At 42.3% G+C, this 121,958-nt stretch overlaps 2 protein-coding genes and 1 long non-coding RNA gene across 5 annotated transcripts in view; 2 read left to right on the top strand and 1 right to left on the bottom strand.

The window, feature by feature from the left end:
• Positions 1–5,663: 5,663 nt before the first annotated feature.
• Positions 5,664–83,386, top strand: LOC126984659 (WD repeat-containing protein 19-like; the record flags this gene model as incomplete). Of its 2 annotated transcripts, XM_050838519.1 has the most annotated exon segments (8): positions 5,664–5,839; positions 14,477–14,711; positions 26,554–26,709; positions 37,575–37,671; positions 45,921–46,127; positions 67,403–67,677; positions 71,562–71,638; positions 82,802–83,386. In XM_050838519.1, coding segments are annotated over 8 exon segments (1,338 nt in total), but the record flags the coding sequence as incomplete, so codon positions are not given.
• A 15,038-nt stretch (positions 83,387–98,424) lies between these two features.
• LOC126984654 (uncharacterized) lies at positions 98,425–117,669 on the top strand. 2 transcript variants are annotated; one of them, XR_007737260.1, is made up of 3 exons: positions 98,425–99,196; positions 99,415–99,551; positions 117,523–117,669. It is a non-coding gene; the product is annotated as an uncharacterized LOC126984654 (long non-coding RNA). The 2 variants fall into 2 exon arrangements; XR_007737249.1 differs by lacking the exon at positions 117,523–117,669 and adding an exon at positions 113,786–113,917.
• Positions 111,593–121,958, bottom strand: part of LOC126984650 (uncharacterized) — a 29,477-nt gene continuing 19,111 nt past the window's right edge. Inside the window, exons 3-4 of the mRNA XM_050838515.1 lie at positions 117,517–117,631; positions 111,593–114,002 (exon numbers count right to left, since the gene is read on the bottom strand). Of these exons, the coding sequence (XP_050694472.1) occupies positions 113,732–114,002; positions 117,517–117,631 (386 nt within the window). The 3' untranslated portion in view covers positions 111,593–113,731. The remainder of the gene's footprint in view (positions 114,003–117,516; positions 117,632–121,958) is intronic.

Below are 121,958 nucleotides of genomic sequence, written 5' to 3'. Positions count from 1 at the left end.
ATGTGTCATCAGTCAAAAACTATTTGGATTTGTCCACATTCGTAAAACCATTGTGTAGTACAATAAACCCTCGATATAATAGACCTGCTTATAATGGATTTCAGATATAATGGACAAGGTGAGAGGGTCAGAAATCCACGGAGACCAAGAATAGTTTTTGAATCAATCACGCCCAGTAAATACAATAGCATCTGCTAGCCACCTTGCCCTCCTCTCTTTATCTTCTGTCCCATCTTTTGGCTACTGTAGTCTTTTTCAGCCCACCTGATGAGATATTTTCCTCCTTGTAATTCCCATTCAAATGAAGAACGTTTTTACACCACAAGAAAGTCTTATTCATCAATGCAGGACGTAAATGTAATGGAAAATAGCCAAGTGTTTGTGAATGTCAGTACTGACACAGATTTAGGGGTCACCCATTAGGTAGGTCAGGTTAGGTTAAGTTAGGTTTTGTTAGCTTAAATTTATTCGGCATGTGATGTGGGGCGGCGGAAATACACTGTGCGAGATGGGACAGGGGGGGGCAGTGTGGGTAGCCCACTACTCTGGCCGGTGTTGCAAGAAATATCTCCTCGCAGAAATAACTCGCTCTGCTGTCCACCATGCATGTGCACTGGGGGAATATACAGCAGGAAGATATTAATTTGCCTGGTTTTGTTTTAGTTTGTCCACTTCTGATCTCTGTGAGCGATGAGTGAAATTTAGAAATAGTAATAAAGTTGAACCTCTTTGCGAGCTATTTTGCGGCTGCGGCGGCGGGTGTACAACAGGTATTGAAAAGTCAATCATTTAATAATTTGTGATAGAAAGAGTTAACAGATTATATTTCAAACACACACACACGCACAAAAAAAAAAGTTTCGTGTGTGAGATAGGTGCAGTTGTAAAATTTTACACATACCTGTAACATACAGCCCTCCCACAGGGCCTCACTGCCAACCTCAGGGGCGGATCCAGAAAATCAATTTGGGGAGGGCCCGATGGTAAAATTTCATGTTAGCGAGAGTCTCAAAACAGTGAAGACCAATGGACAGTGATGGCGGTTCTTTGCTTAAAATCCGCAGCTCCCGAGCAATCAACGCATATGTGACAAATGAATTTTTCTTATATATATATATATATATTATATATATATATATATATATATATATATATATATATATATATATATATATATATATATATATATATATATATATATATATATATGAAGTGCAATCAATATTTAAGCTGGCAAGCAATAACAAGAAACAATTCAAATTGTACATCCGACCAGTGAAAAGGCAGATCTGAACAGGTAGAAATCATCACCATACGAGCATTCGAAGAAAACAAGACGTTTATTTCGATATGTAAGCAGCAAGGGTGATCTTAATACAGGTCATATATAAATTACAAACCTAACCTTTACAAAAAAGAGTTAATATGTAAAATTAGACACAGCTGAAGATAAAAAGGAATTCTTATAGGGCTTCTTTTACATGGGATTGAGGTAACACATTTGCAAAGATTGGCTGATCTAAAGAAACATATTTACAAATTCCCAAGTTTTCAACAAGTGCCTCACTAAGCAGAGTAGTCGGTGGGGTTTTTCACCAAATTTGCTTATCACTCGACTGAAATGGGGATATCATAGTGGACACAGAGGAGGGCAAGTCCGTTCAGGCACTCTTAGCCGACGGTACTCCTCAGATAGGTTTTCAGCCTTTTCAATGCTGAGAAAGACCTCTCGGCTTCCGCGTTGGAGACTGGAAGCATCAACGTAGTTTTCAAGAGAATGGCAAGATTGGGGAACATGCTGGTGTTGGCGTGTGCCTGGGCTTCTTTGATAGTTTGGAAGACCGGAACAGATAATGCCCAGAGCTCCACTTACACCTTCACGAGTGTCAGGGATTCGATGTTGAGCTCGTAGAGCTTCGCCGCTTGAAGCACATCCGCAACATCCGTTTCGGGGCCGTTAAGGAGTTGCTTGAGCTGAAGTGTGACAGGCACTGTGTCGTCGCTGAACCGACTCTTCAACTCAGCCAAGACGTGGTCCACGAACGGATTGTACACCGCCCGGCGGTAGTACTCCTCAGCATTCTCGCACGGAATATTTGATCGCTGGGTCTATCGTCCACAGAGTTGTGGCACAGGGATGGTGTCATGCGATGACCCCACCTCGACCAAAAGCTCTTTTGCTTTCATGAACACATCGTGGAAATGATTCTCCCCATCTGCTCTGAACTTGGCAAAAATGGTCTCGACGCCACAAATCGTGGCATAGGCTGACACCAGGTCACCATCTTTTCTCTGAAGAGTTCGGCTCGGCTCGAGAGTATGCGTCAATATACACTCCACTACAACCAGTCCAACGGAAAACACGTATGGCAGTGAGGAGCCCAGCGGTGGCGTCAAGTTCCTCCTCGAGAAAAACAGCAATGAAAGGCAGAAATTCAACGAAAACCAGCACTGTGTCATGCCTCTCAATCCACCTGGTGGGGCACAGGGGAACAAGCTTATCGCACTTGGCCGAGGTAAGCTTGCCAACCTCTGTGAAGTGGAGAGAACGCATATTCGAAGAATGAACAAAGTTGTACACCTCGGTCAGTGTTTGAAGAGTGATCTTCACTTCCTTGATGTCACATGCCTTCGTCAGTACTATATAGATTCTTCTGGTGATTAAAGCAGTGGATTGGCTTGGCCAGGGTGTCCTTCTTCATGAGTACTGCAGCACACCTTTGAATTTTCCCATCATGGCACGTGCTCCATCGAAACCAAGTCCCTTGCACTTGGCCATGTCCAATCCAAGGTCTTCAACGGTGCGCAAAAGGAGCCAGGCTAAACCTTTACTGGTGAGGTCTTGGGTGTACACAAAGGCAAGGGAGTCTTCCCTTAATTCCTCTTCGAAGTGCCGAATGATGATAGTGGCCTGCACTAAAATTCACTTTCTGCTTGCGTGTGAGGAATGAGGTCACAAAGATTTTTTCCTAGGCCTTTAAATCTTGCTCTATAATATTCAATATACGATTCCGTAACTTAAATACTGAAAATAAATAAAGAAAATCCTGAGTTTTCCAGGAATACAACAGAAAGATACCAGTTTTCGTTTTGATTCTCAGAAAGTGGACATTTTAGCAGATGGAGGGGGGTCGTCCGACACCCCTGGCCCCCCTGGGTACGGCGTACTACGGCCCTGTACGAGTATATAAATTGTTAGATGAGTGCGGGGCCCATAAGAGCGCGGGGCCCTGGGCACGTGCCCGTTGTGCCCTGGCCCTGCATGAGAGTGAAAAATTACATCAGACACCGAAAAAATTAAAATCTTGCCTCCGCATAGTAAAGCCCAAGGAACCTATAGAGGAGGATTTTTTTTTAAAGTTTGGAGGACAGCGTCCAGATCTATCTAGCGGCGGCCGGCTTAGCTCCCCAGCTCTCTAGCTTTTTAGGGATATCTTAAATTTATTTTATGTTTTCTCAATTCATGGGTATTTCAAATATTTTAGTTATCCTAATATTTTTTTGGGGGGCCTGGGCCATCTGGCTCCCCACCCCTGTATCCGCACCTGCATATGCCTACAGCCGATGACACATTCCGTATTATAGTTGCAGCACATTATAAGTGAGTCAGTTATGTACCCACTATCCGCATACACGTGAGATTTTCTGGGGGGTGGAGATTTTTTTTGGGGCCTGGGCACACTGGGCCACCCACTGTATCCGCCCCTGGCCAACCTGGCAACCTCAATGCCTTGCAGTCCGTTGCCTAGAGTGCCATGGCTATACAGACAACGTGCAGACAACATACACAATAAAAAAATCTGTATGCCTATGTTATTGGGTTCGTCGGTATTTTTATTCGTATTTTTAAATTTCCACCATTTATAATGGACCTTCAGCGTTAATGGACTAAGTTCCCCCCCCTAATTAGTCTTATATTGAGGGTTTACTGTATTTTGAAACATTTGATCAGTTTTCCTTGGAGGCGACGTTTCTCAAGAGAAAACAGCTTAAAGGATGAGAGCCTTTCGTTTTAAGGTTTGTTGCATATGGAAGAGATCATCTTAGTTGCCCTATGTTGCACACCTTCTAATTTTGCAATGTTCTTTGCATGGTGAGAAAACCAATACTGTTGTACTGCATATTCTAAATGAGGTCTGACTAAACTATTGTACAGTAAAATTATTATATCTTTATTCTTGAATGAGAAGTTTCTCTCCATGAAACCCAGTATTCTGTTTGCTTTGTTTGCTGCATCAATGCATTGCTGTGAGAAATTGAGGTTAGACGTGATTTTGACACCCAGGTCCTATACCCAGGTCACTATACGCTTTTAAGATTAATAGCACACATTTCATAATTGAACCTCTTATTTTTTGTACCAATTTGAAGAGCCTGGCACTTCTCAATATTAAGGGGCATCTCCCATCTATCAGACCAATCTGAAATTTTATGCAAATCTTCTTGGAGACTGTCTCTTCGTCAGTGAGGACGGAATTACCAATCCTTGTGTCAGCAGTAAATTTACTAATGAGATTATTGAGTCCAACGTCAATGTCATTGATGTAAATTATAAACAGCACTGGACCGAGAGAGAGAGAGAGAGAGAGAGAGAGAGAGAGAGAGAGAGAGAGAGAGAGAGAGAGAGAGAGAGAGAGAATAAATATGACTGACTAGTTTTTAGATCTGGGTCATGTGTGGTTAATTGCCACATGCCTCCTCTTACAATTTACTCTAACTTGGGGACACTAATGGCCATACCAAACCAGTGACACTATCCATGTTTGGACACTGGTGGCCATACCAAAGCTGATGGGTTGAGGTAAGAAAAAGAGGGTGAGGTTTAAAGGAGAGATATTGCTCCACAATGGAATTTAGAATTAAGACTGAGAATGTTGTAGAAGTTAATGTGGTTTGTTAAGATGAGATGGAGAAAATAATATACATGAGTTTGGGAAATTTGTAGTAAGTGAAACAGAAAAAGAAATGGATTGTAGAGTGGTACGATGGGTGAAAAGAGGTACTATTAGATAATTTGGATATATGAGGAAGATTCATGAAGTTGACTTTGTGAAGGAAGTGTAAGGGCAGGATTGAGGGGGGTGGTATTAGGGGAAGATCAACAGCGAAACTGAGCAGTCAAGTGGATGAGTAAAGGAAAGAAAGAGAATTGGTAGGATAGGGATTAGATGTGCTGAGGAGTGCCAGAACAGGAAAAAATTGACACGGCTAACTTGATGAGGAAGTTCCCGTGAAAGGACAGGGAGTTGGAGACATAGATGGATTGACAGATATATAATAATATGTATTTGTAATGTTGTGTATTTGGTTGATGAAATGATAGGTATCATGCCATGAGTGACTGGTTATTCTATGATTCTCTTTGTATCTATCTTGAATGCAGTTCCTCTCACATAATCATCTCCTTATATAATACCCTCTGATAGGTATCACTTTTTATCCTGATTTATTGTTAGATATAGCAATATTAAATGTAAGTGATGTGGTGATATTACTGATTTATTTTGTCAGTGTCACAGTTTTCTAAACTTTAAAGCTTTAACCCAGCTTTAGATATTTTTATCAATATAATTTGTTGGTATATCTGTTAATTCAGTCCATATACCATTCACTCTTACATATATGAGTAAGTTGTTTTAAATACACTATTCCTTATTATTCAGTATGCAAAGGCCAAGGAATCAGATGGGCAGTACAGGGAAGCAGCCACCTATTATGAATCAGCTCGGGACTATGAGTCAGTGATTCGTCTGTTGTTGCATAACCTCAACTCTCCAGAAGAAGCTGTGAGAATTGTGCGAGAGACCAAGAGTGTGGAGGGAGCAAAGATGGTAGCCAAGTGAGTACATAATGCAGGGTGACAACTTCTGTTTTAATTTTTATTTCACATCCATCATTCTATCCATCTACACAGTACACAAGGATATGAGGAGACTATAATATGCCAGACAGCCTACACATGGCAGGTCTTGAGAGTGGGTTATTTGCCAACTACCCTCCCCATTCATTAATATATCTAACCTCTATTTAAAGCTTTTAATTGTGTTTGCCTCAACTAACTATCTGCTGAGTTTTTCCCACTTATTCACCACCCTGTTTGTGAACCAGTTCTTGCCTATTTTCTTCCTGAACATGAACATATTTAATATTAACCAATAGCTGTATGTTCTTATATTTGTTTTTAATATAAGTATTTCATCCAGATTGCCTTCAATAATCCTTTTAACACCCCCACCCCCATTAAACAATGGGTATTGTTTTCATAGAATATTTGTGTAACGTAGCACTTTGGTAGCATGCCCCAATAAATCAATCAATCTTGAAACGTAAGCACAAACTGCTTTATTTATTTATTGATTGATTTTTATTATTTTTTTTTAATATATTTATTTATCTATTATTATTATTTTTTTTTTTTTTGTCCTTAGATTGTATGAAGCATCTTAACTTGTTGAACATAGTGGTAAAATCCAAATTACAGGACACTATGTAATAGTCATGCAAGAGGGTGTTATATACAGCTAATTTGTGAGATTCTGTCATGAAACATGTCTCCAAGGACTCACTGCAGTCAGCTCTGAATGGTGAAGGTGGCAACAAATTGCTGCACTTTCCTCTTCCTTCCTTTCATGATTGAATATTATTGTTCTCTACATTGAAACAATTTAGAAAACATATACTTTACCTACTTTTAGTCCTCTTCAGAGCTGGATGGGAATGGTGAAAGCCCAGGCAGTGATGATGAGGGTGAATGATAAAGGGATATGTAAGAGTGAGAGTGATAAATCAAGATGCCAGTAAGAAGGATTGAAACAGGATGGGTCAGTATGATTTTGGGGTGAGGAAAGAGGGTGTGGTTCAGTAGAGTGCAGTAAGGGTGGTGAAGTGACTAAATCACTCTCACTACTGCTGTCACTGCTCACACTTTCATTGCTGTTGTTATAGTTCTTAGAATAATCCTCACTTTCTGTCCTGTCCTTTTTGCCTATTATACCTTTCTTTGCACCAGGGTTGTTTTGATTTAAAATGATTTAGATCAATTTAAATCAGAGTAAAAAAATCATGATTTAAATCAAAATTAAATATACTGCATTTAAAATGATTTTAGTGTTATATCAGGAGTAAAATATCTAATGATTTAAATTATTTATATACAGTTGTCCCTCAAATAGTACGGTTTCCAATAGTACAGTTTCGGTTTTATACGGATTGTCATGTAAGAATTTTTTTACGATTTTTAAATTTCCCACTCGTCGCACCAAGTAGCCCTGGCGTGAGTGGCAACACTGTTCTACCAAAACACCTGTTGAAAGCACTCCAAAGCATTCGTGATAGGTGTTCACCTTGCAGAAGAATTCAGATTTAGGAGAAGTTACGTTTTGGGACGAGTTACATTGCAGTAAGGAGAGCATACCACATGAATAAGAGCAGTGTTTGCTGTATCTATCATAGTGTAAAAGAAATTCTTACCGCAGTAACTGCCAGTGCTCCAAGAGTGCTGCAGGAGTAAAGATAAAGGCCATCCTTTTACTAAGCCTCGTCGTTGCTATGGTAACGGCGTCTCACTCGCAGCAAAATGGCGTACACTGATCTTCCTGATGCAATGGAATCACTTATGTCTTTGTTTTGGGAAGCCATATTTGTTGATGACGTCATCACAGCACAGAGCTGTTCCACCTCTCACAGCCGGGAGCGAAGCGGACGTGCTGAGTTGGCAACTCGTGCTGCCGCGTCATGCATTTGAGAGCACTCGGAACGTTCCGAGAGTCCCGATTCCCTCTCTCAAACGCAGCCCAGGAGTGTTTCTAGGGGGGCACCAATTTTATATGGATTTTCAAATAGTACGGGGGTCCTGAGTCCCTAACCCCCGCACTATTTGAGGGACGACTGTGTATATATATATATATATATATATATATATATATATATATATATATATATATATATATATATATATATATACAGTAAAACCCCGATTATCCGAAAGCGGATTATCCGAAAAACCGGATTATCCGAAATTGATCTGGATAATGCAATTATAATTTTTTTTTTTCTATACTAAAACGTTATAAAACATCAAAAATAAATAAAAGTAACTACAAATGTACTATATTAACACATTTAAAATTGATAAGAACAGTTAAAATGAATATGCTTTCTAATACGTATTGCCGAAATAGCTTGTAACGAATAGATCAATGTATTAGACAAAAAACATTAAACAAACTCTCAACAACACCACGTCCGCACCTTCGCCCCAGCAAGGACGTAGGTGTGGCGAACGAACAAACTACTGCACGACTACTCTCACACCGTACTCTCAAGACAACGACACAAACACGACTCCCCTCTCCACTTCATGCCACATTCCCCTTCCAACATACGAGTTGTGCGATAATATGAGTCATCATACTGTGTCCCCACCTGCACGATGCATCAAGGTCACACTTGCAAGCTTGCACAACCATTCTGTCGCACTCTGCAACATTCACAATTCAGATCTGCAACGCTCACAAGTATCAACATACACTGGTCCAGACAAGGAGACACACAGACAAACATACAATAAAACATTTACATCACATGTTTTAAGCGTACTACTTTGTTTAGCGTAGCTTGTGTTTGTTTGGTTTCAAAATCAAAATGGCGGCCATAAATCCGGATTATCCGAAAAATCGGCTTATCCCAAAGAAACTTCCCCTTCCATTTAGGATAATCGGGTTTTACTGTATATATATATATATATATATATATATATATATATATATATATATATATATATATATATATATATATATATATATATATATATATATATATATATATATATATATATATATATATATATATATATATATATATATATATATATATATATATATATATATATATATATATATATATATATATATATATATATATATATATATATATATATATATATATATATATATATATATATATATATATATATATATATATGTATATATATATATATATATATACACAGTGGAGACTCAATACTCGAACTTAATTAGTTCCAAATGGCTGTTTGAGTATCAAAAAGTTCGACTACCGATACCTATAAATCAGGTAATTCGTTCTAACCTTAGCAAAACCTTAAGTTTACAAAAATTTCAATGTAAATTTTTTTATAATTTTGATTTGTACTTACCGTAAGTGAAGGCTGGTAATGGATAACGTAGAAGAGGAGGGGAGAAGGGTGGGGAGGAGGAAGGAGGTTATTTGTCTGGTAACTCGTCTCCTGGTGTGATTCCTGTGAACCCACTAGTGGAGGGCTGTGGCTCACTAACACTTGCACTCTCACTAGATTCCTTTTTCAACAAGAATCTGTCTAATGTGATCTGCCTTTGCCTTTTTTTCAAAATGTCTCTGAAATGCTGCATCAAATTTTCATCAAACTGGTTTATGTTTCTGTGTACGGCAGCAATATCAGGGTGGCACCTCTCCAAAAAGTTTCCCAACTCTGTCCACTGCCGCAAATATTTCTTGATCTCTGCAGTGGAGACTCTTTCCTTGCTGTTCCCCTCCTCCTCCCCTGAAGACAGCTCCTCAGTTACCTCCTGCAGCTGTTCCTGGTGAAGTTGACGCAGCTCGTCAGTGGTGAGGTCTTCAGAGTGTGTTTGCACCAGCTTCTCCACATCATCACTGTCCACCTCAATGCCTATGGCCCTCCCCAGAGACACAATGTCCTCCACCACAGCATACTTCTGGACTGAAGGCTCGAATCCCTCAAAATCCTTGGCTGTCACACAGGTCAGCCACAGATTTTTCCAGGCAGACTGCAAGGACCTCACAGAAACTTGACCCCAGGCTTTATCTATAAGCCTTAGGCAGTGGAGGATATTGAGGTGATTCTTCCAAAACTCCCTCAGAGTGAGCTCTGTTTCAGAAGTCACCTCAAAGCACCTCTCAAAAAGTGCTTTTGTGTACAGCTTCTTAAAGCTGGTGATGACATTCTGGTCCATGGGTTGGATCAATGGTGTGGTGTTGGGGGGGAGGAACATCACTTCGATGAATTTATACCCCTTACCCAATTCTTCTTCCACGCCTGGTGGCGGCGGGGAGGGAGAGACTATGAGCCTTTGTTTGCAACCACGTGTGCGGACGTTCGAGTACCAGATATTTTTTCGAGTACCAAGTCGAACTTTTGCGTTCGAGTATCGAAAAGCTCGACTTCCAAGACGTTCGAGTATTGAGTCTTCACTTTATATATATATATATATATATATATATATATATATATATATATATATATATATATATATATATATATATATATATATATATATATATATATATATATATGAAAGAAGGAAGAACATGTTAAGCAGTTGTAGAGGAAAAGTATCAAGTCTACTTGTCCTGTACTGGTCCTGTAGCAAATCAGGCACCAGTAGATCATTGCCATCTCTTACAAGAATAATATTCAAAAGCATAAAAAAAATAAACTATTAGTTCTACTTATGATTTTTATTTGAAAACTCATCATGGGTAATGTGTATTAAAATATCATTTCATTTGACATTGCCAAGTTTAATACAAGAAAATGGCCTCATAAGACTGAAAGAAATAATCAGTGTAAACAAACAAGGATTAATGCAAAAAAAATCATTTAAATAAAAAAATCGATTTAAATAAAAAAATCTAATTTAATCAAATAAATCGATTTTTTTTTTTTAATTATGATTTTTTCCAACCATGCTTTGCACATATTTTCCCACCAAACACTGTACCAACATGATATATACTTGTTATAACACTCACAATGCCACTTTAATATGTTCAGCAATGGTTGAGTGATTCTTTCAAGGTTGCTAAGCCTATTTTATTACTCAAAGAACAGGGGCGGGTTTAGTTTACTTGTTGGCCACACAACTCTCTGTGAGGGTATGTGTGATTCAAACAGGACAGTTGATCTGCTGATTGCAGCAAAAAAATGCCTAAAAGCAGCTCCTCCCTCCCAGTCATAAGTGAATGAAACATTTATAGAAGGTAAGAAAGTGCAGCAGATGTGACACTGATCACACCCATATAGCTGTGACACCCATGTTTGCAAATACTGACCCGCCCACCCACACAACCTCCCGTGCATCAACTTCTCAGGCCATTTGGATCATGCAGCAATCTTGATGCAACTTGTGCACTCCATTCATAACATTGCACAACAATTGGTGGCCGTTTTGTCAACTGAACACGGGGCAGTTTTAACTGTTGTCAATGAAGAGATGTACACTTGATTAAATAAGCAGGAGAATGGTGAAAGTCTCAACCAATCACTGAGCAAGGATGGTCAATGACATAGCACCAGTCAACTGTTGTGTACTGCATGGCCCGACTGATTCAAATCCATTGCCACACCCAGGTCTTGTGTGCATGATAGTGCATTTTAGGTGCGTGATAGCATGAGGATGGCAGCTTTTAGAGTGTGCAGATAGCAAAGAATGGTGATAGCAGAAGGCACAGTAGCTGTGGGATGGGTGTGTATTAATCCAGGTAGGGTGTGGTGGGAGGCTTAATGAGTGTGCTGGTGATGGCAGGAGACATGACGTCTTCTTCTCTTGAAAGTGGGGATTAAACTTGGAGAGAGAGAGAGAGAGAGAGAGAGAGAGAGAAAAGCTGGTTGCAATGAAGGAATACAAGAGGGGGTGTATTAGGATGAAGGTGGGAAAAGTTTCTTATTTATATTTTTTATTTTGTTTTATACTTTTGGAAATCAGTATTTGCCTGGAAATCGATATTTGCCTTCAACTCTCAGACATAATTACATACAGAGTATGCAAAAAAAACAAAAACAAAAAAAGCTTCCCACCCTCATCCACCTTCATCAGTGATTTCAGAACTGGAAAACATGCAAGTATCATCCTTCAGGCTACATTTTATTAGTGTTTCATGACTCTGCCCTTTGCTCTAATGACCATTTGTAGCCATTCAGGCATAGAAGTACAGAGTTTATTCTGCCCCTTACTCTGATGACCATTTGTAGCCATTCAGGCATAGAAGTACAGAGTTTATTCTGCCCCTTGCTCTGATGACCATTTGTAGCCATTCAGGCATAGAAGTACAGAGTTTATTCTGCCCCTTGCTCTGATGACCATTTGTAGCCATTCAGCCATAGAAGTACAGAGTTTCTTCTGCCCCTTGCTAAGATGACCATTTGTAGCCATTCAGGCATAGAAGTACAGAGTTTCTTCTGCCCCTTGCTATGATGACCATTTGTAGCCATTCAGGCATAAAAGTACAGAGTTTCTTCTGCCCCTTGCTATGATGACCATTTGTAGCCATTCAGCCATAGAAGTACAGAGTTTCTTCTGCCCCTTGCTCTGATGACCATTTGTAGCCATTCAGCCATAGAAGTACAGAGTTTCTTCTGCCCCTTGCTCTGATGACCATTTGTAGCCATTCAGCCATAGAAGTACAGAGTTTCTTCTGCCCCTTGCTATGATGACCATTTGTAGCCATTCAGCCATAGAAGTACAGAGTTTCTTCTGCCCCTTGCTATGATGACCATTTGTAGCCATTCAGGCTTTTTTTTTTTTTTTTTTTTTTTTTATTTCGCGGCCTATTGCACAGGTAGGCTTCTTCCCGGTGGGGCCTGATGGTCGGCCCAGTCCGTTCTGGCGCAGGCGAGTGTTTATAGTGGCGCCATCTTGCATAGAACCACAGAGTTTCTTTAAGTAATTCAAATTCAGATCATCTTCCCACATTTTGTGCAGAGCTTCCCCAAAGCATGGAACTGAAGATGTGTCATGGTTCTGTAGCTTTCTTGTCATGTAGGACCAACAGTTGTCAAAGGGGTTGAGATCTGGTGAGTTGCCAGGCCAGTCTAGCATTTGCACATTGTTTTCCTGAAGGAAATATGACACTCCTTGGGCCTTAGTGTAGTGCGGCGACAATGCACGAGCCTCCCATAACCCACTAAGCCAGGAGGGTACCTCTTTGGCCGACTCAGTAAGGAGTGGCTCTCCCGTCACGCTGGTCGCGGATTCAATCCCAGGCAGCCAGGGAATACCCTCTCCTTGTTGTGATTAATTTTTCGCATGTTTCAATACATGCAGAGGACGTGTGGGACCGAGAGAGTAATAGAAAAAGAGAATAGAAAATCTCTTCATTAAACTATGAGCTGGGGCAGGGTCATGCATAAGAAAGTGCATCTGTGTTCATTGAAGGATGTGAGCATGTTGTTGTCTAACACCTCGACATGAATGTTACTATTTACTGTAACATTCTTTGGCAAGATGTGTAAAGCTCCATGGCCACATTCACCCCTGCAGCAGCCCCACACCATCAGAGATGCTGGGTGCTTGACAGTCTTCACAGTGAAGCGCCCCTTGTAGCGACTGGCAGCCACTGGCCTCCTTACTCTCCCCTGATGCTCAGTAATGCATCTGAATGTGGACTCATCACTCCAAATTACCTTCTTCCAGTCATCTTCAGTCCATGCATATTTCCAAGCAAAAGCAAGCCTCTTCTTCGTCATTGCTCTGTTGGGTAGTGGCGTTTTGGCAGGCAAGTGTGAGGGCAGCTTCAGACCCCTGGCAAGGTGATGCTGAAAGGTCTGCTGAGACACATCTCTTTACAGTCCAGGATGCATTTTTTCAGTTTGCCAGCCGTGATCTTGTGATTCTTTGACAGTTCTCTCTTTATAAGTGTGTCAGCTGCCTTGAATATTTTTCTGGGGCTTTCTGACCCACGTTTCCTTGGAGGGATCATGCAGTCTGCTGAAACTTTGACAGCCGCATTGAGTTGCTTGATGGTGGAAAAATGTCATCCATATGCCTTGCAATTTCTCTCTGAGATACATTCTTTTTAATCAGGATGAGAATTCTGGCTTTCTCCACACCTGACAACTGCTTGGCAGGCATAATGGAGAACATAAAGAAAAAAATGATGGGGCAGAAAGGAAGGTGGTTGAGAATGCATAAAAAGTGACATTAAGAGGGTGTGACATATCTATATCCACCTCTGACAGTAGCTCAGAGAGCACTGGTGACTTATCACACCATGCCACATGCTGGGCCTGCCAGATCCTGTGGGTTGCCAGAGATGTAAAAAAAATCATTTGAAGGGCGAGAAGATACAACATATAATGAGTGACTCACCCTTGGGGGTGTCGATGGGTGGACACAATTTTTTTGCGAATACTGTAATTACTGAGAACGATGACTTTCTGTACATATTCATAATTATCTGAGGGGTCTTGACTGTATTAATGTCAATTTCACTCTTTTTACTTAAATGCTTTTTTGTGTAATATATTTTAACCTGACTTGAATTGAGGCCATCCTGGCCATGGGAGATGTAGTAACTAAATGCTACTACCTTTGCATTTTGTTTTTACTCATATTTCTGTATTTATTTTGGTTACAGTCATTTGCATGGAGAAAGAAAATTACAATAATAATGATAGAATTTATACAAGATATATTATTTATTTTTATTGCCTTTTCTTCAGATTCTTCCAGAAACTGAGTGATTACAACTCGGCAATACAGTTTCTGGTGTTGTCCAAGTGTATGGATGAAGCCTTCCAACTGGCCCGAACACATGGCAAGATGGAGCTGTATGCTGAGATTTTAGGCTCAGATGCAACTCCAGAAGACTACAAGAGTGTTGCCCTTCACTTCGAAAATGAACGAAATCACTTTCTTGCTGGAAAATTCTATTACCTGGCTGGAGTATATCCCAAGGTAAGAAGTTTTAAACTATAAAACTAAAATTGTTTTTGATTAGCACTAGCAGTGAACCCTACACTATGGACCCCAGCCCTGTCATTAAGCCACGAATTTTGGAAAATCAACCGCTTTGGTGCGAATCACCATAACTCCCTTATTTCTGGGGCTACAGAAATGTTTTTGGTATGAATCGACGGCAAAATGAAAGGGCTATATTTTTAATAAGTGACCAGGCTCAAAAAGCGAATCGAAAGGGTAAAAAATCTAATAAATTCGCAAAAAACGACTCTGAAAAAAAAACGATTTATGATTTCCCAACCTTGAAACCCACTCATTTCTTGAGAATTTAAAAAAACTTATTTAACAAATAATTTAGCCCTACCAATGTGCTTTTCAATATGATGCATAACATTTCCCTACTCCCAGTAGTTTCGTCGCTAGAGCTCAAAACGTAAACCCTTTTGAGATCGATTTTGGCAAACTCCAGATACTTTGCCGTTTTTGTCTAGTGTGGTATTGCTATTGCCTTTAGAAGGCTGTAAATTGGCATGTAGCCCCTCTTGGCAATGTAGTTTGACCACCTTGAAGAATTTTTTGATAGCTTGATTCCAAGTTTGTCGTCGAGCCGTCACAAAATAGCCTGTTTTTCGGCCCTTTTGCCACGATTTGGACACGTCCTAGTTGTTTGCTTATAACTTTTTTATTTATTTAGAGCTTTCCAATTTTTTTCTTCTAATTATTAATCTGTATTAATAGAGCTTTCATTTGCCACCAAGCATGCCTTCCTAGCTTCAGTAGTTTTTCCTCGAGCTTGACTAAAATCCCCGACAAAAATTCGCATAAAAAATCATATATGAACACTGTATTAAAGCCATTTTAAGATATCTATATAAAAAGTTACTATTTTTATATAATCATTTCACTGTATATAATATACATGTTATTTCTAATTTTTTTTTAGTATTCAACCATATTTCTTCCCATTTATGAATAATACATTTAATTTGCTCTCTTTTGATACCAAATAAATAAATAAATAAATAAATAAATATATATATATATATATATATATATATATATATATATATATATATATATATATATATATATATATAATGTTTTATTCATAAATGGGAAGAAATATGGTTGAATGCTAAAAAAAAAAAAGAAATAACATGTATAATAAGGCTTAATATAGGTTGATTTATATAGTGAAATGATTATATAAAAATAGTAACTTTTTATATAGATATCTTAAAATGGCTTTAATACAAGATAATCAACATATTGAAGTATTCATGTATGATTTTTTAAGCAGATATATTATTTTATGGCGTCAAGAAGGCTTTTTGTCGCGGCGCGAGAAATGAGTTGGATTCAGCAAATGTTCGTCACGATTTCTGGTCGAGCTCGAGCGAAAACTCCTGAAGCTAGGAAGGCGTGCTTGGTGGCAAATGAAAGCTCTAATAATACAGATTCATAATCAGAAGAAAAAAAATGGAAAGCACTAAATAAATAAGTAATTTATTAGCAAAAAACTAGGACGTGTCAAAATTGCGGCAAAAGGGCTGAAAAACAGGCTATTTTGTGATGGCTTGACGACAAACTTGGAAACAAGCAGAGCTGGGATTCTGTAGAAAAAATCTACCACCGGTATCGGTAGTCGGTAGCGAGCCGCGTCCAATCGGTATCGGTAGATCGGTAGATTTTTCAGAAATCTACCGATCGGTATAGATTCGGTATCGGTAGATTAAAAAACTCCCATGGCCTCTGCCCAGGACACGTCCTCAAGTCCACAGGGGGAAGGAGACGCTGCCTCCACACCTCACCTCTCCCCCACGCTGCCTCACACGTGACACTGGCTTACGTGACTAGCCTCACTCTGCCACCCTCTTACAGGGTTCACACACTCCCACACACGGGCCGCCACATACAAACACTCACTCAACACACAGCATAACCTCTGGTTCTTAACAATATGATTAAATCTTTCACTGACTTGATGAATACTTTTTAATGTAAAATAAAGTTTAAAAAGGAAAATCACTTGAAAAGTTAAAAGCACAAAACGATTAAGTGTTGCTGCCGTGGTGGACTTAAAAACACTGCCACTTAAAACACTAGGCGATGAGGCTGAGCACGTTGTCGAGGCGTAGGAGCTAGAGCGTAGTGTAGGCTACTCGCGTCGGCAGGCCAAACAAGAGTGGGGCTTCCGCCAAAACTTTTGGCGGGAGCGAGAATCTGCTAGGTCGTGGCTGCCTCTGATTGGCTGAGAACGCCCAGAACGGCCGGTGATTGGCTAAGCGTGATGACGTCAAAGTAATACCTGGAATTTCCTGCTAACTGCTTCCCATAGATGCGCTCGAACGTGTTGAAACTTGTCCGTTTCATTTTGCCGGGGTCGTCTTCTCTTAAGTCTTAACAAAAGTCCCGCTTTTCAATCTACCGATACCGATTGACTGCCAATCATGCGATCGGTAGCGGTATTCGGTAGTTTCTTCAAAATACCGAATGATCGGTATCGGTAGCAGTAATCTACCGCCGGTAGTACCGATCCCAAATGTCAATCGGTAGTCCCAGCTCTGGAAACAAGCTATCAAAATATCCTTCGAGCTTGTCAAACTTCATTGCCAAGAGGGGCTACATGCCAAATTACGGCCTCTTAGAGGCAAAAGCAATGCCACACTAGACAAAAATGGCAGTGTCTGTGGTTCATAAAAATCGCTCTCAAATGGGTTTATGTTTTGAGCTTTAGCGACGAAATTACTGGGAGTAGGGAAATGTTATGCATCCTATTGGAAAGCACATTGGTAGGGATAAATTATTTGTTAAATAAGTTTTTTGAAATTCTCAATAAATGAGTGGGTTTCAAGGTTGGGAACTCAAAAATAGTTTTTTTTCAGTCGGTTTTTGCAAATTTATTGGATTTTTTTCCCTTTTGAGTTGGTTTTTGAGCCCAGTGGCTTATTAAAAATAAAGCCGTTTCATTTTGCCGTCGATTGATACCAAAAACATTTCTGTAGCTCCAGAAATAAGGGAGTTATGGTGATTCGCACCAAAGCGGTTGATTTTCCAGAATTCGTGGCTTAATGATGAGGGCGCTGCAAAATCAAAAGAGTCCGGCGTTCATTACTTGAGATGTCACTGGTTTGATTAAGAGAAATTTTTCATTCAAGAATCAAGATGTTATACTACCTTTGTATAATAGCTTTGTCAGACCTCATTTGGAGTATGCCGTGCAGTTTTAGTCTCCTCACCATGTGAAAGACATTGCTAAATTGGAAGGTGTTCAGTGTAGAGCAACCAAGATGATTCCTTCATTTCGAAACAAACCCTATGAGGAAAGGCTGTGACATCTAAAGCTGTTTTCTCTTGAAAAACGCCGCCTCAGAGGAAAACTGATCGAGTGCTTTAAAATACTTAACGGTTTTACCAACGTGGATCCAACCAAGCTGTTTGTGATGGATGATTCGACGCAAATGAGAAATAATGGTGCTAAACTCAAATGTAGACAAGTTCATTCAGATTGCACAAAATTCTTCTTCACTAATGCTATCGTTCGGGATTGGAACAGATTACCACCATCAGTGGTACAGTGTAACTTTATTGCATCGTTTAAGAATAATCTTGACCGCTATCTCCTCCATCTCAATGTTCACTAGATCAGTTTCAACGTCATGGTGGCCGCATAACAACTGTCACTTAGGTTTAGGACAGACCACCTAGTTTGGGCCTTAGGGCCTATGTGGTCTGGTTATCTATGTAATTCTCTCTCTCTCTCTCTCTCTCTCTCTCTCTCTCTCTCTCTCTCTCACACACACACACACACACACACACACACATGCACACATTTAGTAAGGAGCTGGAAATAATAGAAAATCTTAAAGGAGATTGTCCAATAGCAAAGAGTGACCATACGGTTGTGGAATTTGAAGTATCAGAAAAGAGAACGATTGACCGAAAAAAGGATCACAAAATTGGGACTTTGTTAGCATGAGAACTTTTTAAAAATGAAAATTGGAATGGGCTGTACAAAGCCAAGAGTACACAGGATAAGTGGGAGGAGTTTTTAAAGCTATACAAGGAAGCCAAAAATAGATATGTCCCCAAGGTAGCCAAAAAGGATGTTAGTAAAAAGGAGTGGTTTAACAAAAGATGTGAGGCAGCTAGAAAGAGAAAAGAGGAAGCTTGGAAGGGCTGGAGGAGACGAAGAAGAATCAACTTATGGAACAATTTTAAACAAGCAAGGAATGAATACGTATATAGGTAACTCGATTTATGTGAGTTTGGTTTACGCGTTTTTGAGATAACGCAGGGTTCAAAATCCAAATAAACGTTTAATTTGCACGTTTTTTTCACTTATACACGATATTTTATGGAGTGGCCACCACATGTCTCACGCAACTGGACTCACACGGCGCCGTAGCCACACAGCTGAGCTCAGTTCTTCCCGCGCGCCACTTGAACAACAATACAGTATCCACGCTGCCACGCTACTCAACAATAGGGGTGGGCAGGTACTGGTACCAGTACCGGTACTAACGGTACCAGCTATACGGTACGGTACCGGTACCAGACTGCTCAGTATCGGTACTAATACTTGCCAGTCGCTCATGGTGTCCCTCATTTCTTCCTCACACGAGTGAGGCTGAGACTGAATGCCTGAGTGGATATCTCGGTGATATGGATATTCTCTCTCTCTCTCTCTCTCCACTGAATGAAGTGAATATTTATTTTTCGATAGAAACCTACCTCTTGTTTGATTTACATTGTTTTTGATTTATGCGACCTCTTCAAGGACACAATACTCGCGTAAATCGAGAGTTACCTGTAACATTAACATCATATTAAGATAACACTAAATAACCACTGTCCCTGGGAGTAACACATACCCCCCGGCACTGGTTAGCCTAAGGGCACGAGTGAATTCATTATTGGTTGTTCAGTTTACTTATATTCGGCCAGTTCATCTAGTTCAGATGGGGTTCAGAAGCAATGGTACCTATCCCTCACTTAACTTAGGTGAAAAATTCTACTCCTCAACTCCTCCATGATGAAAAACAGGAATTATATCTTTAATGTACACTTGGCACCCTTGCTCTGAGTCAAGATCACGCAATTGCCCGAGGCCACCTGCTCCCGTCTGTCTGTCTGTATGTCTGCTTCTGGGCTTGTGGCCATAAAATTCACAATTCACACTTCATTTATTAATGTTATTGCTTTCTCTGTTTCCCCGCATTACACAGGTTCTTCTTGCCCCAATCGGAAATAATAGTAAGGGCTGAGGTTAAGCGTTCTGCGGCCTCCAGCCTGGAATCGTATAATTGCTGTTGGATTGGCCTTCTATCAAAAGAATTTGAGTAATGCAAAGTAGAGTCATTGGCGTAAGAATGGATAAGACAGTTCGTTTTGTAAAGATCATCAATGAACAACAGAAAGAAAGTGGAAGGTAGGACAAAGCCCTGCGGGACACCACTGTTGATAGGTTTAGGGGAAGAACGGTGACTGTCTACTACAGCAGTGATAGATCGGTCAGAGAGGAAACTGGAGATAAAGGTACAGTTCAAAGGATAGAGTCCAAAGGAGGGTAGTTTGGAAAGCAAAGATTTGTGCCAGACCCTATCAAAGGCTTTTGATATGTCTAATGCAACAGCAAAGGTTTCACCGAAACGGCTAAGAGAGGATGACCAAGAGTCAGTTAGGAAAGCAAGAGAATCACCAGTAGAACACCCCTTGCGGAACCCATACTGGCGATCATAAAGAACTTACTTCTTGTTAAGGATTGATTCAAAAGCTTTAGATAGAGAAGAAAGTAAAGCTATAGGACAGTAGTTTGAGGGATTGGAGCAGTCACCCTTCTTAGGCACAGGCTCTATGAAGGCATACAGGTAACTCTCGATTTATGCGAGTTTGGTTTACGCGTTTTTTCAAATAACGCGGGGTCCAAAATCCAAAGAAATGTTTAATTTACACTTTTTTTCACTTATACACGATATTTTATGGAGTGGCCACCAGATGTCTCGCGCAACTGGACTCACACGGCGCCGCGGCCATACAGCTGAGCTCAGTTCTTCCCGCGCGCTACTTGAACAACAATACAGTACCCACGCTGCCACGCTACTCAACAATAGGGGTGGGCAGGTACGGGTACCAGTACTGGTACTAACGGTACCAGCTATACGGTACGGTACCCGTACCAGACTGCTCGGTACCGATACCAATACTAACCAGTCGCTCATGGTGTCCCTCATTTCTTCCTCACACGAGTGAGGCTGAGATTGAGTGCCTGAGTGGATATCTCGGTGATATGGATTCTCTCTCTCTCTCTCTCTCTCTCTCTCTCTCTCTCTCTCTCTCTCTCTCTCTCTCTCTCTCTCTCTCTCTCTCTCCACTGAATAAAGTGAACATTTATTTTTCGATAGAAACCTACCTCTTGTTTGATTTACATTGTTTTTGATTTACGCGACCTCTTCAAGGACACAATACTAGCGTAAATCGAAAGTTACCTGTACTTCCAGCAGGAAGGAAAAGTAGAGGCAAAAGAGTTTAACCAGGCAAGGTGTCAGCACGGAGGCACAGTTTTTAAGGACAATAGAAGGCACTCCATCAGGCCCATAAGCCTTTTGAGAGTTGAGGCCAGAGAGGGCATAGAAAACATCATTATTAAGAATCTTAGTAACAGGCATAAAGGAGTCAGAAGGGGATGAATAGGAGGAATATGCCCAGAATCGTCCAGATTGGAGTTTTTACAGAAAGTTTGAGAGAAGAGTTCAGCCTTAGGCCGCGGCCACACAGAAAGCGAGAAAGCTAGCGAGAGCGGCAAGGCAAGTTTCTGCGGCCACACGAAAAACGAGGCGAGGCAAGGGTTGTCATGGCAACGTGATCCCGCGGAGCAGTATAGCATAGCGACACTACACACTCCTAGCACCTTGCTAGCGCCGACCCCGTCGGCACACACGAGGGATGAGGTGAAAAGTTTTTATAAACAGTTCCATGCATCACTTATTTGGCGTTTTATGAAAAATCTGTATGCATCATCGTGTTCAAGAGGCTTTTCTCTATAAGATGGAATTGTTTAGTTTAGTCTTTATTTCATAGCCGCTGCAAATGGTAGCTATACATAAAATGTGTTATAAACATTACGGAGTGATTCTTTAACTTCAACTCGTCGCTATTAATTTACAGTAACCTCTCGAGTTTCGCGCTTGCTTCATTCTGAAGGTATGGCGCTAAACTCGAGGATTGCGAAACTCAAGGTATTGAAATCCATGTAAAAGCGCTTATTGGTTCTGACTCGTGGAAAATAATGACTTTTTCCGACTTTACTCCCTTGTTATCACAATTTTTTCGACTCTACTCCCTTGTTATCTCAAAATAAGTACCTTGTTAATAGGCAGAAAATGGGAAGTAAGAACAGTTCGTTTTTAAGCCGCAGTTGAAGGCGGCTGTCTTACAATTGGCTGGCAGTTCTGAATACACGCTTGTGATCCACGTGGTGTCGTCTGCTAAAGTAAGGGCGGTCGCTCGCGGTCACCTGTGGCCCATGGGTCAGTTGGACAAACCTATATTTTTCTGGTAGTTTTCTGTTTTATGAAATACTCTGCTAACTCTTTCTGTTAAAAATCATGAAATCACTAATATCATGATTGACTTTTCAATACCTATTGAACGTAAACTGCTGCCGCCACCACAAAATAGCTCGCAGAGAGGTTCAACTTGTTTACTGTTTCCATATTTCCCTCACCGCTCACAAAGATCACAAGCGGACAGACCGGAGCAAAACCAGGCAAATTAATGCTTATAATGCTGTGTATTCTCACAGCGCGCATGTGTGGTGGACAGCAGAATGACTAATTTCATCGGGGAGATATTTCTCGCAACACCGGCCAGTGTAGTGGACCTTCTTTTTCCTTTGACTTGTAACGCTTTGTATTGCTTCTTAGGTCCTCCTTCACACTTTTATACTTCACAACATGCACTTAGGGCCGTTTTCACAGTCATTTTGTAGTGACACGACTTGCCTGATGGGCGAGCCTCCCATAACCCACTTAGCCAGTGGGGTACCTCTTTGGCCGACTGGTAAAGGAGTGGCTCTCCTGTTACGCTGGTCGCGGGTTCGATCCCCGGTGCTGGCAAACCTTTCCTTGTCTGGATTAATTTCTCATGTGTTTCGTTATATGCAGTGGCCATGTGGGGGTGGAGTAAAGAGCAAGGCGGTGGCATCCTCTCCTGTGGTTCTGTTGTGTCACCCCGAGAGGGCAACAGGTAGAGTGATGGCCCATGCTCTCCGAAGTTCATAGAAAATGGAAACTCAACACACAGAAATTAATCTAGATAGGAATGGGGAGCCGTGTAGTGACACGACTTGTCTGATGGGCGAGCCTCCCATAACCCACTTAGCCAATGGGGTACCTCTTTGGCCAACTGGTAAAGGAGTGGCTCTCCCGTTACGCTGGTCGTGGGTTCGATCCCCGGTGCCGGCAAACCTTTCTTTGTCTGGATTAATTTCTCGTGTATTTCGTTACACGCGATGGTCGTGTGGGAGTGTAGTAAAGAGAAAAATTCTGGCATTTAAATTTTGTTAGTTTTGATCGTCACCAATGGCGGCGGTCGCCACTGTAGTATTTCTGTGGCGGCTGCGGGGTTAGCCTAGCCCCACACTTACCAAACACTTTCAACATCTCTCGCTTCGTCTGCAGCCACCACTACCCCATCGGCTAGTTTCACGTGAAATACTAAGCGGCGATCGCCGCCATTGGTAACGATCAAAACAAACAACATGACTGTGAAAGCGGCCCTTAGTTACTTAACAGTGCGCACTTATACACTTCACCCTGAACTTAGGTGTTTTTCTGTCCTTTTCTTTCCCTGATTTTGCTTTTCTATGCCTTTTTTCAATTTTTCACTGTTACTTTTCACCGTCGCTGCCATGCATTACAGGTCAAAAGAAGAAGAAAAGGAAAACAACACTGGGAGATCTACAATTTTCATAGACTTGAGAAAAAGATTTTTGGACTGTGGTTCCACAGCACAGGATGTTCTCTTATCTTGTTAATCAAGTAGTAAGAAAAGCAGCTCTGCCAGTCCATTTTACGAGTCTCTTGGTGGGCCATCTTCCACTGTTCCTCACTCCTCAGCCACTGCCGTTGTCTGTTTGCTTACATGCAGCCGTTCGGTACCCACGTACCCACGCTCGTATTCACAACCGTTTTCCATTCATAAGGACAACCAACAACTCGCTCCTGGCTGGGCATACGGGCAACACGGTTGCCCATAGCCCCAATGGTTGGACACCGCCTTTTAAGGCAGCGCGCATGACGCCAACGGTAGGTATAGTCAATCCATGAGCAATTGTCGGACGGGGGGGATTCTGCGGGGGTCTCTCCTTCCGTACCACGCTGCCACATCTCTTGTCTCCAGTTGTGGGATTAGAGTTCAGGTGTGAAGTGGACCCACCATAAGCCTCCCTTCATTTCCTCCTCCTCCTCCTCCTCCTCCTCCTTTCTCTCTCTCTCTCTCTCTCTCTGCCTATAAGACAACATAAATTTGGTACATTCCATAAAATAAAAAAAAAGAGAAATTGAGGTTTAAGTGGATTAGCCTATGGAAAGGAGGCCACTTCCAGAATCTATAGTTTTACAGTCCCTACCTCCTTTTAATTATAATTGTTCTCCGCCTATAATTATATTTGTTCTCCGCCTAATCCTCCTTTCATTCTCTAATCCTTTTCCTTCTCTATCTCCTCTCTCTCTCTCTCTCTGCCTATAAGACAATATATGTATATTTGGTACATTCCATAACATTTAAAAAAATGAGAAGTTGGTTTAAGCAGATTAGCTTTAGCGCAGACTTTTTCAACTGTTCTCTCACAAACATTAGTGGCTCTCACTGTTCTTGCAGTTACTCTTGTGGGTGGTGTGATAAATCCTTTTTTTTTTTTTTTTTTTTTTTTTTCTCTCTAAAAAGTACTTGTTTACATTGTAAATGAGTTCTTTCTTGTGGCTGTGGAGATAACATCGACGTGGAGGGGCAGGTAGAGGGAGGGGTGGGAGAGACGGGACACCTGCTGATCCTTCCATGACCTTGAGAGAAGTGACCTGGCTGAGGCTGGCTCTGGGATGAGCAAAATGACAACGTTGGAATACAACTTTGTCAAGTGTCGTGGTATTTATACAAATTCTTTGTTATTATCTTAAAAATGAAACAATCTTAATGCTATATGACCTTATTGGATTATCCAGTTTTTTAATTAAATTCATTTAAAGGTAGTAAATAGCTGACATATGAGAGGAAGCAAGAGGTGTTAAGAGCATGTGGCAAAGTGCGGGAGGGGTTGACCCGCAGCTCTCACCCCCCCATCCGCCAGATTCTCCTGGAACAACTATAGACGTGACCCGTACATGTCAAAGCAGTGCGAAACTCGTGGCGGTAATGCGCGAAAGTCGTAATGGTAAGAATTTAGGACTAGTGCTAAACTCGAGGATCGCGAAACTCGAGAGGGTACTGTAGTTTCTGTTTTATTGAGTTTTAACAAACATATTCGAGTTCTGCAATCACTGCTGCATCTAACGGTGTTAACCTAAATGTCCTATCTAGTGTATGAGTTGAATTATGGCAAATAATATAGAAGCATGTCTGTGATGTCACTCCTGACCGAGGGATATCGCGCGAGAAAAATTAAATGTCAACTCTCCTCGCTTTCTCGCTTATCAGCTCACTTTCTTGCCATTACCTGCTCGCTGCCAGTGTGGCCACCTGCATTGGTTATTATATAGTAAAGTTTCTCGCTCTCGCCCGCTTTCTCGCTCCCCGTGTGGCCACGGCCTTAGAGATAGATGAGACGGCGGTGCTGCCGTCAGGGTTAAGGAGAGGAGGGAAAGATGATGAAGTGAAATTGGAGGGGATATTTTTGGCTAGGTGCCAGAAGTCTCTGGAAGAATTAGAAAAGCAAGGTTTTGACATTTTCTATGGATGAAAGAGCTTTTAGTAAGTCGAAGAGTAGATTTGGCATGATTCCGGGCAGAAATATAAAGATCATGGTTAGCAGGAGTGCAAAGGCTCTGGTACCTTTTGTGAGCTGCCTCTCACACACAACACTTTTGTGTAGAGTCAAAGTCTCTTCATCTCATCAACTCCCCTGCTCTAACTGATATGTCTATACCTCTTAAACTCAATTGCGGTGTTGTCTCTCTTTGTATCTTCTATCAGTATTTCTATGCTGACTGCTCCTCTGAACTTGCTAACTGCATGCCTCCACCTCTCCCATGGCCCCACTGCACAGAACTTTCTACTCTAGCTTATCCCTAGTCTATCCTAATCTTTGAGCAAGAGTTAACTAACATCCTCCTTCATTCATCCCTTCTGCATTTAACTCTGGAACAGCCTTCCTTCATCTGTGTTTCCTCCTGCCTATGACTTGGAGTGTTTCAAAATGGGAGTAGGAAGACACCTCTCCATCCAAAATTGACTCCTCTTCTGGCTACTCATACTGACGTCTTTTTGTTAGAACAGTGTTTAGCAGGCTTTTCCTTTGTTTCTTTTTTTGCAGCCATTGAGCTGTTTTCATTGTTATATAGAAAGAAGTGATTAAATCACTCATGTTGATAAAGATATATGAAAATTCAGTTTTCCAAAAAGAGCAATTGATCTGGATCTGAATAATAATGTGCAGGGCACCTATCAGGTGCACAACATGCATGATGAATACATTTATCAGGAATGATCATGTGTCCAAGAGGTACACAGTTGAAAGATTTACATAATAAATGTGTTAAAATTCAGAAACTTTGCAGGTGGACTCAAATAAGTAAGTACAAATATGTAAGTACACGTGGTGACTATTCTATTTTTCTAACAGGCTGTGAAGCACCTGATTCGTGCTGCCCAAAGCACCAGCACTGAAGATTCTGAAAGTATTCAAATGGCCATTGATGTGATTGCAGCTGCCGATGATGATGGACTTACTCGCCAGTTGATTGACTTTTTGATGGGTGAAGTTGATGGCATCCCAAAAGTAAGGATGTAACCTTAACTTTCCTGTTTCCATCATCTTTGCTGTTTTGATCACCAATGCCACCCCATTGTCAGGAGTCACCATGTATAGATCACCTGCTGTCTTGTAGTCTCCTTATATCTTTATTGACCCTTGTCTAACTATAAGATGTATAGTTATATAATCATTCAAGTCCTCTCTTTAAACTCAGTAGAGTAGCGTGGCTTACTAACTTCCTTGGTATAGTGGTTACCACCTCCGTCTACCAATCTGTGGGCCCGGGTTTCATCCTGTTCAAGGCAGTAAGTGCACAGCCCACCCTACTGTTCATCCTCCTTTTCAAGTTGGTCATTAAATGACTATCTCAAGAAACTGAAGGAGGTAAACTGTTGTAATTTAGTTGTCAGATGTTGCACTTGCCCAAAGAGATCAAAGGGACAGAAATAAGTGCCGATGTAGTGCACTGCTTCTTGTATTCTCCCCATTTTCCTTTACCGTTTGTGTGGTTGTGGTCCTGAGCGGATGTGTGTTGCATCTAGCTCTGCACAGAAAGTGTTGACATGGCTGTCAGGGCCAAGGGACTGGGGGATTTGTGTGGAATTCTCAGGCGAGAAGTGGATTGGATGCTGTTTGTGTTCTAGGTGGTGTCATGTGAAGTGTGCTAATTTGTCTGGGATCAAGCAGCATAATATACCTAAAATAAATTGGATATGCACCCCATGCCTCCATTAAGCATCTCTGGCTACCAGCATTGTGGAAAAATTGGATGAATTCCAGCAAGAATTATCTAAAGAAATATCTGTGGTTAAGGATGAGGTTGAATTAAGGGCTGAGAAGGTGCGTGAGGAGCTGGGATCAGTTGTTGACACGCTTCTTGCTGACCATGCTGAATCCAGTTGGGCTGAGGTGGCGAAGAGAGGCAAAAAAGTGAAGAAGAATCTCCAAGTTGTGAAAGCTTCTACCCGGGAAAATAGGCAATAAATATGAAGGATGAATTCTCCCAGGCATTGAATGGCATTCAAATAACAGATTCAAGATTCACAAATGGAGGTATTGAGTTCTTACACACAATTCATGGTGTTGAGATTAAGATTGAGCTGATTTTTAGTAAGCCTGCAGCTGGCGGTACAATGCACTACATTCTGAGGTGCGACCCAACTGTGAGAGAGCTGATTTACAAGAATCACGACAAGTTAAAATTAGAATGGGGAATATACACGGTGAGAGACAGATACCATGCTATTTAATGTTATCTTTTTTTTTTTTTTTTTTTTTTTACAAGAAAGGAGACAGCTCAAGGGAACAAAAGAAGGAAACAATAATAAAAAAAAGATCGCTACTCGCTGCTCCTAAAAAGAATCAAAGAGGAGGCCAAAAGAGGGGTCAATTTCGTCAAGTTGTAGGCAGTAGGAAATACAGATGAAGGAAGAGTGTTCCAGAGTTTTCCAGCGTGAGGGATGAAAGAGTGAAGATGCTGGTTAACTTGTGCGTAAGGGATTTGGATAGGTTTCCCTCGCTATTCGATGGTTCGATATCCGATATTTCGTTTATACGATCATTATGAATTGATACCGCTCACTTGTTTTTTTATGTAGGCACTCGGTTAACCGAGCACTGAAATGCCAGAATTTTCTCTTTACTACACTCCCACATGGCCACTGCGTGTGACGAAACACACGAGAAATTAGTCCAGACAAGGGAAGGTTTAGCCGCCGCCGGGGAGGCTCGCCCATCAGGCTAGTCTCCACGGGGGGGGCATGCAGTTAGCAGTTCAGAAGAGCAGTCAGCGTGAAGATAGAAGATAGAAAGAGAGGCAGCATGGCAGCGGAAAATAAGAGGTACAGTCGAGTTGCGTATGGCGCGGTTAATTGATTCTGAGCAACGGCCATGCCATAGGAAACCGTGTCATAGGAATAACTAAACCTATGGAGAAAATTCAATTTGGTTCTGGCCATTACCATTTTGCCCCCCCCCCCGTTCGTTCTTTAGCATCTTCCATTTAGACACAAAACCCGGAACCAGTTTCTGGTTAAACCCAGACCCGGGTCTGGGTTCTCGCGCCGTAAATGGAACACATTAAGGCCGATATGTAGTAAACATTCTTCTTTTTCTTTTGACCTGTATTGCTCCTTAGGTCCCCTCCCCTCCCCTCCCTCGCCCGGCCACAAAACCCTTGCCCTGCCATACATATGTGGATCTCCACGCGTTTATTCATCCAACTGTTCTCGTTAAAGTCCACAACAGGCCTCTTGCTGGGCTCGAAATGAAAATTTCAACCCCCTGCCCGCCGCACCACTTTTAACCTATTATGTATTCGTGGTTTTCGGCACATATCTATGGCTAAATTTGTAACTGGTGTACAACCGAGAGAGCCCGGGTTCGATTCCTGGGCGGAGTGGAAAAAAAAGTTAGATGAATTATGAAAAATAGCTTCTGCTATTGTGCAACCTTCCATGGGGTGACAGAATAGAATTTCCTCTTTTATATTGTTGCCTGACACGAAACGAGCACACATCAGTAACTGAGAACACTGAGCGATATCAGTCGTTTCATCACACTGGATGGCAAAAACAGGGGAGGCTCTTACTTGGTCGAAAGTTTGATCTTTGATATCTTGAGACAATTCATCGATCCTTTTCTTGACTATCGTTTGACAGAAATTTTGGAAAACTTGTTTGCACTATCTTTCCCCAGAACGAGTTCTGCTGCACAGAGTATACTTGGTTTTATGAGACACACTCCAATGTTATGGCTCTTCTTGCTCTTTTCAATCAATCAGGGGCGGGGGGGCGGTCAATGTATACAGAAAATGGTATGCCTGGGAGACTTTTGAAAACAAGAGTTAGGAACGACAATACTTCTGCATTATTTCATAAACTTATCTTTACGGTACTGCCCCACGCTCTTGTCAAGAAAATAGCTCATAACTGAAAAAATGTATACTTTTCACCTGAGGCTCGCACCCCCCCTGGAAATCACTCATGCCCCCCAGGCTAAGAACCACTGCTCTATACATTGTAGTTGTTATCAAACACTATTTGGATGACCTCATTTAGCTTAGTTTCCATTAAGCATACAATCTTGGGCTCTTTTTTCTGTAAGTAGTCTTGTAATTCCAGTAATTCCAGTGTGTGTGTGTATTTACCTAGTTGTAGTTTTACAGGGCCTGGGCTTTATGTCATGTGGTCCCATCTCCGTATCTGCATTCATCTAACTTTTCCTTAAAGCTTTGCACACTCTTCGCCGATACTACATCCTCACTTAGTCCGTCCCAAACCTCTATATTTCTTTGTGGGAAGCTATATTTCTTTATGTCTCAAGCATTTTCCCTTCCTCAATTTTTTACTATGTTCTCTTGTGTTCCTGGTGGTAATTATTTCTTTTAGTAGTAGCTCCTCATTGTCTGCTTCCATTTTCCTCAATAATTTATAGATTTGTATTAGGTCTCCCCTTTCTCTTCTTTGTTCTAGTGTTGGTAAGTCCATTTCCTTTAGTCTTTCCTCGTATGTCAATCCCTCCAGCTCTGGAACCATTTTTGTTGCCATCCTTTGTATTCTTTCTAGTTTCTTTATGTGTTTCTTCTTATGGGGAGACCACACTGCCTTCGCATATTCCAATTTTGGTCGGATCATAGTGGTAATTAATTTTTTCATCATATCCTTATCCATGTAGTGGAATGCTATTCCTTTATTTCTCACCATGTTATACGTATCACTGAATATCCGATTAACATGAATTTCTGGAAATTTATTATCTTGCATTATTACTCCCAGATCTCTCTCTTTGTGTACTTTCTTTAATATCAGCTGTCATTGGTTCAGTTGTCACTGGTTGAGTTGTTACTGGTTCAATAGTCACTGGTTCAGTTGTTACTGGTTCAGTTGTCACTGGTTGAGTTGTTACTGGTTCAATAGTCACTGGTTGAGTTGTTACTGGTTCAGTTGTCACTGGTTGAGTTGTTACTGGTTCAATAGTCACTGGTTCAGTTGTTACTGGTTCAGTTGTCACTGGTTGAGTTGTTACTGGTTCAATAGTCACTGGTTCAGCTGTCACTGGTTCAGTTGGTACTGGTTCAGTTGTCACTGGTTCAGCTGTCACTGGTTCAATAGTCACTGGTTCAGCTGTCACTGGTTCAATAGTCACTGGTTCAGTTGTTACTGGTTCAATAGTCACTGGTTCAGCTGTCACTGGTTCAATAGTCTCTGGTTCAGCTGTCACTGGTTCAATAGTCACTGGTTCAGTTGTCACTGGTTCAATAGTCACTGGTTCAGCTGTCACTGGTTCAATAGTCACTGGTTCAGCTGTCACTGGTTCAATAGTCACTGGTTCAGTTGTCACTGGTTCAATAGTCACTGGTTCAGCTGTCACTGGTTCAATAGTCACTGGTTCAGTTGTTACTGGTTCAGCTGTCACTGGTTCAATAGTCACTGGTTCAATAGTCACTGGTTCAGTTGTTACTGGTTCAATAGTCACTGGTTCAGCTGTCACTGGTTCAATAGTCACTGGTTCAATAGTCACTGGTTCAGTTGTTACTGGTTCAATAGTCACTGGTTCAGCTGTCACTGGTTCAATAGTCACTGGTTCAGCTGTCACTGGTTCAATAGTCACTGGTTCAGCTGTTACTGGTTCAATAGTCACTGGTTCAGCTGTCACTGGTTCAGTTGTTACTGGTTCAGCTGTCACTGGTTCAATAGTCACTGGTTCAGTTGTTACTGGTTCAGTTGTTACTGGTTCAATAGTCACTGGTTCAGTTGTTACTGGTTCAGCTGTCACTGGTTCAATAGTCACTGGTTCAATAGTCACTGGTTCAGTTGTTACTGGTTCAGTTGTTACTGGTTCAATAGTCACTGGTTCAGTTGTTACTGGTTCAATAGTCACTGGTTCAATAGTCACTGGTTCAATAGTCACTGGTTCAATAGTCACTGGTTCAATAGTCACTGGTTCAGTTGTTACTGGTTCAGTTGTTACTGGTTCAATAGTCACTGGTTCAATAGTCACTGGTTCAGTTGTTACTGGTTCAGCTGTCACTGGTTCAATAGTCACTGGTTCAGTTGTTACTGGTTCAGCTGTCACTGGTTCAATAGTCACTGGTTCAATAGTCACTGGTTCAGCTGTTACTGGTTCAGCTGTCACTGGTTCAATAGTCACTGGTTCAGCTGTCACTGGTTCAATAGTCACTGGTTCAGCTGTCACTGGTTCAATAGTCACTGGTTCAGCTGTCACTGGTTCAATAGTCACTGGTTCAGCTGTCACTGGTTCAATAGTCACTGGTTCAGCTGTCACTGGTTCAATAGTCACTGGTTCAATAGTCACTGGTTCAGTTGTTACTGGTTCAGCTGTCACTGGTTCAATAGTCACTGGTTCAGTTGTCACTGGTTCAATAGTCACTGGTTCAGCTGTCACTGGTTCAATAGTCACTGGTTCAGTTGTTACTGGTTCAATAGTCACTGGTTCAGTTGTTACTGGTTCAATAGTCACTGGTTCAATAGTCACTGGTTCAATAGTCACTGGTTCAGCTGTTACTGGTTCAATAGTCACTGGTTCAGTTGTCACTGGTTCAATAGTCACTGGTTCAGTTGTTACTGGTTCAATAGTCACTGGTTCAATAGTCACTGGTTCAATAGTCACTGGTTCAGTTGTTACTGGTTCAATAGTCACTGGTTCAGCTGTCACTGGTTCAATAGTCTCTGGTTCAGCTGTCACTGGTTCAATAGTCACTGGTTCAGCTGTCACTGGTTCAATAGTCACTGGTTCAGCTGTCACTGGTTCAATAGTCACTGGTTCAGTTGTTACTGGTTCAATAGTCACTGGTTCAGCTGTCACTGGTTCAATAGTCACTGGTTCAGCTGTCACTGGTTCAATAGTCACTGGTTCAGCTGTCACTGGTTCAATAGTCACTGGTTCAATAGTCACTGGTTCAGTTGTCACTGGTTCAGTTGTTACTGGTTCAGCTGTCACTGGTTCAATAGTCACTGGTTCAGTTGTCACTGGTTCAGCTGTCACTGGTTCAATAGTCACTGGTTCAGTTGTCACTGGTTCAATAGTCACTGGTTCAGTTGTCACTGGTTCAGCTGTCACTGGTTCAATAGTCACTGGTTCAGCTGTCACTGGTTCAGTTGTTACTGGTTCAATAGTCACTGGTTCAGTTGTCACTGGTTCAATAGTCACTGGTTCAGCTGTCACTGGTTCAATAGTCACTGGTTCAGTTGTTACTGGTTCAATAGTCACTGGTTCAGCTGTCACTGGTTCAATAGTCACTGGTTCAGCTGTCACTGGTTCAATAGTCACTGGTTCAGTTGTTACTGGTTCAATAGTCACTGGTTCAGCTGTCACTGGTTCAATAGTCACTGGTTCAATAGTCACTGGTTCAGCTGTCACTGGTTCAATAGTCACTGGTTCAATAGTCACTGGTTCAGCTGTCACTGGTTCAATAGTCACTGGTTCAATAGTCACTGGTTCAGCTGTCACTGGTTCAATAGTCACTGGTTCAATAGTCACTGGTTCAGCTGTCACTGGTTCAATAGTCACTGGTTCAATAGTCACTGGTTCAGCTGTCACTGGTTCAATAGTCACTGGTTCAGCTGTCACTGGTTCAATAGTCACTGGTTCAGCTGTCACTGGTTCAGTTGCTACTGGTTCAGTTGTTACTGGTTCAGCTGTCACTGGTTCAGCTGTCACTGGTTCAATAGTCACTGGTTCAGCTGTCACTGGTTCAGTTGCTACTGGTTCAGTTGTTACTGGTTCAGCTGTCACTGGTTCAGCTGTCACTGGTTCAGCTGTCACTGGTTCAATAGTCACTGGTTCAGCTGTCACTGGTTCAGTTGTTACTGGTTCAGCTGTCACTGGTTCAGTTGCTACTGGTTCAGTTGTTACTGGTTCAGTTGTTACTGGTTCAGCTGTCACTGGTTCAGTTGTTACTGGTTCAGCTATCACTGGTTCAGTTGTTACTGGTTCAGCTGTCACTGGTTCAATTGTTACTGGTTCAGTTGTTACTGGTTCAGCTGTCACTGGTTCAGTTGTTACTGGTTCAGCTGTCACTGGTTCAATTGTTACTGGTTCAGTTGTTACTGGTTCAGCTGTCACTGGTTCAGTTGTTACTGGTTCAGTTGTTACTGGTTCAGCTGTCACTGGTTCAGTTGTTACTGGTTCAGTTGTTACTGGTTCAGCTGTCACTGGTTCAGTTGTTACTGGTTCAGTTGTTACTGGTTCAGCTGTCATTGGTTCACTTGTCATAGGTTAAGTTGTCACTGGTTGAATTTTCAGTTGTTCTGGTGTGAGTACCAGAACAATCACCAAATGGGGGGTAAAAACTCTGCTGAGAGACTTTTTCAGCAGCCATAGCCAGTAACTAATGCTAATTATGAACTTTACATTTCTGCCCGAAATCGTGCCAAATCCATTCTCCGACTAATCAGAAATTCTTTCATTAATAGAAAATGTCAAAACCTTGCTTTTTCTAACTCTTCCCATGACTTCTGGCATTAAGCCAAAAACATCTCCTCCAACTTCACTTCTTCATCTTTCCCTCCACTCCTCAGTCCTGATGGCAACACTGCCGTCTCATCTATCTCTAAGGCTGAACTCTTCTCTCAAACTTTTTCTAAAAACTCCACTCTGGACGATTCTGGGCATATTCCTCCTACTCATCCCCCCTCTGACTCCTTTATGCCTGTTATAAAGATTTTTCAAAATGATGTTTTCTATGCCCTCTCTGGCCTCAATCCTCAGAAGGCTTATGGACCTGATGGAGTGCCTCCTATTGTCCTTAAAAACTGTGCCTCCGTGCTGTCACCCTGCCTGGTCAAACTCTTTCGCCTCTGCCTGTCAACATCTACCTTTCCTTCTTGCTGGAAGTATGCCTTCATACAGCCTGTACCTAAGAAGGGTGACCACTCCAATCCCTCAAACTACCGTCCTATAGCTTTACTTTCTTGTCTATCTAAAGCTTTTGAATCAATCCTTAACCGGAAGATTCAAAAGTACCTTTCCACTTCTGACCTTCTATCTGATCGCCAGTATGGGTTCTGCAAGGGGCGTTCTACTGGTGATCTCCTAGCCTTCTTAACTGACTCTTGGTCATCCTCTCTTAGCCGTTTCGGTGAAACCTTTGCTATTGCACTAGACATATCAAAAGCTTTTGATAGGGTCTGGCACAAATCTTTGCTTTCCAAACTACCCTCCTATGGTTTCTATCCTTCTCTCTGTACCTTTATCTCCAGTTTCCTTTCTGACCGTTCTATTTCTCTTGTGGTAGACGGTCACTGTTCTTCCCCTAAATCTATTAACAGTGGTGTCCCACAGGGTTCTGTCCTATCTCCCACTCTTTTTCTGTTGTTCATTGATGATCTTCTTTCCAAAACGAACTGTCCTATCCATTCTTACGCCGATGATTCCACTCTGCATTACTCAACTTCTTTTAATAGAAGACCCACCCTACAGGAACTTAACAACTCAAGGCTGGAGGCTGCAGAACGCTTAGCCTCAGACCTTACTATTATTTCCGATTGGGACAAGAGGAACCTGGTGTCCTTCAATGCCTCAAAAACACAGTTTCTCCACCTATCCACTTGACACAATCTTCCAAACAACTATCCCCTATTCTTTGACAACACCCAGCTATCACCTTCCTCAACACTAAACATCCTCGGTCTATCCTTAACTCAAAATCTCAACTGGAAACTTCATATCTCATCTCTTACTAAATCAGCTTCCTCGAGACTGGGCGTTCTGTACCGTCTCCGCCAGTTCTTCTCCCCCGCACAGTTGCTGTCCATATACAGGGGCCTTGTCCGCCCTTGTATGGAGTATGCATCTCATGTGTGGGGGGGCTCCACTCATACAGCTCTTCTGGACAGAGTGGAGGCTAAGGCTCTTCGTCTCATCAGCACTCCTCCTCATACTGATAGTCTTCTACCTCTTAAATTCCGCCGCAATGTTGCCTCTCTTTCTATCTTCTATCGATATTTCCACGCTGACTGCTCTTCTGAACTTGCTAACTGCATGCCTCCCCCCCTCCTGCAGCCCCGCTGCACTTGACTTTCTACTCATGCTCATCCCTATACTGTCCAAACCCCTTATGCAAGAGTTAACCAGCATCTTCACTCTTTCATCCCTCACGCTGGTAAACTCTGGAACAATCTTCCTTCATCTGTATTTCCTTCTGCCTACAACTTGAACTCTTTCAAGAGGAGGGTATCAGGACATCTCTCCTTTCGTATTTGACCTTACTTTCGGCCACCTCTTTTGTTTCTTTTTTAGGAGCAGCGAGTAGCGGGCTTTTTTTATTATTATTATTATTATTATTTTTTTTTTTCGTGCCCTTGAGTTGCCTCCTTTGTTGTAGGGGGGGGGGGGCTAAAGACTTTAGTAGCCTATCCCGATATTTTGTTTTTATTTATTAATGATCCACAAGACATCCTAGAGTTAAATCAAAGTATGTGCTTATCTTTGTATTCACTCATTCACACACTGGTAATATTTCTGTGGTGTCTGATTCACTTGTTTGAGTGAAATTCTATCGTGAAAAACAGTCACATATTCGTGTCACTAGTAAAAATGAAACTAGTAATGAAAGTTTTGCCACCATGAAATATGCATAAATAGATAAATATGAAAGCTCACGAAGTCACAATAAGTGACATCACCTGCTTTGCGCAGTAAAAATATACTATTTATGGTATCTGATACCCCAAAATGGCGTATAGGCTGGCTTGGGCCTCTGTGCTACAGCCTCAACAATGCCAGATTGTCGTACTCAGCCGCTTATAATGTCCCGACTTCCTACCCCTAAACTGTCTTCTGGGCTCCAATAACGAAACTAATTTATAATTATCGTTAAAAGAGTTAGATCCTGATGTTTCTTGGCAATAGTTAGGCGTCAGAAACCAGTAAATACTGTGCTCAGAGTACGACAATCTGGCAACAGTGGCTATACGTATTTTCATATTATTGTTTTGTTGTTTATTCAATATTCTGTTCAAGAAAAAGAGTACTCATAATTTTAGTTAGTTTTTGGTTATAAGGATTCTTTACGAAATACAATTGTAACGTTACCTTCTACCAGTTAGGAAACATACTGAATTCTGGATCGGCTATGGTGATGTTAGGTGCTGCTATTGTGTCTGGTCTAGTTTTCATGAGTTCAGTTGTCTCAAAACTGACTTTCTACTCCAGCTCTTCCCTATGCTATCCCCTTGTGCAAAAGCTAATCATCATTTTTATTCTTTCATCCCTTTTGCTAGTAAAATCAATAGCAGGCTTCCATTTGTCTATTTCTCCCCACTCATGATTTGAACTTTTCAGGAGGGGAGTATCAAGGCACCTCTTCAACTGAATTTGGCCGTGTCTTCTGGACATCCAACCTATGCTTGCTTAACAGTATCTGCACTTAACATGCTTTTTCTCTTCCCCTTAAGCTGCTCCCTTTACTGTATAGCCTACTCTTTTTAAATAATATTAGGCATGTAAATTCCAACTGGAGCAGATATGAATAAAACATGCTCAGAACTCATGCTTGAGTAACAGTAAAGGTGTCTGATGATTTTAATGGAAAGCTTCTTTCAATGTACAAAATAGACATGTTACTGAGGAAGTTGGTTTGCATATAGCATGTTTTCTTAATTAAGATGTTTTAGGCTCTATACCTGCTTTTATATGTCAGCATTGTTTACCTAGTGGCTCTTGTCTGCTGCTGTGGTTGAGTCATTGCTTTTTATATCCATTCCCTTGCTGTTGACAAACCTGCAGGTGACAAGGCTGTTTTTAACACATAAAGGTCACTATACAGCATCAGTAAGCTATTTTTCTATAATAGTATTTCATGTAATACTGAGCAGTAATATTAATGTAACTTTCCTTACAGCATATATTTTCTTTCCATTCAACAGGATGCAAAATACCTATTTCGGCTCTACATGGCTAAACATCAGTATCGAGAGGCAGCTAAGACAGCCATTATCATAGCAAGAGAAGAACAAAACTCAGGTGAATAGAATAAATATCTATATGTATTGCCCGTATTCCAATTCACTATACCTTCACACGAACTCTGCGTGTCATGAAACACAGGAGAAATCAATCCAGACCCGGAAAGGGTTTTACTGGCGCCAGGGATTGAACCCACAACCAGCAAGATGTTAATGCCACTCTTAACCAGTCATCCAAAAAGGTACCCCACTCACTGAGTGAATTTGGGCAGCCTTCTACATCAGGTGGATGTCACCACACAGCTTTTCCCCCTGACCTAGATTAATTGTTGTGTGTTTCTCACTGAAATTAACCATTTTCTATGAATTCTGTGGAGAGTATGGGCCATCCATTTTCCTGTTACCCACATGGCGAAAACATAACAGAATACAGGCGAGGATCCCACCACTGCCACTACATGCATTGCCTGTGTTCCACTTCACCATACCTTCAATTGACCTCTGCATGTCATGAAACACAGGAGAAATTAATTCAGATCCGGAAAGGTTTTTACCAGTGCTGGGAATTGAGATGGGTGATGGTGAGATGGGAAAGCCACTCTAACCAGTAGGCTAAATAAGTACCCAACTCACTGAGTGAATTTGGGCAGCTCTTCGCATCAGGCTGGTCATTCACTACACATAAATATGGTACGTTGAGGAGTGAGACTGCAAAAATCTACTTTGTACAGATAATCTGCTATACAGTACCCTATCGAGTTTCACGCTTGCTTCATTCCGAAGGTATGGCTCTAAACTCCAGGATCGCGAAACTCGAGGTATTGAAATCCATGTAAAAGCGCTTATTGGTTCCGACCCGTGGAAAAGAATTACTTTTTCCGACTTTACTCCCTTATCACAATTTTTTCGACTTACTCCCTGGTTATCTCAAAAACATACCTTGTTAATAGGCAGAAAATGGGAAGTAAGAACAGTTTGTTTTTAAGCCACATTTGAAGGTGGCTGCCTTACAATTGGCTGGCAGTTCTGAATACACACTTGTGATCCACGTGGCGTCGTCTGCTGAAGTAAGGGCGATCGCTTGCGGTCACCTGTGGGACAGTTGCACAAACCTATATTTTTCTGGTAGTTTTCTGTGTGTTATGAAATAATCTGCTAACTCTTTCTGTTAAAAATCATGAAATCACTAATATCATGATTGACTTTTCAATGCCTATTGAACGTAAACTGCTGCCGCCGCCGCAAAATAGCTCGCAAAGAGGTTCAACTTGTTTCCTGTTTCCATATTTCCCTCACCGCTCACAAAGATCACAAGTGGACAGACTAGAACAAAACCAGGCAAATTAATACATTTAATGCTGTGTATTCTCACAGCGTGCATGCTTGGTGGACAGCAGAATGACTAATTTCATTGAGAAGATATTTCTCGGCCAGTGTAGTGGACCTTCTTCTTCTTTTGACCTGTAACGCTTTGTATCGCTTCTTAGTTCTTCCTTCTCCACACTTTTATACTTCACAACATGCACTTAGGGCTGCTTTCACAGTTATTTTGCTAGTTTTGATCGTTACCAATGGCGGCGGTCGCCGCTATAGTATTTCCACGTGAAACTGGCTGATCAGGTAGTGGCGGCTGCGGGGTTAGCTTTGCCCTGCACTTACCACACATTCTCAACATCTCTCGCTTCGTCTGCAGCCACCACTACCCCATCGGCCAGTTTCACATGAAATACTAAGCGCCGATCGCCGCCATTGGTAACGATCAAAATAAACGTGACTGTGAAAGCGGCCCTTAGTTACTTAACAGTGCACGCTTATACACTTCACCCTGAACTTGGGTGTTTTTCTGTCCTTTTCTTTCCCTGATTTTGCTTTTCTATGCCCTTTTTCAATTTTTCACTATTACTTTTCACCGTCGCTGCCATGCATTACAGGTCAAAAGAAGAAGGAAAGGAAAACAACACCGGGAGATCTACAATTTTCATAGACTTGATAAAAAGATTTTTGGACTGTGGTTCCACAGCACAGGGTGTTCTCTTATCTTGTTAATCAAGTAGTAAGCAAAGCAGCTCTGCCAGTCCATTTTACGAGTCTATTGGTGGGCCATCTTCCACTGCTCCTCACTCCTCAGCCACTGCCGTCGTCTGTTTGTTTACATGCAGCCATTTGGTACCCATGTACCCAGGCTCGTACTCACCACCGTTTTCCATTCATAAGGTCAACCAACAATTCGCTCCCGGTTGGGCATACAGGCAACCGCGGTTGCCCATAGCCCCAATGGTTGGACACCGCCTTTTAAGGCAGCACGCATGACGCCGACGGTAGGTAGACGTGACCTGTACATGTCAAAGCAGCACAAAACTCGTGGCGGTAATGCGCAAAAGTCATGATGGTAAGAATTTAGGACTAAGCACTAAACTCAAGGATCGTGAAACTCGGATAGTGCGAAACTCGAGAGCGTACTGTAGTCTGTTCGTGAACAGACTATAGTTACAATATGTATTTATAATTTACACCTGCTTACTTACACCAGTAATACAAGATAAAGTAATGAGATGACATTTCAAATATCCTGCTGTGGGAAGACCAGCAGTTTGCGTACACAGTGCTCCTGTGCCTCATCTCCCCCCACCCATAGCTGGGCGTTATCGTGATAAATTATCGCGATACTTTATCGCTGATAACAAAATCGGGTTATCGGCCATCCGTTACTTATTTAAATATATATCGGTATCTTCGTTACTTATGTATCCAAACTAGCGATAATCGCTAATTTTTTCCATCCTGGAAAAAAAAAAAAACTGTCTCCTCCCTACTGCGCATGCGTGGCCCGGGCGCCCGGTGTTGTATGAAAAAACTTCGGGGTATGAAATATCTTCGGTGAAGGGATTTCATACTTAGATCATCAACATTAAAACACTAGGTTATTTTTTATGTTAGACTCAAAAATCAATATATCAAAGAGAAAAATCATTTAACTTTGCCCCAAAAATGATTATTCACTGCCTCAAATTTGATATTCCATATTCGTTTGTGAGCATGCCATGGTATTGAAGGCACCCGGTGTTGTGTTATTTGGTGTCCCATCGTCAAAAGCTGGCGCTTTTGTTTACAAACACTGGTCTCGTGAACTGCACATGTTCAGACCAGTAAGCGTAGCCCTATACAGTCTCACAAAGCTTTTTAACACATTAAGAGTTGCTGGAAGGCTGAATCAGACATACAGTACCACCATCCTCGCTGTTTCTAGAACGACACTCTGTACATATAAATACAACTCGTACAGAGTGTCGTTCTAGAAACAGCGAGGATGGTGGTAGTGGTACTGTATGTCTGATTCAGCCTTCCAGCAACTCTTAATTATGGTTAAAAAGCTTTGTGAGACTGTACGTACAGGTCTACACTTGCTGGTCTGAGCATGCAAAGTTCACGAGAGACCAGTACAGGTAACTCTCGATTTACGCGAGTGTTGCGTTCTTGAAGAGGTCGCGTAATTCAAAAACAATGTAAATCAAACAAGAGCTAGGTTTCTGTCGAAAAATAAATACCGTAATTTTCGGCGTATAGCGCGCATTTTTTCACATAAAAAATGCCTATAAGTTTAGCCCTGCGCGTTATACGCTGATTGTATACATTTTTAATGATTTTTTTCTTCTTTAGGATGTTTTTAAGGGTCTGTTTTTCGTCTTATCCAACAACAACGGCAAACTTACCTTTATTATTGTTTATAATCCTTCATAGTCCGTTGCTCTCCTATAATATGTTACCATAGAATACAGGGCGATCTAATAACTACTATACAAAGACTAAATCGGTGGAAGATCGTCCATGCCTTGCTGTTATCCCGTTTTTCCGTCGGGCGCCATTTGTATGAACTTGATCTTGATGTCACAGGTGGCTTAAGATTGTATGACTAAGGAGCAGTACAAGCTGCATAAAAAATCATATTGGAAAAAAATGTCCATGTGTTCATTATTAATTATTAATATTAGTGAGAATAATGGGGTGAATATGATATCAGAAACTGTACATCATGAGTCTCGTACGAGGAGTTATTTCACGCAATCCCAGCCCGGCCGCCATTTGCATTGTTTACAAACCACACAACCACACCCACACAACAAACAGCTGCATGCCGCGTGTCACCAGAACCGAGATATCCACTCGGGCACTCATTCTCGGCCTCTCTCGTGTGAGGAAGAAATGAGGGACACCATAAGGGGCTGGCTAGTATTGGTACCGATACCGAGCAGTCTGGTACCGGTAACGTACCGTATTGCTGGTACCGTTAGTACCGGTACCTGCCCACCCCTATTGTTGAGTAGCGTGGCGGCGTAGGTACTGTATTGTTGTTCAAGTGGCGCGCGAGAAGAACTGAGCTCAGCTGTGTGGCCGTGTGAGTCCAGTTGCGTGAGACATCTGGTGGCCACTCCATAAAATATCGCGTATAAGTGGAAAAAACGCCAAAATTAAACATTTATTTGGATTTTGGACCCCGCGTTATTTAAAAAACGCGTAAACCAAACTCGCGTAAATCGAGAGTTACCTGTAATGGAAAACCTTATCGGTGATAACCGATATTCGTTAACTGGAGACACAAATATAGGCGATAACTGATAACCGATACCCAATATAAATCAACCACTCTGATACTAGCTAGCGATAAGTCCGATAGGCGAAAACAATACTATATTGATATTTCAAATAAAAAACATAGATGAATTCAAATTTTCATGATCTGTATTTTAGAAAACTTAAAAACCTGAGTACCACACTTTGACACATATCTATGGATGGTAATACTAGAAACGCCTGAACCGGTGTTGTGTTATTTGGTGTCCCCACCGTCAAAAGCTGGCGCTTTTGTTTACAAATACGTATAAAGGTTTAAATAACTACAGTATCCTCTCGAGTTTTGCGATCCTCGAGTTTCGCGGTTAGTCCTAAATTCTTACCATCCCGACTTTCACGCATTATCACCCCAAGTTTCACGCTGCTTTGACATGTATGGGTCACGTCTACTTACCATCGGCGTCACGCACGCCACCTTAAAAGGTAGTATCACACTGGATGTTTTCCTCCAAACATTGTGGCTATGGCAAGAGAGAGAGAGAGAGACTTATTAACACGTTAACCGCGTTAGAACTTTCCGCCGCCTTTTGCCTGTCGCGTTTGGTTCAACTCAGCGCAGCCTCAATACCACGTGAGCCCCTGACTCGAGAGGAGGTGTGTAGCTTCACTCTGGTTATGAGCCCCTCTCATGAAAGGTGAGATAGAGAGGATGACAGCAAGGAGAAAGGAGAAGGGTGTGGGTAGGGATGGTCAGTAAGGAGAGTCAGGTCAGGGCTTTGGTCAGGACATGACCTGACCTAAGTCAGGTCATGTCCATACCTGTCACACACACACAGAAGGTGAAATGAGAAGAATGTGAGGAAGATGGGGCAGAAAGGAGTCAAATCAGAGCTTTGGTTAAAACATGACCTAACTCAGGTCAGGTCAGGTCCTGACTTGCCACACACACACACACATACACACAGAAGGGGAATGAGAATGGTGTGGGGAGGGAGGGGTAGAAAGCAGTCAGATCAGGGCTTTGGTCAGGATATGACCTGACTCAGGTCAAGACATGACCTGACTCTCCCTTCTGCCCCTCCCTCCCCCACCCTTCTCATTTCCCTTTTTGTGTGTGTGTCATGACATGACCTGACTCTCCCTTCTGCCCCTCCCCCCCACACCTTTCTAATTTCCCCTTATGTGTGTGACGCACACCCGGAAAAGTTGCCGGTTGCCCAAGCTACCGCCCATGCGGTGGGAAGAAAAAGGCCCAGTGTGACACCAGCTTACGCCCGACAACCGACAACTCACTCCCGGATGGGCGCACGGGCGTTGCCAGTAGCCACAACGGTTAGAGGAAAACGGCCAGTGTGACACTGCCTTAAGGTAGTGAGGCCACTGATTGGGTTAGCGATGACGTCATCGGACTCCCAGCGAATCACAAGCGTGTTTTCAGAGCTCAGCCAATCATAAAGCTTCATCTGTGGTTTTAAAATGACTCGTTCTCTCTTCCCGTTTTCTTCCTTTTCCCAAGGTACGTATTTTGAGATAACAAGGGAGTTTAGGAGGAAAAAACGTGAGCTCCGGGGGGCAGTATGAGTCAGTTATAATGGCGCACTATAAACAGTTGCCTGCGCCATGACAGGCTCGGGGCTGACCATTAGACCCAGATGAATAGTCTATTGGCGCCATAGGCCACATGTTAAAAAAGAAATACATAAATAAATAAAATAAATAAATAAATAAAAAAAATCTCCACGGGTCGGAACAAATAAGCACTTTTTCAGTGTTTTCAATACCTCGAGCTTCGCGATCCTTTAGGAATGAATCAAGTTTGAGAACAGATGTTCCACTGTACATGGACCTAGGGTACTGAGAAATGGAGAAAACATATAATAATGCATATATGATAGGTGGGCATAGTCCTATTTACATCTATATTGCTCTGATAAAATTCTGAGGGTGTTAGGAATTAAGGGTTGTCTAAGAAGTGAGCTGGGATCTGAAAGCGAAGCGGAGCAGCCATGGGTGATTGGTTGGTTGAATTGTTCCACAATAAAGGTAATACAGTTGTCCCTCAAATAGTACGGGGGTTAGGGACCAGGACCCCTGTACTATTCGAAAATCCGTATAAAATTAGTGCTCCCCATAAAAACACTCCCTGGGCTGCATTTGAGAGAGGGAATTGGGACTCTCGGGACATCCCGAGTGCTCTCAAACGCATGACGTGGCAGCATGAGTTGCCAACTCGGCACGTCCACTGGCTCCCAGCTTTGAGAGGTGGAGCGCCATCGTGCTGTGATGACATTATCAGCAAACATGGCAGCCCAGATAAGCACATATAAGTGTTTCCATTGCATTTCACCTCTCTGTGCCACCATAACCACTGGAGCTTCCTTTTCATCTTCTGTTGTAAGGAGTTCGTCAGCCAGGACAGCTAATAATGCATGTTAAACATCGCCAGGGGTGGTCTGGGCGCCCGAGACGTCCCGACTTGCTCTCTCAAACGCACTGACAGGAAGATCAGCATATGCCAGTTTGCTGCAAGACACTGTTACCATAGCAACGATGAGGCTTAGTAAAAGGACGGCCTTTATCTCCACTCTTGCAGTACTCTTGGAGCACTGGCAGTTACTGCGGCAAGAATTTCTTTTACACTATGACAGATACAGCGAACACTGCTCTCATTGACATGGTATGCTCTCCCTACCGCAACGTAACTCATCCCAAAGCGTAACTTCTCCGAAGTTCTGCAAAATGAACACCTTTCTCGAACTCCTTGGGGTGCTTTCAGCAGGTATTTTGGTAGAACAGTGTTGCCACTCAAGCCAGGGCTACTTGGTGCAATGAGTGGGAAATTTAAAAATCCTAAAAATATTCTTCCACCGTACTATTGGAAACTGTACTATTTGAGGGACGACTGTACTTCACTGCCCAGAAGTTGCATTAATAATAAACTCTTTAGTAATTTAGTAAGAGAAGATGGCGCCACTATAAACACTTGCCTGCGCCATGACGGGCTGGGGCCGACTACCATCCAGGCCCCTCAAGAAAAAGCCTACCAGCGCTATAGGCGTACACGTAAAAAAAAAAATAATAAATAAATAAAAAAATAAAAAATAAAGGCAGGACTGCTAAATAAAGCGAGATTAATATATGCCACTAAGTAACATAACTTAATGAAATTAGCAGTTGCTATTGGAAAGTGCTTTGAACCATGAAAAAAATATTCTGGAATGCTTGGTGAAATTACCAGCGTCCGGCTCACAAGGGCACTCAGCTGTGAGACGCCTTCGTGGCAACACCTCAGTCAAAAACAGTCTTGTCGAACGGGAGCAAGCAACGTGGCCGTCAACACTAACACTACATTACTACTGGCTGGCTTACAAGACGCCAACCCCTCAGTTGACTTTAATTGAAACCCCTTCAAACATAAGTATACCTTAATATGGTACCTTTAGGCCTATGGGGAGTTATTTAAGGTATTGCTTCTTGGGAGCACGGTCTTTGCATGTCGCAGGTGAGTCGGTGTAGTAAGATCCTTGCCTTACCAGTGTGTTGCAAAACAATAAATTTGCAACAAGGGACATAGATTATGCAATTGTCATATACTTTCTGGATAGTACATACTGTAAAGTAAATCCTCTTCATCATGGACAAATATATAAAATAACACTCACTCCAAAAGTTTTTTCTTTTTTATTATTCCATTGCCAGGTTAATGTGACAAAAACAAAACTAAATGTCTTTCTATAGGGAATTATCGACATGCTCATGATGTGCTCTTGGGCATGTATGGAGAGCTGCAGCGTCAGAAGCTCAAGATTCCTGCAGATATGAGTTCGGCATTACTGCTTCTCCACTCATACACATTAGCTCGGCTGTTGGTACGCAAGGGGGACCACCTTAAAGCTGCCAGAATGCTCATTAGGGTATCAAACAACATCTCAAAATTCCCAGCACGTGAGTTATCCTATATTTTTGTGGAGTCACAAGTTGTCAATTTAGATGTTTTTATAAAAATGTAAGGATGCATCAGTGGATTCAAATTACACAAATTCAGGCTTAACCCTTTCAGTATAGTGATACCTATGTAGACCTCATGATACCTCAGCATAATTTATTGTAATGCCTATGCCAGCATTATAAAGTGTACTAGCCTACTAGTTTACCATATAAGCAACAGGCTTTCTAAACTTCATGTAACTATTTCATAATGTACTTAGCATGGAAAATTATTATTAATACTATTATTACTGCTGTATTTACACCACAAAGGAGGGTGGAGAGAGGTGAGATAGAGGAGGCAATGAAGAAGTTACAAGTAGGAAAGGCCCCTGGAGCTGATGGCATAACAGCAGAAATGTTGAAGTATGGAGGAGGTGTTGTTGTGGAAGGGATATTATGGATATGTAACCTAGTATGGGAACAGGGTGAGGTGCCAGAGGATTGGAGATAGGCTATTGTTGTGCTGCTGTACAAAAGGAAAAGGAGCAGAGATGATTGTAATAATTACATACTATAACCATACTCTTTCCAGCATTCACTTTCAGCTTTCTCCTCTTACACACCCTGTCAAACTCATCCACTAGACTTATTCTACTCAGTGGGGGAAGAAAAGTGTATGAAAGGGTTTTAAATGAGAGGATGAAGAAAATAACTGAGAAAAGTGTTGGCAATGAACAAGGGTTTTTTAGGAAAGGGAGGGGTCGTGTAGATCAAATATTTGCACTCAAAATGTTAGTTGAAAAATACATAGAGAAGGATAGGAAGCTGTTTGCTGCATTCATGGACCTGGAGAAGGCATACGACAGGATTGACAGGAAGGGGTTGTGGGATGTTCTAAGGATATATGGTGCAGGAGGGCATTTGCTGGAGGAAATATGATCCTTCTATAATGATGCGAATGCCTCTGTATGCATGAAGGGTGAGTTGAGTGAAAGTTTTGGTGTTGGTGTGGGTGTGAGACAAGGGTGCGTGATGTCACCACGGCTTTTTAATGTGTACATGGACGGTTGTATGAGAGAAATGAAAGCCAGAGTGGGGGAGGTAGGTCCGAGGCTGAAAGTGAGAGGTACGGAAGAGTCATTGGTGGCAGGCCTGTTTGAAGATAATACAGTGTTGCTGGCAGAGAATGAGGGGGGGATGCTGCAGAGGATAGTGGATGAGTTTGACAGGGTGTGTAAGAGGTGAAAACTGAGAGTGAATGCTGGAACGAGTAAGGTTATGGTATTTGAGAGGGCTAGAGAACAGGTCAATGATTTTGCAAAGCCATACAGAGTTAGAGCAGAGGGTACAATGAAGTGTAGGATAAAATTAAGGGAGGAGAGAATGGAGGAGGTGACTGAGTTTAAATATTTAGGGACTGTTTTATGTAAGCATGGCAGTATGGAAGGTGAGGTGAGGGAAAGAGCAGTGAAGGGCAGACGGGTAGTGGATGCATTGGAGAGTTATGAAAGGAAGAAGTGGGAGCATGGAGGTAAAGAGGGGAATAAGGAATAGTATTATCCTGCCAACTCAGTCATATATGTCAGAGATGTGGACATGGAATGCAGCACAGCAATTGAAAATACATGCAAATTAGTTATATAAGAGGTACATGTGGTGTGTCAGGGTGGGATGGAGAAAGTAATGAAAGCGTGTATGAGCGGTTTGGTATGGGTGTGACAGCGAAAGGAGTGGAGTGTGGAGTGGTGGTGTGGGTGAAGTGTGGTGCTTTGAGATGGTTAGGACACATGATGAGAATGGGGGAGAATGAAATCGTTAAGAGAGTATATGAGGGAAGGATTGAGGGAGGGGGTGTCAGGGGAAGACTTCAATAGGGTGAGTGAGTATTGGAGTGAGAGAGCTGAAAGTAACAGGATTGAATGTGCTGAGAGGGAGTGCCAGAACAGGAGAGATGGAGAAGTGGATCAATAGGGTGAGTGAGTATTGGAGCGAGAGAGTTGGAAGTAACAGGATTGAATGTGATGAGAGGGAGTGCCAGAACAGGAGAGATTGAGACACTTCTGCTGTGGTCACCCACTGGAGGGAAGTTCCTGTGCAGGGCGTCGGAGATATAGATAGATAGATTACAAATAATGAAAATACAGTACCCTCTCGAGTTTTGCGCTCGCTTCGGTCTGAAGGTATAGCGCTAAACTCGAGGATCGCGAAACTCGAGGTATTGAAAACACTGAAAAAGCGCATATTTTTTTTTAATTAATTTTTAATTTTTTATTATTATTATTATTATTATTTTTTTTTTTTACATGTAGCCTATGGCGCTGGTAGACTATTCATCTGGGTCTGATGATCGGCCCCGAGCACGTCATGGCGCAGGCAACTGTTTATAGTGGTGCTATTATAATTGGTTCATGCTGCCCCCCGGAGCTCACGTTTTTTCCTCCTTTATTCCCTTGTTATCTCAAAATACGTACCTTGGGAAAAGTAAGAAGACGGGAAGAGAGAACGGGTCATTTTAAAGCCACAGATGAAGCTTTATGATTGGCTGAGCTCTGAAAACACGCTTGTGATTCGCTGGGAGTCCGATGACGTCATCGCCGGCGCTAACCCAATCAATGGCCTCACTACCTTAAGGCGGTGTCACACTGGCCGTTTTCCTCTAACCATTGTGGCTACTGGCAACGCCCGTACACCCATCCGGCAGCGAGTTGTCGGTTGTCCGTAAGCTGTTGTCACACTGGAGCTTCTTCTTCCCACTGCATTGGCGGCAACTTGGGCAACCAGCAACTTTTCCGGGTGTGCGTCACACACATAAGGTGAAATTAGAAGGGTGTGGAGGGGGAGGGGCAGAAGGGAGAGTCAGGTCATGTCATGACACACATACACACACATACACACACAAAAGGGAAATGAGAAGGGTGGGGGAGGGAGGGATAGAAGGGAGAGTCAGGTCATATCCTGACCAAAGCCCTGATCTGACTCTGCTTTCTGCCCCTCCCTTCCCACACCATTCCCATTCCCCTTCTATGTATGTATGTGTGTGTGTGTGTGTGTGTGTGTGTGTGACAAGTCCCCAGCAAACATTGAATGTACGGACCAATGTTGGCCAGTATCGGCATTCTGATTTTTACTATATCGGACTGACTATGTAAAATCTGGCAACCGGTACAGGCCCGATCTAGGTCCGTTATCCGTTTGCACCGCGGTAAGTTTCGGCTCAATGATGGTCCAGCACCGGGGCGAAGCTGGCAGCCATAATCATGCCGATATACCCGGCGCTGCCGATATCGGACCACTGCCGTGCTAGAATATATTTTGCTTCGTTTGCCGATATCGGGCCAATACCGAATCTTATTTCCTTGCCCGCATTGCCCCTGTATATCTGCAGTAATATAGATATATATATATATATATATATATATATATATATATATATATATATATATATATATATAGTTAATCTAGCTAACAACTGCTTCTAATATACCAAAAAATAGCATACTGATACATAGGATACTTTTGCTTCACATTTGTGAAGGTTTTAGTTACTGGTCGTACCAATTTACTGCGTAAATGGCTTGATTATGTGGGGGTGCCTTGAAAATTTCTAAGTCCAGTGTTGTTGTTTGACACGAGGGCTTCTGGCCAGACTGAGCCTCATAGCTGCCTTACACTAGAGACACTACACCATAGAAACTAGTTCCTAAGTCAGTAATATTAAGAACGTGCATGGATCATTACGATTTCAGACATGAAATGTTCCTACGTTATTTTCTTCTCAATATTAAAGCAAATAATGGTGCAGGTATTTGTATTTTATAATTTTAAACGATTACATTCACGATGTATTACTACGCGGTGTATCGCGCAGCCAGTGCCATGTAGGCAAGATGTCTGCCAGTCTTCCTCGGGCCGCCCGCCATCATGGATGGACCGACACTCAATCACTCACTCACTAAAAATATCATTCTACTTCACCTCGGTAAGTGTTAGCTGAGTATTTAACCTGCATGTAGGTTGACAAAAGGACCGATTACTATCCCAATACCGAGTCCAACAGTGACACGGGCATGTCATGTGCGCGTTGTGATTTCCGGTCACAGAAGCTGTGACAAGCACGTGTCAGAAAACAAACGGATATTGTTCTACGCGCGATACTTATAGTTTGAGTAAAATGGAGGCCAGGGTGATACATAGCAGCCGGTAGGTCACTCCCAGGTCAGTTAACAGCAGGAGCGTCAGTGCGGGATGACAGCTGTCACAAATCAGTTTTATTTTGTACCCCAAACTACTCGGTAAAAATAAACACTAGACACTCACTGTAAACATTAAATTATAGTAAAATTTTAATAAAAACCTAATGCATATACTTTGTGGTAAAATAATCTCTTCCTTTCAAAAATAAATACTAGCAACTTTGTAAACATGAAATAATAGCGACATTTTAATACAGACCTGAGATACGTAAGAATATAAAAGAAAATAATAATCCCCCCCAAAGCCTTGGACAAAGTGCCGCATAGGAGGTTGCTGTGGTCTGAGGGGTGGTTTGCTGAGATGGATGGAAAATATCTTGATTGATAGAGAGATGAGAACAGTGGTAAAAGATTGGGAGTCATCGTGGAGGAAGGTCGAAAGTGGAGTGCCCCAAGGCTCAGTACTGGCACCAATCATGTTTGCAATCTATATAAATAATATGACAGAGTGTGAATAGCTACATGAGCCTTTTTTGCAGTTGATGCCAAGTTGTTAAAAAAAAGCTGAGTGAGGAAGATTGTGGAGTGATGCAGGAGGATCTGAACAAGATATTGGAGTGGGGTTAGAGTTTAATCTATAGAAATGTAAAGTAATGGAGTTTGGAAAGAGTGTGAGGAGAGTAAAAGGAAATTATGTGTTGAATGATGAGAGGTTGAGTAGATCAGAAGAGGTAAAAGATTTGGGTGTTACAGTGACTGGAAATTTTACCCCGAAGACATATTAGCAAAATTACAGGGAAACATATAACTTGTTGAGAAGAATAAGGCTGGCTTTTGCATATATGGTTGAAGAGATGATCAGAAAGATGATTATATCACTGATTAGACCTAGACTGGAGTATGCAGCTGTAGTGTGGTCGCCCTACAAGAAAAAGGATATAAGGAAGTTGGAGAGTTCATAGAGTGGCAACAAAGATTGTTCCAAGTATCAGGGACTTGTCATATGATGAAAGATTGGCAAAGTTGCATCTACCAGCGTTGGAAAAAGGAGAGAAAGGGGGGACTTGATAACTTGATGGTATGGGTTACATGAGATACTAGATGACATGGAAGGAGACTGAAGATGAGTGATTGTAGAAGAGATGTCAAAAAGTAGTTTCCCATATAGAAAAACTGATGTATGAAACAGTTTGGATGAGGAGATAGTAAATGAAAGAAGTATACAGGGATTCAAGGCTAAGTTGGACACACACACCCTCATCTGTCGATGCTACCTAGATGTATTATCTAGGTAGCATCAACAGATGGTCCATTGCACTGGTCCACTGGTCCATTGCAACTGCCTGGTTGCAGCAGTTGAGCCTCACAGTGGAGCCTGGCCAGATGCCCTGCCAATCAGCTTAGGGACTGCTGATACTAAAATTAAAATTATAAAAATAAAGTTATCAGGTTCTGCTTCAGATTTGGAAGAATCACCGATACCACCGAAAATACTAGCATATTCCTCATAATCTTTATCTTCCTCTGAATTGTCAACAGTAGGCAACAGTGGCACCTTCTGTACTTTCCGCTTCCTGAAAGGTGTTAGTGTCACTACTAGCAATCATAGTACTACTAGACTAGTGCTAGCTATCGAGGTGCTGGGCCTTTGTGGTGATAATTGCAACATTTGTAGCACGTACGACAGGGTTTTGACAAGCAGACAGGCGTGTTTATGTCACAAGGGGTGTATTTTTCCATACTGGCCTCACGATTTCTTATAAGTCGATGGGTGATGAGACTGCGAGCTCCAGGGTGAAGAAAGGGAAGAGCCCGCACGGAAAATACACACCTTGTGACATAAACACGCCTGTCTGCTTGTCAAGACCCCGTCGTACATGTTAGAAATGTTGTAATCACCACCACACCGTGCCCTAAAAGCACACCCACTAGGAGCCGCTATTCTTAAGATTTACCAGTAGTTATACGATTTTATATATACTTTCCATTGCAAACCCCCATTATATAAGATTAAAAAATACTATACCAGCCCTGTAGGCAGGTGGCCTGGTGAGTTCTGATTGTGTTTCTTGTTGGGTGTATTTTTTTGTTTCAAATAACTGATTTTAGTGGTATTGCTGGAGCTGGGAGGGCGAAGGGGGTTGTGCAGTTAAAAAATGTGATTTATTACAGGAAAGAATGTCACATCAGTTAAAAGCACATCAAAATTCACCGAAAAAAATACTGATGTTCATATATTGCAGTGTATGTAAAGTAAATATTTACCTATAATTTATTTACTTTAGGTCCACATCCACATCATGTATAGTGACAAAACTTAAGTTGTAGTACATGAAGTCAGCTTTGCAGTGCTGTATGTTAATTACGTAACCTTTATATAGACTGGGAGCCAGGGGGGGTCAACCTAGCTGGAAAGGTAACAAATTCTAACCCACATAGCAATGGTCCTTGTGTCTGCCCATGCATGAAAATTGAAGTCTGCCAGGCCTGCAGTGGTGGACAAGGTCATGAGGTCATGTCAAAGTTATAGCCCCATAGCATTTATTAAGACCCTGACTTTGGTCCTGATCTGAACATCACGGTAGAGATGGCAGGATGGTCACAAATGACTCCAATGGACATGACAAACAACTTACATTCCGACAAAATTTGGCTATTGTTAACGGTTTGGTCTGTAAAAATGGTCATAGTTCAGAAATGTGGTGCAAATGGCATCATTTTGCACCAATGCAAGATGGCGCCACTATAAACACTTGCCTGCGCCAGAACGGGCTGGGCCGACCATCAGGCCCCACCTGGAAGAAGCCTTGGGCCGACCATCAGGCCCCACCGGGAAGATGCCTACCGGCGCAATAGGCAATCAACGTAAAAAAAAAAAAAAAAAAAAAAAAAAAAATTATGGCAATTAGACAACTTTGACCATTTTTACAGACAAACCGTTAACATTAGCCAAATTTTGTCAGAATGTAAGTTGTTTGTCTTGTCCATTGAAGTAATTTGCGACCATTCTGCCATCTCTACCGTGATGTTCAGATCAGGACCAAAGTCAGGGTCTTAATAAATGCTATGGGGATACAAATTTGACATGACCTCATGACCTTGTCCACCACTGCAGGACTGGCAGACTTAAATTTTCATGCATGGGCAGACACAAGGACCATTGCTATGTGGGTTAGAATTTGTTACCTTTCCTATTAGACCTCCCGGTCTAATAGGTAAGATTAGCTGGGTTAGGTTGGGTAATAAAGATGACAAACCTAGTATCTACGTACCTTAACCCCTACGAGCCCCAAAACCTGATGGCGTTCAGAGAGGGAAGGTGGATGAGATGTGGACATAAAGTATACATATCTTTACCTAAATGAATAATACAGGAAATCCCCGATATACGAAAGCTCGATGTACGAAAATTCGGATATACGAAAGTGAAAAATATAGGACAATTTTCGGTTCACGAAAGACATGCTTCGCATATACAATGACAGTTTCGCCCACTGTTTCATATCGACAGCCTCACACACACTCGCAGTGATTAGGCAGCAAGTGTCCATGTCCAGTCCCCTCCACTTCAACGCTCATCACTTAGCGTTGCCAGTTTGTGAACCCCTTGCTTCGACTCGAACAGTGTTGCCAAATTAGCGGTTTTCCCGCTAAATCTAGAGGTTTTGTTTGAAATCTAGCGGGAAAAATCTTAAAATTGACAGGAGTAACTGGCGGATTTTTAACTCCAATCTAGCGGCAAGTTTTTATGGTTTCACCTATAATCTGGCGGATTTTTCATGCCATCCTAGCGGATTTGTAAATTTTGAGTTGGCAACACTGGACTCGAATCCGAAACACTACAGGACACTATACAACACACGACACACAACACAGCACACGAGACACCGTGTTAAGAAGCACATCAAACTTGCTGTGCTGTGCACTTAGGCTATGCTGAATTTGAAAGCACCAGTCTGGCACAGCGCGACACCGTTTCTTCTTCTTGGGTGTTTTGTGGGGCTAGTTAGGCTGTGGGGCCACAGCCTCTACAGCCCCGTCTGTGGTGGTTGGTATCAGGTGTTGTTTTGTGTTTGCCGTTCTGTTACCAGGGTGGGAGTTAGATCCTGTCGAGCTGCCCCGACTTCTGCAGGATGGTTTGCATGCACTGGAGGGCTTGGAAGGCCGTGATGGGGCCAAGGGGGCTCAAAAATTGTAATGAAGAGAAGATAAATTAGGTAAAGGTTGAGAAAGGGGAACTGTTGCAGCTGATGGAATCTTCAGATGGAAGGAAAGCTATGGGACTGGATGAAATCTCAGGTCAAGTGCTAAAAGAGTGTAGAAATTAATTATTGGAGCCACTTTATGACATAATAACATGTTCTATAAATACAGGAAAAGTGGCCTTAGAGTGGAAGAGAGCAAACATTGTACCAATTTATAAAAGTGGAGATAAAATTGAACCATTAAATTATAGGCCAGTCTCTTTAACAAGTGAAATGTGTAAGATTTGTGAAAGTATATTAAAAAAACAATAGGTTGAACATTTAGAAAAGGAAAACGTGATAAATGAAGGACAGTTTGGATTTAGAAAAGGGAAATCGTGTGTCACCAACTTACTATGTTTCTACTCAAGAGCAATGGACGTGGTGCAAGAAAGAGAAGGAGGGGCTGATTGTGTATATCTAGATCTGAAAAAAGCTATTGACAACGATCTGCACAGAAGGTTACTCTGAAAATTACAGAAATGGGGAGGAATGAGCGGAAAGGTCATAGAGTGGATGAAGGATTACTTAACAGGAAGAGAAATGAGAACAGTGATTAGAGAAGAGAAATCAAATTGGAGGAGAGTAGAGAGTGGAGTTCCCCAAGGCTCAGTTCTGGCACCAATAATGTTCATAATATATATAAATGATATGCCGATGCGTATAAAAAGTTATGTGAGTCTTTTTGCAGACGATGCAAAGTTAATAAGAAAAGTGAAAATGGAGGAAGACTGAAGAACTGCAAAAAGACCTGGATAGAGTGTATAGATGGAGCCAGTTATGGGAGATAATATTTAATGCAAACAGCTGCCATGTTAAGGAAATGGGGAAAAGTAAAAAAAGACAGAGGAAAACATACAGGATGGGAGAAGAAAATTTAAAGGTGGTCCATGAAAAAAAAGATTTGGGAGTACCGATGCAAGACACTATCCCCAGAAAAGCATATAAATAAGTTATTTGGAGAAACCTACAGGATGATGCAAAATATAAGGGTATCACTCCATTATAGATAGACAAGGAAATGATGAGGAAAATAATAACAACACTGATAAGACCAAAACTAGAATATGCTGCAGTTGTGTGGTCGCCTCACAAAAAGAAGGATATCAGAAAGTTGGAAAGGATACAGAGAATTGCAACTAAAATGGTCCCAGAACTCTCGAATATAACATATGAAGACAGATTGAAGGAGATGGACTTGACGACACTGGAACAAAGAAGGGAGAGAGGAGATCTGATCACACTGTATAAGTTGGTAAATATGTTTGATTAGGTGAATAGAGATGATCTACTGTGAGAACGCAGGGGCTGAGAGGACATGGAAAGAAATTTAATAAAGGAACCTGTTCGAGTGACTTGAAAAAGTATAGTTTTCCACATAGAAGTGCTGACACATGGAACAGCTTGCAGGAGGAGGTAGTGGAGGTGAGCAGTGTCCATCAAATGAAGGAAAGGCTGGATGAATGTAGATATGGAGACGGGACTATTAGAGCTTAGCTCGGGCCCTGTAGACTACAAATAGGTAAATACACACACCGAGCCCAGCTGTCGGAACGCAAACATCACCGATCCACTCCGCCTATTGACCACAAAATTCAATGCATTTACCTATATATGTGGGGTCAGTATAACGCCCTGAATTTTCTCTTTACTATGCTCCCACATGACCTCTGCGTGTAATGAAACACAGGAGAAATTCATCCAGACAAAGAAAGGTTTTGCCGGCGCTGGGGATCAAACCCATGACCAGCGAGACAGGAGAGCCACTACTTAACAGTCGGCCAAAAAGATACCCCGCTCGCTGAGTTATAGGAGGCTCGCCCATCAGGCTTGTCTCACCACCACATCAGGCTTGGTGGTAGTGCAGTTGGGTTGGTCCTGTTTCCCAAAAGGATAAGTGAACAGAAAGAAATAGAAGAAAAGTTGCTGATGTACTGTTTTCCCGCCATATAAGACGCACTGGAGTATAAGACACCTATAATTTGGCAAGATATATTAAGAATTTTTTAAAAACTCCAAATTTTCCATAAACTTGATGTATATTCAGTATTTCATTTGGCCACCTTACTAACAATTATGATACCGTATGATGCTTTGTGCCCTTCTCTGTGTTCAAAGTGTTCCACTGTTGGTTGAAGAATTATAGTACTCTTACCCTGAGCAGCTATGACTATGAAATGGTAAACAAAAGGGTTGGTTGGTAGACTCACTCACTGCGTAGTGTGCAAGCAGTAACTTTCGCTGTGCTGCTGAAAGAACTAATCACACGGGGATGGTACGTTCGAATGGCAATCTTGGTTTTGATCTTGACTTTCAGGGACTGTATACCTACTTTCAAGTAGAAATAGATGTTGATTAATTTCTGTCAATCATATTATGTTTTTATATATGTAGTTATTTTCTACAATGAGAAACAGAAATGCGTTTACAATAAACACTTTAGTCATCCACGGATATCCGTTCTTTCAAACATGTATCACAGAAATTGTCAGCTGACCAGGCCGCTGCACAGCATAAATACCTCCAGCTTAATCCGCCCAAGTCTGCCCCATTGTCGCTGAGCAGAATCATGTTAGGCAACACCCTGCTCCGCCAAAATTGTTTCCGCGTGTAATAACTGCTTTAACCATCACTGCAGAGGTACCCGGCACACTAGTGACTGGCGCGCCACGGCAGTGTTGTATTTTGTGTTTCGTGTTTACGCCGTGCTTCGGCTTCCATGTGTGGCTCGTCTTCTTCTTGTGACCTGTATGTTTTTTTGTTTTGTTTTTACATCAAAGGATGCAGCTCAAGGGCAACAAAAAGAGTACACAAAAAATAAGCCCGTTACTCGCTGCTCACACAAAAGTAAAGAGTAGCCAAAAGAGAGGTCAATTTCGGGTGGAGAGGTGTCCTGATTCTTCTTGAAAGAAGTCAAGTCACAGGCAGGAAGAAATACAGATGAAGGAAGACTGTTCCAGAGTTTACCAGTGAAGGGGATGAAAGAATGGAGATGCTGGTTAACTCTTGCATAAGGGGTTTGGACAGTATAGGGATGAGCATGAGTAGAAAGTCGTGTGCAGCGGGGCTGCGGGAGGGGGGCAGGCATGCAGTTAGCAAGTTCAGAAGAGCAGTCAGCATGAAAATATCGATAGAAGATAGGAGAAGCAACATGGCGGCAGAATTTAAGAGGCTGTCAGTAAGAGGAGGAGAGCTGATGAAACGAAGAGCCTTAGACTCCACTCTGTCCAGAAGAGCTGTGTGAGTGGAGCCCCCCCACACATGAGATGCATACTCCATACAAGGGCGGACAAGGCCCCTGTATATGGAAAGCATCTGTGCGGGGGAGAAGAACTGGTGGAGACAATACAGAATGCCCAACCTCGAGGAAGCTGATTTAGTAAGAGAGGAGATGTGAAGTTTCCAGTTGAGATTTTGAGCTAAGGATAGACCGAGGATATTTAGTGTTGAAGAAGGTGACAGCTGGGTGTTGTCGAAGAATAGGAGATAGGTGTTTAGAAGTTTGTGTCGAGTTGATAGGTGGAGAAACTGGGTTTTTGAGGCATTGAAGGACACAAGGTTCCTTTTACTCCAGTCGGAAATTATAACAAGGTCTGAGGTTAAGCGTTCAGCAGCCTCCAGTCTGGAGTCTTTTAATTCCTGTTGAGAGGGTCTTCTGTTGAAAGAAGTTGAATAGTGCACAGTAGAGTCGTCAGCGTATGAGTGGATTGGATAGTTTGTTATGGAAAGAAGATCATTGATGAAAAACAGGACAAGAGTGGTTGATAGGACACAGCCCTGTGGAGCATCACTGTTGATAGGTTTAGGGGAAGACCAGTGACCGTCTATCACAGCAGGGATAGAACGGCCGGAAAGGAAACTGGAGATAAAGGAACAGAAAGAGGGATAAAATCCGTATGAGGGTAGTTTAGAAAGCAAAGACTTGTGCCAAACTCTATCGAAAGCTTTCGATATGTCTAGCGCAACTGAGAAAGTTTCACTGAAATGGCTAAGAGAGGATGACCAAGAATCAGTTAAGAAAGCAAGAAGATCGCCAATAGAACGCCCCTTGCGGAACCCATACTGGCGATCAGATAAAAGGTCAGAAGTGGATAGGTGCTTTTGAATGTTCTGGTTAAGGATTGATTCAAAAGCTTTAGATAGGCAGAAAAGTAAAGCTATAGGGCGGTAGTCAAATGGAGGTGTTTTGGGTGTTGGTTTCGTACCAGTAACAATAACCCCTAGACCTACCTAAACCTACCCATCGGGGTATAAAAGGCAGGGTGATTTTTCAAATCTTCCGTTTTGAAAAAAAGTGCATCTTATATGGTGGGAGATATGTTAAGTGAAAACATTGCCGCAGCCGAACCCACCCCGGCAAAATGGCATCAGGTGGGGAGAACATTGTTTACAAGGCTGATGGCATTTCCGGCTTCTCGCTGGCCCAAATGCCAGCCCCGGGAATGTGGACTAGGATCAGACAACTGAAGACAGAAATAGAAGACTCAAAGAAAGAAGATGGGGGTCTGAGGGAGGATCTGAGGAAATATGTTGACATCGTGGATGATCTGAAGAAGGAACTACTAGTGGCCAGGGGGGAAGAAGTCAGAAAGCTAAGGGAGGAAAACGAAAAACTGAAAAGGGGAAGTGCCAGTGATGATAACATTGAAGACAAGATAAAGGCAGTGGTGAAGGAGGAAATATCAAAAAGGGTAAGGGTAAGTAGTGACGGTGAAGTAGATGTGGAAAATAAGATTGAGAAATTAGTTGATGTAGAAAATAAATGCATGGAAAAAAAGAAAATGAAAAGGAGAAAGGAAATTGCAAAGAAATCCTGGAACAACAAAAAAGATAAAGAAAAGTGGAGATGGAGTGTGAGGTTGTCCAGGTTATGAGAAATAAGGAAGCCTTGTTTCAAGAATTGGCAGAAAAGAAGAAGAGTGTGATTATCGTGGGTGTTGGAGAAGAGGAAATACCATTGAAGGCAGAGAGACAGAGAGAGAGAGAGAGAGAGAGAGAGAGAGAGAGAGAGAGAGAGAGAGAGAGAGAGAGAGAGAGAGAGAGAGAGAGAGAGAGAGAGAGAGAGAGAGAGAGAGAGAGAGAGAGAGATACGAAATCAACAAAGTGAAAGAAATACTGACAAGCTATAAAATTGCTGAAAGGCTGACAGGAAGTGGACGAGAAGACAAGACTCGGAAAATATGAGGAAGGGAAAAATAGACCAATCAAGCTGAAGTTAAGGTCACAAATGGCAGCTGAGATGAACTTAGTCAGAGTGGAATACTAGAAGATGTAAAACAATATAAAGAAACATATATAAGGAAAAATATGAGCATGGAGGAAAGAGTTAACATGAGGGAAATTGTAAACGAAGCAAAGCACAGAAATGAAGGAAGAATGGAGTCAGAAAAATTAGAATTTTTTTGTGGTTGACCAGGAAGAGGAAAGAGAAGAACAAGTAAAAAGCAACAACAATAGAGAAGAGAAGGAAACAAAAAAGCTTAGGTTAACGCACACTAACATCAATGGACTTACATAAAATAAGCTAGAATTAAAAGACTAGCTGAACAAAGTTCAACCTGATGTAATGTGCATCACTGAAACAAAACTAGCAAAAGGTACAGAAATGGTGGGAATAGAGGATTGCAATTACAATATATATAGAAAAGACAGAATAGGGAAGAGTGGTGGAGGGGTGATGATATTGGTCAAAACAGACTTAAAAGTGATAAAAGTGAGAACAGGACCAGAAAATACAGAAGTTTTAAGTGTTCTACTAGCATTAAAATGCAGTGAAAAACTGACAGTAATGTTGACATATGTGCCCCCACACACAGCAAGCTTTACAAATGAAATTAAAAATAACCTGTTAGACGGTACAAATAAAGCATTAGAGGATATTATTATAAATTGCAAAAATGTAATTCTAACAGGAGATTTCAACTGTAAAAATGTCAAATGGGAAAAGTTTGAAGTGGAAGGTGAAGAAAATACATGGGGAACTAAAGTATTAAAATTGGCCATAGAAAACCTCATGACACGGTGGGTTAAGGAAGAGACGAGATTTAGAGGAGAGGATGAACCAGCAAGATTGGACTTAATTTTGACTAAAGGAATAGACCTGTTAAGTGAAGTGCAACATGAGAGTCCACTAGGAAAAAGTGACCATTAAGTGCTGCAAATAGATATTAACGAAGAATGTGAAGATATTGGATTTGAGAACCATAAGGAGAAAGCAAGGAATTAAAATAAAGCTAGGTACAGTCAAACCTCGGTTTACAAGTTTAATTCGTTCCAGAATATTGCTCGCATACCAAAACACTCTCAAACCAAAATGTATTTCCCCATTGAAATCAATGTAAATTCCATTAATGCGTCCCATATGTCAAAAAATATTTACATAAAAATCATTTTACGTTATTTTTTACAGAATTAAAGTTATTTTACTAACAAATAGCAATGACAAGTAATATGAAACACAAATCAATGTCTTACGGTTGTTACGGAGATTCCTGCAACCGCTAACTACGCTCGAGGGGTAGGCTTCACCTCGGGGTTTAGCAGCTGTAGTTTCCCTATAATCGAGGCACTGGAACCACGTTCAACTACCAACGTGAAGCTAACTCGAGGTATTGTCCGAGATGGAGGGTTAATAGGAGTCAATCATGTCCAGGAGGGCATACAAGATGCCGAGGCTTGACCCCGTTCCTTTTGTGAGCATAGTGTCCACCATTCCTGTTTTCTTATTTGCAGCACCATCTCTTTACACTATCTCTCTGGGGGACATTGTTAAAGAACAAAGAACTCTCACTGTAGTGCTGAAAACATGACATGAGCGCACAGTTACTTTTTCTATGAGTTAACAATGCGGACTGAGACTAGAGCTGTCATTTGGCAGTCAAGAATTACCCTCGAGTCCTAAACCGAGCAAGAATTAACCCAAAATCTTGCGAAATTTTTGCGTTTCTTGTTCTGGTGCATCAGATTTTAAAGAATTCCCCCAAATTCTTGCCAAGAATTGGGGGTCCTGCGCAAGCCATGGCAGGGCGGCCGCAGGGGTAGTCCACTATGGAGCCAGGGGTGATGGGTTTGGCTGGGCGGGGCAGCGGGTGTGATCCTCTACAGGGCAGGGGTAACGGGCGGGGGCTTGTCAGCGGCGGGGGTGGCTCACTACGGGGCCAGGGGTAACAGGTGGGGCTGGGTGAGGCGATGGGGATAGTCCTCTACAAGACCGGGGGTAACGGTTGGGGCGGGGCGGGGTGACAGGGGTGGTCCTCTACTGGGCAGGGGGTAACGGGTGGGACTGGGTGGGGCGACGGGGGTGGTTCTCTACAAGGCCGGGGGTAACAGTTGGGGCGGGGCGGGGTGGCGGGGATCAGAGTTAACCCCTTCAACACGAGGACGCATATACTGCGTCCTTGCGTGCCCCATACCATATCCGAGGACATGCACACTGCGTCCTGGCTCGCTTTAGCCAATATACAAGTTATTTTATCTCTACATTTAGGCTTACATCTCAAAATTATCAATTAATTTATGTTTCTTTATGTGCACCATTTAATTCTGCATGTTTTCATATATAATACATGATGATTATGTTGAATTTATGGCTGAAAACTTGTTATATTCAATAGTGACATTTGAAATTTGGCGCACGTGGCGATCCAGTATACAGCGCGGGTTGCTGTTTGGGCCGGCCGTAGTGAAGGGGTTAAGAGAAGGCAGAGCGGGTTAGACCGCCGAAATGCTTCTGCACACACCTGTGACGTACATTGTTAACCGGAGAGGGGTAAAGGGGCAAGATAGTCACACACACACACACACACACACACACACACACACACACACACACACACACACACACTGAACAACAAGTCATTGGAGCACGGAGTAAGCAGGATGCGCGGAGTGACTTGGGCTGCCTGGCTCCTAGCGCTGGTAAGGTCACGTATGGATTGACCTGACTTCTGCCAATCTGCCTCCTGACCCCGGCCACTGGCTAACAATATACGTATGTCATGCTGACGTCATGTGCGGGGCGGGCTACTTTTCACTCGGAAACGGACTAACCGTGTCCTCTCTTAACCCTTTCATTGCTAAGCGTTCGCAATGAGACTATGCCCTCAGGCACACTCGGGCACCCCAGCGGGGGAAGGGGATCTCTTTTAACCACTATATCTCAAAAATGATTCATCACAGTTACAAAACAAAAACACCATTGGAAAGAGGAGGCCAAGATCTATAAGATTCGGTTATGTAAGCCTCTCCTGTGAACGTACAGGCACGTTCAGGGGGTGTTTTGTGCTGTGAGTGTGACTGGTGCTCGCAGCGAGCTTTTAGCACCACCAGCAAGTGACGCTAGTGCTCGCTCTTTTAACTGCTGTATCTCAAAAACTATTCATCACAGCTAAAAAACAAAAACACCATTGGAAAGAGGAGGCCAAGATCTATACGATTCGGTAATGTAAGCCTCTCCTGCAAAAGTACAGGCACGTTCAGGGGGTGTTGCCTGTGAAGACATACATTTTACGTGCATGATGGTCAGCCGTAAGGCAACTACTGAGTAGATCTCTTGATCAAGGGGTGCTGGCAGGGCAGTATTGCCAACTGCAAAATTTACAACTATTTGGTCAAAATATCAGTCATGTGCAAAAATGTCGCTATATTGGTCAACAATTAACATCCACCAGTTGCTCGTCCGTAGGTTTTCCGCGCTGGGCTGACATGATTTTCCACCAAATTTAGTGAAGAACCCACTCAATTGGCAATCCTGTGTTGTGAGAATTAGTGTTGGAACACTCATATGCGGGAGATTTGAGTGCGGCTGGAGCTCGCAGCGAGCGTTTAGCGCCACCAGCAAATACGCCTAACACCCGCTGCAAGCATTTAGCAATGAAAGGGTTAACCCTGGCGGGGATGGTCCTCTATGGGGCCGGGGGTAATGGTGGGCGGAGCTGGGCGGCGGCGGAGGTTTTCCTCTATGGGGCTCGGTGTAACAGGTGGGGCTGGGCGGGGCGGCGGGGATGGTCCTCTTTGGGGCCAGGGTATCGGGTGGGGCTGGGCAGGGGGCCCCAGCGGGGATGGTCTTCTACGGGGCCAGGGTTAACAGGTGGGGGCGGGGGTAAAGGGTGAGGCGGGGTGGTCCACAAAGTGCACAATGCGTTATCAGCTAATGCCACTTTCTTGATGTAAATTATGGCAACGAGGTTCTACTGTATATGGCATTGTCAACATCTATGCAGGCAGACAAAGATAAGTCATTTATACTCCCTGTCTCAGTGTATGGCTGTGAGACATGGACACTGAATAGTGACTTGCGTAGGCATGTTGATGCCTTTGGTACCAAGTGCCTTTGCAGGATCATGGGGTATTGCTGGAATGACTTCATGTCGAACCAAGGACTTATTTCATGAAACTGAATTGAGGCCTGTTACCATCTTGTTCTGTGAACACCAACTCTGGCTATATGGGCTTGTGGCACACCTCCTGGATATCAGTCCTGCTCATAGGATTGTTTTTGTATGAGACAGCCCTCAGTGGAGGAGACCAAGGAGACAGTTTCATAACTCATGGCTGGGACAAGTCGATCAATTTTGCCAGAAGGAATTTTAGATGGACAAGGTAGCGGAACTGTTGAGAGTGGTGACGTGGAGTAAGTGAAGTGACACGCCCCTGGGCATAGACACCCCATTAGTACTAGTAGGCAGCCCGTATATTGTGCTGCAGTTATAAACGAGACCCCCAGAGTGAAGGGGTTACAAAAGAGAAAGGGAAAAACTGGTTTACAAATAGTGTGATGAATCAACAAGAATGGCTTAAGAGAAGCATCAAGATTGATGACTACCAGTTTGGTCTCACGACTGATAAGTCAACTACTGATGCGAAGAAGAGTCTGTATCATGTCTTTGTGAGTCTGGAAAAGGTGTTTGACAGGATTCTGAGAAGAGCAATTAGATGGGCATTACAAAGACAGAAGGTAGCAGAGATGTTTTTACAGATAATAATAGCACTGTATGAAGGCTCAAGATCAAGGTCAAGAGTAGCTGGAGGAACATCAGATACTTTTGAGGTAGGTGTGGGGGTGGGGTAGGCAGTGCCCAAGTGGTCAGCGTGCAGCCGTTTTGAGCCTGGGGACCTAGGTTCGAGTCCCACCGCTACACACTAACAATTTTCAATCATCGCTGAGTGGCAGAAGATTACCCACATCTTGCTTAGATCTTCTATTGTCATGCCCCGACGAGCTTATTTTCCTTTCTATTTCCCAACACGACCTCTGCATGTATCGCTACAACACACAAGAAATTAATCAAGACCAGGAGAGTGTATTTGCCGGCTACCTGGGCTGGGATTGAACCCGCGACCAGCGTGACGGGAGAGCCACTCCTTACCGAGTCGGCCAAAGAGGTACCCCACTGGCTAAGTGGGTTATGGGAGGCTCGTTCATCAGGCCGTCGCCGCACTACACTATCAACCCTAACTTCAGTGACTTTGGTCAAGAGGAGCACTGGGGGGCAGCATTGGCCAAGCAAGTCATGTATCACTGCAGTCACCATAATTGAAATTTGCCTGCGCCACTAACGGGCCAGGGTCGTTCAAGAGACTCTTAAAAGAGCCTACTGGTTCTATAGACAGCACCTAAAAAAAATGCAGGACTCAGCCCTCAGTCCTCTTTTGTATATTGTAGTGGTGGAGAAAGCCACAAAGGAGTACAGAACATGGAATTCCTGGGACTGAAGATGAGTCAATTTTAACAAAGGAGTTGAGAAAATTTATTGACTGGGAGAAAGCTTTGGAGAGAATAGATTTGAGGGTGAATATGACCAAAATAAAGATGCTTGTAAGAGGCAAGAAAATAGAGCAAAATATACAAGTGGGTAGGCTTCCCTGTGGAGTGTGGAGTGGGAGTAAATTCTATTCCTTGCATGGAATGTGAAAAGTAGTGCCATAAAAATGTTCAGGACTGAGAAACCTGATAAAATGGTAGGTCTCTGCTGTCCAGTTTGTGTAAGAAAAATCAATGGAGGGGAACTGCCAGAAGAGACTCTAGAAGTGGATGATGGTGTAATTGAAGAAGTGAAAAAGTTTTGCTGTATTGGTGATATGTTAGATAGGGTGGAGTGGAGAGAACATGGGGAGGAACAACTTGGAGGAAGTGGAGAGAGATAACAGAACTGCAGATAGATAGGAGTATTCCACTGAAAAACAGGAAAAGTATTTGAAGCATGTATATAAGACCAGTATTTCTAGTACGTATATAGTTCTGAGACATAGGCTTTAATGAAGAAATTGGAGGATGTGTTGGTTGGCTGTGACCAGAGAATATTAAGGGAAATAGCCAGGGTCACATGGAGATATAGGGTATCCAGTGAGGAGGTAGCAATATGTGGATTGAAGGAGCTGAATATAGTGCTTAGAATGCAGATATTGAGGTGGTTTGAGCATGTGAAGAGGAGGGAGGATGGTGGAACATTGGGGAAAGCTTGTAACAGTGTACCGGGGGGCATTTAAAGGGCGTTGATTAAGACTTCAGCTTCCTTAAGGCGAATATATTCTTAGCCTATATGTACAAGGAGCGTCGGAGTGAGAGCGACTGCCGTTGTGTGTCAGTCGGACTCTCGTGAAGGAGTCACGAGTTACAGGTTGGAAAATAATTGTTACAATTGGTCACGTACGTCAAGGTGACCTCCACGCACTATGAAATGCGTTGTATACAAACTGAGACGGTAAACACTGATGGACGACATTCCTATAAGGTGGCGTGATCTATCTGTCGTGGGTTTTTTCCATTGACAATTGTATGCCTAATTCATGGTGATATTAAATAATAATAATATAATAATAATAATAATACATTGATATCCTACTATAACAAGCTGTTGGGTTGGAAGTGCCAGATAGGCCAAGGAAAACATTGATGCAGTCTGTTAAAGAGCAGTTGGCAGAATTGGGTATTAGAAAAGCTGGGGCAATGGACAGTAATAGTTGAAAACATAGCATTGACCGACTAACCTCATAAAATATTATGGGGAAATCTGATATTAAGCAGATGATGATGATGATGTAGTGAATTAATAGAATAAAGTAAATAGCTTTGTAGTAAATACAAATACAATTGAAGGTTTAGAATGGAGGTTAGATTATATTTGTGGAGGTGGACAGCAGATGTTAAGTAACTAGTTCACAGGTGTTACCAATACCTAGGCCTGACTGGCCTTTTGTAGTATCCTGTATCCTTTTGTATCCTTATGTAAAATCTTAAAATTTTCAGCCAGAACAAAACAGAAACAATTACTTATCTTCTTGGGCAGTCTTTTTAAATTAATTTAAGATTTTTCCCAAAGTCATTGCATTTTTTTTTTATTTTATTTTTTTTTTTTTTTTCATAATCTTTCTGCACTCCAAAATTTTATTGCACTGTATGCTGTCATTTGAGTTATTATTTTTTGCCTTCAAGAATTTTCAGACTGGGGATTTTCATATTTCAGTTTACTGCTCCTGAAAATGTTGACTTGGGATTTTGGATCAATGTGATTTGAATCAACAGACTCCAGAGAAACAATGATAATGATTGTCTTTAGCTATCTCAATTGAGTAACATTTGCAGTTTCATTTGAAATAAGTCAAGAGAGTGAAATTGTGTAGATTGCTTGTCTCCACCATTGTATGATCACCATTTTATGCTCACCTGCCACTTACAGTGCCTCATGTGTACTGATAAAGAGCCAGAGTGACACTGTAGGGTTTATTTAAACATAGCAAGATTATTATCTCACAGAACATGTTGTATACCTTGTCATGATTATTTGTAACAATCCAGAAAAGACTAGCAGCTAGAAAAAAATCATAATAATGATTGGGATATGTAACATTTCAGATATGGTCCCCATCTTAACTTCTACTGTCATCGAGTGTCAGCGATCAGGACTCAAGAATTCTTCATTCAACTTTGCTGCCATGCTGATGCGGCCTGAGACTCGTGGCCAGATAGATGAAAGGTACAAGAAGAAAATTGAAGCCATTGTACGTAAACCACAGAAGACTGAGGAGGAAGAGAAGACATCACCCTGTCCTTTTTGCTCATCACCTGTAGAAGAAACAAGCCTTGAATGTGCACAGTGCCAGAACTCACTGCCATACTGCATTGCCACGGTATTGTGTCATTCATAATGTAGCCATTGTGATGTAGCCATATAAAGAATAGGAAGGACATCAAGCAATGGTTCCCTCTATACAACTGCTTTCTTCAACACTAAAAATACATGATAATTAATTCCAGCACTTTTGTCAGCTGAATGGGAAACAATCTTGGCTCATTTTAAGTCACAGCCTTACTTTCCAGGAACTTTTATGTGTCACTTTTTTAATGTTTTATTATGTTTTAGATTTATTATTGTATACAATTTGTAATTTTATGTTGTGAATAAAATCTTAATTTTTAGAAGGAAAACATTGAGAGCATTTATCTCAGTATTTAAAATGTTTTTTGTAAGAATGCCATTTTCATGTATTGGTGTTCTTAATCTCAAATCTAATTGTCTTTGGTTGGATAATAGCTGGGTTAGGGCAGGTCTATCTTAATGAGGAATGCATCGCCCTCAACCTCCCCCGAGCTGTCTTTCCCTCGCTTTCTCTTTCTCTTCTGTCCATGCTTCTGTCTTGGGGTAACCGGAGGATTAATCCCCCCAGGGGTACTGCGTCCCTGCCCTCTGGCGAGCAGTCAGGCCAGCCCCTGATCTGGGCTGGTTGGTGGAAGGGTTTGCACCCCCCTCCCCCACAAAAACTTACCCTCAGCCAAAAACAAATTAAAAAGTAGAGGTCGGGTTTGGGGCGTGAGCCTCGACCCCGATCCAGTCTTGCTAGGGGGCCTGATCGTGCGGCGGGCTTCCACGATGCATGTGCATCCGGGGAGCCTGCCGTCAGTGACGGGTGCAGGGCAAAGCCTACGGGACCCCTGCACCTCGAAGGAGGAAGGGCCCCCTAGTCCGTCTTTTTGTTTTGGGGGTGGCCAGGGTGGTGCAGAGGCTGCGCCTGCCCTCAGAACCAGGCCCGGGGTTAACATTCGGAGGGCTCTGCGTGTGGGCTCCTGGAACGTCCAGAGCCTCTCGGACAGTGATCGACTGCCCTACCTATCAAATGAGCTCAGATGGAGATGGCTAAGGGTGGACATAGTGGCACTCTCTGAGACAAGGAGGCCTGGCAGTGGCAAGATCTACTGGTCTGGCGTGAGCAATGGCTTCCCTGTCAGGGGGGTAGCTATGGGCATCTCCAGCCAACTGCTGCCATTTGTGGTTGAGGTTGCTCCGGTTGATGAGCATATAATGCGAGTGAGGCTGAAGCACACACGGCTTCATGTCTCTTGTTGCAGTATATGCTCCTACCAAGATACGTGAAACTGAAGAGAAGGAGATGTTCTACTCCAAACTTGACTCCGTATTAGAACAGTGCCCTCCCCGGGACACACTCATTGTCCTGGGCAACTTCAATGCTGCTACTGGCACTGACAGGGTTGGCTACGAGCTATGTGTTGGTCCCCATGGATCTGGTACCAGGAACATGAACAGCGCTCTCCTCCTGAATTTTGCAAAATCCAGAAGGTTGAGAATTGCGGGTTCCTGGTACCAGAGACCAGAGCTGTACCGCTGGACTTGGTACAGCGATGCCGGAGGGGTAGCTAAGGATATCGACCACATTCTCGTGAGTACTCGTTGGAGGATCCTTCAGAACTGCAGGGTTTACCGGAGTGCTGAGTTCTTTGCAACTGACCACAGGCTTGTTGTTGCAACACTCAAGCTTCATGTCAGGTCAAGAAGAATCTCGAGATGCAACACTACTGTGTTCCATCTTGAGAGGCTGAAGGACCTGGCATGTGCTCAGGAGTATGCAGTGACAGTCTCAAATTGGTCCGAAGTGCTCGGCACCCTGGAGGACCCTGTATAACTGTGGGATACCTTCAAACGTGAGACTCTGCAAGCTGCCAAGGAGTGCATTGGAGAGCGCCCAAGATCTAGGAGTGGCTTTGCCTCAGTGGAGACGCTGGAGAATATTGAGGAGAGTCGCACTGCCAGACTGGCTGGGAACTGGGACCAATATAGGGCTCTGTCACATAGGACTAGAGCTCTCCTGAGGAAAGACAAGGAGAGGTATGTCAGGGGTCTCGCCGAGGAGGTCGAGGACCATTTAAATGCAAATGACCTCCGTGAGCGCTATCTGAACAGCTGATGGCAGCCTTGTGTCGGACATGGATGGGCAGGGGGCTCGTTGGGCCGAGTACTTTGAGCAGCTGTACATGGCGGACCCTCCACGTGGGCAGCTTCCAGTTGCTGGGTTGCAGGTGGCAGATGCTGACCCACCCATTGACGAAAGCCTACCCTCTCTGGGCGAGGTCAGAGAGGCTGTGGCCAAGTTAAGGGGTGAGAAGGCACCTGGCACCTGTAACATCAGCGTGGAGCTGCTCAGAGCTGGAGGTGAGGCCATGATCCACGGGTTGCATGCAGTCTTGACTGCCGTATGGCACTCCGGTACCATTCCTCCTGACTGGAAGATGGGGTTGGTCGTCCCTGTCTGGAAAGGGAAAGGGGACCGCCAGGACTGCAACAACTACCGTTGTATTACACTGCTCAGTGTGCCAGGCAAGGTGCTTGCCCACCTATTGCTGATGTGAATTCGCAGCCAGCTGCTGAAGCTGCAGAGACCTAAACAGTCTGGGTTCATGCCTGGCAAGTCAACAACTGACTATCCTAGTGCTTCGCGTACTGGTGGAGCGCCGACGTGAGTTTCAACAGGGGATGCATGCAGCCTACGTCGATCTCAAGAAGGCGTTTGATTCAGTGCATCGTGAGGCACTCTGGGATCTTTTGCAGCTCCGTGGGATTCCTGCGAGGACTATTGGTTTGCTGACTGGCCTGTATTCTGGGACGGAGAGTGTTGTGAAGTCTGGGGGGAGGCTTGTCCAGCTTCATTACCGTGAATGCGAAAGTGAGGCAGGGCTGTGTCCTTGCCCCATTGCTTTTCAACACTTGTATGGACTGGGTACTGGGCAGAGTTGTGGACCAGAGTCATTGCAGAGCATTCATTGGCAACATCAGGGTCACTTACCTTGTTTTTGCTGATGATGCAGTAATCCTGGCGGAGTCGCTGGAGGTTTTGGTGATGGCTCTCGAGGCACTGCATGAGGAGGCGAAGCCCTTGGGACTTCAGGTCTCCTGGGCCAAGACCAAGGTACAGGTGTTTGGAGGCTTGCTGGATGACACAGTACAGTCTGTTCATGCGTGTGGCGAGGACGTTGAGATCTCAGAAAGTTTCACGTATCTTGGTAGCGTAGTTCATAACAACGGTGAGTTTGGCCAGGAAGTCTTACAACGGATTGGTCTGGCCCACGGTGCTGTGGATTCACTCAACACGAGTATATGGCGTCGTCGATAGCTGTGCAGAAGGACAAAGATCCGGATCTTCAAGTCCCTTGTGCTCCCTGTCTTACTCTATGGTTGTGAGACATGGACACTAAATGGGGACTTGGATAGACGGATTGATGCCTTTGGTAATAAGTGTCTACGCAGAATCATGGGATATCACTGGAATGACTTTGTGTCAAACCGGTGACTACTCCGTGAGACTGATTTGACATATATTACCTGCATAGTCCGTCAATGCCAACTCTGGCTATACGGGCACGTGGCACATTTTCCGGAAGCTGATCCTGCTCATCGGATTGTCTCTGTAAGAGACAATCCTGAGTGGAGGAGGCCAAGAGGACGCCCACAGAGTTCATGGCTTGAGCAAGTCGATAGATGCTGCTGGGAGGTACTTGGGTTGGGAAGGGGGCCTGCATGGAAACTCGCCCGGAGAGACCCCCGGGCTTGGCATCGTAGGGTGGGCGCTGGCTATGCCCCCATTGATTGATTGATTGATAGTAGTAACTTTCACTTTTAGAAAACAGCTTTTCTTCAGTAGTGTAAAACGTACAACAAAATTAATTTTGCATTTTATTAATGTGTTCCATTCTTGTTGGTAACTGAAATTTGTTCAACTTGCAGGGCCAGCACATCTTGGCTGATGACATAACTATCTGCCCCTCCTGCACGTTCCCTGCCATAAGAGCCGAGCTTATAAAGTGAGTAATTTTTATCTGTTTCAAAGCCACTTACTCTTTGGATTTTTTTTTTTCTCTTTTTTCTTTTTTAATACAGCATAGAGAGCAACTCAAGGGCAACAAAAAGAAAATGTAGAAAAAAAAGCCCGCTAACTGTTGCTCCCAAAAAGCGAAAAGTAAAGAGTGGCCAAAAGAGAGGTCAATTTTGGATGGAGAGGTGTCTTGATACACTTTTCTTGAAAGAGGTCAAGTCATAAGCAGGAGGAAATACAGGTGAAGGAAGGCCATTCCAGACTTTACCAGTGAGGAGGTTGAAAGAATGGAGATGCTGGTTAACTCTTGCATAAGGGGTTTGGACAGTATAGGGATGAGCTAGAGTAGAAAATCGTGTGCAGCAGGGCTGCGGGAGAGGAGGAAGAATGCAGTTAGCAAGTTCAAAAGAGCAGTCAACGTGAAAATATCGATAGAAGATAGAAAGAGATGCAACATGGCGTTGGAATTTAAGAGGTAGAAGACTGTCAGTAAGAGGAGGGGAGCTGATGAGACAAAGAGCCTTAGACTCCACTCTGTCCAAGAGAGCTGTGTGAGTGGAACCCCCCACGCATGAGATGCATACTCCATACGAGGGCGGACAAAACCCTTATACGGTAAACCCTCGATATAACGGACCCACTCACAACGGATTTCGGATATAACGGATAAGGTCAAACGGTCAGAAATCCACAGGGACCGACCGAGAATAGTTTTGAACCACTCGCTCCCAGTAACTATAATAGTGTCTGTTAGCCACCTCACCCTCCTCCCTTTATCTGTTGTCCAATCCTTCAGGTATTGTAGTCTTTTTTTATCCCACCTGATGAAATATTTTCCTCGTGGTTTCCATTCATATGAAGAACGTATTTATACCACAAGAGAGTCGTATGCATCAATCCAGGATGTAAATATAAATGAAAATGGCCAAGTTTTATTTATTTGTTTATTTTTTTATTTTTTTTACAAAAAAGGAGACAGCTCAAGGGCAACAAAAGAGTGAAAAAAAAAAAATGCTACTCACCGCTCCCATAACAGATAAGGGTAAAGAATAGCCAAAAAAGAAGTCAATTTCGGGTGAATAGGTGTCTTGATACACTCCTCTTGCAAGAGGTCAAGTCATAGGCAGGAGGAAATACAGATGCAGGAAGGCTGTTCCAGAGTTTACCAGTGTAGGGGGTGAAAGAATGGAGATACTGGTTAACTCTTGCATAAGGGGTTTGGACAGTATAGGGATGAGCATGAGTAGAAAGTCGTGTGCAACGGGGCCGCGGGAGGGGGGGAGGCATGCAGTTAGCAAGTTCAGAAGAGCAGTCAGCATGAAAATATCGATAGAAGATAGAAAGAGATAAAACATGGTGGCAGAATTTAGGAGGTAGAAGACGATCAGTAAGAGGAGGGGAGCTGATGAGACGAAGAGCCTTAGACTCCACTCTGTCCAGAAGAGTTGTGTGAGTGGAGCCCCGCCCACACGTGAGATCCATACTCCATACGAGTGCAGACGAGGCACTTATGAGTGAAAAGCATCTGTGTGGGGGAGAAGAACTGGCGGAGACGATACAGAACGCCCAACCTCGAGGAAGCTGATTTAGTTTGTTAGTGTGGGTACTAACACAGCTTATGCGGGTTGAGGGGCTAAGCCCCCCAGTTAGGTAAGTGTGGGGCATGGAAATACGCAGCCCGGGACGGGTATGGCGGCGGCTTGCGTGGTCCAATTCACCGGCCGGTGTTACGAGAAATACCTCCTCGCAGAAATAAGTCGTTATGATGTCCACCACGAATGTGCACTAGGGGGAAAAAACATTAATTTGCCTGGTTTTGTTCTAGTTTGTCCACTTATGATCTTTGTGAGCAGTGAGTGAAATGTGGAAACTGTAAGCAAGTTGAACCGAAAACATTAGACTTTACAATGATGCAAGGCGACGAGTAAAAAGATTAGTGCATCAGGCAAAGCGTAGATATGAAGAAAATATTGCAGCCAACTGTAAAAATAATCCGAAATCCTTCTTCAGTTACATAAACAACAGAAAGGCGATCAGAAGTGGAATTGGACCTTTAATAAACAGCGACGGTGCACTAGTGACTGACAGCCAACACGTTGCAAACCTATTAAATAATTACTTTTCCTCGGTGTTTAATAATAACAGTCCTCCCACCACCACCACCAACACCAGTACTAATGTAAATCCCGAGCATGCATTGTCTAACTTTGAAATAAAACCCGATGAAGTCCTTAAAGCCCTCAAATCACTTAAAACAAATAAAAGTCCTGGACCTGATAAAGTATATCCAACTCTGCTGAAAGAAGAGCGAAATACTCTCCTCCCTCACAACCGTATTCAATATGTCCTTGCGACAAGGCATTGTCCCTTCAGATTGGAAAAAGGCTAACGTGACACCGATTTTTAAGAAAGGAGACAAAAAGTACCAGGTAATTACAGGCCCATTAGTCTAACTTCGGTTGTAGGTAAGCTACTTGAGGGCATAATTAGAGACAAAATTGTGAGTTACCTTGAAAGCCACTCATTAATTGGGGACTCACAACATGGCTTCCGAAACAAAAGATCCTGCCTATCAAATATATTAACCTTTTATAACGACCTCTTCACTGTTTATGACGTAACCAAATCACTGGACGTAGTCTATCTTGATTTCAGAAAGCGTTTGATAAAGTCCGCATCATAAATTACTTTACAAATTAAAACAAATAGGTATTGACGGTCAGGTAAACCAATGGATCGCGAATTGGTTGAGCAACAGACAACAAGAGTAGTGATTGACGGATTTAACTCAGAGTGGGCCTGTCACTAGTGGCGTCCCTCAGGGCTCGTTCTTGGCCCAGTGCTCTTCATTATTTACATCAACGACGTGGATGTTGGACTCAATAACCGCATTAGTAAATTTGCAGGCGACACAAAGATTGGTAACTCGGTTCTCACTGGCGAAGACAGGCAAAGCCTCCAAGAGGATTTGCACAAAATTTCAACAGTCGGATAGATGGGAGATGCCCTTTAACGTAGACAAGTGCCAGGTCCTTCAAGTTGGAACGAGGAATAAAAAGTTTGATTACGAAATGCGGCGTTAAACTCAAAAGCGTTCAATGCGTCAAGGACTTGGGGGTCGAAATCGCGTCAAACCTCAAATTCTCACAGCAATGCATCGATGCAGCAAATAAAGCGAACAGAATGTTGGGCTTCATTAAAAGAAACTTTTATTTAAGAATAAAGATGTAATACTCCCGCTCTACAACAGTTTAGTCAGACCCCACTTGGAATATGCGGTACAGTTTGGTCTCCTCACCATGCAAAGGATATTGCTAAATTAGAAGGTGTTCAGCGTCAAATTATCCCTTCCTTGCAACAAATCCTAAGAAAGGCTTTCTACCCTTAACATGTTCTCTCTTGAGAAACGTCGCCTCCGAGGAAAACTGATCGAATGTTTTAAAATACTTAATGGTTTCACGAATGTAGACAGATCAACATTGTTTATGATCGATGACACTTTGCGCACGAGGAACAATGGCGTAAAACTCAGATGTAGACAAGTAAATTCAGACTGCACCAAATTTTTCTTCACCAACGTTGTAGTGCGAGAATGGAATAAGCTCCCATCATCAGTGGTCCAGTGTAACACGATTGACTCCTTCAAAAATAAGCTCGACCGTCACTTCCTTCAACTTAATATCAACTAGAGTAGAAATGCAACGTTTTGGAGTCTTCTGATTAATGTAAAATCACTTAGGTTTAAGGACAGACCACCAAGTCTGGACCATGGGGTCTGTGTGGTCTGATTTTCTATGTAAATCTATCTATGTAAATCTCTGAGAGTTATTTTGCAAAGCAGCTGTGGGCTGCGGCAAGTGTACAACAGGCATTGAAAAGTCAATCATTTAATGATTTGTGACAGAAACAGTTATCAGATTATTTAATAACACCCCAAAACTATCCCCCCCCAAAAAAAAAGGTTCGTCTACCAGTGCGAGATTGGCGCAATTTTACCTATACCCGTTACAATACGGCCCCCCCTGTAGAGCCCCACTGCCAACCTGGCGGTCTCAGTGCCCCGCAGTCCATCGCCAAGTGTGTTGTGTGGCTATATAGACAATGTGCAGGCAACATACACAACAAAAAAAAACTATATACTGTACCTACGTTTATTAGGTTTGTCGGTATTAATTTGCTTTGTTTTTATTTTCGTCGCTTATAATGGACTTTCGGCATTAACGGACTAAGCTCCCCCAAATTTGTCCGTTATATCAAGGGTTTACTATATATGAAAAGTATCTGTGCGGGGTAGAAGAACTGGCAGAGACGATACAGAACGCCCGACCTCGAGGAAGCTGATTTAGTAAGAGAGGAGATGTGAAGTTTCCAGTTGAGATTTTGAACTAAGGATAGACCGAAGATGTTTAGTGTAGAAGAAGGTGACAGCTGATTGTTGTCGAAGAATAGGGGATAGGTGTTTGGAAAATTGTGTCAAGTTGATAGGTGGAGAAATTGGGTTTTTGAGGCATTGAAGGACACAAGGTTCTTTTTACCCCAATCGGAAATGATAGCAAGGTCTTAGGTTAAGCGTTCTGCGACCTCCAGTCTGGAGTCTTGCAATTCCTGTTGAGAGGGTCTTCTCTTGAAAGAGGTTGAATAATGCAGAGTGGAGTCGTCAGCATATGAGTGGATAGGACAGTTTGTTATGGAAAGAAGATCGTTGATGAATAACAGGAAGAGAGTGGGTGATAGGACAGAGCCCTGTGGAACACCACTGTTGATAGGTTTAGGGGAAGAACAGTGACCGTCTACCACAGCAGAGATAGAACGGCCGGAAAGGAAACTGGAGATAAAGGAACAGAGAGAAGGATAGAACCCGTATGAGGGCAGTTTAGAAAGCAAAGAGTTGTGCCAGACTCTGTCGAAAGCTTTCGATATGTCTAGCGCAACTGAGAAAGTTTCACCGAAACGGCTAAGAGAGGATGACCGAGTCAGTTAACCCATAAACTGTGCAATTAAGATTTGGGAATAGCTCCTGGGTGCACAATAAATGGCAAAACAATAATCTGGTGGAAAACAATTTTTAGTATTACAACACCCAAGAGAGACATGTTGAGCACCAAATAGTGCAAAAAAAAATAATAATAATTCACTTAATGTGGCAATGATGGCGGGATAAAGGTTGCGGATATGAGGCGACCTTGGGAGCGCTGGTAGTGACGGGGTAGATAGGACGGTGGCAAAGGAAAGATGACACACAGCACAGTCACGTCTGAACATTCTCTTGCCACGAATTATTCATTTCAGTTACAACAAACAAAATATATCACAGGAAACATCACTTTGTCAATTTCGATAATCAACCTCTTGCGCATCATTATCAAGAGGCCAGTCATTAGTCACACCGGCAATATTCTTGTCAAAGTTATGAATCTCTGGCACAAAATATGATCCATCAGACCAGATGAATGGAGTACGCGTTGTCTCATGTCTCTGAGGCTACTGTTCTCCTCTGCCTCCCCCTCCTCTCCCATCCCAGCTGACACCCCTCCCTCACACAGTTCATTAGCTGAGTCTTCTAGTCTGGGAGCTAGCATACATTTAATTCACATCTCGAGTACAAAAGGTTTGAGGTATGGAGTTGTTAGGATGATGGCTGGGGACCAAAAAAATGCAACTCTTAAGTGACACTTTTGGGGACACCACCAGGGGGAGCTGTTAACAAAACCCCCAGATATTGGTTTCAAACACATCTTTGAGTACATTCATCAAACCTGTGCTAAATGACTCTCTGATAGAGTAGGAACCACATGAAATAACTCTTGGGATAAGTCCATTTCTGAGTGACCAGTCCTGCAACATTTAAATCACATCTGGAGTACATCCACAAAACCTATTGGAAAATGTTCCTTGGGTCTTACTGCATCTATAACAACTCATCTGAGTTGTCACCTTTGGGGATTAACCCTTTTCTGAGGGGGTCGAATGTGATCATGAAATGACCACGCCCACATATTGATATAAAGCACATATTACGTACATGCTCAAAACAGGTGCTGAACTGTTCTCTAGTGTGTTCTTCATCATTATGTTGACGTCTGAGTTGTCACCTATGGGGATTAACCCATTTCTGAGGGGGTCAAAGGTGATCATGGAATGACCACGCCCACATATTGATATAAAGCACATGTGAGTGAATGACCCTGTGCTGGAAATCATGCAGGATCCGAAAGAAAGGGATAGCTGGCAGTTGGTAGATGGCAACTATATGCCAATATGGTTTGAAGGGGAACAAATGCCGGCAGGTTTGGTCCCTGAGGAAGGGCGAGATTTGGGAGAGGAGGAGGACCCTGATAACAGCATGGAAATCGCATCATCAGATGAAGAAGGCGCCGAAAGCTCTGATGACGATGAAAGAAGTTAGTCCAAGGTCATTTTCATTTATCATTATGTTCCCACAGATGTCACATAATAATTGTAAACACTGACATGAAAAGTGTTATTTTGAATATGGTTGGATAATTAGCGGGATTAGTTGGCAACAGATGTGATTTTGTTTTTATGAAGTTGTAGGCATGATCAAGAAATTATTCTTGGCATAATGGACTATGCTACTTGGCTTTGATTTAGAACGAAATATAGAAGAGGCACAATTGATGGCAGGAGTTTTCTGGGTGAAGGTCTTTTGCAGAATTATTTACTCATGAATTTCATTTGCTTTGTACATAGTTTGTAATGTTGATTCCTTTGCTTCAGCAATGGCGAATTTTGTAACACAATAAAGTTGTTTCCTAAAGTAGTTCCCTGTATACCTCAATATCAAGCCCGGTACAGAGTTGAATTTACATACTATGCATGCGCTTGGTTGAGATGATAATTTTCCAGTGGGACATTTTCTTTGAATTGATAATGTCAGAAAATTAGTGACAACTCAGAAGTGTACATAATTTGGTAAAGAACATACTAGAGAACACTTGAGCACCTGTTTTGAGCTGATATGTGCTTTATATCAAGATGTGGGGCGTGTCATTCCATGATCACCGGTGACAACTCAGACGTCAACATAATGATGAAGAACACACTAGAGAACAGTTCAGCACCTGTTTTTCATGCATGTAATTATTTATATCAATATGGTTAATCCCCAAAGGTGACAACTCAGATGAGTTGTTATAGATGCAGTAAGACCCAAGGAACATTTTCCAATAGGTTTTGTGGATGTACTCAGATGTGATTTAAATGTTGCAACTGGTCACTCAGAAATGGACTTATCCCCATGGCGGCAGAGTTATTTCATGTGGTTCCTACTCTATCAGAGAGTCATTTAGCACAGGTTTGATGAATGTACTCAAAGATGTGTTTGAAACCAATATCTGGGGGTTTTGTTAACAGCTCCCCCTGGTGGTGTCCCCAAAAGTGTCACATCATCCTAACAACTCCATACCTCAAACCTTTTGTACTCGAGATGTGAATTAAATGTTTGCTAGCTCCCAGACTATTCTCTTATACCCCCATTGTAGTTTTCCTCATCTTTCTGCCACTCTGAACCATCGGACAGTGATGATGGTGTCAGTGAGTGACTAGGCTAGGTAGTAACTTTACGCACTGTTGGAGAGGCAGAGTGTCTGTGACGGTGACCTTAAGCGCCAGAAGCATGCTCACGGCCTCACGCTTGCCACACTTCCTCAGACCAGCTGAATCTGATGGTTGAATGCAATCTGAATCACTGTTTCTTTCAAATTTGTCTACTACAATCTTTCTCTTTACCAATACTTTCTTTTTACCCCCTCCTGTGCCTCCCCCTCGGTCACGACCACAGGAGCTATAATTATTATTATGAGACTGGTTGGCATCAGTAGATGACATAATTCTACTCTCCATGGCTGCTAAAGAGCAACTAATATGACGATGGTGACTACATGGTGCGAAAGAGGGATGATGTTGCCACACGAGGTTCTTTGGAATATACTTTGGCATTATGGGAAATATAAATATTCACCTTGGAACATGTGTCATCTAAGATGTCTGGCACAGTCTAACTCATAGCATCTTGAGATGTCTGGCACAGTTTACGGGTTAGAAGAGCAAAAAGATCGCCAATAGAATGCCCTTTGCAGAACCCGTACAGGCGATTAGATAGAAGATCAGAAGTGGAAAGGTGCTTTTGAATCTTCCAGTTAAGGATTGATTGAAAAGTTTTAGATAGACAGGAGTGTAAAGCTAAAGGGCAGTAGTTTGAGGGATTGGAATGGGCACCCCTCTGAGGGCCGCTTTCACAGTCATTTTGTTTGTTTTGATCGTTACCAATGGCGGCGATCGGTGCTATAGTATTTCCTCGTGAAACTGGCTGATAGGGTATTTGTGAATGTGGGGTTAGCCTAGCCCCGCACCTTACCACACACACTCAACACCTCTCGCTTCCTCTGCAGCCGCCACTACCCCATCAGCCAGTTTCACGTGGAAAACTATAGCGATGATCGCCGCCATTGATAATGATCAAAACAAACGAAGTGACTGTGAAAGCGGCCCTTAGGCACAGTCTGTATGAATGCGTGCTTCCAGCAGGAAGGAAAGGTAGGTGTTGATAGGCAGAGGCGAAAAAGTTTGACCAGGCAGGGTGTCAGCATGGAAGCACAGTTTTTAAGGACAATTGGAGGCACTCCATCAGGTCCATAAACCTTCTGAGAGTTGAGGCCAGAGAGGGCATAGAAAACATCATTCTTAAGAATCTTAATAACAGGCATAAAGGAGTCAGAGGGGAGATGAGCATGAGGAATATGTCCAGAGTGGAGTTTTTACAGAAAGTTTGAGAGAAGAGTTCAGCCTTAGAGATAGATGCGACGGCGGTGCTGCCGTCAGGGTTAAGGAGAGGAGGAAAGATGAAGAAGTGAAATTGGAGGAGATATTTTTGGCCAGGTGCTAGAAGTCTCTGGAAGAATTAGAAAAAATGCATTTCTTATGGATGAAATAGCTTTTGATAAGTCGAAGAATAGATTTGACATGATTCCGGACAGAAATGTAAAGATCATGGTTAGCGGGAGTGCGAAGGCTCTGGTACCTCTTGTGAGCTGCCTCTCTATCTTTGATAGCATGAGAACAAGCATAATTAAACCTAGGCTTTTTAGCATGAGGAGTAGAGAGAGTAAGTGGAATGTGTGCCTCCATTCCAGAGACAGTCACCTCTATGATGCGATGGGCACACACAGAGGGGTCTCTCTCCTGGAAGCAGTATTCATTCCATGGGAAATCAGAAAACTACATCCTCAGGTCATCCCACTGAGCGGGAGCAAAATGCTACAAGCACCGCCTCTTCGGTGGGACCAGAGGATGTACAGGAGCGATAGGACAGGATACAGAAATAAGGTTGTGATCGGAGGAGCCCAACAGAGAGAACAGTTTGACAGAGTAAGCAGAAGGGTTAGAGGTAAAGAAGAGGTCTAGTTTATTGGGCCTGTCTCTAAGACGGTCAGGAATTTGTGTAGGGTGCTGAACCAACTGCTCTAGATCATTGAAGATAGCAAAGTTGTAGGCTTGTTCACCTGGCTAGTTAATGAAAGAGGATGAAAGCCAAAGCTGGTGGTGAACATTGAATCTCCTAAGATGGAGATTTCAGCAAAGGGAGAATGGGTCAAGATGTGCTCCACTTTAGAATTCAAGTAGTCAAAGAATTTTACAAAGTTAGTAGAGGTAGGTGAGAGATAAACAGCACAGATGTATTTAGGAATAGAATGACAATGAAGTCTTAGCCAGATGGTGGAAAACTCTGAAGAGTCAAGGTTGTGGACACGAGAGCAAGTGATGTCGTTGCATACGTAGAAGCAACATCCAGCTTTAGATTGAAATCTAAGATAGAGATAATAGGAGGGAAGAGAGTATAAATTGCTGTCAGTAGCCTCAGAAACCTGTGCTTCAGTGAGGAAGAGAAAGTGAGGTTTAGAGGAGGAGAGATGGTATTCCACAGAATGAAAATTAGAGTGAAGACTGCGAATGTTGCAGAAGTTAATAAAGAGAAAGTTTGAAAAGGTATCAAGACACCTCTTAGGTCGAGGGCTGAAAGTGAAGTCCACTCTGGGGGCATTTGCAGTCCCCACCCCAGGCAGGGACCCTGAGGCATTGTTAACAAAAGCCATTTTGAATTTGAAAATTTTTGGAAATGTTGTGTGTGTTGTTGGTATGCAGTGTGATGTGGAAAGAGAGGATCTGTCTTTAGAAAGCAAGTTGAACTACTCTCGGTGTTGAGACAATAGGGAAACAGAAAGTTAGGACACAAGAAGGGTCTTTGGTGGGCTTGAAGCATCCTCCTTGCTTCCCATATATACCTCACCAAGAGTGGCTTACGCCCGTTTCAGGAGGTGTCTTCCTATCTACTACATTGCTTCATCTTCATTACAGCTTCTGTTTTATTATGTTTTTCCACCATCGATAAACAAGTTTTTTGTCATATTTTAAAAGAAAATTCATGCTTAAAAGAAATGAAGCTGTTTCATCATCATCTCCAATATCTTCACCAAGATGTATGCCCTACTTCCCACAACTAAATTAATGCCTAGATAGAGTAGTGACAATCTGTGATTTGGATGCTGTTTTTTTCCCATTTCTTGCTGTGCTCTTCAGACAAATGCACATGCTCCCCTTTGCATTTCCTTGTTTCACAACCATACTGGCAACTGGACTTATCAACCCAGGAAGAAAGAAGAGAAAGAGGAGACTTGATAGCATTGTACAGGAATACAAATGGAATGGAAGTGTTGGATAGAAATTATTTAATCAAGATGGAAGGGAGGAGGCAACTAAGGACATAGCAAGAAATTGAGAAAGGGGACTTGTTTCAAAGACAAAGAAGTACAGTTTTCCATACAGGAGTGTGGATACATGGGATGGACTTAGCAAAGACATTGTTGAAGCGGGCAGTGTCCATAAAATGAAGGAAAGCTTGGCCAAATATAGATTCGGAGACAGGACTGGGCGACTTTGAGCTCAGGTCCTGTATATTACAAATAGGTAAATACACACACTCATCTATTTGGAGTAAGGAATACAGCTGGTAAACAATTTGATATATCCAATATCCACTTTGTCTTCTTTTAATATTAATGCAAGAAGGTTTCAATCTGAAGTGCATGTAACTGCCAGTATCATATTTACCATATTCATTTTCTTCCTTCTATAGACTGGTAGAGGATGGGGAGAGTTGCCCCATGTGCAGTACCACCCTGGATGTCAACAAACTCACACCATCAGCAAACTGGAAGTCCATAATTCTCAATATAGAAGCCCCGAACTAGCTTTCAGGTAATACAGGTTAAACAGCAGTTGGCATAAAAACTTGGACTGTATCCTAATTTTCGCAATAGAGTATCTAGTCACATTAACAAAGTCATACAAATTATGACGTGAAGTTTCAATTGTGTAATGCTTTAACATTATTATATAAATACATTTTACAATTTGAATAATTACAGGAACTGAACTAAGAATATCTCAAATTATCATGTTTTATATGGCAGCCCAGTAGTGAACACCACTGAGTGCTGGTCACCTTCATGTCCACAGTGTGGGGCTGGGGTGTCAGGTATAGGCTGCAAAAGTGCCCTCTGGCAGGGTGACCTTTTAGCTCATCGGTGGCATATTTGGTATGCTGCCCAGACTTCTACTCAGAAAGCTTGGGTTTGCGTTTCTCTCTCTCTCTCTCTCTCTCTCTCTCTCTCTCTCTCTCTCTCTCTCTCTCTCTCTCTCTCTCTCTCTCTCTCTCTCTCTCTCTCTCTCTCTCTCTCTCTCTCTCTCTCTCTCTCTCTCTCTCTCTCTCTCTCTCTCTCTCTCTCTCTCTCTCTCTCTCTCTCTCTCTCTCTCTCTCTCTCTCTCTCTCTCTCTCTCTCTCTCTCTCTCTCTCTCTCTCTCTCTCTCTCTCTCTCTCTCTCTCTCTCTCTCTCTCTCTCTCTCTCTCTCTCTCTCTCTCTCTCTCTCTCTCTCTCTCTCTCTCTCTCTCTCTCTCTCTCTCTCTCTCTCTCTCTCTCTCTCTCTCTCTCTCTCTCTCTCTCTCTCTCTCTCTCTCTCTCTCTCTCTCTCTCTCTCTCTCTCTCTCTCTCTCTCTCTCTCTCTCTCTCTCTCTCTCTCTCTCTCTCTCTCTCTCTCTCTCTCTCTCTCTCTCTCTCTCTCTCTCTCTCTCTCTCTCTCTCTCTCTCTCTCTCTCTCTCTCTCTCTCTCTCTCTCTCTCTCTCTCTCTCTCTCTCTCTCTCTCTCTCTCTCTCTCTCTCTCTCTCTCTCTCTCTCTCTCTCTCTCTCTCTCTCTCTCTCTCTCTCTCTCTCTCTCTCTCTCTCTCTCTCTCTCTCTCTCTCTCTCTCTCTCTCTCTCTCTCTCTCTCTCTCTCTCTCTCTCTCTCTCTCTCTCTCTCTCTCTCTCTCTCTCTCTCTCTCTCTCTCTCTCTCTCTCTCTCTCTCTCTCTCTCTCTCTCTCTCTCTCTCTCTCTCTCTCTCTCTCTCTCTCTCTCTCTCTCTCTCTCTCTCTCTCTCTCTCTCTCTCTCTCTCTCTCAGCGCTTGCCCTCACCCCCAGGCCCTCACCCTTCCGTGCGAACCACCCTCGTGTGCACTGAACTGTACTGTACTGGTTGCTGTGTGCCGTGTGCTATTTCGCGTCGTGCTGCGTACTGCTTATTGTCAACCGAGTTAGCTGCCAGAGAGGTGTGCTGTTTGCTGTGCGACCACGTGCTTCATTGGACAGGATTAAGTGGTGCCCTTATTTGGACGACCTCTCTCCGCCTGTATCGACCCGCTCGCCGTAGCGCCCTGTAAAACATATATACACCTATACACAAAACACAGTGTTACACTCTTTCCGCCACATTCTTTATATATTTCCAGATTCCACTCCGACGCCACTTCCTACGCAGGTGTTCAGACCTACCTGACCTGACTTGACCAGATTATTCCCCAGAGACCAGTAATCCTCCTCCCTCCCTCTCGCGTTTCGCTCCTCCTCTTCTCTCGCCTCCCCTCCATTGCCCTCCCCTCTCTCTCTCTCTCATTACTACCCCCACTTGCCCCTCTCTGTCTCTCCTTCCTCCTCCCTATCTCGTTCCCACCTCTCTCTCTCCCCTTTCCTTCGCCCTCTTCCTCCCTCCATCCCTATCTCCTCCCTCGCCTTCCCATCTCTCTCTCTCTCTCTCTCTCTCTCTCTCACTTATTCTCGCTTATTCACGCCGTCCCTCTGCCCTCTGAAAAGAAAAAGCAAAGCAAATATATAGATACCTCCTCCTTACCAAGATGGCGCTCAAGAAATGTTAAACTTGCAGGAAACTTCTCTGGTCATTTCTTCTCAGGACGATCGACCGTCTGCAAGATCTGCCTGTTGACTCAGCAGATGGAAACGAGACTCCTTCAACAGGACGAAAGGCTGACGGCTGGCGAGAAGAAGATCACCGAACTAACAAGTACTGTTGATACCTTGCAGGAGTTTATCCAGGCCAACATCGTCGCCCCTCCTGCAATTGACGCCTCATCACCCTCCTCACCTGCACTCGATGCCCAGCCACCTTCCGAAGAAGGCACGTCACAGGAACCGGTAGAGCTGACGCTGAATGCTTCACCCCGTGAGAGGAGAGCCAGACCCGCCCTAGAGCCATTTATCCTACTCATTGCTACAACAGATTTGCCATACTGGAGGAGGAGGACGAGGAACAGAGCACCTTCTTGGTCGGTGACTCTATGATTCGCCATCAGGTGGTTGAATTCTGTGGCAGAGTCCCCGTCGTAGGCGTAACTACTGTTATCCTGGAGCTGGTGTTGACGACATCACAGCTGCACTGGACGAGGTCTCCGCTGTGGCCTCTAATGACTCACTCTTTGTTCTCCACACAGGTACAAACAGCGTCACCACGACCGGTCTGAGGAACTGCTGGACAAGTACCGTAGGCTCATCCAGCAGTATAAGACTAAATCCCTAATATTTTGATTTCAGGAATTCTACCACGGACATGGGATGAGGGCGACTTCTACAGTAAGGCCTTCAGCCTCAACAACCGCCTGCAGACTCTCTGCGGAGAGCTTGACGTCGAATTCTTTAACGCCTGGAACGATTTCTACGGCCAGAGTAGACTTTTCCAAAGGGACGGCATACACCTGTCCCCATCGGGCAGCCAGATTTGGAAGGCTCCTCAACAACGCCGTCGTAACGCCCGAACAACAAACACGACTCTCAGCCACGTCCTTCCATCCCGCCCGTGTAAATAGACACCTCACACCGCAACAGACTCGTAACATTGAACCCTCCAGTACCTCTATTACCAAGCTTCAAGATAACCTAAGAGTCCTTAGTTTCAATGCGCGTAGCCTAAGAAACAAATTTGATGAACTGCGATGTCTTGCTCTGACAGAAAACTTTGACGTAATTGCTATAACCGAAACATTTATCGACACCACTAATATTGATTTAAGTTCCGAATATAACATAGATGGCTACAGATTCTTCAACAATGATCGTGTAAACCGTAGAGGGGGTGGTGTCGCCCTTTTGTCAAAAAGCTACTTGCAACCTACTGACAAAACACCAAGAAACAGTAACGTTGAACACTTGTGCGTCGAGTAAACATTGCAAAAGTCAATTTAAATATATCTGTCACTTACAGGCCTCCGGGGCAATCACTTGATGGCGATCTTGAAATGTACAGCGTCTTAAGGCAGTCACTTAATAACAGCGACTCACTGATACTAGGAGACTTTAACCTCCCCATATCGACTGGGCGACACTGTCGGGTACAGAAGGTGAGTCCCATAGAATGATCGAATTTCTAGAGGAAAATTATATAAGCCAAATGGTTTCTGAACCAACTCGACAAAATAACATACTTGACCTTGTTATAGCGACCCAAGATAACCTAGTCAGTAATGTCACGGCAGGAGAACACCTCGGTTCCTGCGATCATAAACTAGTGCGCGTTGACATTAGAGCTCAAACATCGGTGACTGAAAATAAAGTTAAGGTGCCCAATTTCAAAAGAGCCAACTTCGTAGAAATCCGACGAAAACTAATAGATATGCAACTATCAGATGACGGCAATGCAGAGGACGCCTGGCTAAACTTTAAAAATCACTTATTCACTCAGCAGGACACATTTGTCCCCTTGTGCGAGAAGCGAATTAACACTAATAAAAGTCCACCTTGGTTTAATAGCGAAATTAAACACTCAGTCAAGGAGAGAAAATTGTCTTACAGGTTAAAGAAAGACCAAAGCACGCCCGAAAACATTAGACTTTACAATGATGCAAGGCGACGAGTAAACAGATTAGTGCATCAGGCAAAGCGTAGATATGAAGTAAATATTGCAGCCAACTGTAAAATAATCCGAAATCCTTCTTCAGTTACATAAACAACAGAAAGGCGATCAGAAGTGGAATTGGACCTTTAATAAACAGCGACGGTGCACTAGTGACTGACAGCCAACACGTTGCAAACCTATTAAATAATTACTTTTCCTCGGTGTTTAATAATAACAGTCCTCCCACCACCACCACCAACACCAGTACTAATGTAAATCACGAGCATGCATTGTCTAACTTTGAAATAAAACCCGATGAAGTCCTTAAAGCCCTCAAATCACTTAAAACAAATAAAAGTCCTGGACCTGATAAAGTATATCCAACTCTGCTGAAAGAAACAAAGAGCGAAATACTCTCCTCCCTCACAACCGTATTCAATATGTCCTTGCGACAAGGCATTGTCCCTTCAGATTGGAAAAAGGCTAACGTGACACCGATTTTTAAGAAAGGAGACAAAAAAGTACCAGGTAATTACAGGCACATTAGTCTAACTTCGGTTGTAGGTAAGCTACTTGAGGGCATAATTAGAGACAAAATTGTGAGTTACATTGAAAGCCACTCATTAATTGGGGACTCACAACATGGCTTCCGAAATAAAAGATCCTGCCTATCAAATCTATTAACCTTTTATAACGACCTCTTCACTGTTTATGACGTAACCAAATCACTGGACGTATTCTATATTGATTTCCAGAAAGCGTTTGATAAAGTCCCGCATCATAAATTACTTTACAAATTAAAACAAATAGGTATTGACGGTCAGGTAAACCAATGGATCGCGAATTGGTTGAGCAACAGACAACAAAGAGTAGTGATTGACGGATTTAACTCAGAGTGGGCGCCTGTCACTAGTGGCGTCCCTCAGGGCTCGGTTCTTGGCCCAGTGCTCTTCATTATTTACATCAACGACGTGGATGTTGGACTCAATAACCGCATTAGTAAATTTGCAGACGACACAAAGATTGGTAACTCGGTTCTCACTGACGAAGACAGGCAAAGCCTCCAAGAGGATTTGCACAAAATTTCAGATTGGTCGGATAGATGGGAGATGCCCTTTAACGTAGACAAGTGCCAGGTCCTTCAAGTTGGAACGAGGAATAATAAGTTTGATTACGAAATGCGCGGCGTTAAACTCAAAAGCGTTCAATGCGTCAAGGACTTGGGGGTCAAAATCGCGTCAAACCTCAAATTCTCACAGCAATGCATCGATGCAGCAAATAAAGCGAACAGAATGTTGGGCTTCATTAAAAGAAACTATTTATTTAAGAATAAAGATGTAATACTCCCGCTCTACAACAGTTTAGTCAGACCCCACTTGGAATATGCGGTACAGTTTTGGTCTCCCCACCATGCAAAGGATATTGCTAAATTAGAAGGTGTTCAGCGTCAGGCAACGAAAATTATCCCTTCCTTGCGCAACAAATCCTACGAAGAAAGGCTTTCTACCCTTAACATGTTCTCTCTTGAGAAACGTCGCCTCCGAGGAAAACTGATCGAATGTTTTAAAATACTTAATGGTTTCACGAATGTAGACAGATCAACATTGTTTATGATTGATGACACTTTGCGCACGAGGAACAATGGCGTAAAACTCAGATGTAGACAAGTAAATTCAGACTGCACCAAATTTTTCTTCACCAACGTTGTAGTGCGAGAATGGAATAAGCTCCCATCATCAGTGGTCCAGTGTAACACGATTGACTCCTTCAAAAATAAGCTCGACCGTCACTTCCTTCAACTTAATATCAACTAGAGTAGAAATGCAACGTTTTGGAGTCTTCTGATTAATGTAAAATCACTTAGGTTTAAGGACAGACCACCAAGTCTGGACCATGGGGTCTGTGTGGTCTGATTTTCTATGTAAATCTATGTAAATCTCTCTCTCTCTCTCTCTCTCTCTCTCTCTGGATTTCATGGGAGAAGCAGCAGTTTTTCATTCATTTGATAGCATTTATCAATGAAGTCATAATGCTAAGATATATATATTTCCATACTGTGTTTTGTGGATGAATATCTAGTATTTAAAATATGCATATGATCACTATGATCATACACAAAATGTTTTAGAAACTCAAATGTTGAAGTTTACACATGAGCCATGATTTAGTTTATATTCACAATTCCAGCACATATGTTTGAAGTACGTATTTATACTCTCATTGTATTAGGAGCATGCTCATTTTACTAATGATTCCTATCTGATTAACACTTTACAATTTAATTTTCAGTCAACTGAAATACTGTTTTCAGTTTTATCATATAAATTGTTGCTAACAGATGTACTATATCAATTAAGTTAATTAATTATCAGTGCACACCTACTAATATTAGATTACAGGAATGATAGGACTGAAGGATTATTGGACTCCAAAATCCTGCTTTTCTGGATTCGTCCAATGATTGTAGTAGTGTGACAGTTATTTTAGAGATTACATATTCCCATTAAAGTTTATCATGTGGCAAACATTGTTTAAATATTTCCTGATATAATACTGAATTAGTCCTATGAAGCCTGAGCGGTCTTCACAAGGGTTCTAGGAAGGAAATTGGAAAGGACTCTGGGAGACGGAGCTCTGCCTGACACAGATTTCTTGCTCCAACCTCTGGGTTAGTGTCCAATATTTTAGAGGTAGAAACGTCAAGAAAACGGGGATGGGCCGCCAACTCCCTTAGTGGCCTGGTGCCTAGAGTTTCCCCAAGGCAGCTCTTAAAAGACACACAGCTAATAATGGGGCTATTTTCTCACGACAGTGAGCTGCAAAATAGATTATTGCAGAAAAGAGTGAAAGGGTTGGAGAGTGATTTTGAAGTGGTGATGAAGATGGTGAGTGAGTTGAGAAGGGAGAGAGAGGAGGACAAGGGAAAGATAAGTGAACCAGGAACCAGCCAGCGACAATTGTCGACACCCGTGCTGTAAGGGTTAAGGAGATTGTGGAGGAGCAGTTAAGAGGAGAGGATGGCTGAGAAGATGGTGAAGGTAATCAAAGAAAATGAGGCACTGGTAAGAGGTACGGTTGAGAAAATGAAGAGTGTCATTGTGTATGGTGTCAAGGAGGAAAAGACCCCAAGCAAATCTGCGAGGGAAAACAACTTGAGAGATGTAGCAAAGAAGATCGTGCAGAGGGTACAAGAAGAGGGAAGAGACCTGGTGAAAGAAATAGATGACTGTCATAGGATTGGAAAATTGGAAAATACAATGGCGAAAGAGATAGACCAATTAGGATACGATTTAAGGCACAGAGCGAAGCAGAAAAAAAGAGGCCCTGGCAGGAGCTTGGAAACTAGCAGGAGAAGAAGACACCAAAATGATGTGGCTGAGAAAAGATCTGAATGAACAAAAGAGAGATAAGTTGAATGAATTTAGAGGTGAGGTTCGTGATTTAAATGGGAAGAGATCGGAAGAAGAGAAGAGGGAGTTTTTTTGGAGAGTAATGGATATGAAAGTGAAGAAGTGGTTCATGGTGAAGAGAGGAATGAGAGAGGGAATCTAACAGAAAAGGAGGAAGAATGGAAAGCGTCATATACGAATATTAATGGAATAGTTTCATCGTGGATAGAGTTTAACGACTATTTGAGAGACAAAGAACCTGATATTGTGGGGCTGACGGAAACTAAGTTGTGTGACCCAATTGAGGTGGTGGGGATTGGAGAAGGTGCATACAACATATGGAGGAGAGACAGAAAGAGAAAACAGGGAGGGGGTGTGATGTTGATGGTAAAGAAAGGCATTAGGGTGGAGGAGGTGATTGAGGGTGAAGGCTTGGCAGAGGTACTGAGAGTGAAAATTGTGGGTGCTGAAGGAAGGAGGCAGTATGTAGCAGGGTATGTGCCACCAAGAACCAATGCATGGAAGGTCCGAGAATGTGAACAAATGATACAAGACACGGTGAGTTGCCTGGATGGAATGTTGAGAGAGTGTGAGAGAATAATTATAATGGGTGATTTCAATTGCAAGGAGGTAGAATGGGAGGATTGGCAGACGCAGCTAGGGAACAGAAGAGTCGTGGGGAGGAAGACTCCTGCAACTGGCAATGGAACATGTGCTGACCCAGTGAATTAAGGAACATACCAGATTCAGGAAAGAAGGTGAGGCATCAAGACTAGACCTGGGGCCGTATTCTCATCAACTATTAATACTAAACTTGGTATTAACTTTCGACTTTACTATTAACTTCACTCTCAAAGTGTATCCTCACCAACTATTAGCCTAATACCTACTATTAACTTCGGTATTAACTTGGGAATGCTGGCGAGGACTTATAAACCCTTAATAGGAAAGTTAATAGTAAATCCCAGACCCAGACCCATATCAACATGGCCGCCGGAGTTCCTCGCCCAGTCCACCTCCGCAATTTAGAGCTCGAAAGGACTCTTTGGAACTGTATAACAATAGTGAACTTGTCAAGAGATACATATTAGACAGTGCAGGAATGGAATATGTGACTGATTTGGTGAGAAGAGAGCTACAAAATCCAGTTCAAAGGGAGCATTCTCTCACCCCGGGGTTGAAAGTGATTTTGACTTAAAGATACTTGGCTACAGGAAAAATGCTGCAGTGTTCAAGTGATGAGTTTGGGGTAAGCCAGAGTAGTGTAAGCAGGGTGATTGCAGAAACTCTGGCCGCCCTCAGTGCCCCGTAGGTATTCGGGAGGTTTATCCAGTTCCCCTTGATAGGGCGGAGATCCGTGAAAAGCAAGCAGAATTTTACCAACTTGCCGGTGTTGTGGGAGTGATAGACTGCAACCATGTGAAAATAATGGCACCAAAGGAAAACGAAGCAGTTTATGTGAACAGAAAAAAAAAACTTACATAGCTTGAACATACAATTAGTGTTTGATGCCTTTGTTACTGATTAAAATGTGAAATATTTGAGTTAAGGAAAACGAAACATGGGAAAATAAACTTTTATTTGTAGCAGAAAGGTACACACATGCAAATGAAAAAGATGACATTAAAATTGCATTAAAATGTAATTTGAAATATGATTTATAATTATTGTTGCTTTAAAATCAAGTTAGAAAAACAAATTACTCCTGCCGGTCATTCGTATGGAGATAATGGTGGTAAGAAAGCTTGTTAGTGACGTCTGCGAGTGTGAGGGAGGAGGAACGAAAGATCGAGGCGACCACATCACGTACATCATGACTTATGTGTGAAGTAAAACAAGGTTACTTGGTTTCTGTTTACAAAGTTCCTAGTGGAAAAACAACTTTATTGTGAATTCAGTGTATACTTTTCTGGAGTATTGTGTTTACTGAGTGAATTGGTGACCAATCTGTTGCTATTTGTGTCTTGCTTGAAGATATTCATCATTGGATTCAAAACTATTAATGTGCAATAGTCGTCATATCAAAATACGTAGTCGTAGTAATTAATTATATATGTCAACCTATTTATTTTCATGAGATCATGGTATGACCACTGAAAAACATAGCTTTTTTTATCTTGGCTCCATTACAAATTCAGTATATAATTACTCATATATTCAATAAAGTAGTGGAATCCAGTTTTCAGCATCTTTTATTATTATGCCAATTAGCACTCAGCTTGCAAACACGCTTAGGTTTATGTTGTCAGCTTGGGTCAGACTTAGGTGAACACTTTACCAAGTGACCTAAGATTACTCAATGCTACCAAAGCTATGGTATTAATGTGCAATATATATATATATATATATATATATATATATATATATATATATATATATATATATATACATACATACATACATACAAGAAAAAATCATTTGTCACATATACGTTGATTGATCGGGAGCTGCGGATTTTAAGCAAAGAACCGCCATCACTATCCATTGGTCTTTACTGTTTTGAGGCTGTCGCTAACTTATGAAATTTTACCATCGGGCCCCCCTCAAATTGATTTTCTGGATCGGCCTCTGATACCATGCAATTATATGCTATCATTGTCAGAGATCAGGGTAGATGGTCCCCCCCCCCCTACCACATCTTTCACCTTTTCATCCCCCTCACCCCCACCCCCCTCTCGGGCTAGCGTACGGAAGCGGGGGGAGGGTGGGGGGTGACGGGAGTGGGGGTGCCCAGCGGGGAGGGGGGGGTGACGGAAGAGGGGGTAGTTGAAGGGTTAAGATAAGATCGCGGGGAACTAGGGCTCGAATGACCACACACACATACACACACACACACACACACACACACACACACACACACACACACACACACACACACACACACACACACACACACACACACACACAAACACACACACACACACACACAGACACACACACATCTGGTCATACGAGATAAAATCGCGGAAAAAATGGATCGATGACATCTCCATATATCTGAGACCACGCCTATTGGAGTCTTAATGATTCAGGTCATTATAATAAACCTCAGGTCATTAAGGACTGACCTGATGAATACACATGCATGCGCACACACGCACACGCATATATATATATATATATATATATATATATATATATATATATATATATATATATATATATATATATATACACACACACACACACACACACACACACACACACACACACACACACACACACACACACACACACACACATCTGTTCATACGAGATAAAATCGCGGAAAAAATGGTTCGATGACATCTCCATGTATCTGAGACCACGCCTTCTGGTCTTCTGGAGCCTTAATGATTCAAGTCATTACAATAAACCTCAGGTCATTAAGGACTGACCTGAGGAACACACACACACACACACACACACACACACACACACACACACACACACACACACACACACACACATACACACACACACATACGTACAAACGAACACACAACGCCGGGGGTATTTATGGTCGTCAAACCAACGAGCCCTTCACAGCTTCTCAAGGAGGTCTCAGGTCAGGAGGTCTCCTGTTCTTGTTTCTCGCAAACATGAGGATCCCTGTACACACCTGTATCAAATGTTCATGGTGTAATAATTACTTCCCGTTGTCCACGCTCGCAGCTCATAGGGCGACCTGTCTTCTAGAGGGCCGTGGGACTGGATCGAAAGACATATCTACTAGAAACAATGGTAAGTACTTAAATGCTCGCGTTACTTTATATGATTGTCATAAAAAAAGAGTAGCAGATGTGGATGACGGAAGGGGGATAGAGAGTTGGGCAACATGTTCAATATCGACTTTAGTCTTTCTATCTTTTTCAGAAGAGACACCGTCGTCTAGCTCTGATCGATCAGATGTCAGTTTCTCTCAACCAGGCCCCAACGATATTGGGAGTTGTTCTCCACGGACGGGTCTCAGCGACGAAGCCAGTCAAAACCAAAGGTAGGCCAAAACCTAATATCTTCTGAAATGCAATATTGTTAAAATGTGTTTTACAAGAGACACATTCCCATATTGTATTTTAAGTGTCACAGTAAAATATGTGCGGGGTAGAGGGGTTCATAAAATTTCATTTATGTGTTTCATATTCCTTAAGGGCTATCTCCGAAGAAGGCGGGTCTGGTAGGCTCAGCCATTGCCCCCCCTCTTCAGCGATCGGTAGTGGACGAAAACGAAAACAAGCGAATACAGGAACAAACGGTAAGTTTCTACGTTTTTTTATTGCGCACACGTCTGTCTAAGGAAAAAATTGTAATTTCACTGGTCCCTCTAACATTAATTTACCTTTCTTCAGACACCTGCAGGAAAAAGCAAGTCCATCGTGAGGGATTCTCTCATCCAAACAGTTCTCTACAGCCAGGGCCCAGCGGTTAAAACCCGGGTCGTCCGGCAACAACACCCTCACCAACACCCGGTGAAATAAGCCAACATTTCAACGGGGCTCTAACAACGATCGACGTGCCCATCCCACCAGTAGACAACGGAGACATTGCATCGTATTTCAACAACAACACTGACCGTCTTCGCGAGGCAGTAGAGTCTGTATTCCAAGGCTGCCAGCAGGTTAGACTTCCTTCTTTTAAAGTGTACGTTGACATGCATCTGCGTTTATTCAGAGAAGACCCCGACGACGGAGTTCAATATAGAGATATGTATATGAGAAGTCATATGCAGGTAATTAGCTATGATGATATAGATTCATATGTACGTGAACTATCCGAATATTTTGTTAATCGGTTTGAACATGACATGTCAGACGAAGAGGGCAATGGATTTACGTTAGATGAAATAGTTAGCGTAAAATTTTCCTTCTCTCTTATAATGCTGCACAATAGTATTGGAGAATATGTACCCTATCCTAAGGGTGTTCCAGGGAAAACACAAGTTCTCAACCCTTCAGGACCCACGGACTGTGTTTTCCAAGTTCTAACAGCTTATCGCTATCTAAAGTCAAGAAATGTAGTTCCATCGGGCAGACAATGGGAGAATGCTTGCTTGGCCTCTATTAATACAGGTAACATTCCAACCCCGGTATCCTGGGAAGACCTCGGTCGGCTTGAAAGATTAAACAACATAAGTATTCGCGTTTACTGTCTAGACAACGTTGAAGACAAAAAAGGCGAACTAACTCTAGTCAGAAAGGGGCTCAAAGATCAAGAAGTTGTTCATTGTCTGTTGTTGGGGAACAGACACCTAGCTCTTATTCAAGACTTTGACGCATACATGAACCTGTTTACCTGCCAACGTCGCGGGAAAAAAATGTTTTGCGATATCTGCCTGTGCGCCTGTGAGAACAAGACAACGCTTGCTGAACATGTGCTAATTTGCCCAACGATGATCACAAGACTAAGATTCCCACCCGCGGGCTCTACTGTGAAATCTATTAATCATGCTAAGGCATATGAGCCTTCTTATTTAGCATTCTATGACTTTGAGAGTATTCTCGTAGAGCCTTCTTCGAATGTGTCTGGATGTGTAAAGAGACATCACTTTGCCATAGCGTATGCTTACATTATAGTGAATAGAAACGGAGAAACAGTACAAAGCGGATCCTATTGTGGAAGTAATGCTGTAAACCATTTTACTCATACAATGCAGCGTGACTGGAAGAAGTTAAAATTTTCTAAAGGCTACAATAAAATCAACATGACCGATGAAGATACGACACGTCACAATGAGCAAACTCACTGTCTTCTCTGTAAACAGGGTTTTTTAAAAGGTAAAGGAGTAAAACATCATGACCATGAAAAATCAGGAAACAATTACATTGGAGCTTATTGTAATAGATGCAACCTCCAAATGAAAAATCACAAATTGCAGCTCACTCTCATTGCACATAATGCTAATTACGACATGTCGTTAATCCTGCGTGAATTAACGATACCTGACTTGAAAATCAAACTAAGACCAAAACGTTCAGTTCACAAATACCATGAAGTCATCATAAATGACTTGAGATTTATTGACTCGTATGCCTTTATGTCTGGTTCACTCGCGGGTTTAGCGAACCAATTCATCAGCAATGGGAACCCATATGCACACAACAGATGTTGAAAGATGTGCCAACACCTGCGTTGCCATTATTGATCAAGGGAAAGCAGGTGTTTTGTTATGACTATATGGATTCGATGGAACGACTTTCTGAGACACGTCTTCCATCCCGCGAAGATTTTTTCAATTCGCTTCAAGAAGCAGAACTTTCCGAAAGTGATTATAAACATACTCAGAATGTTTGGAAAGTAGCTGGGTGTCAGAGCCTGAAGGACTATTTGTTGCTTTATGTAAAAGTGGATGTTGGCCTTCTATGTGATGCCTTCCTAGAGTGGCGAGGTATTTTGAAAACCCAGTGGAGGTTGGATATTGTAAATTATGTTACCTGCCAGGATTTGCCATGACTCTTTTCTGTTAAAAACACAGCAGGAATTAGAGATGCTTAGTAGCCCAGACATATATCATTGCATTCAAACAAATGTGCGTGGGGGCTACACAAGTGTTGTGCAAGAGAAGTTGCCATGTGGGGATATGAGAAAACTAGATGAGACAAATGCAGTCGTTTTTGAGCGGGGGCTTGGTCAATCAAGCAACCGATGGCGATTTTGGATACCTCATTCTGTGCGATACCTGTCTCACGTGAAGTCGTTGAGAAAACGGATGACCTCCCACTGATCATCAGAAGACACAATATCACCAACAGAGATATATCGTCAGCCACACGCGAATGGTATGAAGAAGAAAACCGTCCAGTACCGTGTAAGAACATAAAACTGATTGGAACACATGCTGCTCAGGAGAAAATGCTGTTTGCTCTGCCCCTCCTTAAACTACTTATTCAACTAGGCCGGGTTGTTAAAAAAGTGCATGCTATTTATACGTTTAAGCAAAAGCACTTTCTTGCGGACTTCATTCAGGATAACATAGAAGCCCGCAAAAGTGCTACTTGCCCTATCAAGAAAAATGCAGTCAAGTGTATTTCAAACAGCATTTTTGGTCGATTCCTGATGAACGCGGCCAAATATAGTGAAGACATAGATATTGTCACCAACCGCGAAAAGTTTTTGAAGCTGGCCCGAAGTCCTTACTTTAAACGCGTTGTACCCCTCAATGATAGCCATGTAGTTGTAACTCGCCATAGGAAATATTCACGGGTGAATCATCCAAACTACATTGGCTACTACATCCTAGAGCTGTCCAAGCTGCGACTATATGATTTCTATCACAATGTGTTGAAGGCTCATTACGGGGATCGGGCGAAACTAGTGTATTGTGACACTGATTCCTTAATAACAGAAATTGAAACTCCTGATCTACTAACAGAGTACTCGCAGGAACCCTTCAAAAGCTATATAGACACAAGTAACTTTAGCCCCTCACATTCCTTGTACAGCACAGACAACAACGGAAAGCTTGGATTTCTCAAGTCTGAAGTGAGGGAAAGAACCATCTCAGAATTTGTTAGTGTAAAACCAAAGTGCTACTCCATCCTCTTGGCAGACGGTGACCAGTTGAGTTCAGCTAAGAGCGTTCCAAAGTTCATAAAGAAAAAAATTGCTCATCAGCGATACAAAGACGCCCTATTCCAGAAGCAAACATTTACCTTTGGCTATCAGGGATTCACAGCGCACAATGGACGAATGAGTACAGTAAAATATCCCAAGAGAGGGATATATCTGTAGTTGAGGAGAAAAGATAGTACATTAGCACCTTGGAGTCACGATCTTACGGTCATCCCAATAATTCTATAGGGATAGAGGTGGAAGAGAAGGAGGAGGTAGCCTAGATCATGACACTGTCAAACGAAGAAAATTTGGAGGAAGGCGATGAAAGAGGCATAACAGAAGCGAGACTAGCCGAGGTAATGGGTACCTGCCCACCAGCGTTCCCAGACGTACTAATTATCGTACAAATACAATAATATAGCTTACTGTAAGATAAAAAATATAGTGCGTACGATAGTACGATAATCTGCAGTTTTGTGCAATAATTTATATATTTCGTGCAATAATTCCTGGCCCGGAGAGAGAGGTGGGGGGGAGTTGGTGAGTGGCTGGAGGAGGGAGGGAGGATCGCACTACACGTATTGAGAGAGAGATCGAGAGAGAGAGTAGGGTGGGTGTTGAGAGAGGGAGGGGGGGGGGTGAGTTGGTGAGTGGCTGGAGGAGGGAAAGAGGATCGCACTAGCTACACGTTCTGTACGTGATCAGTTCTTGTAACGTTTGATTTCTGTGGGCGACAGGGGAGGAATACGTCGCTAGTCTTCATAGGGAGCCTCAGACGAGCGGTTGTGTCGTTGTTCAACATGTCATTTTTCAAAAGATGGCAGAAAAACGCAGTAGCAGTGCCATAGATATTGAAAGCAAGAAAAAACCAAGGCGTGAGCAGAAGTACAGAGATGTTTGGGAAAAAGAATTTCCATGGTTAAGACCATCCAGGAAAGACTTGTAAAGCACAGTGTAAAACATGTGGTGTTGAATTAAATTACTGCGCAGTTAACAACAATAAAGCTTCATGAGAAAAGCGTGAAGCATCAGAATATGTGTGCAACATCTAGTTCAACAAAAACTATAGCAGAGGCGTTTACCAGTGCACAATCTAGCAAGGGAGATTCAGTTAAAGCTGCTGAAAGCAAGCCCCATGCAAATGCAGATTGCGAAAGATGTTTCTCAGACATTAATAGAATGAAATCTAACGACAAATAAACTAAAAACAGAATCAGTGAGAGACATTATCTTAGCTAAACAATCCGTAACAAGCCAAGGAAACTGCACCTCATTCGAACCATCCAGGAGCATGATAAGAAGTATGACTTCAAAACTACTATATTCTACGGATAAAGAAAGTGACCAAAGCTACCCACAAATCCATGGGGACTCAGCCATTGACTTATAAAGTGGTGAGTACACGATATAGCTTCTCGTAACATGCAATACTTTTTATTTTCAGAACCCCATATCAAATGTAACATAATGTTATTGTTGTCTGATGTTCCAGTGGTATATTTTGTGATATTCTGCAAGACTGACAACAAGTAGACAGGTGAATGTTGGTGTACGATAATCTATCTTAAAATACGATAATTTTTGACGGGTGTGTACGATAATTTCAACATAGAAATCTGGGAACCCTGCTGCCCACCCCTACCAGTCAGTCAGTCAGATCACAGCTACGGTGGGGGAATTGTATGTGCTTCGCTCCTCCGTGACTCCCAAGGCGCTAAGCGTTCCAGTTTCACGCAACGAGGGAGCAAGGTAAGTTGTATCGAGGAATGTTGGATTTTATTCGTATGGTGTAAACTTTTCTGTATGTTATACCGTATCCACAACTTCTGTAATAAATTGTAAGTGGAAAGAGCTTTACAATCTGTAGTAACCTGCTAAAAAGCCAATGAAGTAGTTAAGTGAAATACTTTATAATTTTACTTCGTACCCTTGCTTATAATTTTGAATTTAGCAAAACCAGGCTATTATTTTGCATTTAGGAATACTATTCTATTATTTTGCCATCACGTTGTGCTGTCGTTGTAGTAACGTTATATTTCTACGTGAATTCTACACACACACACACACACACACACACACACCAACACAGTAATACATGGGCCACTACCACACATACCAACACAGTAATAGATGGGCAACTAACACACATACCAACACAGTAAAAGAAGGGCCACTAACACCCTCCACACACACAGTAATAGATGGGCAACTAACACACATACCAACACAGTAAAAGAAGGGCCACTAACACCCTCCACACACACAGTAATAGATGGGCCACTAACACACATACCAACACAGTAAAAGAAGGGCCACTAACACCCTCCACACACACAGTAATAGATGGGCAACTAACACACATACCAACACAGTAAAAGAAGGGCCACTAACACCCTCCACACACACAGTAATAGATGGGCAACTAACACACATACCAACACAGTAAAAGAAGGGCCACTAACACCCTCCACACACACAGTAATAGATGGGCCACTAACACACATACCAACACAGTAAAAGAAGGGCCACTAACACCCCCCACACACACAGTAATAGATGGGCCACTAACACACACCAACACAGTAAAAGAAGGGCCACTAACACCCCCCACACACACAGTAATAGATGGGCCACTAACACACACCAACACAGTAATAGATGGGCCACTAACACCCTCCACACACACAGTAATAGATGGGCAACTAACACACATACCAACACAGTAAAAGAAGGGCCACTAACACCCTCCACACACACAGTAATAGATGGGCAACTAACACACATACCAACACAGTAAAAGAAGGGCCACTAACACCCTCCACACACACAGTAATAGATGGGCACCAACACACATACCAACACAGTAAAAGAAGGGCCACTAACACCCTCCACACACACAGTAATAGATGGGCCACTAACACACACCAACACAGTAAAAGAAGGGCCACTAACACCCTCCACACACACAGTAATAGATGGGCCACTAACACACATACCAACACAGTAAAAGAAGGGCCACTAACACCCCCCACACACACAGTAATAGATGGGCCACTAACACACATACCAACACAGTAAAAGAAGGGCCACTAACACCCTCCACACACACAGTAATAGATGGGCCACTAACACACATACCAACACAGTAAAAGAAGGGCCACTAACACCCCCCACACACACAGTTATAGATGGGCCACTAACACATACCAACACAGTAATAGATGGGCCACTAACACCCTCCACACACACAGTAATAGATGGGCCACTAACACACATACCAACACAGTAAAAGAAGGGCCACTAACACCCTCCACACACACAGTAATAGATGGGCCACTAACACATACCAACACAGTAATAGATGGGCCACTAACACCCCACACACACACAGTAATAGATGGGCCACTAACACACACCAACACAGTAATAGGTTAAGATTCGTTTTAGGTCCGTGCCAGTATCTCATTACCTACCTTATGAAACATCAGTATCTCTTCATATATCTTTTCTACAAACCTTCAACAGTCATGGAAACGCTTTGAAAATCCAATTCAAGGACTTTTTTTTACTCTTGAAAATATGGGATAATGTTTACGAAAGCGCGTCGCCTCCTCTGCTGGCCGCGGCGACGCTGCAGCGGGTGTTGCGAGAAATACCTCCTCGCTGAAATAAGTCATATTTACATGAGGGGGGGGTTGCCCCCCCTGGTTAGAAGGGGGGGTCGAAGGGGGCGCAGCTCCCCCCGTTAGTAGGTCGTAAAGTTCGGTTGGAGTAGTTTAAATATACTCCCCCGACCCTAAGCCCTCTGCGAGCTATTTTGCGGCTGCGGCGGCTGCAGTGTCGCCGCGGCCAGCAGAGGAGGCGTCGCGCTGTCGTACACATTATCCCATATTTTCATGAGTTAAAAAAAAGTCCTTGAATTGGATTTTCAAAGCGTTTCCATGACTGTTGAAGGTTTGTAGAAAAGATATATGAAGAGATACTGATGTTTCATAAAGTAGATTATGAGATACTGGCACGGACCTAATACGAATGGGTACCCAGTACACACACACCAACACAGTAATAGATGGGCCACTAACACACACCCCCACACAGTAATAGAAGGGCCACTAACACACACACCAACACAGTGATTGATGGGCGGCGTTGTGCTGGTGGTGGTGGTGGTGGTTACGTGTGTGGTGAGCAGTGCGGCGTTGTGCTGGTAGTGGAGGTGACGTGTTTACATTGATGAAAAACTTTCCTGGAAAAATCATATTACTCATATACAAACAAAATTCGTAACATCTTCAGGAATTATAAACAAATTCGTATTTTGTTTCTATTAGCTGATGGTTATGCTCTATCCAACTGCCCTGTTGCCGAGAGCACGCAACTTGATGCTACCAGTTGCATTATGGACACTGACGATGCTGATGACACACCTGTCCCAGACAGTGGCGTACCCAGAAAATTGAAAAGGGGGGGCCAATATATATATATATATATATATATATATATATATATATATATATATATATATATATATATATATATAAAATATCTATCTATCTCTCTCTCTATCTCTCTATCTATATATTTGTTATATATATATATATATATATATATATATATATATATATATATATATATATATATATATATATATATATATATATATATATATATATATATATATATATATATATATATATATATATTTTTTTTTTCTTTTTTTTCTTTTCTGCGTCCAGTATTAATGCAAGCGCAGGGATCCCATACAGCTTGAGGATTCGGGTTAGATATCGCTAGGGTAAATTTATTATTTTTTATACATACATGCATTGATATATACATATACATACATTGTACATTTTAGAAGTTTGTTGGTAGCATATAAGTACAACATAAATCTGGGAGATTTAAATAATCTTAAAAGTACTAATTTTATGTTTCTTGAGGGAACATTACTTTTAAGAATAATTACTGCAAAACACGTTAGGTGAAGAATCGGCAGCCAAGCCTAATCTAAAGCAATAAGTGACGCAGGTTTTCTCATGAGTTTGGAAGTGCTCACCTCAGTTCTAAGTGTCACTAAACCCTTGCCAGAAAAGCTGCAGGGGTCACAACAAGAACATGGGTGCTCTTGGAAGTGTAGCTAAACAGAGCTGCATAAATGCATTTCAGTCCCATCGTGATGGAAATAAGTTCAACCAACTTTTTGCCCAAGCTGAGGAAAGATGGGAGATATTATCCAGAAGCCTTGAACAATCAGTGGTCATCAAACAGCAACTCCATAGGAGTACTATCGAAGAGCTATTTTACTTCCATTTTCGGACACTGCTATAGCACAACTCAGGGAAAGGGTTACATCTAAACACATTAGGAGGTTTTGGTTGGGAAATCTTGTTCCCTCTCTTTCAGTTGATACTGATTTTAGTGAACTGAAGGAGGCAGTTGAATTTTAGGGAAAATTTCTTGGAGATGCAGATCTCGTTGAAGATGAATATCTACGGGAGCAGAGTTATTGGAAGCGTCGTGAATCTCATGAGAGGTCAAAGCAAGTTGTTGAGACATTGGCATGTGCCAAAAAACTTGGCACACATCCAAATTTTTCCACCTTATTGCAGATTTTTTCAACCCTACCTGTTAGCACTTCCACCAATGAGCGATCCTTTAGTGCCCTTAAATTGCTTAAAACATAACTTATGAACACAATGAGTGAAAATCGTTTAAATGGACTGGCCTTACTTTGTCTAGTGTGACACAAATCTTGATCATGAAGTCCTTGATAAATTTGCACGTAAGAACAGACGCCTAAATTTGAGATAAACCAGTTTCAATGTATTGTTGATAACAGTAACTAATCTAATTCATCTAGTTAATTTTTATTTTATATTCATAAAATACCAGACCCAGTTTCCATGTATCTTGTACAAATATGTATTACAGCAGCAGCTTGTGTAAACGAAGATTATACATGTTATATGAATATAAAAAAAATTCCTTGCCAGTATATTACTTTTTTTTTATCAGAACATGTAGTTCTAAAGTAAGTAGTGTTGTTTCGAGGGTAAATTTTTGCAGTCCAAATTATAGAAATGAACAAGATTTTAATAACCCTAGCCCAGCGCCCCGTGTTGGCGCTGGTATTGCGGCTTCACTGGCCGGCAGTGTTGGTGCTCGCTCCTTCGGATTTACAGAAACCAGGAGCAGGAGTTCAGGTATACACGGGGCTGGGTCCACTGACGGCGCAGTCATTACTCGTCCAGGAGCCGCCAAATTCAGTGTTGCCACTCGTAGGGGATTTCCCCTACGGTAGGGGATTTTGGGTCTTTGTAGGGAGTAGGGGATACCTACGGTGAAACTTCTTCCTTTACCTTGGTCGAACTCACGTCTCTCACCGGCCGACGGGCTGAGGCCGGCAGTCACGGCACTGATCGAGGCTGGGTCAATCAGACACGCAGTCACTCAGTTTTAACATTGTGCCATTGTTGTGTGGAGATTGTTTGTTGTGTTACCGATTTCGCAAAGGGGATAATCATGCCAAAAGTTGAAAAGAATTATCGTTCCCAAAGATGCAGGGCGGAGTGGGAAAAAGAAAGCTTCAGGATAGCTCTTTGCTGGAAAACGAATGGAAAAAGCTCATTGTAAAATGTATGATAAGGAACTAGTGGCAGGAAGATCTGAGCTCATTGGTCACACAAAAACGTCTACTCATATAAGACTTGGTATGCGAATCCAGTCAAATAAACGGATGCCCAAGTTTGTGGAATCAAAGGATGAAGCCAGGATTAAAGCAGAGCTGAATGTTGTAGCAATGATGGCTAGAAAAAATCTGTCTTTCAGCTGTCTTAAGTCAACGATCAGAGCTGTGAACTAAGTATATGGTCTTTGTTTATTGTCTTGTAGTACATTGTATATGTTTTTTATTTATTTTTTATACAGTTGTTTACATATGTATTTTATCACTTTTCAGGCTTTAATATGTTGTTACGTATTTTTTGGAAGAAAAAGTCTGATGCTATATTATCAGTTTTGGTGTGTAGGGGAACATAGGGGAAAATCACCTTGGATGTAGGGAGCACAGGTCACCAAAGCGTAGCAACACTGCCGCCAATGGTGCGGCGCAGGGCAATGCGACCTCTGATTGCACGAAGGAGTTGTGCACTGGGCGGACACGGTCGACCGAGGCTGCTCACTCTCAACGCCAACAGAACGAAAAAAAGAAAAGAAAATACGCGACCGCAAGAAATAGATCTGCGGCTGAGTAGTCAGCCTGCGGGCGCGGCGTCCTGGAGGACCCTGGTTACAGTCCCGCCCACCGCTACAAGTTGACAATTTTTAGTCATTTGGTAGCCTAAGACTTCCCACATACTATCCTATAGACCACCAGTTAACCCGGACTCTAAATATACTCTCTAAAGAGAATAAAAAATGAGCTCCTGGGAAGGCATGAGTCAAATAAGATGGCACCAGTTAAAAACACTTGACTGCGCCATAACGGGCTGGGGCCGACCACCACCACGAGGCTCCCCTAAGAAAGTCTACCGGCGCTATAGGCTAAACGTTAAAAATATAAAATAAACTAAGGTTATTTATACCAAGTTCGGCTAGGCCGACCACCAGACCAAGAAAGCCTACTGGCGTTTTAGGGTGAATGTAAAAAAACAACAATAAAAAGGATATTTATACAATAGACCTCCAAGTGGCAATTTAAATAGCCCTTTTGATAAATTAACCGAAATTCTTACATAGCAATAAAAGATATTATAGTCTACATTTAATAGGAACCTTGTTGAAGCATATCTATGATTCTTCTGTTTATGAATTCAACTTCTTTTTTCCACATGTTCTTTAATTACAAAGCCTACCGGTCTCGTCTCGGACACAACGGCAACACTTCTAAACCATAGGTGATCAAAGCAGATAGAAATTAACACAAGCAACTATATAATACATAACGACACAGATACAACTTCCATTTTCCAGTAGTTTCTGAGTTCCGGTTTAAAGCTACGAATAGTAACATACTGCAATACAAAAGATGTCTAACAAATGATGCCATCGCATGTTGCAGTAATGAGGTTCCTCAGTGTGATTGCATGGCCTGAAATTAGAATGCTCTAATGACTCTTTACATTCTATTTAACCAATATTGCAGAAGCATCTTCCACTACAAAAGTTTCGTTTAAACAAAGTGTCACCACAAAAACAACTATGAAATCGAAGAACAGCACTAAAGAAAATAACAGGCTGGAGAGATTAGAAAATAAGTAGCCAATAACATTTAGATAACTTATCGAAACTATTGAAATAAACTGACATCTGCTTTTAAGAGCAACGAAAAATCAACTATTGTTAAGCTCAATTAAAAGCAAATCAAGGCAACCCCAAATCCCACTGGCATTCTATCAATTAAATTCTGGTAGAAATTTCTATATAGCTAATGATCATTCAGTAGAGGTAGGCCCTCTGTGTAACAGTACAAACTAATGAGAAACATATCCCGGGGGGGCGTCGCTTTACTTACTCGCCGCCTCCACTCCCACGCAGGTGCCCTGTCCGTCTCAAGTCCTTCTTGGCTAAATACATCGACTTGACCTATCATGCATGTGTTACATGGGCGTCCCCTCGGTCTCCTCCACTCAGGGTTGTCTCGTATAGAGACAACCCTATGAGAAGGATCGACGTCCGAGAGGCGTGCCACATGCCAATATAGCCGGAGTTGGCGTTCACGGACTAAGCTGGTAACAGGCCTCGACTCAGTTTTATCACCTAGTCGCTGGTTCGACCAATTTCGATACTTCCCGCTTTCAGCAAAATTATTGAACAGGTAATTTCCATTCGCCTAGGTAACTGACTGGAAATAACCTACTTTCCGATTATCAATATGGATTTAGGACAAAACGATGTACAAGAGTTTGCAATACTACAGTGTCAGTGGAGTTTACAACTATTTAATAGGGAAGTTTTATGTTGTCGGAGTGCTCTTTGACCTTTCTAAAGCCTTTGTTTTTGTAGATCACCACATACTTTTCGAAAAAATGGAACACTTGGGGATTATGGGTGTTACACACTATTTATTTAAGAGTCACAACAGTAATAGTTCACAAATTCTTTATTGTAATTCTATGTAATCTCCATTAAAATCTGTATCCAAAGGTGTACCTCAGGGATCTATTCTAAGTCCACTTCCTCTTCGTGCATATACAAATGACACAAGAAATGCAAGCTTACATTTTAAATTCTCTATTTTTATAATCTAATGAGAGTATAGATTCCTTACGTCTAAATTTAAAACATGAACTAAGTTCATTAAATCAATGGGTTTAGTCCGATAAAGTGCGCCCTATTGTAGCCAAAACTAAATACACACTCTTCCACAATCATTTTTTCAGTAAGGAAATTTATGAAATCCAATATTGCCGAAAGGTTAGGTAATTCGACGTGCTCAACGTATTACCTTTCTTGGTGTTTCCATTACTGATCAAGTCAATTGGAGTTACTGTATTAATAAATTATGTTTGAAATTAAAGAAAAATATATAGAGTTCACCACTAACAACAGAAGCAAGTTAAATATATACTGCACATCATGGTAGAAGATACACCAGGTAGTCTCGATCCCCCTTATCCCACCACTCTCTGCGCATTCTAAGTGACGTCACCACCTAGACGAGAGATAGATAGAAAGAGAGAGAGAGTGAGAATTTAAAGGTATCCTAATGTAATGTAGTCCGTTGCACGTCAAAGTAGGTTCTGATCCTGGAATGCATTTTCAGTACTGTTTTAGTGCCCTCTGCATTAATTTTCCCTGGAGTGTTAGGACAATTCACTCATATAATAATAATTATGACTATAGGGGATGTCCATTCACATATAAGCCAGGGTTCCCATTCCTCTTTAAAGTATTTGTTTACCAAAGTCTTGGGTATAGAGTCACTATAACCATGGTGCCCAGTGCAGCTAAACTCATTGAGGTCCTTCCCTCTACAGCTTGGCAGCTTCCGTTGTGCTATGCAATGTGGCTACAGCCTTATGAATTATATATGTGCACTATATGCCTGATGAAATTATACACAGCACTAAACTGTTAAATTAACTTAGGATCTAATAAAAAACTAAGCCAAAAAGGGTAGTATTTGTAACTTCATCTTTTGGGAAACTATGAAAAAGCAGTGTGGTCCCTTTGGAATATGCAGGGATCTGCACCCACGAACAATGCAGCATGAAGGCATACTATACAAGAGTTTCCCATGTCAGAGAAAACGGACAGCTCAGATAGACCTCTTGACGGTTGCTAGGTCCAATCTGACTGAAGTCCCCGCAGCACTCATACCTCTTCCTCGTCTAGATTGTGACGTCAGGAATACCTGGCTTGCCTCCCTTTACCCTGCTACACATTGTTACCCTCTCCTATAGTCCGACACAAATATGAAGTCAGTTTGGGTATGCCCCGAACCTCTTCACAGATGCTACTGCAACACCCCCATATGTCATCTACGTGCTAACGTGTAGCAAATATTTTGTATACATTGGATAAGATTTGGCAGAGCTAAGGCTAGGGAGCTTCCCGAGCGGGCCTTGCCCAAACTGACCTAATAGCTAAGTCGGACTATAATACACTGTATATCCGGATGGAGCTCAGCGTTATCATCATATTTAAATGTATTAATAATATCCCAAAATAAGATGTAGCCTATACTCCTTCAAGGTAAATTTGATTTTACAAGCCACATATATCCACAAATAAATGTTTTAAATTTGAATGTCATCAAGAAATAGCTTTTGTCAATCTATAAAAAATATAAAAATCTATCCTAGATAAATGGTGTACACTTTCACAGGAGCTGCTCATAATACTTGAAGGAATTTCATAAATTTAAAGTCTTCCGTTTCGAACAACTCTACAATTATAGTTCTATGTGTAGGTCCTCGATTTTAGAACACCTTACCCACTCATATGAAACGTCTTAGTGTTTATCTGCCTTGATTTAAAAAAATGAATACTTATCTCATTGCTTGTCGAATATAATAACTAGAAGAAGTATATACTATACTGGCAAGAATATATATATATATATATATATATATATATATATATATATATATATATATATATATATATATATATATATATATATATATATATATATATATATATATATTAGTGCGTATGTATTAACATGTACGAATGTAGGGATACACACACACACACACACACACACACACACACACACACACACACACACACACACACAAGGGTACTTCATACATTGTCAGTGGAAGAGACAAAGTGCTCGGGGAAGGAGAAGCTGTTTCCCTTGGCATTGTAGTCGCTTAAATTATTATCGAAAGGCCAAAGAAAAGTTGCTGTCTCTTCCACCGATATCTGCCTTTCGAGAAAGTCAGTCAATGGTATGATTGGAAAAAAGACTAACTCGAAGAATGGAATTAGTTTAATTCAGTGCAGTCAATAATGGTTGGAAGTGATGATCGCGTAGGGTGTCTCGAGGGGACGAAACAAGGGAAACTCGTACGTTTTTAAGGTCCCAGACGGCCGGAGGAGGAATTGGCTCGAGAGGGTCACGTTTCGTGGCCCGTGTGACGAATTCATGAATGCAAGATGGAAAAATTAAGGCATCTGCTGAAGAGTGACCTCTGTATCATGCCTCTTGAAACCTTGGGGTGTGAGGGAAAGCTTGAGAGAGGTGGATTGTAATGCAAGGAGTGTGGCCTTAGTGGCCTTGAACTCCAGTCCTTGACTCGACTAATTTTACAATATTCTTTACCACGTAATTTTTAGCTCTTCACTTCTCACTCATTTCCGAATTGTTTCATCGTCATGTAATTAATACCAATCCAATATTTCGTCACTTTGTATGATATTGAGATGACAGGCGCACTTAACATCACCATAGCCGATCCAGGATTCAGGACGTTTCCTAACTGGTAGAAGGTAACGTTATAATTGTATTTCGTAAAGAATCCTTATAACCAAAAACTAACTAAAATTATGAGTATTCTTTTTCTTGAACACAAGATTAAATAAACAACAGAACAATACTATGAAAATACGTATAGCCACCGTTGCCATATTGTCGTACTCAGAGCATAGTATTTACCGGTTTCTGACGCCTAACTATTGCCAAGAAACATCAGAATCTAACGCTTAACGATAACTATAAATTGGTTTCGTTATTGGAGCCCAGAAGACAGTTTGGTGGTAGGAAGTCGGGAAATATAAGCGGCTGAGTACGACAATCTGGCAACGTTGGGACTCCGTAGCCCCGAGGCCTGAGGCAGCAGCGCCCTCCATTTTGCGTGTATCAAATACTTTAAATAGCATATTTTTACTGCACAAAGCTGGTGATGTCACTTATTGTGACTTCGTGAGCTTTCATATTTATCTATTTGTGTATATTTCATGGTGGCAAAACTTAAATTACTAGTTTCATTTTTACTAGTGACACGAATTTGTGACTGTTCATCACAATAGAATTTCACTCAAATAAGTGAATCAGACACCACAGAAATATTATCAAAGTGTGTATGAATGAGTACAAAGATAAGCACATACTTTGATTTAACTTTAACAAAATATCCGGATAGGCTACCCTTTAGTCCATTACCTTCAATGGCCCCCAAAAAACAGTCCCTCCGCCAAGTTTGTACCCTACATTTGGTGATGTTAGGTGCGCCTATTACTAATGGTCTTTGCAGCCATGGGTTATATAGGATAATATTAATATAATGCAGAGAGAGAGAGAGAGAGAGAGAGAGAGAGAGAGAGAGAGAGAGAGAGAGAGAGAGAGAGAGAGAGAGAGAGAGAGAGAGAGAGAGAAATACCCTAGTGACTGTAAAGGGTGACAGACAAGTTACATGAAAGGCAACATTTGATAAACTAAGTTTATCGCACTGTTACTTAGGGGGAGTGCAGAAGCTGTCGATCTGGCGAGAGTTTGTGAACTTACGGAAACGATAAGAAAGGCAAAGCGATGATGGGAAATTTAAGATGATTTTAATGCAAGGGAGAGGAGAATGACGTTACTGACTGGAGATCAACGGGTTAGGGGTTTACCGTAAGTGTTACCTAGAGAACTAGCAAAATCTCTCTATAGTGGAGAATTTATGAAGTAGACGGAAAGAGGTAGCGATGAAAAAGAAGTGAAGGTAATGCAAGGGGGAGAGTGTCAGCAAACACACACGGTAGGTAGCAGTTGATGAGTTCAACGTAAGTGATGTGGAGCGGGAAAAGACTGTCCATTTGGAGAAAGCTTTCGAACCAACGGAGGCGGAAAGAGATCCAATAATAATTAAGAAGTTAACGCAAAGCTATAATAAAAAAACAAACAGGTAAGGCACCTTTTCTGGATGGTCGATAAAGAGACACCTGGTGAAACCTGATAAGTGGTATCCCGGATTCACATTTGGCCTGTTTTCTGGGTCAATGGGTTCTTTCCACCACTTGCTCAATGGCCAATGAGATGAAGATGAGCACTGAGATCAAGAGCATCATAGCGTGTGCCCCCACCTGGTATTGCTGTGTTGATGGTTTGTGTTGATTGTCTGGTTTTGCTCTGCTAATGTAATGCATTTGATATTAAGGAATCGAAAATACAAGCATTTATTAGAAATACGAGTATATAAAAAATGTAGCGTTGATAATTACCTCACGCACACATTGAGGTTATAATATTTATATTTATAACTGCTCTAGTGCTGATGTGTTGATGGTTTTGTGGTTTTGTGTACTTGTGTTGCTTTATTAATGGTCTTGTGTCCTTGTCCTGTAGTGTTTTTAGTTTGTGTTGCTCTGTTGATGGTATTGTGTTGTTGTGTTGATAATTTGTCTTGTTGTTTTGATGGTTTGTCTTGCTATATTGATGGTTTGTCATGTGTTGATGGTCTGGCGTTGCTGTGTTGATGGTCTCATGTTGTGTTGATGGTCTGGTGTTATTGTGTTGATGGTCTGGTGTTATTGTGTTGATGGTCTGGTGTTGCTGTGTTGATGGTCGGGTGCTGTTGTGTTAATGGTCTGGTGTTGCTGTGTTTATGATTTGTTTTGCTATATTGTTAGTATGGTGTTTCTGTGTCGATGGTTTGTATTGATGTGTTGATGATATTGTATCGTTGTGTTGCCGTGTTGATCGTCTGGTGTTGTTGTGTTGATGTTCTGGTGTTGTTTTTGGTTTTGATGTGATGATTGTCCGTTGTTGTTGAGCTGATTGTCTAATGATGTGTTGATGGTCTGGTGTTATTGTGCTGATTGTCTAGTGATGTGTTGATGGTCTGGTGTTATTGTGTTGATGGTCTAATGATGTGTTGATGGTCTGGCATTGTTGTGTTGATGGTCTAATGATGTGTTGATGGTCTGGTGTTATTGTGCTGATAGTCTAGTGATGTGTTGATGGTCTGGTGTTGTTGTGTTGATGGTCTAATGATGTGTTGATGGTCTGGTGTTATTGTGCTGATTGTCTAATGATGTGTTGATGGTCTGGTGTTATTGTGCTGATAGTCTAGTGATGTGTTGATGGTCTGGTGTTGTTGTGTTGATGGTCTAATGATGTGTTGATGGTCTGGTGTTGTTGTGTTGATGGTCTAATGATGTGTTGATGGTCTGGTGTTATTGTGTTGATGGTCTAATGATGTGTTGATGGTCTGGCATTGTTGTGTTGATGGTCTAATGATGTGTTGATGGTCTGGTGTTATTGTGCTGATAGTCTAGTGATGTGTTGATGGTCTGGTGTTGTTGTGTTGATGGTCTAATGATGTGTTGATGGTCTGGTGTTATTGTGCTGATGGTCTAATGATGTGTTGATGGTCTGGTGTTGTTGTGTTGATGGTCTAATGATGTGTTGATGGTCTGGTGTTGTTGTGCTGATTGTCTAATGATGTGTTGATGGTCTGGTGTTGTTGTGCTGATGGTCTAATGATGTGTTGATGGTCTGGTGTTGTTGTGCTGATTGTCTAATCATGTGTTGATGGTCTGGTGTTGTTGTGCTGATGGTCTAATGATGTGTTGATGGTCTGGTGTTGTTGTGTTGATGGTCTAATGATGTGTTGATGGTCTGGTGTTGTTGTGCTGATGGTCTAATGATGTGTTGATGGTCTCGTGTTGTTGTGTTGATGGTCTAATGATGTGTTGATGGTCTCGTGTTGTTGTGTTGATGGTCTAATGATGTGTTGATGGTCTGGTGTTGTTGTGTTGATGGTCTAATGATGTGTTGATGGTCTCGTGTTGTTGTGTTGATGGTCTAATGATGTGTTGATGGTCTCGTGTTGTTGTGCTGATGGTCTAATGATGTGCTGATGGTCTGGTGTTGTCGTGTTGATGGTCTAATGATGTGTTGATGGTCTCGTATTGTTGTGCTGATGGTCTAATGATGTGTTGATGGTCTGGTGTTGTTGTGTTGATGGTCTAATGATGTGTTGATGGTCTCGTGTTGTGTTGATGGTCTAATGATGTGTTGATGGTCTGGTGTTGTTGTGCTGATGGTCTAATGATGTGATGATAGCCTGGTGTTGTTGCACTAATGGTCTAATGATGTGTTGATGGTCTCGTGATGTTGCTGTTGGTCTGGTATTGTTGCTGTCGGTTTTGTGTTTCTTTGTTGATGGTCTGGTGTTGCTGTGATGAGGGTATAGTATTGCTGTATTTATGGTCTAGTGCTGTACTGGTAGTTTGGTGTTGTATTGACTGACTATCCAATGTTGCTCTGTTGAGAGTATGGTGTTGGAGGTCCAGAGTTGCTGCTTTATAAGCTTGGCGTTGCTGTGTTGACTGTCAGTTGCGGTTTTCAGGGTCTATAGTTTTCTTGGTATACTGGTTCATTGTCGCGTTAATGATCTTGTGTTGCCGTGTTTAAGCAGAGGTGAGGGTTCGTAGCTATCACGTTCATGTAGTGGGAGAGTTTTTGCTGTTAAGCGGGTGGAGTTGCTGTGCTACTGTGGTAATATTACTGTACTACTTGTTTGGTTCCTGTTTGCCACTGCCAGGTCGAAGAAAGGGTGCACCGTGGCGGGACGATTGAATGGAGCGAGGGTCGAGGTGTCCGTGGGTTGGGAGAGCGTGATGTGCAGCTCACGAAACAGCACACCCAGGGCTTGGCGGGCTGTCAGCGAACCAGGGCAGTGTGCATAGGCAGCCTCGCATAGACCCGGCCCAGTCAGCCCTGCTAGTAAGGAGAGAACAGCCCTTCCCCGTTCGTCCTCTCTGAAGAGCAACAAATGGATGAACATAATTAAATTATATAATAACATCGTACGGGTAGCATGCGCAAGCCATCCACCTCCCAGACTGACCCGATCATGAATGTGAAAGGACCGCTGCCACTCTAATAACCAGGGAGAGAGCAACCCTTCCCAATTCCGTTACACTGGAGAACAAGACAAGAATGAAAAATAGTAATATAGTAGGCATATTAGTCTGGCACGGGCAGGGCTCGCACTCGTTCCTCCTCAAAAACTAATTTCTGCATGAATGTGGGTGACCTTTGCCTCTCTCAGTAACAGGGAAAGAACAGCCCTTCTTCATTCATCCTTTCTGTAGAGCAATACAATATGGCTATTAATATTATGGAATAACTTCACACGGCAAGCACATACACACCTAACATGTCCCCAACAGACCACAGTACAGACCACAAAATAGACTACTGCCTCTCATGGAAAAGATAACTTCAGGCCTTCCACGTTCGTAATGCAATACGTTCCTACAAGCATGACCGTTAGTCTCACATGCAGGCATCAAACACTCGCCTTTCACCTTCTAGACTGATCTCGGCATATATGGATAGACCGTTGTATATCGCCATAGCGCTGAGCCTTCATCCATGTCAAATCAAAGGTGAACGTACCATTGTATGTCTGTCTGATCCACCCAATTAATAGTATTCCAGGATACATGTTCCATGGCCCACACCTGCCCGCCAACATCCCTCCCCATGAAGGAATGTTGGATACGGAGAACTATTAGAAAAAGCATAACACACACACACACACACACACACAGTGGGGACTAGACCGCGCAAGAATTTCCCCAAATCTAGGGAAATTCTTGCGTTTTTTGTTCTAGCGCGTCAGATTTTCAAGTATCCCTCCAAATTCTTGACAAGAATCGGGGGTCCCGCGGCCCCGCGCAAGCCGCGGCGGAGCAGGGTACGGCCAGTTTCTTGCTGGCCGCACCTCTTTAGGCCAGGATAAATAAGAACTTTCCGGTATGAAAACATCATCGTCATCATTAGAGACAAGAAAATGAAACTCTGCCATTTGTCAATATTTTGTCGAGAAAAGGACGTTTTAAGAAATTCCGTCGCATACAGTGACGCTAAACAGCTATAGGGAAATGTTCCTAATGAACTGTAAATCTCGTAATAGTGACTAAATCAACGCGTGTTGTCAATGATGAGTGACAAAATGAGAAATAGTGTTGATTCATCTAGTCATATGAGCAAGAAAGAGGGCTTTGGCGAATCACGGATGGAAGATGAAAAACAGTCTCAAGAATTGGGCGGGGGTCAAGATAGGCAGGTATCACCAGGTGACGCCTTTAGTACACGTTTGGTCCTCGGGCTCACCTCGCCCGCACAGTACCACTCGGCCACCGCGCGCCTATATAATATATAATACACTACGATTAAAACATTTTCTTGGACAGTCTGTCTGACAATCTTGGGTAAGACGATTAAACATATCCAGCCCTATGTCACTGAGGTACGGGTTTTCTGAGTCAGATCGCTGTATAAGACAGGTGTTTTGATACCCACATGGTACTCCCTGAATTCTCGTAACGTACCCCAGCCTGATAAACCATCATAATTATAGAGTATGTGTACATTTTATTGTATTATATTCCTTATTGGCAATTAATGAAATAACGAAATAAACTTTTAGTCTGAAACAGATACATTATTCAAATAATTTCCTTGGCTCTGCCGTTGCAACACTTTATGTAAATATAGCAAGTTGAATCGTGCTCTCGACATTTTTTCTCTAAAATCTAATTATTTCTCCTTTGTATGATTTGCAGCAGAATATCTTCCATCAATATAATGAGTTCAGTTTTTTTTCCTTGATATGTTTTCATATATAATTATGCTATATTTCAACTTTGAATCAAAAGATGTAGCCTCCGTGACAACCCGAACTATAGAGCAGAACACAACCAAAGTACAAACACACACACACACACACACACACACACACACACACACACACACACACACACACACACACACACACACACACACACACACACAGGCTCGTCTTCTGTGTGTCTAACGAGCCAACATGAAGCAGAATCAGCACCACTAGCACAATTACATAAGCGCCAGCACCAGCATGTTTACGTAAGCTCTGTTTTCACCTGAAATACATTTTTACAGCACAGCAAAGAATAGGAAAAATAAAAGCCTTGTTTAGATTATCTCGTCAAAGTAATGAAAGAAGATAGTAATGGTGAAAATTAGTTACCCATTGGGTGCTTTTTTTATGTGTGAAAGTTCCTTCCTTAACATTAACATAATAATCAGGATTTTAATGTAATCCTAACAATCGCTTGTAGCGGAAAACTTCAAAACTTGGTAAAAATAGACTTCTAACGCAAAATAAATACTGTCTCAATGAAAGTATTAACAAACGTATTACCCACTGCCACGAAGAGAGAGAGAGAGAGAGAGAGAGAGAGAACAGTTACGGTGATTAAATTGATATAATAACTTCTACTGCTACTACTACTACTACCACCACCACTAATAATAATAATAATAATAATAATAATAATAATAATAATAATAATAATAATAATAATAATAATAATAATGATAATAACAATAACAATAATAATAATAATAATAATAATAATAATAATAATATTGATAATAATAATAATAATAATAATAATAATAATAATAATAATAGTGATAAAAATGATACATATACAATAATGATAATGATAATAATAATAATAATAATAATAATAATAATAATAATAATAATAATAATAATAAATATAATAAATATAATAAATATAATAAATATAATAATAATAAAATAGTATTCATATATGTATAATCAGTCAAGTGTTTGAAAAAATACTGTTTTGGGAAGGAAGCGCTGGATTACTATTAGTGGTTAAGTAATATTAATGTATGTGAGTGTGCGTGTGGTGTGGTGTGGTGTGCGTGTGGTGTGGTGTGTGGTGTGTGTGTGTGTGTGTGTGTGTGTGTGTAGAATATGCTACCGGTGGTGGAAGGACAGGTGGTGGTAAAGGTATTGCTAATGGAAAACTGAAGAGGCATAGGTTAGCAAGTACAGTTAATAACAACAAAGAAACATATGCTGCAGATGCAGGATTGGCAGGCTGATGGCAAATCTGACGAGGTAGGGGGCATAGAAGGAGGGAGTGGGTACAAATATGAGGAATGATGAGGCAGATATAGGTAAAGATGAAGGTACAATAATTAAATTGAAGGGAAGAGCTAGGTACAGATAAGTATATAGGTGCGTGGATAAGGTATTGGGAGGTTCAAGTTCAATATACATGAACCATAAAGTATTACATGCCCATAAAGTTATGGGTCTCTTTTTGACCGGAAATAAAATTAGACGTAGGTAATGAAAATTGTATATGGAAGACATAGCTGCCTATAAAGGGCGTATGTGTTGGATCATTTTCATAGAACGTTATGTTTTGGTGTATATATTGACTCATGGCTTTGTATACTCACTTGAAGAGCTGTGCTACGGCCTCCTCGTGGAAGTCAGCCACGTGATCCACTTCAAGCAACGTGCCGTCCAGGCGATCACCGTTACCCTCTGTCTGGCCTCGTGCGTCCACTTCACCTGAAGGGATATAGTTTTTACACCTTTATTGACATCAGAGGATTCATCGAATCTACGAAGGGTAAAGAGTGCACAATTTGTTTGTAAAACAACGATGCTTTCATAGCGTGGGGAAAATTATAATAATGTACTAAATATTTTTTTTCGTTAGCTGAATTAAATAAAGCAATGGCAAAATAGGTGAAGGTAAACGGTGTTATCTTTACAGCAACGAGAGCAGCTCAAAGGCTAAAATAACAAAATCAAAAAGCCCGTCAAGTGCTTTTCCTGCAAAAAGGAGACAGTCGAAAGTCCGAGTGGCCAGAAGAGTCAATTTCTGTTGGAGAGGTGTCTTGATAGTCCCCTCTTGAAAGAGTTGAAGACATTGGCAGGAGCAAATACAAATAAAGAAAGTCTGTTCCAGAGTTTACCAGTGAAAGCGATGAAAGATTGAAGATGCTTGTTAGCTCTTGCCTAATAGATTTCTAGTAGATACCATAGAGATCAACTAGAGTAGAAAGTCGTGTACAACAGAGCCGCGGGAGAAGTGGAGGTATGCATTCAGCAAGTTCAGATGAACAGTCAGCATGAAATAATATCGATAGAAGATAGTGTCAGCATTGAGGCCTAATTCATGGAAATGAAGGGCAAATTATATTTATGATAAGTGTTTTAATTTTCTTCCTATATTTTGCCCTTTTTATGTATGTGTTACATCCACTTTGCTCCATCTCTTCTCAACCCCCTTTCACACTTGCGGGCGAGGCCCGCGTCCGCGCTTATAACGCGGACTCGCGTCAACTTATGACTGATGTTTTCTATGGAACCTTTCACACGCCGCGGACGTCGCCCGCGCGCGGGCGAAATTCAACACAAGCCCCCCTTGGGTCATCTGCGGGCCCGCGTCCACCCATAGCAGCAAAGGGTACGTACATACAGTGTTCAATGTGTGTTTTCCCACGGCGCGGGCGATGCCCGTGGCCCGCGCATCTCTCCGAAGAAAACTCATTCAGTATCCTGGTTGATTTCAATGTGATTTGTTGTGCGTTCATTTTCCTGTATCACTTTTTATCCTATATACAGAGCATTATGAGAGCATTTGGTTTATTTCTTCCTGTTCCGCGGCTAGCATTAGCATGTCATCTTCCATCGCTAGCTGTATTTTCGAAGGGAAAATATTGCTCGGCCAGCACATCCCGTTCTCCCCACAACTCATAGGTTTCTTCTTCCTGTTCTCCCATTTCACAGATCTCCTGCCCCCCCATTACCCTGGCTAGCCTCGCTTCTGTTATGCCTCTTTCATCACCTTCCTCCAAATTTTCTTCGTTTGACAGTGTCATGATCTGGGCTTCCTCCTCCTCCTCCTCCTTCTCTTCCTCCTCCTCTTCTACCTGTGTAGAATTATCGGGATGACCGTAAGACCGTGACTCCAAGGTGCTAATGTAGTATCTTTTGTCCTCAACTACAGATATCCCTCTCTTGGGATATTTTACTGTACTCATTCGTCCATTGCGCGCTGTGAATCCCTGATAGGCAAAGGTAAATGTTTGCTTCTGGAATAGGACGTCTTTGTATCGCTGATGAACAATTTTTTTCTTTATGAACTTTGGAACGCTCTTAGCTGAACTCAACCGGTCACCGTCTGCCAAGAGGATGGAGTAGCACTTTGGTCTTACACCTACAAATTCTGAGATGGTTCTTTCCCTCACTTCAGACTTGAGAAATCCGAGCTTGCCTTTGTTGTCTGTGTTGTACAAGGAATGTGAGGAGCTAAAGTTACTTGTGTCTATATAGCTTTTGAAGGGTTCCTGCGAGTACTCTGTTACTAGATCAGGAGTTTCCATTTCTGTTATTAAGGAATCAGTGTCACAATACACTAGTTTCGCCTGATCCCCGTAATGAGCCTTCATGACATTGTAAAAGAAATCATATAGTCGCAGCTTGGACAGCTCTAGGATGTAGTAGCCAATGTAGTTTGGATGATTCACCCGTGAATATTTCCTGTGGCGAGTTACAACTACAAGGCCATCATTGAGAGGTACAACGCGTTTAAAATAAGGACTTCGGGCCAGCTTCAAAAACTTTTCGCGGTTGGTGACAATATCTGTCTTCACTATATTTGGCCGCGTTCATCAGGAATCGACCAAAAATGCTGTTTGAAATACACTTGATTGCATTTTTCTTGATAGGGCAAGTAGCACTTTTGCGGGCTTCTATGTTATCCTGAATGAAGTCCGCAAGAAAGTGCTTTTGCTTAAACATATAAATAGCATGCACTATTTAACAACTCGGCCTAGTTGAATAAGTAGTTTAAGGAGGGACAGAACAAACCGCATTTTCTCCTGAGCAGCATGTGTTCCAATCAGTTTTATGTTCTTACACGGTGCTGGACGGTTTTCTTCTTCATACCATTCGTGTGTGGCTGACGATATATCCCTATTGATGATATTGTGTCTTCTGATGATCAGCGGGAGGTCTTCCGTTTTCTCAATGACTTCACGTGAGACAGCCTCAGTATTGCACAGAATGAGGTATCCAAAATCGCCATCGGTTGCTTAATTGCCCCCCCCCCGCTCAAAAAACGTTACATTTCTGTCTCATCTAGTTTTTTCATATCCCCACATGGCAACTTCTCTTGCATTACAGTGGGATAAAGACTGTTGAAGTCAAGATATGAAAGGAAAGTGCTTCTATCATGTTTTGGATTAAACTGAGGGTTCGTGTAGATGTTATTGGCGCGTACAAAACGACGCACAACACTTGTGTAGCCCCCACGCACATTTGTTTGAATGCAATGATATATGTCTGGGCTACTAAGCATCTCTAATTCCTGCTGTGTTTTTAACAGAAAAGAGTCATGGCAAATCCTTGCAGGTAACATAATTTACAATATCCAACCTGCACTGGGTTTTCAAAATACCTCGCCACTCTAGGAAGATATCACATAGAAGGCCAACATCCACTTTTACATAAAGCAACAAATAGTCCTTCAGGCTCTGACACCCAGCTACTTTCCAAACATTCTGAGTATGTTTATAATCACTTTCGGAAAGTTCTGCTTCTTGAAGCGAATTGAAAAAAATCTTCGCGGGATGGAAGACGTGTCTCAGAAAGTCGTTCCATCGAATCCATATAGTCATAACAAAAAACCTGCTTTCCCTTGATCAATAATGGTAACGCAGGTGCTGGCACATCTTTCAACATCTGTTATGTGTATATGGGTTCCCATTGCTGATGAATTGGTTCGCTAAAGCCGCGAGTGAACCAGACATAAAGGCATACGAGTCAATAAATCTCAAGTCATTTATGATGACTTCATGGTATTTGTGAAATGAACGTTTTGGTCTTAGTTTGATTTTCAAGTCAGGTAGCGTTAATTCACGCAGGATTAACGACATGTCGTAATCCGCATTATGTGCAATGTGAGTGAGCTGCAATTTGTGATTTTCATTTGAAGGTTGAATCTATTACAATAAGCTCCAATGTAATTGTTTCCTGATTTTTCATGGTCATGATGTTTTACTCCTTTACCTTTTAAAAACCCGTATTTACAGAGAAGACAGTGAGTTTGTTCATTGTGACGTGTCGTATCTTCATCGGTCATGTTGATTTTATCGTAGCCTTTAGAAAATTTTAACCTCTTCCAGGAACGCTGCATTGTATGAATAAAATGGTTTACAGTATTACTTCCACAATAGGATCCGCTTTCTACTTCTTCTCCGTTTCTATTCACTATAATGTAAGCATACGCTATGGCAAAGTGATGTCTCTTTACACCCACTCGAAGAAGGCTTTACGAGAATACTCTCAAAGTCATAGAATGCTAAATAAGAAGGCTCATATGCCTTAGCATGATTAATAAATTTCACAGTATATCCCGCGGGTGGGAATCTTAGTCTTATGATCATCATTGGGTGCTCAGCAAGCGTTGTCTTGTTCTCACAGGCACACAAATTTCCATGCAGTTTTTCCATGCTGCATGGTTCTTTTTCATTTCCCGCCGCAGGATAGTTTCCTTAAGCAGTTAATTAGAACACCAACGAGGGAAGAAAATATTTTGGATTTGTTGTTAACTAATAGAGAGGACATAATAAGCAACATTGAGGTTGGGGGTTCATTAGGTAACAGTGATCATAAGGAAATTAGATTTAATATTAAATGGGAGGATAGAGTCAGCAGAAACAACACTTAATACCTGACTTCAGGAAGGCGGACTTCGAGGGTTTACGAAAGCAGCTGCAAAGGCTTAAGAGAGTAAGATCAGAAGTAGCTGAGAGCTTAAACCATAGGGTTCGTTATGTTGGGAGTATAGAACGTGTAAGAGTTCCTTTTTCCTGGAGTTCACCAT

The sequence above is a fragment of the Eriocheir sinensis genome, chromosome 5, assembly GCF_024679095.1.
Source record: "Eriocheir sinensis breed Jianghai 21 chromosome 5, ASM2467909v1, whole genome shotgun sequence".
Taxonomy (NCBI): domain Eukaryota; kingdom Metazoa; phylum Arthropoda; class Malacostraca; order Decapoda; family Varunidae; genus Eriocheir; species Eriocheir sinensis.
This window is presented reverse-complemented; position numbering and strand designations above follow the sequence as displayed.